Consider the following 141,726-nt stretch of genomic DNA (forward strand, 5'->3'; position numbering starts at 1 on the left):
CAGGAACCAGCATTACATTAGAACACAAGCAGCATCAAGCCCACCTGCCCCATCTGTGGGAGCTGTCAGCTGTGAAGCTACAAACATACAGAACAGCAATGCAGACTGAACTTCTGCTTCTGCGGAATGATGACATGGTCTCTGGCTTCAAGAAGAATGAGGACCAGAACCGGTGAAACTATGCACCAGATGCTGGCCACGGGTGAGTGAGTGGCGAGCAAGGTGACTTCCACATCCAGAACCAGCAGTTTCCTATTTCCTTAGGCAGAGCTCCAAGCACAGCCATCTTTGTTTGGAAAGGATCGGGTTCCAGTCTGTCCCTTGTCGGTTTGCACAGAAACACTGACATGCATATATTCTCTCTTGTAAGCATTCCATTCAGTTTGCTTCCAAAGATTAAAGCTAAGTCATTTGAAAACAAACAAACAAAAAGGAAGAGGAGGCTTCTCTCTTGAACATGTGGAGGGGCTGGAGAGGTGGTTCCACGGTTAAGAATGCTTGCTTTTCTTGCAGAGGACCCAGGCTTGGCTCCCAGCATTTATATCAGGAAGCTCACAGCTACGTGTAACTCCAGTTCCAGGAGACCCAACACCCTCTTCTGACATCTGTGGGCTCCCGCTAACATGTGGTGGGGATACATACACTTCTTCCTGAACATACACATACGATGAATCAATAAATATAAATAAATAAACTTAATCCCAGAGAGGAGCATCATGAAGCATGGGAATGAAGTGGGAGGAGCCATCTTTAGACAGCAGTGACCGTGTCCCAGCAAGTAAAGGCTCTGTTTTGTCTGATTATGAGGAACTTGGGGTACAGAAAGGAGAAGAGCCAGATCAGATAGATGGCAGTGTGTCAGTTTTGAAACCTAGGTCTAAACTGGGAAGACCCATTGCGTACACCCATCTCTGGGCCCTCTTGCATGAGTACATAATAAAATCAGGTATGAGGCTGGAGGGTCAGAAGGAAGGCACAAGAAGAGGGTTATGCTGGCCCAGGGACTGCTGATGTCTGACAAGTCTGGAAGTCTGAAGGGACCTTCTGTTCCCTCGGACAGGCTGTTCCTGATACACTGAGAAAAGAGGAGCAGACACTAAAAAGGCCACAGGGAACCCTAAATACGGAGTATAACCAAAGCTCAGGATTCCAGAAAAGGAGAAGTAGTTGGAAAGTTGGCCTTCTTAGAAAAGCTGCTGTCTAGGAACGAAAATGTCTCCTTGTTGCCTCATTCTCTTCTGGAGGTTGGGCATTTTGAGACAGGCTCTCACCGTGTAGTCCTAGCCACTAGGAATGCCCTAGGCAGCTGAGGATGACCTTGAACTTGAGGTGAATCTCCTGCCTCTGCCTCCAAGTATTGAGATTATAGGCATAAATTACTATGCTCAGCTGTTTATAAAAATATTTATACAAAAATCTAAATAATTTCAATTCAAGTGTGGTATCTCATGCCATAATAATCTCAAGTGAAGGGCTATCCTGGGCTAAATAGTAAGTTCTAGACATTCCAGAATAATAGACTAGGCTATAGAGTAAAAGCTTGTTTCAAAAACCAGAAGAAGAAAGTATGTATATGTGTGTGTATGTATGTATATGTGTGTGTGCATGCACACGTGTGTAAAAATGCTTGTTATGCAAGCCTGATGACCCCAGATTCCATGAAAGCCTCCACACTCAGGCTACACACCTTCAAGTACACCCACATACCATGATTAATAATAAAGATAATAATAATAATAGAAAGGAAAACTAGACTGGTACACCGCACAGCTGTCATCTTGTGACATAATTGTTTTAAGATAAGGTACATAGACTGGCCTCAAATTCCTGAGCCCAGGTACAGAGAGACAGTCGGCAGTTAAGAGAAGCTGCTCTCACGCCGTATCCAAACTGGTTCCCAGTGACCATGCGCAGGCTCACTAATGTCAGTTACTGTACCTCCAGCCCCAAGGCCACCTGATATTTCTGGCCTCCTACAGGAGGTGCTGTATGGGCACCTACACTCATATACACAGTTGCATACATATATGTATATGTATATGTATGTGTATGTGTATGTATATGTATATATGTATATATGCACAATTTAAAAGTAATAAGGTAAATCTTTCTTAAAGATTTATTTATTTTATGTATGTGAATACACTGTTTTCAGACACACCAGAAGAGAGCATCAGATCCCATTACAGACGCAATGGGAACTCAGTCAATGCTTTTAACCGCTGAGCCATTTTCCCAGTCCCCAGCAAATCTTTAAAACAACCCCTCTGACTCTCCCGCCTTGGCCTCCTGGATAATGAGACTGTAAGCATGGTAGGACCACACCCAGTCTGGCATCATTTGGGGAGAGGAGCGATCAGCACTGGTGGTTTACATCTAGGGCCTCACAGAGGCCAGGCAAGCACTCTATTGAGTGACAATCCCAGTCTTCTTTGTAATTTGAGTCAGGGTCTTACCAAGTGGCTCCAGTAGTCTTGAGTTTACTTGGTAGCCTAAGCTATGATCTTTCCAGCCTCAGTTTCCCCAAGTAGCTGTGATTACAAACCTGTCCCACCAGACATGACTTAGCATAGAGAGATTTTAAAAACATGATTATAAAGTTAGTGTTAACTCAACAAAAAAGACTGGGGAATCCAGACATGTAAATGAAACTAAGTCAGAGAAATTTTCAAAACTATCATGAACATCTGTTGTGTTCTTTTCTACTCCACTGTGAATAAATTTGTGGTTTTCATGTTACTTTGAAGTTACCATACAACATACCTGCTTAACCTCAGAAGCACGTAGTCCTTCCATAAATAGCTCATATTGCCATCAATTACAAGCTGTGAAATATTCCACCCAGCAATTATACCTAATAATTTTTGCCATGAAAATATTTCTTGGGGGTGAAGGATGGCGTAGTTAGCAAAGTGATTGCTGCACACGGAGACCTGTTTTGGATACTTATGGAGAGAACTGAACATGGGAGTAGCGTGTGGCTGCTGAGGCTTGCTGGCCAGCCAGTCTAGCCACCTGGTGAGCTCTGGGTTCAGTGAGATAGCATGTCTCAAAAAATAAAGTAGAGACAGATAGACACCTGAGGTCTATCTGTGGCCTACACACACACACACACACACACACACACACACACACACACACACACACACATACACACACACACACTAAATGCTGTTGTTTAAAGTTCAGATGTGAAAGGACATAATGACCTTCCCTTTTCCAATATTCTCTTCTTTTACTGGTGAGACAGAAAATGCCTAGGCTTACTATATGCCCCTTGATGATTTATTAGGTTCTTAGTATGAATTTTATGTGTTGTTTATATAAAAAATATTAAACCATTATCATCACTGTTATCTTCCTCCTCCTGCTCCTCCTGCTCCTCCTCCTTCTGCTGCTCCTCCTCCTTCTGCTGCTCCTCCTCCTTCTGCTGCTCCTCCTCCTTCTGCTGCTCCTCCTCCTTCTGCTGCTCCTCCTCCTTCTGCTCCTCTTCCTTCTGCTCCTCTTTCTTTCTTTTTGAGACTAGGTCTCATTTTGTAGCCCAGGCTACAAATTGCTACTACTTGTGGCAACTCTCCCATATTGGCCTCCCAAATGCTAGAATTACAGGCTGGAGTCACTATGTCTGGCTAAGGACTTCTTCTCCAGTCTGAAGGGTTGTTTTTTTTTTTTTTTGTTTTTTGTTTTTTGTTTTGTTTTTTTTTTTTGTTTTTTGTTTTTTGTTTTTTGCTTTGTTTTTAACTATCTACCATGGTTTAGAGAAGGGTAAATTACAATTTTTTTCCCTTCAACATCAAAAGTGAAAGAAATTTCTTACTTCTACAAGTCACCTTGCCCATCTTTTCTTTGTGGTTTCTCCTATTTTCTCTAATTTTAGAGAACTGTCCATCCCTCCAGTCAATTATCCTCCAGCCTTGAAGGCAGGACTGGGTTGTAGCTCAGCTGTATGGCATTGGTCTAGGATGTTCCAAGTCCTGGGCTCCAACTCCAGGAAAGGAGGAGGGGGAAGAAGAAAGGCAAGAAAACAATTGAAAAAGAAAGAATGTAGAAGAACTGATCTATTTTCCCAGGTTTTAGAAAAGAAAGAAAATATTATCATATCCTCTTTTTCTGCCTGTATTTGGTTTTCCTTGACTGTTCACTGACAGTAGTTGATGCAAGAATTAAGCCTATGGGCTGGAGAAATGGCTCAGCAGTTAAGAGCACTGGCTGCTCTTCCAGAGGTCTGAATTCAATTCCCAGCAACCACATGGTGGCTCACAACCATCTGTAATGAGGTCTGATGCCCTCTTCTAGTGTGTCTGAAGACAGCTACAGTGTACTTACATATAATAAATAAATCTTTTTTTAAAAGGAATTAAGCTTATTCATGTGCATCCAAAACACTGAAAGAATAGGTGCCAAACTCATCCTGGTTACCTGTAGTCAACAGGTAAAAGGCTGAAGTGGATTCCTTGTTTCTGCCTGCTCAGTGCTTTTCCTTTGGGCCGGGTCCTGCTCTTGTGTGGCTGGCTACCTAAGGTGCTTTATTCCTCTTACAACAACATTCTGGAGGTCCAAGGTGGCCATGTCATTCAGTCATGAGATTCATGGAGTCAAAAGGCCTCTGCCAGGTAGAAAATATTATTCTGTATTGGAAAGGAGGTCAACATGGGAAGAGAAGTCAGACCAGAGAGGAGAAAAGGTGGCTGCTTGAGCTCAGCATCTCTAGTTCCAGTCTCTGAGACCCTGGTTCTTAGAATGGTTCTCTGATCTGTGCTAGCTTGGTACACAAAGGTTTAAGGCTGGGACTATAGCACTAAGGAGGTAGAAGCAGACAATCAGGAGTTCAAGTTCATCCTCAGACTACATAGCAAGAGGTCAACCTGAGCTACAGGAAACCCTGTCTCAACAAAATAAAGAGTGGGCCTGGAGACAAGGCTCAGTGGTAAGAGCACTTGTTGCTCTTGCATAGGACTTAGCTTCAATTCCTAGCACCCATACAGAGGCTAACAATCACCTGTAACTACAGTTCCACGTTAACATGACGCCCTCTTCTGGTCTCCAAGCACACTGCACACACAGGATACAAGCAAAACACACTCATACACATAAAATAAATCTATAAAAACAAGTAAAAAAAACCCAACATAAATGTTAGAAAAAGTGAGGGCTGGCAAGACGGATCAAGAGTTAAAGGCACCTGCTATGAAACTTGACAATCTTAATTTGACCTTTAATCCCTGAAACCCTTGTGGCAAAAGGAGAGAATCAACCCCTGAAGTTGTCCACTGACCTCTGCATGTATAGACACAGACAGACAGACAGACACACACACACACACACACACACACTCACTCACTTTTAAAAAGTGAGAACACCTAAATGCCCCCAGAAATGTTTTGAAATCAGGCAAAGAATAAAACATAAAAGTTGTGCCAGAAATCAGACAGGTGGCTCAGTGATTAATAGCACATCTGCTCTTGCAGAAGACCCAGATTTAGTTTTCAGTACCCACATGGTGGGTCACAATCACTTGTAATTCCTGTTTCAGATGATCAGATACACTTTTCTGGCTTCCAAAGGCTCCTGTGTGAGCATGGTTCACATATACACTGGCAGGGCCACACGCATAAATTAAAAAGTAAATAAATCTTTTAAAAGCTGTACTAGTCTCTCGTGGGACACTCTATCACCCAGTAGCGTTGTCATAGAGATAAACACACAAGTGTACTGACACAACTCCCCTGTTCAATAGTCTGTCGGATGGGTGTTGAAGATAGAGGTGTGTGGCCCTAGGTTAGAAGGAGGTTAGGAATCTGAGATACTGAGATGTGAGGAAAGAAAACATTTCTTAGTCTCTGACCTTGTTCAAATCAGGTCTTTTCTCTGAGCCCTGGTTTATATTGAATCCTTTTCTCATGTTTTACTTTGTTTCATTTGTGTGTTTGTGTATGTGAGTATGGGAGTTTATAGAAGCCAGAGGAGGATGTCAAATGCCTCCCTCTATCACTCCCTGCCTTACTCCCTCGAGACAGTGTCCTCCTCTGAGCCTGGAGTTAGGCTGGTGGCATGCTCCAGCATGTTACCCCGCAGTTCTGCGGGTTACGGGAGCACACAACCCCCTCCAGCGTTTTTACATGGATTCGGAGTATTTGAACTCAGGGCTTGTGCTTGAGCAGCTTATGCATTGAACTATCTCCACACCCTCTTGTTTTGTCTCTTCTTCCTCCCTACCCTTGAAGGAGAATTTCACCAGCTTGCTTAGAAATTTGACAATGCACCTATCTCTGCCTCTGAAGTGCTAAGATTGTGCCACACACCTCGACAGCTCGTTTTAAACCAGTGTTCTAAGTACTGCACACCCATTACCCAGAACTCTCAAGGGAATTCCGAGTTGGTTGTTAAAAAGTCCATATCTCAGGGAGGAAACTGAGGCTCAGAAAGCATGACAAAGGGCGGTCAGATGTCAAAACCCTTCTAGCAATCTTAGCCATCTTCTCAGGCCTGACCACTCCAGGACAAAGTAGGCCAAACTGGGAGAAACAAAGGTTGAATTCAGGAGGGAGAGCTGCCCGGTAGGTCAGGTTGCCTCCTTTGCCTGGCCCCAGGGCAGACCTACCTCTAATTCCTGCCAGTTGATTCTCTTTCTAGCTTTTTTACATGCTGAGCTCAATTTATTCCCAAAGAACCTTGCATAAATCAAGCCGGGTCAGGTCCCTTGGCCCCAAGCCTACAGCCCCAGGGACAGATTTGCTCCACCCTCCCCACCCTGGCTCCCAGCCATGGGTCACATGGCACTTTGGTCCTCTTTGGCCTGCTTCCTTAAGGATCCAGATTTAACTCCACCTCCCCCTTCCCACCCCCTAATCTTTTTGAGCAGCACCTGAAAGTGTGTGGGATAAAAGCCTTAGCTCTGTTTCGCTGGCCTGTGACCTCAGTTTATCCGCCTAGTAAATGGGACCTTACAACTTTTCACTTTATCAGCCCCTTACTAGTCTTCTGAGCCTTGTATGGGTTTAGCTCCTTTTAACTGGAGGGTGGGGAAAGAAGGGGTAGGAGCAAAAGAACCCTAAGGGAGGTCACAGAACTGTTTTGAACACAATTCCAGGTTCAAACTGGCCAGCCTCTGGCATTTCATAAATGTTGGCTCAAAAATCGTCTGCTTAAACTAACTGCGGATTTCAAGATCATCTCTGGACCTCACTTGTCCCCTGCTGATGACCAAAGGACAAGTAAGCACGTTGCAGGGCCCGTAATAGAACAACTGGGGCCCCTTCTCTAGTCCTTCTCCAGTCCGAGAGTGCACGTCCCCAGTCCCCAGGTCCTCTGCCTCAGGCTCCTCCTCCATTGACATCAGAGCCGCAGGCGGGCCGAGGGAGCCGAGCCCCAGCCGAGCGCCAGCGACTGAACGGGCAAACTGACCAGGCACGGACGCGGCGGGAGCTTCGCACCAGCCACCTCGGCCCTCGCAGCCAGCCCCGAGGCGGGGCAGCCGCAGGTACAACTGAGGGCAGCTCCGCTCTGTGCCGCGGGGAGTTCCAGCCACTGGATACTGGAGCCCAAGGGTGGGAGGGACTCCTGGCTCCTGGACGGGATAGAGATGGGCCTTTCTCTCCCACCTCTGTCCCAGGCCCTTTAGGTGCCAGGTGACCTACGTGGATATTGCCTGGGTATCAGATGAGAGTGGGGAAGGGTCTGTGTGTGCGTGGAGTACATCCAACCGCTAGGCCTGACTGTGGAAGGGCGTGGGCATTTGGAAGTGTAGATGGGGGAGGGCACATGAGGGGTTCCCTGAAGCAGGAATGTGCTTCAGTTGTGTAAAGGTATCTGGGGATTCATTTTTGTTGTTGCTTATGGTGTTAAAGGGTACACAACACTGGTGTCTGGCTTGCAGGGTAGTAAGTCAGAGTTGGGGGGAGGTTTGGTCTTGCTTGAGGATGTTTTAGTTAGGCAGACTGTTAAAGCTTGGTTTGCTGGGCTGAGGAGTTGGAGGGTGTAGACAGGACTGAAGTTGCCTGTGTCTGGTGTGTGGGAACGGATGCCACCTTGTTCGTGTGTGCACGGAATCAGTACCGTATGTAATGTAGGGTCTGGGAGACGGGCGTTTTGGACGAACAGGTAGGTGTGCGTGGTGTGTATGAACATGTGTACACAGTCAGGTGTCATGGTTTGCGGTGTGCTGGATCTAGCAGGAAGCTGTCTGGGCTCAAGATGCATGAAGTGTTGATGTGGGGTGTCTGCTGCAGGGTGCTGGCCTCCAGGTGGGTTTGATGTTACTGAATTTACCATTGCCTCCTTCATCAGAAAACGCTGGCCCTGGGGTGGCTGGCCAATGCTCTGGGAACAAGGTCCACTCAAGGAGTGGGCTCTCAGTTCTGGTCAGGGTGCCTTCTCTTCATCCTTCCCAAAGGAAACAGGAAGTTGCCTTCCCTCTAGGGCATGAGGGGCTCTGTTCTGGCTTCAGTCTCTAGTTGATTCTGGGATGTTGACTTTTCTGAATGATCCCTAGTCTAGTTTTCTACTGGATGACAGCCTCTGTCCTTAGCAAGCTTAGCTGGGAATCTCTTGGGCAACTCTGAACTCATCCTACCATCCCCAACCTCAGTTTTGGAGATTTCTCACCATCCATGGGGAGGGAACCCACCCTCTCTCGTGAGACAGAGCTCTCTGGGGAAAGGTCCAAGATAGGTCCCCTCCAGGAGGAGACAGACCGGTGAGAGCAGTTTTCAGGCTGCTTGGACACAGACTTCGAAGGGAGTCAGGAGGGCTAGGTCCAGGGAGTTCCAGCTGTGGCTGATGTTGCCTTGGTAACAGTGAGAAGGAGCTATTTAAAAACATGGCTGAGATATTGCTGGAAGCCCAGGCTGCCGGAAACCTGATTTCCGAGAGGCTAGGGCGGCAAGGAGGAGGAGGGAGCGAACACCCTAGTCCTTCCAGAATGAGACTGAGGCATCACTGCTTTTGGGCACAGGGTTTCTCTAGGGTGCCACATATGCTGCTTCTAACTGCTCTAGGGTCTCATATGCTATCTTCCTTGAGGGGAGGTTTCCTTGGGTGTTAGGATTGAGAAAAAGAGTGAGGCAAAATGGAGAATGAGTTGAAGGAAAGAATGAATACTGAGAATGTTGCTACCAGGAATGATTTTTTTTCTAGGCATAAGGAGTTGCAAACATGTTGAATGAACAAATGATGGGGGGAAAGCTGAATGCCTGCTGTCAATGAACAGATCCAGGAATGAATGAACTCATGCTGGCTGAGTGGTCATGGGTATGCAGTAGATTCTCACAGAGGATAGGCTCTTAGAATCTCTCTCCATTTCCTTCCTAGGAGCCCTGGCTGTGGCTGGGGGGCAGTGGGCCATGCCAGGGGCAGTGGAAGGCCCCAGGTGGAAGCAGGCGGAAGACATTAGGGATATTTATGACTTCAGAGATGTCCTGGGCACGTGAGTCTCGGGGTGAGGTGGTGTGACAGACTGGGAAGGGATTCACGCTTGAGCCTGATGGCTGCAGGGCTGAGTCTAGGGTGATGCTTCCTCTGGTCAGTTGGTGAACACTTACTTCCCTTTACCAACGGACCAGGGCTTGTGCAGCTTTGCCTTGGTGCAGACTAGTCCAGCTTTTTGGTTTGGGTTAACTGTGGGCAGGGACTCTCTGGTACAGCCGTGGGTTCCTCACGAAGAGAAGGAACTACAGAAGAACCGTTTATCTAGATTCCGGCCTGCGTTTGGAAACGGGGCTGTGCGTGGTTGCTCCTTTTTAATTTATTTTTTATCTTTTAAGGATTATTTATTTTATGTATGTGAGTACTCTGCCGCTATCTTCAGACACACCAGAAGGGGGCATCAGATCCCATTACAGATGGTTGTGAGCCACCATGTGGTTGCTGGGAATTGATCTCAGGACCTCTGGAAGGGCAGTCAGTGCTCTTAACTGCTGAGCCACCATTCCAGCCCCACATGGTTGCTCTTGATGATGGGAATCCAAATATAACTCAAACCTGGTTTCTTCCCTTTACAAATTGGTCCTACAGACAAAGACACACACAAAATGACAGGTGGATGTGTATCATATTCTTATTGAGGTTGGAGAGACCACAGTAGTCTCCTCTGCCTGGGTAGCACTTCCTGGGGGTAAAAGACAAGATTTGGGAGAGCTTGTGCTTTTCAGAAGGAAGGAAGGGTAAGCCTTGGGTGGAACCATGTGCATGCAAAGGCTCAGACAGGCTACCACAGAAAGGCAGTCTTCTGCAACTCAGTAAGGGCTGGGCAGAAGTTTAAACAGGAAGAGACAGAAAGGGGCAGAGAATGCAAGGCCTTGAGAAGAGGTTAAGATGGCAAGAGGTCATTTCACAGCTCAAAGGAAGACATTTAAAACTGACCATCTTATAGTGCTGGAGATGGCTCAGCAGTTAAGAGCGTTGGCTGGTCTTGCAGAGGACGAGGTTTAGTTCTCATCACCGATGGTGGTTCACAGCCATCTGTAACTCCAGATCCAAGGGATCTGATGCCCTTTTCTGACCTTTGTGGGCATCAGGTATGTATGTGGTTCAGACATACATGTAGGCAAAACACTCGTACACATAAAGTAACTAAAGCTGAAAGAAAGAAAAAGTAAGGACTAGCCATAATGTGTGGGCAAAACAGAGAGGCAAGAATGGCAACCTTGGTAACGGTATGATTCTGTGAAGTTCTAAAGGGCATTACATACCTACAACTCAAACTGAATCAATCACACACACACAACCCACACAACCAAGTATTACAATTTAGCTCAGGTCTCGTTTGGTTGGCTTCAGTTTGGAGCAGGTTCTCCCCAAGTACTGAGGTACTGAGGCAGGGAACAGACAACCCTGACAGGCCATGTCTGGTGTGTGTGACCACCTCTAAAGCTGGGGACGGGAGTAGATGGGTGCTGAAGGACATGGGTGGTCATGAGGCTACAGGGAATGGAGGGGAAGGTGAGAGAAGCCGGGGTTCTAGCTCCTCACCTTGCAAACCTCTGACCCACAGGGGTGCCTTCTCAGAAGTGATCCTGGCAGAGGACAAGAGGACTCAGAAACTGGTGGCCATCAAATGCATTGCCAAGAAGGCCCTGGAGGGCAAAGAAGGCAGCATGGAGAATGAGATTGCCGTCTTACACAAGTGTGTGGGCCCTGCACCGACCCCTCCTCATTCCTTTAGATTGCTTTAGAAATCATTTGAATTCTAGGCCTCTCAGGACAAGAACTTGGCAGGGACTGACTGGCACAGAGCTAACCTCCCAGATGAGACTAGGGTGCCAGGGTTTGATTACAGAGGATGAATCTGTTCCTGGAACCTCAAGGCTAACTCACCCATATAGGTGGTCACCTAAGAGCCTCCCATACAGTACAACTATTTGCTAACCACCTGACTAAATTAGCAACCAACTGACAGAAAACCTACTCATGCTGCAAAACTTACAGCAAGCACTTGCTTCCAGTGCCTCCCATTTCCTAACTATCAGGACAGAGAGGAGATGGTCATTTCATTTCCCTAATTTGGGTGGGATGAGGCCAGCGAGGGCAAGAGGCTTGTCCAAAGTTATACAGAAAGCCTGTGGGAAAGTCATGTCTTCCTGATCCCTAAGGTCAATCACCACTGGTTCATTTGTTGAGTACTGACTATGTAAGTGTGCCAAGCACCCTACTTGTCATGTGATCTTCATGTGACTCTTTTCTTTTTTAAAGACTTATTTATTATATATAAATACACTGTAGCTGTCTTCAGACACACCAGAAGGGGGCATCAGATCTCATCACAGATGGTTGTGAGCCACCATGTGGCTGCTAGTATTTGAACTCAGGACCTCTGGAAGAACAGTTAGTGCTCTTAACCACTGAGCCATCTCTCCAGCCCTCATGTGACTTTTTTACGGATATGTTTTTATAGATGAAGACAAGCACAGAGAGGTTATATTCCATTCACTAAACACCTTAAGTAGCTACTCTGTACCTAGTGCTAGAACAGAGCCTAATTACATATTCCCTATACTTGAGAATGTGACCTCTGGTTCAGGGAGGTTAAAAGTGTAAACAAGGAAAACTTAGAAGCCACATTACCATCAGAGCTGCAAGTGAAAATGCTAGCTCCCAAGTAGCATGTAGCAGAGGCGGCATATCTGGGTCCAGGTCTGTTTGACACCAGAGCCAGTGCTTGCTTGCTATTATTTTACCTTGTAGCATCAGGTTTCCCCCGGTGGGTTCCAGAAACTTGGTGTTCTGCCCAGGATGCAGATGCCAGGGAATGGGTGGACCACCCTAAGCCATGAACCACCTCATCTTTCCTTTTAGGATCAAGCACCCCAACATCGTAGCCCTGGATGACATCTATGAGAGTGGGGGCCACCTCTACCTCATCATGCAGCTGTGAGTGGCCTGTCTCTGCCCACACTCACTCCTCTTCCTCCTGTCCTACTCTCTCAGCCACTTTCTGGTCCTTTGCTGCAGGGTTTCAGGTGGGGAGCTGTTTGACCGAATTGTGGAGAAAGGATTCTATACAGAACGGGATGCCAGTCGCCTCATCTTCCAGGTGCTGGATGCTGTGAAGTACCTGCACGACCTGGGCATTGTGCACCGGGATCTCAAGGTGGGATCTGTGAACTATGCACCAGGGGAAGGAGCTCTGTCTGTCCTTGGGCACCTCTCAGGCCCTCACTGAAGCCTCAGCTTCTCATTTGCAAAAGAGACCTGTGACCCTCATAACCAGCTCCTCTTATTCTAGCTTAGACAGGGACACAAGGTAGGCTGGGCTGGTATTTTAACAACTTGTGTCTTTTTCTGGTAATGAAACATCCTACTTACTCTTTGTAGAGAACAAATGGGACAGCAAAGCTACAGAGAAATGGATAGGGGCTTAGGTTGAAAAACACTTCAGTCCAAGCTAGCTGTGGTTGTGCACAGAGGCAGAGGCAGGCAGATCTCTGAATTCAAGGCCAACCTTGTTTACAGAGTGAATTCTAAGACAGCCAGAGCCAGGCAGAGACGCCTTATCTCAAAAATACTAAAACCAAAACAACAAATTTTGAGTCCAGGATAGAAGGGCTCTGGGTTGACAACTTTGGTTTGAAGAGTAGCCTTGCCATGCCCTAACTGGCTCTCAGGCTAACTACTGCCTCTAAAGGCACCGATTTCCTCGTTGGTAAAGTGGCATATTCAGACTGGACAGGCTGCCTATGTGGTAGGGTTGAAATCAGGCAAGTACTTATCCAAAATCCAGCACAGGAGGTATAAACATTTTTTCTAATACTGGGACTTCTGTAAGGTTTCAGGGTTCTATGAGAATCTTTCCTACAACCCTTTCGCTCTGTGTTTCCTAGATCTTACAGACTTCTGGCAGTAAATGCTAGTGTCTAATGGATTTAGTGAGCTACCACAGTAGATTTTAGAGCAGCATACAGTGCTGACAGCCTCTGTACCTCTGACAACCCCTTCTCCTCTTTCCTACCCTCCAAGCCAGAGAACCTGCTGTACTACAGTCTGGATGAAGACTCCAAAATCATGATCTCTGACTTTGGCCTCTCCAAGATGGAGGACCCAGGCAGTGTGCTCTCCACAGCCTGTGGGACTCCAGGATATGTGGGTGAGGAGGGCCCTGGGTTGGGGCTGGGGATGAGGAAAGAGCCAGGATCTTGAGGGTAGACTTCTGTTATCACCATGTCCCTTCTTTCCACAGCTCCTGAGGTCCTGGCCCAGAAGCCCTACAGCAAGGCCGTGGACTGCTGGTCCATAGGAGTCATTGCCTATATACTGTAAGTGGGGACATGGTCAAGGTGCCTGTGGCTAGAGCTGTCTTCCCTGCTTTGCCCACTCCTTCTCATCTACCAGATAAATACTAACAGGCAGGGGTCTGGAGAGATGGCTTAGATGTTGAGAGCAACTGCTGCTTTTCCAGAGGACCTAGGTCCAATTCCCAGTATCTACATGGTAGCTTACAACCATCTGTAACTCTAGTTAGAGGATCTAATGTCTTCTTTTGGTCTCTATGGGTACACATGTACACACACGGTACGGACTTACATGCAGGCAAAATACCTATATACATAAAAACAAACAAAAAAGGTCTAATAGGCTTCAATCAGGAGATACCATGTTTCCAGCACTGTGGGAGCACTGAGGATTTAGCAGAAAACAAAACAATTCAATGCCTGCCCTTAAGAGCTGACATGTAGAAAGAACCATTGAGTATATAAATCTAGAAAATAGTGTCACCTGGTAGAATCACTGTGAAGAACAAATCAAGCAGTAGTCAAGGGCTCTTTGTGGTGGCAATGTCTGAGTGGCTTTTGAGTGAGTAAATGATCCAGTTTATGTGTGGGGAGAAATGTCAAACATGGAGATCCTATGACAGCATGTTCAGAGGACAGAAGGAAGGCCAGTACTGCCAGATCCAAGTGAGCAAGGCAGAGAACGTCCTGTGGGTCCTGTCTGATTCTTGGCACTGCCCCAAAAATGTCATCTCCAAGCCAAGTATTCTTAAAGCTGATGTTGAGTTCAGTTTCTCTCTGCCTAGGCTCTGTGGCTACCCGCCCTTTTATGATGAAAATGATGCCAAACTCTTTGAACAGATTCTGAAGGCCGAGTATGAGTTTGACTCTCCTTATTGGGACGACATCTCTGACTCTGGTATTTGGGTCTTTGCCATCTTTATCTGCCCCAGGAGTCTCCCCACTGTCTACCTGTCATATCTTAGTCACCCTGGGTTCCCTCTGCATGGCCCCTCATCTCAGCTCTGTAGGCATTCAGTCTTCCAGTATAGTATATACAAAAATATCTCCCCTGCAGCTTACGGATTCCCTGAGGCCTAACAGCATAAATATTTCTATCTTCCATTTTGTGTCCCAGTCAGGGACCAGCTTGCAATGGCTGTATAGTGGTTTACACACTAGGGTGAGCATACTGAGTGGCTTCTCCTGTAATTATGTTCTCAAGGCAGGAGGGAGGGAGAAGGCTGGGGTGTGTGAGTGGGGCACAGGCAGACCAGGTGAGAAGTGAGAGCGAGCACTGTCTTGGTCCACAGGCATGGTCATGCTGTATCTTTGCTTTTCTCTTGGGGCTTCAGCCAAAGACTTCATACGTCACTTGATGGAGAAGGACCCGGAGAAGAGGTTCACCTGTGAGCAGGCCTTGCAGCACCCATGGTGAGAGCTCCCATTCTACATTATGTGTTAGGGTACAACCTGGGGGCCTGCCCCATCCTCACAGGCAACTCTGCATATATCCCCATCCTAGGATTGCAGGAGACACAGCTCTGGATAAGAATATCCACCAGTCCGTGAGTGAGCAGATCAAGAAGAACTTTGCCAAGAGCAAGTGGAAGGTCAGCATACCCCTTTAATCCTGGGTCTTCCCCAGTCTCCATTTGCAGAGTACCCAGTACCAACTGCATATAGCACCTGCCATGGAGGTTTTCCAAAGAATCTCTCTTGTTCACTCAACAAAGGCTCCTTGACCCCTCAAGTCCAGAGGTGGTTCTGAGCTCCATCTCCAAAGACACATGATGTAGCCCATGGGACCCAAGGGTCAGAAAGGCAGCCACAGATCTATTAGTTGACCAGTAATTAACCAGGTGTACAGAATATGCCTGAGGTAGAGGGAACAGGAGTGCAAAGAGGCCAGTGTAAGAGAACGTGGCCTGCTGGACTAGAGGGGCTGGTAGACACTGCTGAGCCATTAAAGTCCTGGACTGCTATAGTGGGACACATGCCTGTTGTAGAGGTTAACTCCAAAAAGACTGAATGCAGCTCATCCTAAAGAAAGGGCTTTCAGGATGCAGAGAAGATGAGGAGGGATGCAGAGAGTCACAGCAGGATGTATCATAGATGCATCGTATGCTGAGGCTTGACTCAGAAGCAGAAAGAGGAACACAGGAGTGGTTGAAAGCTGGAGGGAGACTCAGAAGAAACAAAGATGGGAGGCAGACTGAGGAGGGAGATGTCAAAGGCTGTCCCAACCTTCCAGTTAGGGACAAAGTGGACAATGATACCATAACCATAAGAATCTTGGGGCAGAAACTGGTCTTGAGGGGGTGACCGTAGCTTTGGACATGGTCATGAGCAGCACATAGGACATCTGGGTGAATATAAAACGGTAGAAACAGGTAAATTATGTAATCTTTCTGTACCTCAGTTTCCTCCTATGAAATTAATGCTATTCCAGCACTTGGGGAAGGTGTAGCAGGATCAGGAACTACATGAAACCTTGTCTCAAAAGAAGTGTGGGCGGGATGCTGAGCATATAGCTTAGTCGGCAGAGTGCTTGCCTAGCATGCATGAAACCCTGGGTTGACTCACTAGCATCATGCAGAACTGGCCATGGTGGTGGTATATGCCTATAATCTCAGGACTCAGGGCCGCCAGGGTACGTGAGAACGTTAAGAGAAATTAATGATATTAGTGCTTGCCAGAGCCAGGTGTAGTGACAGTCAGAGGCAGGCAGATCTCCACAGGTTCCAGGACAGCCGGTGCTACATAGCGAGACCCTGTTGCACACAAACAGTGCTTGTCATCCCTGGTGTGTAGCATACACACGCCTGTAATTTCTGCGCTCAAGGCTGAGGCACAAGACACAGTAACTGTCTAAAAAGAGAAACAACACAACAGTGCTCCCTCAGAGGACGGTGTGAGGATTTAATGAATGAATAACCATGCAATGCACTCAGAGCTGTGTAGACACATAAATGTTGGTTACATGAATTATAGTTTTATGTCCCTTTGTACACTTTTATATATGTGCAGTACGAGTAACTGAATATAGTTTAGCAACACCTTACAGAGTGTGGAGGACTGGGAGGCTTCCATTGCTGGCCCCTTTCAGCAGCCACTCCTCTCTCCACAGCGAGCTTTCAACGCTACAGCTGTGGTTCGGCACATGAGGAAGCTGCAGCTGGGCACCAGCCAGGAGGGGCAGGGACAGACCGCTAGCCACGGAGAGCTGCTCACACCAGCTGGGGGTAAGAACCAGGGTCTCATGGAAGGGCATAGGTGGTCCGTGAAGAAGCACAATTGCCCTTTTCTTCCACAGGGCCAGCAGCTGGGTGCTGCTGTCGAGACTGCTGTGTGGAGCCAGGCTCGGAACTGCCCCCCGCACCACCCCCAAGCTCTAGGGCCATGGATTAAACAACAAGGAAGTCAGGGTTTCTCTCATGGGAGAGATTGAAGGCAGCCTGCTTCTCCCTCACCCCAGACCTGGGGAGTTTCTGACCCCATACCTCTTTACCCTCCCCTCTCACTCTTCACTGCGTTTTCCATACAAATGTTTCTATTTTATTGTTCCTTCTTGTAATAAAGGGAAGATAAAACAAGACAGTCATTTTTTTCAAATAGCTTCCTTGCCCTTTGGTGTAAAAACTGACTGTTTGATTTGGAGTGCTGGCCTCTGAGGTAGGAGTGTTAAGCCTTTCTAACTTGGGTGGGGGCAAGGGAGAGAAATGGGGAACAAAGGAAAAAAATATCAGTGACATCTTTGGTCCCCTGGGCCCTACCTAGCCCTCTGGCCTCTTAGATCCCTTTTTGCGCTTTGCTGGTGGCTCCTGAGACAGGTTTTGTTGATGAAGGTCAGCACTGAACAGCACCTATGGGAAGGGGCATAAGGAGTCTATGGGGAGCAGGGAATGCTGAGGTCAGGGCTGGGGTCAATGGAGAACATTTGGAGGGTGGGGGTGGGCAGTCATGAGAACAGTTGACTGAAGTGTCTAAGGGTCAGGCAGGGTGAGGGAAAGTCCTTTAGGGTCTAGGATAGGTATACTTACTGCTTGTGCCCAGCCAGCATAAGGTCCCCACAGATTCCGGAAAAAGTTTCCTAAATTAGAAAAGTAAGGAGACTACATTAATTGACCCACATGCCCTCCATGCACAGAGATGGGGATTTTGAGAGAGATGATTAAGAATGAGAGATTCAGGCTGGAGAGATGGCTCACTGGTTAAGATCACTGACTTCTCTTCCAGAGGTCCTGAGTTCAATTCCCAGAAACCACATAATGGCTCACAACCATCTGCAATGAGATCTGATGCCTCATAAAAAAACAAACAAATAAATCTAAGAATGAGATTCTCCAACCTCAGCCCAACGTCCCAGCATCACACTCCTCTCACCCAGTTCTTTGTTGGCCAGAGGGCTCGGGCCCTTAGCCTTCGATGTTGTAGGCTGCCAGCCGTAGTCACGATGGGCAATCTGCCACACATGGACATCCACAGGCACAGCCTGGGGTTTGTCAAGGGCCATTAAGCAGATGCAGTCAGCCACCTTTGACAAAGAGAGAACTGTTGTAGAGGAATGGCAGGACTTGGCCAGCATCCAACGCTATCTGCTTCCTCCTTTCTCTAAGGTAGCATTATTCCGCATTCTCAGTCAGTATGCAGTAATTACCTATTACTTCTAAAAATAGCTCCACGAAGACTTGTTCCCGAGTGAACATCCGTGTGGGCCCTACTCTCATATAACCTGGGGAGAAAGTATGACCGTACTCTTTTCACAGATAAGGAAACTGGGGCTCTGAAGTGTCTTGGACAAAAATCATGAAGCAGAAATTAGGCAATGCCAAAATGTAATGCCAGTTCATTAAGAATTCTTTTTTTATTATTTTATTTTATTTTTTTTAAAGATGTATTTTATTTATTTGAGTACACTATAGCTGTTTTTAGTCACACTACCAGAGGTCATCAGATTCCATTACAGATGGTTGTGAGCCACCATGTGGTTGCTGGGAATTGAACTCCGGACTTCTGGAAGAGCAGCCAGTGCTCTTAACCACTGAGCCATCTCTCCTGCTCCCCTCATTAAAAATTCTTAAGGCAATGGGGCTGGAGAGGTGACTCAGCAGTTAAGAACACTGCCTGCTTTTCTAGAAGACCTGGGTTTAATTCTCAACACGTGCATGATGACATACAACCATCTGTAACACCAGAGTATGCATATGCCATGTGCCTGCAAGTGCCCATGGAGACTAGAGAAGGGAATAAGATCCCCTGGAACTGGAGTTAGAGGCAGTTGTTGAAAGCTGCCTGACAAGGGAGTGCTAGGAATCAAAGTCAGGTCCTCTGGAAGAGTAGCAGGTGATCTTAACCTCTGCACCATCTAGCCAGCTCCTGAAAATTCATTTTAAGCCACAGAGGAGTATAAAATTAAAGAGAAGTTATAAATTCTAATAGTCTGATAGATATATTGACATCAACAAAACAGTCTGTAAGCACATGTAATTTCAAGAAAAGAAAATGTAAAATATGTAAAATGTAAACCTTTCCATTTGTTTCCCTAAAAGTAACCAGTATTAACTTTCTGGCTCTTTCCTCTGGAAACTTCTGCATACAAACAGTATATTTGTGTATACAAATAGTGCAATTTCTAAAGATGTAAAGATCTAAAGATCCAAAGGGCAGCAGCCTCTTTTATACCCTCTGCATTCTGCTTTTGTCTCTGATAAAATGTGCTATTCCTTCCTTCTTCCTGCGCTTCCTCCAGAAGCCAGGTCTCCCCTGGATGCTCAGGTGTGCCTTGTTTCTACCTCTCCTACTTTCAGTGTGGGTGAAAAGGGCATGGCTTACCTCTCTAGGGCCTCACCTTGGTGCCCACCCCAGGCAGGGTGCAGAGGGCCTTGTGGGCTTCTTCATAAGGGGCCACTCGAAGCTGCTGCAGCCAAGCAGGCCCACCCTGCTCTTCGAGGATGGCTTTGGCGCTGGCACATATATAGCGGGCACGGTACCCCAGGCCCAACTTCCTGAGCTGAGTCTCTACTTCTGGACCTGTGGTAGTGGAGAGGGAACAGCATATATCCTCAGTTAGTTTCTGTCCTCAGGCTTATGTATAAGATGCCGCACTTCAATATTTTCCTAGGCACTTCTTCCCTGTGTCTTGTCCCCTAGGAGTCAGTGGACAGTTGGATGTGAAAGAAACAGTTAAGGCCTGAGTTCTGTCCCAGTAAATGTTCTCTTAGTGTCTCCTATTAGTTGGGCTCTGAAGAAGGTACTGAGAACCCCTCTTTGGGGGAATCCCCACTTGATTGCTTTAGTTTTATTCAAGAAGCACTCACACCCATGACCCAGCAGGTAATCAGCATAAACCCAATTATTTGAGTTCAATTCCTCAAAACCCATGTAAAAAGCCAGATGAAGAGGTTCACATCAGTAATGCCAGTATTCGTAAGGTGAGATGGGAGACAGAAGAATCTGCTGGAAGCTCATAGGCTAATTAGCTTGGACATGCAGCTCAGTGACAGAGACAAGAGAGACTGAAAAGTTGTTTCCTGATCTTCATACGTGTGCACTTGCTCTCACACACTCACAAAGTACAGATAAATAAATGACAGCAGCTAAGGGTTGAGTGTCTCTCACACACATACTGACTGGCAAAGTACATTATGCTTACTTTTCATAAGGATCCTAATGATGGCACTATCGAGTTACATATTTTACAGACGGACAAGGTTAGGGCACAGAAGGGGCTAGTGGGCTGCAGACAGGGCTCAGTAGTTAAGAAAACTTGTTGCCCTTACAGAAGACCAGGTTTCAGTTCTGCACCCATGGGCTGCCTCACAACCATCTGTAACTCCAGTTCTAGGGGATCTGACACCCTCTACTGACCTCTGTGGGTACTAGGCATGTGAACATTATGCACATATATACAATTCAGGCAAAGGAGTCATATATAGAGAATTAATTTAAAAAATATTAACAAAACCCAAAAGCAATTGAGGGAAACACCTGACACTGATCTCTGACTTTCACAAACACTCGAATGTGTGTACTTGAACACATTTATGCACATACACCCATACACTACCTACTTACTCACCACAGTGATGGTTTAAATATGCTTGACCCAGGGGGTGGCACTATTAGAAAGTGTGGCCTTGTTGAAGTAGATGTGGCCTTGATGGAGGAAGTGTGTCACTGGAGGGGGGGTTAGGTTTTGAGACCCTCCCTCTAGCTGCTTGAGGATGCCGAGTCTTCTCCTGACTGCCTTTGGATCAAGATGTAAAACTTAGCTCCTTCTTCAGCACAGTGCCTGCCTGCCAAGCTTCCTGCCATGATGATAATAGACTCAGTCTGAACCTGTCTAAGCCATGTCTAAGCCATCCCCAATTAAATGTTGTCCCTTATAAGACTTGCCTTGGTCAAGGTGTCTCTTCTCAGTAATGGAAACCTTAACTAAGACACCCATCAACCCTCCTTCTCCAACACAAAGAGAGGGCAGGGTAGAGATAAGACCTTCCATCCAGGTGGAGGATAGCACCTGTGTTCTTAAACGCATTCCTTTTCAATGTGTCACAATCAACTTAGTCCCCTCCAAACCCTTCTAAATAGATTCCAATATTCCCATTCTATTAACAAGTTAAGCCAAGCTTATCAAGGTAAATGAATTCCTTGAAGACTTATGATTATTAAGGCAAGAGCAGATACTTAAGACCTTTCTTAGCATCAAAAAACACCCCTATTGAGAATGAACCAAAGTAGGCTCCTTGCTATGTAGTCCCTAAATACTTCACCTAGCTTGGTCCTCATATCTGCTAACCAATATACTTTCCTCACAGAGCAAGTACACTCATCAAGTGACAGCAGCTTAAAATTTCCACATACTTCCTGTTCCAAACACTACTGGATGCAAGGTGTGCTTCTATTCTGTCCTCATGACTCTGACAGGATATGTAATATTATTTTCCATTTCACAGATTCAAAACCGAAGCGCACACATAAGTGTCAGACCAGGGTTCAGATCTAGGCAGTGTGTCTCAGAGTATCTGCCTGTAAGTCTAAATTACTCAACACTGTATAGACGTTTCTCTGGTGAGGTACTGCATATACGGGCAAACAACCAACTAGTGAGGTGCTGATGTTTCAGGGATCAAATCTGAAGATGGGTGGTATCTGGGACTGGCCAGACTAAGTATGGTAGTTCTGGGTGGAGACAGTGTTTGGCACAGTGGGAAGCTTTGAGATAGGAGCTCACAGCTTGGGTAGAACTGAACAGATCTTCTGGTATAAATACTGAAGGGAATGCATCTACTCACCTGCCAGGGCATGAAGGGTTGGGAAGCCATGGTAAGTGACATCATCAAGCTGAATGAGTCGAGGTCCAAAGGCCTGGCACAGCCGTTCCACCATGCCAGTGATGCGAGCAATGTTGTTGTTGGAAGAACAGATGAAAGAGAAAAGGCATTCAGTGGGGTCTTGTCTCAGCAGTCTCACACCTAGAAAGCAGAAAGGGGCATCCCTCCACATCAGATACTATGCTTGAGGCTCCAGGGAGACCCAGAAGAGTAAGGGACTACTTGTTTTGAGAGATCACTAGACCTCTCCTGTCTTGTAGCATCTTATGAGGTCTGGGTAACCATCCCATTCCACTGAGAAAAAAAAAAGAAAGAAAAAAACCCAAAAAACCACAATACAAGTACCACACAACAGGGCTTTGTGTCCATTTTCTCTCTTCTCCAAAGAGTAAATGTAATTCAGTACATAATGACAGAATGAATGATGTCACCTGCTCCAGGACAGAGTCAGGATTAGGCCCCATATCTTTGTAACTGTAATAACAACAATGTGGTAAGCAGTAGTCTAAGCACTTTAATCAGTAAATTTTAATAATTTGCTATTATCATGTATGTGTGAGTGTGGGCATAAGTGAGTCATGGTTCATGAGTGAAGGTCATAAGACAACTTTTGGTAGCTGGTTCTCTCCCTTCCACTATGGATTATGGACATTAAATTGCATGACAAGTGCTTTTACCTGGTGAACCATCTTGGTGGCCCTGTACCTTCATTTTATAGAGTCACAGATATGTAACTTGACAGAAGCCACCATTCCAGCCCCTTGTACTCACCTTGGAATTTCCGGGCCACTCTTTGGAAGTGGGAGTCCACAGAAGCCCATTGGCTATATAGCTGAGTCAGGCTGACATCTAGCTGAAAGTACTTCTGTAAGGCTTCCAGCTCCTCTTGGGTGGGCCTGCCGACCTGGTCCTGGTCTCCTCGATACACGGTGCAATAGAGCTGATCCTCGGTCTGAGTCAGTGTCCATACTTGATCTGCCAGCACGCCACTCCAGTGAGCAGGGCTTTGCTCCCTCCACCTGGGCACCCCAGCAGACAGCCCTAACAACTGTTACCCATTTTGCACTCTTTAAGGTCCCTCCTGTCTTACAAATGCCCCACCTGTAAACTAACTTATAAATAAAAGTGGTATGTTTTCATCTTAAAAATAAAAAAGAGGTACTGGGGATTGAACCTAGAGCGCTGTGCACGAAAAGCAAGCACTTTTATTACTGAGCTACACCTCTCAGCGTTCCCACTGATTTTTATTGCAAGGTCCTCATAATCCTGCACACTCTACTTCCTAAGGAAGGTTAACACCGCTGCTTACGCTCCAAAATGTATTCTCATCCATTACTCCCAACATTCTTTGCATCCCTGGGGGTAGCACTGAGGATTAAGCGTCCTAGGAAACAGTTCTCCCAAGCACAGTCACTCACCGGAAGGATTGTCCAGAAGCCAAAACCAGGTCCAGACGCAGCTCAGAGCGTGGACACAGGATAGAGGCCCAGAGGGCCGGGCTGGAGGTTAGGGTGCGATGCCTCATGCTGCTAGACAGGCAGGAACGGAATAACATTCGGATAGCAGTCCCCAGCCCATTATGGCAACATCCAATCAGAACTCGACTTTCCCACGGCCTCGCACACAAGGGACCACACACACCCAGAGTGTAGCACTTAGATTATGGGTCTGGTGTTTATACAGGTCCCTGTTGAATTTGAGTCGACCTTTCCTTTAAAAAAGCCTCCGGCATGCTACCTAACCTCTACACTACCTACTCAGCTCTCCAGTGGAACACGCCCCTCCTCTTCCTCCGGACGTGGCCCCGCCCCCAGAATCTCTGGGCGAGCGCCTCCTCCTCCAGCGTAGCGGTCAGGTTTGGAAAGGCGCGCCAGTGTGGCTCTTCCGGGTCTCAGTTTATTCTCACCGGAAGTATATCATAGCTCCCGCTTATCTGATCCTAGAGGTAGCCAATCCGAGAAGAAAGTGAGAGGCACCAATGAGAACTCTGGAATGCTGGAGTGGGCGGGCCTGTGTGAGGCGACGGAGCGGTTGGACTGCTGGCCTTGCTACTTGGCGATTGGCTGTCCGAGGCCTGGCTCTGCCATTTCAGGGTTTTCGGTGTGATCGCAGGGCCTACGACTTCTTGGGCTGGCCCACTGTGAAGCCACATCCTTGCAGGGCGTAGTACACACCGGTCGTCCCAGCACCCGGTAGGCAGAGGCGGGAGGCACCTTTGAGGCTTAAGTAGGCTGGGCTACATGGAGAGACTCCGTCTCAAGAAACAAACCAAAAGAATCTCATCCTCCCCTGCTCAAGCCTCTTCTGAGGCAGTGTGTAATTGATTTTCAGTGCTGTTCCCTTCAGGTTCTGTCAAGAGGCCCCATCTCGGTCTTCCCAGGCTTCAGAGGCCAGTCTCAGATTTGCTGACCTCAGCCACAATCTGTGGCACCAGCTACCTCTTCAAGGCTGAGCATGTTCCTTTAAGTATACCTAATCTTTTGTCCACAGCCTTATGGAATAGGCCTGTATATATATATATATGAGTTTTCTTTGGAGTTCACTGCGTCTAAATGACCATGTGTGGCTCCAGGCAGCCTAATGGACCAACGTCGTAGTCAGCACCAGTCACCTTGTTCCAAAAAGGACTGTATCACTTATAATTCTTTCAAAGACAAAAAAGTATGACTAGGCTAAGGGACATGAACTTCGGACACTAGTCTGACACACTAGTACAATTTTCACAGCGCAGAGAAAGTTTTCTCGTGTACCTAAATTATTGGACTACAGATTCAAGGGTAAGGCCGGATGCTTACTTTTGTGTCTCAGTTTCATTCCTCAGTAGCTGTAAGGCCTTGGGCACCCATGTTTTACTTTGATTAACCTCATCTATAGGCATGGCACCTGTAAGGCATTCCCTCCAACAAGTATTTAAATTAGAAAAGATGCCAAGGTTGCATGTGTACTAACAGTCCTGTACAACCCTACTTTGTTTTCAACTGAAGCGTTTGAAAGGACTTGAAGGATTTCTACAAAAGCAGTCAACAGTGGACTCTTCATCTGGTTTTAGCATGCTGACTTAAGAGACACCTTTCCAGACAAATGGACCTAGGTTTAGGTCCTAGCTCTGTAGGACCATTGGCAAGTTAATTAATTTTTCTAAATCTTAGCAGCTGAGGTTACCAACCTGTTATTAACACACCCCATAATTACTGTAAATTACACAATGATGTATCAAAAGGCACTTAGTATGGGCCGGTCACTGTGGAGATAACAGTCTATTATTAGCCATCAGTAGTTACTGCAGGGATTAGAAACATTTATGTATTTTTAGGTACTTAGGGCAGCGCCTGACATTTAGTGCATGGGACATGTGAGCTCTTAGCTTTGCTATTGAAACTTTCCAATGACAGGTTCTTGTTTAGTAATTCTGCTTCCTCTTTGAACTCATGGCAATTCTCCTGCTTCAGCATCTCAAGTCCAGGGATTACAGGTCTGTGCTACCATATTTAGCTTGCTGATATGTCTTATGACTACCACACACATTAGTCAGCAACCCCTTGAGCACAAAGTACATCCATCCCATCTATGAGGCACAGAGCTCTCCCTCTGAATCCCTCTGCCCTAGGAGAAGGCAAGAAGAAAAAATTCTAAATAGACTTTATTTTCTAAGAATCAATATATTTTTCTCCCTTTGAAATAAATACAAACCAGTTTGAAAGGTAGGGGGGATTCTATGGGAAAAAGAAAGGAAGTAGAGACAAGCTCCATTCTTTTTTTTTTTTTTCCTTTTTTTTTTTTAGTACCAAATGACTCTGGCGCGACCCGGAAACGCAGTTACAAATGAGAATAATTTAAATTCTCCAATAATTACAGTATTTACAACAGCAGGGGAGGGGTCACCTAGTGCCCCTCTTCCAGGCTAGACAGACATCAATCCCACTGCTAGGCTGGGAAGATGCTGATTTACCTTACCACCTGCAAAGGCCTCAGGCCTCTAGGCAGTTATGAATTCCCCTGGCATGAACAAGTAAGGGTGGTGCGGCCTGTTTTTTACAGTATTCTAGTTGTGGCCCACCACCCTGCCCTACAATGCCTTGAGTTCTCGAACTCTAGACCTGTGAGACCTCTCCTCTCCTTGCACTGAGTGGCCATGGGCCCTTGGAGTGTTCTGTACAGTCCAGCTGCACTCAGGGCAGGAGGGACCTCCCCTACCCAACTTCCCCTGAGACTGGCCCCAAGACCAGGAATTAATCAGTGCAGAGGGCAGCATCACTCCAGGACAATGAGCAAAGGGAAGGAGAGCCATCACAGAGCACCACTGGGCTCTGACAGTATTAGTCACTATCGCTGGTCTCGCTGCTCTGCTCACCCTGCACCTTGCTGCGGTGCTGCAGAGCCCTGTGGTAGGCGATCTGCACTGACTTCCGGATGTTGGACTTTCGGCCCTCCAGCATCTTCTCTTTGTCTAGATCTTGGTTCACACCCAGAGGAACGAGTTTAGTCCGGGGCAGCCACTGCCTGTTGGCCAAGGTAAAAAGATGAGATAAGGCATGATTTCAGGTAGAAAAGTACTATCCCTTTTGCATTCCATGCATTTAGGAATGCCCTGTTCTTAAGGAAGTGTGTAGTATATTGAGAAGAACAGTCAATAGTTATAACAGGGGGAATAATTGAATCAGGAGAAACTTCAATAACATCAATTCTACAAGATTTGCTTAGGAAATAGTTACATTTAGTAGAAGTTAGGTAAAAGAGTTCTGCATCCAATATGACTGAAAAGTAAGTAGTGGACTAACCAGGTATGTTAAAACTGTAGGACAGAAAATTTTGTACCAAATGGCAGTCTAGGGTTGCTGAGAAAATGCTTCTGCTGTTTGCTCACCAAGATTGATATTCAATTAATCTCCAGCCCAAAACAAAAGGAGGTAACACTGACTTAAAACCAGCCATCAGGATATCAAAGAACATGCCTTAAGGTGGCAGTGCAAGTGACAACCATGATTAATGGCATCCTGGTCTGCCACCAAGTGAATTACTTATAACAAAAAGCATAATTCTGTCAAGTGACCAAGACAACCCTAGGAAACAACTATTCAGAAAAGAACAACACTGGGGTACTTAAAAAATCCTGGCAATTTCTTTGCTGTGTAAATCTCTCATCTACCCAAATGGTCTCCAAGTGCAATGTGCAGCCATGAATTCTACAGCATAACTATAGGGCATCTTAAGGGTACAAAAATCCTGTCCCAGCTGCTTTAGGGAGACTGCTGTAAGCAACTAACATGATATTGACAAGACGGATTAAAAGCTTAAATGTTTATGCTTGTTTTTTTCTCATCTTGTTACTATAGAGGGAAAAAAATGGGAAAAATAAGTCTAGAAACCACCTGAATGTGGGCAGAGAGCCACCCTAAATAAATGTCAGCTACTGATGGTCCTTTGGTTTCTAGTTACAGCTGTTTGCCAGCTACTGCCTACTCAAGTCCAGACTAAAGACCAACCTTTCCTTAGAGCTAAGTGTGCTTCCCCCACCCTCTTGCACACTCTGTAATAAGCTAATCTGTTGCTATTTCTCTTGGCAGTCTGCTACCACATTACTGATGGCTGTATTTCTATCTGTGACTTTAAGGCTCACCAATTGCACCCTCTTTACTTACCAGGTTCGTTTGTTGTCAAAAAAGAGAACGAGGTAGAGATGCTCTCGGGCTTCCTGTGTCATCTGTTCTCCAAGTTTCAGAACCTCCAGTGGTGGTACAGGGATGGGAACCCCATGGTGGAACATACCTTCTCGGGGCATCTTTGGATCAATGATCTGAGGGTATAAAACAAACCCAGTTTCTTTTAGGTCACTTCCTCCCTGAAGGTAGCCCTATCTAAGAACTCAAAAATATGTTACTAGAATTGCAGCATTGATCCATATTGTTTTAGAACCTAGGGTGCAAAAGGAGATGAGGACAGGTGGGAAACTTACTGGGATCTCTTTAAGGTACTAAAATACATGTGTTTACCAGTCTACCTGCTAAGGAGCCCGCCCTGTACTCCATTGCTTGGCAGGGAGAGGGCAAGGCTACACTTATGAATCCCAGTCCTGGGGCTGTAAAGCAGGGGTAAGAATAAGAGAAACCGTAGGCCTACCAGAGCTGGGTATGATGGATAGCCTCGGCATTTGGCCCACACAAGGTCCAGAGCATCCAATGGGGAGTCCTCATCCTCTGACAGCCAGCCAGCTCCTCGACCCAGACTCTTTCTTACCACTTCACAGGAACGGGAGAGAGGGGGTGGATCAGCAGCTGGGGGGCTGGCAAGGCCTTGAAACTGGGTCCCCAGCACCCCTGACTTTGGGTGAGGGTACTTACTGCTGTGGCCCACGCCGCGGCCAGTGCCCACGGAGTAGGCCTCATTCTCAGTGCCTGAGGTATCTTCACTGCTGTCCTCTGGGAATGTGCCCCGAGAGAAGGAGGGTTTGCCCCGTCCTTGTTTTGAGGGTGTTGTGCTGTGGAAAGACAAATGGAATGCAATTCAAAGGGGGAAACAGGGAATGGCATGGCAGGGGTTCGTTCTCTCCTTGTTAGTTCCCAAGACTTTTGAAAAGCTGAGACTATATGAACTTTCTAATGCACACAGCCTTAAAGGTTAGGCTACGAATCAGATTAATGTAGAACTCTGTCACTGAGCGGAAATCATGCCTGCCTCCAAACAAACAGAACTGTAAGATGCTCTATTTTTTACTGATTTGACACACTGAAATTGATCCAAGGACCTTACAAGATAGACAAGTGCTCCACCAAGGAGCTATATCCCCAGGTCTTGAGATGGCTGGCCTGGAGCTTATTCCACAGCCCAAGCTAACCTTTGGCTTGTAGCAATCCTACTTCAGTCTTCCAAGTGGTAGGGTTATGAGTATGGGTTATCACACCCAGCTGGCCTTCTGATTTTTAAAGAGAACATCGAGGAGAATTTTATGTAGAGTCAGATTTTTGCTTTTTAAATTTAATCCTGTCCTTTCAGGGTTTTGTTTTTTGGGTTTTTTTTTAAATCTGTATGAACATTTTGCTTGTATATATGTCTGTGTACCATGTACATACAGTACCTGTAGAAGCAAGCAAAGGGCATCCAATCTCCCTGAAAGTAGAGCTATACTGTGTGGGTGCTGGGAATTGGACCAGGGTCCTCTGGAAGAGCAGCCACTGTATTGTTTTTAAAAACATCTTAGTGGCCAAAACAGTGTCTGATGACAGAATCCTAGCTACAAGGCACCAGTTTGCACTGCTCCAAAGCATCAGCTTAACCTATAACAGTGCCTTTTGTTCTGTTAGGATGATTAATCCATCCCATTTATTTTACAGGAACACTTGGGTTTGAACTCCTTCCTTTGGACTGAAATGGCTGCCACCCAACTTCCAGCGAGAAAATCTGTAAAGGCATTCTTCAGCCTGCCTTCCATCTGCAGGGCTGGTACCTGGTCCGGTCTGAGGCCGCACTACTGCTGCTGCTGCTGCTGGACTCAGAGTCTGAGCTGCTCCGGGGAAGGTTGCAGTCATTCCGGTATACCAAGAAACTCTTCTTCACTGGCTGGTTCCCACTGCTGAAGCCATTGGCTGGTAAGTCTTGGAGGGAAGAGGAAGAGGGAAGGAATCAACTGGTCAGGAAGATGTAGATCAGAGCCAGCATGGGGGTAAGATGGAATCAGAGTTTCGGTTCTTTCTGGGCTGAAAATTTCCTTCAGTTTTGGCCAGCAGAGATAGCATAGTTCTATCATAGCTGGCCAAAGCTTTGCCCTGACCCTGATCTTCCCTTGGCCTAAAGACACAAAGGACTTAAAAGGGCAGGAAGTTCCCCAAGGCAGAAGAAAAGAGAAAAGGTAAAGTGAAGGTTGGGAGGGAGCTTAGATATGAACTTGCTGGGTACAAGTGGAAGATGAGGGGATGGAATTAAAAGACTCCTCAGCTATCTGTTATAGGGAAACAAGAGGAGAGCTTGAAGTAAGCTGGCAAGAATGTCAGCTCTGCTCACTCTCAGGGAGAGGGGAAGCTGGGTGATGATGAGGCTCACCCATTGGGGGATCTTCTGTGGACTTATCACTGTCGCTGTCTGAACTTGAACTGGGCCGGGGGCTCCTACCCCGCTTGCGCTGACGTAGGGAGCCCATGATGGGGAGCTGAGGGGGCCCCACAGGACTGTTTCCGTGGCTGGGGGTCATCTGGCTCTCCCGGTTTTTGGGGGGCCGGCCCGGCCTCTTGGGCGGTCCAGCTGTCTTCGGGTTCTTTTTGGAGAACAGAACTGAGGTTCTCCTGCCCACCTCATGTGCAGGGGTTGAGGACATGTTGGGACCCAGGCCTGGAGCAGAGAAAGAGAGGAGAGTTGGTGAGGGGCCTGACATGAGAAGGAAGGGTAGATGTCCAGGGTCACATGCTGGGAATATAGATTCATTATCTAAAATAGACATGATTTGGAAGCCAGGGATCTAGAACAACTCATACCAATAGCCCCTGACTTATTAAAGAAGAAAGTACAGCTAGTCATGCAGGAAAGACCTCTGCTTAGGAGACAGCAGGGCTGAGTAAATGCTGCAGAGACAAAGTCTGACTTGCTTAGGGGTCCATCTTGATATAGGGTTCAGACCTTTGCTTGTTTCCTGGCTGCTACTCTCTTCTGCAGCACTGTCGGTCTGTCCATCCTTGTCACAGGCTGCTGGGTGGGGTGTCAGATTGCCACGACCTGACGGGCCATGACGTTCAGGCCCATCCCGGCCAGTCTCCCGCTGGTGTGCAAGCTTCCGCCGCAATGCTGTCATCTCCTTCTTGATCATTTTTGCACGCCGGGAGCGGCCCACACTCTGCTTGCTGGCATTGACTTCGTCCAGTCGCTCCAGCAACAACTTCAGCTGTTCTTCTACTGGCAGGTGTTTCTGGTTCTCCAGCAGGACCAGCCGTTCTTCCTCTACTGCCAGGGAGAGTTGGGGGGAGAAAGGTCAGGCTCAGAGCAGCCCATTGGGCCCCTTGAGCCTGGGCAGGCAAGAGGAAACCCACTCACTCTTCCCACTGGCTTCTAGGAACAGCTGTAAAACAGCAGCACTAGTATGCAGAATGGTGGTCCAGACATCCATTCACTCAGTCTGGCTTTTGTGAGATCATTCCTGGGGGTAGCCTGCTGCTGCTCAGCCCAGATGCTTTCTGCCTATACTGCCTGCTCCCAGGGACTTTAGGAAAGCTGTCCATCTCTGGCATTGCCCTCAATACATGCGGATGACTTATCACCCACCATCTTCAGTGTGGTGTGAGACCTCATCTCCAGCCAGGTTGTGAGGGATATGCATGCCCGTCTCAAAGTCAATGCCCATTTTTTCTGCCTGGCGCCGGGCTTGACGAAGCACAGCACCACCCTGCTCACGGAGTCGCACTGCTGCCCTGTAGAAGATGGTGTCCTTGGCATTATACTTTAGGCAGTTGCTGACAATGAGGTTGAAGTCCTCTTCAAAATCATCAAAGTTCAAGTAGCGGTAAGCCTCCAAGTTCTGCTTCATGGTGAAAAAGTCCATGGGCTTTTTGATGTGGTCTAGGTAGTCAGGTACCTGGGAGAGCAGGGTAAGCGTCTAAGTGGAGATCTATTCTCATTCTCCCAAACCCTACTCTTAACAGCACCCCTAAAATACATCTAGTAACCACCTCCCACCATAGTTAAGAGGTATGTAGTACAAGGAGAAGTTCCAATCCTGACTTTATTAGTCACACACTGTGTGACCTTAGTAAGTTTATTAACTTTCCTTGGCTTTACTATCCTCTCCTGGAAATGGTGATAAAAATGTAGGCAAATATATTTCCTGGCAGCTTTAATGAGAAAAAAAGTAATGAGAATTCTCTAAAAATTGTACCACCTTGTATACTGTTGTTCTTGGTTTTCATAAGGTTTGTGGTAAGGCTGCTGCCGCAAATGTCTCATTTTATATCTTTCAGAGAGAAGAGTCAACCAAGGGCTTCAGAGTTGGCTCTTTAGATTCTTAGTCCTCTGAAGGTTCTATTCTAGGGTTTAACATCTTGAAAGCATCTTCCTGCCCTGCAATTGTTCATCTGGCAGACTCTGGGGAAGGAGTGCAGATGGCCTCCCATTCCGAGTTCTTGGGATGTGATAAGGATAGACCAGAGTTGAGGTGATACATGTAGTTCATTCTGCCCCAGAACTACCAAACCCTTTACACCTAGGTCCCAACCTAGTCCCGGGGTCAGACCGGCAGCAGGGGTCCAACTGGGAGAGGAAGAAAAAGTTGGAGTGAGGGGAAGGGATTCTTACTTCGTCCAATTCGGTTACCTCAGACAGAGGGACCGGCTCGCTGAAGATGTTGCCTGTGTCCTTCTCTTGGAGCTGTTCCAAGGTTTTTCGGAGTAGGATGAGGAAAGGGGTCAGCTGCATTTCCATGGCAATCTGCTGGATCTTGATCTGACACACAAAAAGGCTGGATCAGCAGAGGACAAAGGAGATGGTCCTTGCTGGCTTAGGAACATGCTTTTCTCATTCAGGCCCCATGAAAGAAAGCTGTTTTTATCTACTCTGGTCCCTGTTCCTTGAACTCCTGGCCCGAGCTGCCTGGGTCACAGGTTAGGATTCTGTGCAGTCTTTGACATTTGGCTTTCGACAGGCCTAAAAGCACATAATGCAAGGGACACACAATGCCAGTATGGCTCTTGGTGCTTTTTGGCCAGGGACACATATTCTCCCTTCTCCAGAACCAGGGCTGGCCCAGGAGCACTCACCGTCTCCCTTTTCAGTTTTTCTCGCTTTCTAATCAACTCCACCAGCAGCCGAGCCCGCTCCAGGTCATGCCGGAGTCTCTGCCAGGACTTGAGCTGTTCTTTGAGAGCCCAGTTTTTATCTTCAGAATCTCTCTGTATAGGTAAAAGGGGCATCAGAAGATGGTAAGAAAGCCAGAGGAGAATCCAGAAGGAGTGCCCAGGAAACCTAGTCATTTATCAACAGCACCACTATTCATGTGTTACCAGGGGCTAGCACCTAGGAAAGGCGTGCTGTTTGTGGAATTAATGAACATATAGAAACAATGCCTTTCCACCAAGCTGATAATATATAGATTTCATATTGAGCCTGCATTGGGGCGGGGTGTTAATTTAACTTAAAAAAACCCTAAACTCTTTAGTGCTGGAGGCTATTGCTACACATTTTAGTCCCTGCCCTTTTGGTACTAGTTTTCATAGCCCACAGGGATTTGGACACAGTACCCCAACTTGATCACAGTTCCTCTGAGATTGAAGGTGTGTTTGCAGGCGCCTGAGTAGTGGGACCCCATTCCGTGATTGTCGTTTCAGAGTCCAGTAGCTATGTAGCCTCTGCATGAACTGGCTCTTCCTCTGGATGGTCAGGCGGTTGGTGATCTTACTGAGCCTGGGAACCAGAGAACAAAAGAAAAACCTGTTAGGTTCTGACTGCAAGAGCTAAGAGCTCCTGAATCGGAATAAGTATGGGCTTTGATGCTCGTCAAATAGGTCTGGAAATCAAACATGGTAGCTCACACCATAATCCCAGAAACCAAGAGGTGGGGGTAAATGATCCAGAAGCTCGAGGTCACGTCTGACTATATATGGAGTTCAAGCCCAGCCTACAGTAAGAGATTCTGTCTCAAAAAGAAAAGAGAAGAGCTTGGAACTCTGAGTTTAGTCCATAAGTAACAGTGCCTTGAGTAACACAACATAGCAGAGAGGAAACCAACTCTCACCACTAAGCAGAATAGTATCAGTCTGCCTTTAAGCCTTCTTAGTCACTGCAGCACAGGCATGGCAAGACTCTCATCTCTCAGACTGTGGTTGGAGAAGACAAAGTATCCCAACACTTGTTGGCCTTTTTGCTAAGACCAAGTTAAGATAAAGTACAAGTACAGCAGAAACCCATGGTGAAGTCAACTAGACAACACAAGGCAGCTAAAAACAACTGGCGACCACAGTCTAACTTGAGCAGTACTCTACAGGGCACAGTCCCCAGTATGGGAAAATGGCCCTTAGGAACAGAGGACATTGTAGCACTTCTGGTGCATACATAACCAAGTTGCACATGTTATGCAGTTTTTTTTGTGCTGGGGACTGAACTTAGGTTCCTTCACATGCTAATCACATTGTGTCCCTTCATAAATTTCTGAGCCTTCTTCTCCCCATTTTTCACTGATTCTCCCCTCATGGGAAGATCACTTTTCCTATGGATGTTTCATCTTAATTGCACTATCAGTATAAATAAATACATGCTCTGTCTGCCAGATAATGGTTCAGTGTTTCTGGCCCTAATGTAAAAGTCAGATGCCTTACTTAAAACCACCCCCTTTAAATTGACTTTCTTTACTTCCATGCAGTTCCTGATAGGAAGGCAAGCTGGCCATTCTACTCAGGCCCCAGTCCTTCTGAGTATTTCTCCCTCCCCTCCCTGCCCACTGTCGCCTGTGTACCTGTGTGGCGGGATGCAGGGCACGGACACCACAGGTGCTGCTGCCCTCTTCTCTGCCAAGATCTTCCGAGCTTTCTTCATCTTAATCCGGGACTTAGCCTTGGCCTTCTTGACCTTCTCTGAGCTCCAGCTCTTGCCCTCATCTTCTTCTTCATCCTCTTCTTCCTCACCCTCACTGTGGGATAGAGCAGGCAGTCGACGAGCAGAACCTGGGGGTGTGTGGATGTCACAGTAGGCTGTCTTGCGGACACTAAAGGAGGTACCATTGGCACCTGTCTCCCGCACAGGTTCCATCTTCATGTAAAGGCCAGCCTGTTGGGCACAAGTCACATGGAAGGCTGTGTAGCAATTGGCCTTATGGCACTGAATGCAGGCTCCGGAGCCTCGCTGTTTACAAATGTAGCAGGTGAGCTTCCACCGTGCTGGTGGGATGTGCTCAATGCTATCAATGGGTTCTAGGAAGACTGTGTTGGCAAAGCAAACCTCAGGGATCCACAAGGCACACACCACGTGAGCCCAGCGGCCATCATCTGTCTGCTTGAAGGCACCGCCCTTATTGGGGCACAGAGCACAGTCCACTGCACGAGAAGGTGATTGCAGGCAACGGCGGCACAGCCACTGGCCTTCAGGGATATAGGGGACACCGTAGCACTCCTGGTGCACAGCCAAGTTGCACATGTCACAGAACAGGATGACATTGCTGTTCTGGCACTCGCCATCATTGCAGATACAGCACACAGCATCTTCATCCACTAGTGCATTGGGGTCACCTTTATTGTGACTCTCAAAGTATGACTCCTTCTCCAACCGGTCCATTAAGTACTCAAAGATCTCTTGTGGGATGGGACTTACACCCTCAGTCTTCCGCCGCTCATTCATGATATCCAGCCAGATGTAGTCCTCTTCATCCATGTCATACTCCACCTCCTCATCCAGCTCTTCTGCAGACTTCTCGATGTACCTGCAGTACACACGGGCAGCTTGGCATCATGTGGCTAACATCTTTTTCCTTCAGACAAAGCACTGTTTTTGCCTTCAAGCACTAAGCCTCTCATGAACGCCCATGTATCATTCTAGCCTTACCTTAACTCCACATTTATAAATACTAGCATCATTCCTGTCTTGCAGAAAAGGAAACTTAAATGTGGAGGAAGTTAACTTCCTCAGAAAGTGTCCAAGAGCCTGGTCATGAACACAGGCCTATGTCTCTAGTACTCATGTTGTGGCTATCATAAGATGCAGTCTTCCCTGCAGTATAGACGCTCAGTCAGACCCCTAAAAAGGAGTGATGCTGGAGCGGGGGTGTCATCACATTGTGAGAGTATGGGGGGATTGTACGGTCAGAGGAAGGCAATTCCTTGGACATCACTGGCAAATAAATACAGGCCTTTAGCAAAGATGACAAGTACTAAAGACACGGATGTTATCTCAGAGGTCTCTCAAATTCTATATACTATGTTTATTCTCTGAATAGCCTTGAAAGATAATAGCTACAACTGACTGAGCATTCATTATGGGCCAGGCACTAGGCCAAGGTACAGCTATTTTGGTAATAGCTAACCAATCAGTGTCCTTTATCATCTTTATTATCATTTATTTATCCACAGTGACAGAAAACTGAGGGTGTGATTTTAGATGAATTGAAGTTTTGAGAAAAATGTTAACAATCTATCACAGATAGGTCATATCACCAGGGAGTGACAGTGGTATCCAGTCGCTGCTCCTAGCCTTTAGAGAATCCACTCTGGAATTCTCTGAGGCAGCAGGCCTAGAACAGAGGGCTACTCCAGGTGGCTATGACACAGCAGGCACCCACACTGTCGTGCCTTAAGCTGACTACTAGTCTGTAGCATTGTCAGCTACACAGTACAAGACAAGAATAGATTTTTGGCTTTAAAGAAACCTGGCTTTAAATTTTGTCTTTGCCACTCTGCCATCAGAACAGCACTGCTCTGCCCTGTACCAAAGATTAACTGATAATACAATGGCTATATTCAGTAAATGATACCTTTAAATGGCATTGCAAAAGAAAATGGCCAAGGAGCTGGAGCTATACTCACTTGGTAGAGTGCTTGCCTGGCATGCACAAAGCCCTGGTTCAGTCTCTGACACTCTATAATACCAGGTGTGATGGCATACCTGTAAACCTTAGCACTCAAGAGGTAGAGGCAGAATATTCAAAAGTTCAAGGGAGGTCAGTCTAGGATACATGAGACCTTGTATTTAGAGGGGGTGTGGGAGGTTAAATCAAGTGACATACACCATGTTCTAGCAGAACATTAATTCCTCTCTCTCTTTCTCTACATGGAAAATGGATCTCTGAGCAGTCCAGGTGCACAGAAACTCTGAGGCCATATTGAATGGTCTCTGTATGACAGTAAATGACTTTAAGCTCTTAAGCTCCCTGTACTCTGGTTCCTTATCTATAGAGAAGTAATGCTAATATGTCTGCCACAGCTGTTGTGAGCATGAGTTAATAAAGGGAGACACTTAGAACAGTGCTTCACATGGAGCAAGTATTCAATAAATGTCAATTTTATTAGCTTCTGTATAGCCCAAACCCACCTTGTCTTGAATTATAGCTGTTTGCTCCTAACTCATTCTCTAGACAGAGGCAGGGATTGTATCTGATTCACTGTACAGAAATAGGTCCTCAGTGTTGTTCAATTGAAGGCATTTTGAGGGTGGCAGGGAGGAAAGACTAAAATGTATGTAGGAGGCAGCTCCTTCCTTAGTTGTTTCCCCCTCTTCCCCAAGGTGAGCGCAACTGTGATCATAAGGGTATGATCAGAGCTGGAGTAAACTAGCTGGACAGTTCTAGGGCTATCCTAGTTCTCGTAAACATCAGGTCTTGCCTATTCCTCTGCCATGACACATGAACTGTCATGTGATAGTATATAACACTCCCACAGGCTTCCAGATTACAGAGTGCTGCACAGATAGGTGGGCTGTGTGTCATGTACAATTCCTGACACACCACCCTCCCCCTCAAGAAGTAGCCTGGAATTTGAGCAAGAGAAAATTATGTTATTAGAGTGATGACCTCAGAAGTAAATCACTGTATTGCTGACAGTCACTGTAACATCAAGTAGACCGAATTATTTGGCAAAAGCCACTTTCCACAGAAAAGTCTTTACAAATAAACACAAATGAACAAACTGTCCTCTTGACTTTGGCTGCCAGGACTCTAAGGGGGTTTTACAATTGGTTTTGATAACATCCTATGGCTGAGATTTCTACATACAGTCTTACCACCCTACATCTTTTTTCTCATGTTAAAGAAATTTGCTTTACTGTGTCTGTGGCTTCAGGGCCAGTAAGACAAGTTTAGTAAGTAAAGATGCTTGCTACCAAACCTACCTATCCTGGGATCTGGGACATGCATTGTAAAAGTGAGAACTGAACCCTACAGGTAATTCTCTAGCCTCCACAGGTGCTGTAATGCAAGTGCATGTCCAGATAAACAAATAAATGTAAAAAAGATTTTTTAAAATTAGGAATGCTTGCCACTTCAAAAGAAGCCATTATGATTAACTCTTAAAATGAATGGAATACAAATAAAAACTATATAAAAGAGCCCTGAAGAGGTACTATGTCAACAAAGAAATACTGCTTATAAAGCTGTTAAAGGACAAGTAACAGTAACAAAGCAGTGGGGAAATTACATCAGCTTTATCATTTCCTTTCAGGGCCTTGTCTTCTGCCCTAGGGAGGAGTACTGCACCTGCTCTGCAGATGAGGGATCTAGAAGCAGGATTTTGGGTATAGGAAATGATATAGCTTTGAGGCTTAGTGGACATGGGTCTCAACCTCAGTTCAGAGATTCCTAGCAAGTGATTTGTGACAGGCCTGGCAAATGTGAGCAATGACTGCTTTGAGAGAGTTCTAAAAATAAAGATGTGGCTATAGCTAGGTGTACAACATTCAGGAGAAGAGGTAGGTGTCAAGGCCAGCCTGGGCTACACAAAGAGTTCTAGGCCAGTCAGGGAAAATAGTCAAACTGTCTCAAAACCAGAAACAAACCAAAACACACACACACAAAATCCTAAAAAATAAATAAATAAAATAAAATAAAATAAAAAAGGGAGCAGGAAGGGAGAGATGGCTATAAAGTCCTGAACACAGGACCAGGCATGTGTCAATAGGGCTAAAGGACAGTTCACTCACGCTGCCTTGGCAGACCAGTGCTTTCCTTTACCCTGTTGTCTCCTATCAGCCTATCATCTTGTTTAGTCTTGACTGTTTTTCTAGAGGTAGGATGGTGGTCTTACCGATAGTACGAAGTGGGCCGGGGTGGTGCATCAGGGGTATCTTGCTCTAGCTCACGGTACACCACCTCAGGTAGTTTGGGAGCAGCACTGGCAGGAGCGCTGTGATGATGGTGGTTAGAGTCCTTTCGTTTCTCCTTGTTCTTATGCTTGCCTGACTTAGGTGTAGCCGCAGGTGTCTCAGTGTTTTCCTTGTTGCTGCCATTCTCAGGGGCTTCCTCAGGGGCCTCCTCATCCTCTGACACCACATCCAAGTTGTCAAAGATGCTGATTCTATGGACACGGCCGTGAAGGTCCACTTCTACCATGCGCTGGGCCTGAGCATAGCTCATCACCTCTCGGCCTGGTGACTGTGAGACCTCAGAGGGGCTGGGTGACTGCTTGTTGGCTGGTCGTGACTGGCGCCCTTTCTTTTTGTGCTTGCGCAGCGGGGTCTGCTGTGGGGGCGGTGGGCTGTCGTGGTCATAGTGGTACAGGTGGTACTCAATACCACTGTAACTCTTGTAAACCTTTCGGCAAGTCTCCACAGGGCACTCATATGGTGGCTTAGTTGCCCGCAAGTTGTGGCAGAAGGTCTTCACATCAAAGTCTACCCCCATGCTGTCACATCTAAAATACACAGATCAATTAGCACAAGCCCAACAGTTTCCAGCTCCCGCACCATACAGTGGACTCTATCCAGTCTTCCTTCTCACAAGGTCACTATGTCCTGGCCAGCATCTCTTTAGAGCATCTCTAGGTGCCAGCTTCTTTACAAAGGTCTGGGCCCTTAAGACCTATTATTGCCTATGTCTCAATTCCTTTAGTCTCACACAAAGTGGCAAGAGTGATCTAAGTAGCAATGATCATACCAATTATATGACTAAAAGCCTCCAGCTGCTCTCCAGCTTAAGGCAATATTCAGACCAGCTAATATAATATTCATTGAATTTCTTTTGCTCTCTGGCCCTAGTCTTTCTAGATTCTTTTGAGTAGTTATGATTGTTTACACACAGCAGCATACAGTTCCCTGCATGTTATAATCTTGCAGAGGGCTCTATAGTAGGAATGTTGACTGGTGGGCTCCTACAAATTCTTCAAAACCTAGTTCAAATGACATTTTATTATGACTTCTTTCACTCTCTCATGGAAAAGCTGTTTCCATGAGCATTCTATTCTCACCTCCAATGTGAAATTTTCTGGTTTGGTCTTTACCCATTTTACTAAGATCTTCAATAGATAGCAGACCTATCGACTTCTAAATCCCCCGTTCCTAGTATGCACTGAACTCGCAAGCCTGGGCAAATAATATGAAATATGAATAGCTGAATGAGAAGACCACCAGATTTGGAGTTGAGGAAGATCAGATTAAGCATTAAAAGTTGCCTATGTGTAAGCCTGAGTGAATGCTCAATGACTGAGTCCTAGATTCCAACAGAATCCACAGGACTGCATAACCAGTGCACTGCTCAAGTCTTTATGGGGATCCTCAGCCTGGAACTGGGTGGGGAGAGATAGGGAGAAACCATGTGAAAATGGTCATTTACGCAGGGAAAACAGCATGGGCTACACTTGATTTCCTCATTTACAGATTCATGCAACATTAACTCAGGGACTACCGAGTGCCAGGCCCTAAGGGCACAAACATGAACACAAAAAATCTAGGCATTATGTTCCAGGGTTCTCAAGGGCTAACCCTCCCCCACCTCAGTGCTTCTGGGAGAATGGAGACAGCAGATGGCACCAAACCCCAGGGAGCCCAGCTTAGCCCGGTACTGCCCCGATTTCTCTCAGGACTAGTTGCTTGGGACCACCAATTGCCTAACCTGACAAACACTGACTCTCAGCCTTTCCTTCTCCTGAGGCTTAACCGTGAGAATGGGCAGCTGTCATCCATATATGGACAGCAAGTTAGCCAAGCTATACATTCAACTCCAACTCACTTCTATTTCCTACCTGCTGCTATGCCTTTAAACACAAAACCAATCATAGGTACAAACAAGCTCAACTCTTTCCAAGCCCGGTCCCTCGTGAACGGGTGAACGCTGCCTTCTGACTTTGCTGCCCTGGTTTCCGAACTAGCACAGTGCCCCAAGGGACCTGGCGTCAGAGGTACGAAGGTGAGACCAGAACTTAGCTCTGAAAGCCCTGGGGCCCGAGGGTATGGCGGAAGCTTCTACTCCCGGGAACTCCAGGAGCTGAAGGAAGTACGGGGTAGGGACAAGGCCCGCGGGGCTAGAGCTCAGTCTCCCGGATGCTGCACCGCTTCCCTTTTGTCAAAGTGTTACAAGTCAAACAAGGTTTTCCTTCAGCCACTGGCCCAGGCAGCTTCAAAGGGAACACTGTTGCCGCGGACGCTCCCCACGAACGAATGGAGTGTCAATTCTCCCAGTCCGAGGGGCTTAGGAGGAGCCCAGGGCGCCTCGCCAGGTCTGCCCCTTCTCCACTAGCATTACTTCCCGGACCCGGCCCGTACTTACCGGCCACCTCCAGTCCGGGCTCATCGCCGGGGGCGCCCGCCGGGGCTCCGACCCCGCGTGGGGAAGCCGGCGAGGAAAGACGGGCCAAGAAGAGGAAACCCGAACTCCGGGACGCGAGGGTGGCCGCCCCGGCTCCTGCCCCTCACGCTCTGGCCCGGCTACCCCGGCTTCCCGCGCTGACCCCTGCCACTCCTGGTTCCGCCGATGTCTCAGCGTCGCAATTCCACAAGCGCCCTCGCGTTTCCCTAGCTTTTGAGTCTTTTGGCCTGGAAACCCGGTGCCGTCGGGACAATGGGGGGGCTCCTGGAGGTGGCACAGGGACAGCGGCGGCGAGACCGTGGCGGCAAAGGCTGTGGCAGCGGCGGCAGCAGCAGCGACGGCGACGGCGTCCGCCTGGGTAAACCTGGTCCCGTTGCGCTGCATAGACGCACTTTCGCCACGGTTCCCCGCCGGTCTACTGAAGAGCTTTCGACTAGCCTGTGAGTCTGGAAAGGATCTCTTGGCACCTCACAGGGCTTAGAGAGCGCGTCCATGTTCTAAGGGGAGTTTCTGGAGACGGAAATCGCAGTTTTGGGGAGCCGGAGTCCTCGGGCCGTTTGTGGCGAATCTGCGACTATGGACAGGCAGCGCGAGGCAGGGAGTGAGGAGCCCGCCCTTCTCCCCTCCCCCTCTGCCGCCTTCTGCTCCCTCCCTCCTGCTGGCGCGGCTGCTGCGGTAGGGACCTGGCCTTGGTCTCCGAGGAAGACGACTGGGAGGAACGGGGCGGGAGCGCAGGGTAGGGCGGAGCTGGGGGCAGGGCCCAGAGCCTGAGGGACACAAGGAAGCCGCTAGGGCCTGCAGTTATGGTCAGAGGCGGGGCAACGTGGGAAGAATAGGCCGGCATGGGAGGGGCTTGTGTTTAGGAGGCGGAGCCGCCGGAAAACGGCACCCTGATGCGATGACCGCAGCCGGAAGAGTGGGCCTTGAGGGTTCCAAGTAACAAAGGGCGGAGCTGTTGGTGAGCCTGGAAGGTGGAGCTAAACTAGGGACGAAGATACAGCTGGGAAAGAGGGCCACAGTAGCAGGGTAAGGGCGGGTCTTAGGAAAATAAGGGGCGGGGCTGAAATGTGAGACGGAAGGGCGACCAGGCGGAAGGCGTGGCCCTAGGTTCCTGGTGCTTTCCAGTAAAGCGTTGGGACTCAGATTGGCAGCCCTGGACTACATGGCTACCAGTGGCTGATTGGAAGACGGTGTCAAAACACACAGCCCATTGAATATGACTGACACTTCAAGTGTGAATGTGGGAAAGTTGCTGAATTCTTTTTTGGGTTCCTCATTTGTAAACCCGGAACTCGAAAATTGTGTCAGTTCGTGGGGCTTTTAGAGAACTTGGCTGTCAGAGATCATCGTTATCAGTCAGTGCTCGCAGTTTTGTCATTAAAGAGTATGATGAGGTTTTCCAAGATGCTAGAGTCACTGAAACCTTGTTTTATTTTCACACAGACTTGGTATTCAGTACCCCAAAATGCACGTTTTCTTATGACATGTTTTTCCCGGAGACATGCCAATAAAACCAGCACGCCCAAGAAGTTGTTTACTGGTTAAAAGGTGGAGTCTGGCGTAAAATCAGTAATTTCTTTTAAAGAAGTAGTTTATTGTAGCTTCCCCGTTTTTAAATGGGGATAGTATATAGTCCCTCTGTCCTGGGGTCATGGTAAAGATAAAGACAGATGAGGTCTGTAAATTGCCTAAAACAGTGTCTGTTGTATAAGATTCTCATGCACAGAGAAAATACTAGCTCTTATACTCATCCAGAAAGTTCAGAATAAGCCAGTAATCTCAGCACTCAAGAGGATTGAGTTAGAATTGCCTGGACTGCCTATGAGTTCCAGGTCAGGCTGAGTGACACAGCAAGACCTTATCTAAACAAAACAACGGAAAGAAATGAATCGAAGAAGTTACACAGATTTTCTTTCATTACCGAGGCTGAACTGAAGGCTTTGCACATACAAGACCAGGGATCTATTACAGCATCCCTTTTTTATTTAAAAAAAAATTTTTTTTAAAGTCCAGATAAATTGTCTACACTAGCCTTGAAATTGTGATTACAGGCTTGTACCACTAGGACTACACAGTTGTCTTAAAGCTAGTTCTTTTGAGGTGAAGAACTTAGAAAATCTGATTAAAGCTATGGGTCTGTCCTGAGGGGGGAAATGTACAAGTGTGTATACAAGTCTCTTTTTTTAAGATTTATTTATTATATATAAGTACACTGTAGCTGTCTTCAGACACACCAGAAGAGGGCATCATAGATGGTTGTGAGCCATCGTGTGGTTGCTGGGATTTGAACTCAGGACATCTGGAAGAGCAGTCAGTGCTCTTAACCACTGAGTCATCTCTCCAGTTCCACAAGTTTTCTTAAAATATTTGGAATTTTATATAGAGTGTATTAGGATGAATATTAACCTAACTGAAGTTATCCTTGCTCCCTCCCTCTTGATGTGGCCCCAGGCTCTGGGTCTCCCAGTCTCCCTCTCCAACACCCATGAGACAGAGCTTGAGATCAGCTTTATTATTGGCATGAGGAAGGTATGTGGTGATCATGCCAGGCCTTTCTGAAGTCAGGGCAAAAAGCTTGTCAGCTAGCACTGGTCAACCTAGCTGGCTCTCCTGGCAAGGGTCAGAACTCCAGCAGTGGGTAGACAGGAAAGCAGACAGCTAAGCATTGGCTATGTGGAGTCTCAGGGCTGTTCTGGGGCTGAGGTTGGGTTGGGGTTAGCAGGGGGAGGAGGTCGAGGCTGGATGTCCCTGGTGCGCATGTAGGACAACAGTTGCTCAGGAATCTCAGCCAGTACATCCTTGGCCAGTCGTGCCATGCTCAACACCTGGTTCCCAGATCGGTCAACATAATCTCGGAATGGGACAAACTGGAATAAACAGGAAAGCAGGTGTGAGTTGTGGCCAAGTGAATGGGTAGCATTCAGGTTTCATCTTTGATCCCTAACACCTCTTTTCAAGTATCACTATCTTCTCCATTAATACTGAACTATTTCCTACTTCTGTTTTTTTCTACCCACTCCTTACTTCTCCCCCCACCTTCTATTCGCCCTCAACTCATTCTAATTTGGCTTCATACAGTCATTGAAATTGTCTTGCTAATGTCAGCAATGGCTCTATGAGGCTAAACTCATGCAGTGAGCAGTATTTTTCAGTTTTCATCTTGCTGAGAGTCTCTTTAGCTTCACTGTACTTGAATGTCACCCTCCCAATACATCCCAATTCTTTGTGTGGGGTGCTGGACATTGAACCCAGGATCTTATATATACAAGACAAGCAAACTGTTTACCACTGAACTACATCCCTAGTCCAAATCTCACTCCTGACACCACACTCTTCTTTTTTCCTACTTTTCTAGAAGCTGTTGTTCATGTCACCTCCATTCCCTAGGTTTCCCTGTGCTCTGAACTGCCCACCGCACCCCAGTCTCTCTATGTAGCCCTGGCTGTCATGTAACTTATTAGATAGACTAGGCTGGCCTTCAGAGAGCTCCATCTGCCTCTGCCTCTTGAGTGCTGGGAAGGAGAGAGTCAGACTCGAGAGAGGAAACAGTTGAGAAGGAGAAGCAGTTTGTCAGGGAAAGGAGGTTAGCAAAAGGAGGCATGTGAAAAGCAGGAAGAAAAGTACCTTCTGGAGCCCTCTGTGTACCTATATTCTTTGCTTTTGATTTTACCATTTTGTTTCACAATGGTAAAACAAAAGACACAATGTCATTCTGTTGTGATGCTCCTGTTTCAGCCTCCTAACAGCTTGGGCTGTAGCCACTGTGCCTAACCCTGGCCCAGAAGCATATTTTTGGTTGCTAAAACTCTGTATTCCTTTACGTATAACAAACAGATCCACCCAAGCCCACCTTTACCAGTTGAATACCAGGGCTTCCTGACCTATCTCTGTTCTCTAGCTTCCCTTTACCCAGTCAGTGGGACATTTCTTACTAAAAAACTGAGACTCTTCCTTATCAGTGTATTAACAAGTCATCAAATCCTGTAATGTGATCTTATGTGTCTTATTTTATCTTGTTATGCTTTTGAGATAATCTTATTACATAGCCTAGGCTGGCCTGGGATTCTCAGTCTTCCTGCCTTAGCCTCCAAGTGCAAAAATTACAGACAGACAGACACACACGAGTGTGCACACATGCACACACACACACACACACACACACACACACACACTCCATGTACAGCTCTTAAACAGTTTTTCCTTTGTTTAGATGGGGTCTCATATAGACCCCACACTGGCCTTGAATTCACTGTATAGCAAAATGGCCTTGAACTTTGAAAAAGTATTTATTGTTGATGTTTTTCTATGTGTTCAGTGTGCGTGTGAATGCAGGCATGAGTGTGCCATGGCGGAGGGCAGAGTGGGTTCTCCCCTACCAAGGGAATCCCAGGAATCTAACTCGTGTCATCAGGGTTGTTCAGCAAAGTACATTTAAACCCCTCCCCCCATCTCACTGACCTGACCTTGAACTTCTAATCATTTGGCTTCACCTCCCAAGGGCTGGGATTTCAGGCACATACTTGATTTACACAATGCTGAAGATCAAACCCAGGACCTCATACTAGACAAGTACTCTTACCAATTGAACTGCCTCTCCACCTTTGAATTGGGTTTTGAATTGGCTACTTCTGAAATGACCACTGTTTTGTGTTCATATACCCTAGTCATTTTTGCTGCTTGCTAATGGATACTGGGCTTTTCCCTGGCTTTGCCACAACACACCCCCAGTGCAGCAGCTAGAGAAATCCCTTTAGAATGTAGGTTTATCTGGGTATTGTGGCACACACTCCTAGCACTCAGGAAACTGAAACAGTAGGAAAACCATGAATCCTAGACTAGCCAGGGCTACTAATTCCCTACATAGTGGGTTTCTGTCTAAAACAAGACAATAAATACATGGAGGGATACATGATTAAAAATGCATTCTGATGGTGAAACCTCAGATATTCACCATGGCAGACAGTCCTGCCAGCCTCGTCTGAGCCTCTGGCAGGTCTTACATGCTCTTTCTGTGCCAGTGAGGTCGATACCTTCCTTAGGTTTCAAGTCAGTGTCTACAGCACAGCCTCACAGAAGCCGCCCCTCACTATTGGCTGTTGATGGCATCATTTGCTGGTTGGGCTGTCTGTGTAATACTGGTCATCTCCACTAGAGGGCAGAGACTCGATCCTCCTACATCATAGAACCCACTCAGATCCCGCAAAAAAAAAAAAAAAAAAAAAAAAAAAAAAAAACTGTTCAAAGCTGGTGTGGTGATGCAGTACTGTAAATCCAGCACTCTAGAGGCTGAGGAAGGGATATCAGGAGTCCCAGGCCAGTCTGTGCTACCTAACACTAATTTTCTTACAAGTTTTTTGGTTTTGTTTTTTAAAAAGGGAATTTGTTCTATGAATGAGGAAGGTTTGAGGGGAGAAAAAGTGACTAGGAAGGAGTAAGGGGAGTGGCTCCTAGGAAGCCTTGTTTCTCTCTGCCTTCACTACTCCCAGGGATACCTGAACGATGTCCCGCTCTGCATAGCGTCCCCTGGAGGACACACGGACATCATCACCATCCAGTTCTTCCATTGCTGCAGAAAAGACAGGCAGGCATCATTGCATGGGTCTCTCCCAATCCAGCTCATTCTGCCCCTTCCTCAGAGCCCTTCAGTCCTCACAGAGACCTGACTTGCGTTCTACATCGGTGAGGAACTGTTCCTATTGTCATTACTGTGCTTCCTTCCTGCATGTCCCATTCCCTTAGAAAAGCAGGGGAAGGTGTTGACACCATCATCCATGGTTACAGAGAGGACACACGTTTGACTTCACCAAGGTATCAGTCTGTTTTTTCTTTGAGGGGGGCCCAAGTGGCTAGATCCTTCCTGGTCTCCCCAGTTCTTAGTTCCAGTCATGGACACTCGCCTTCCTACTCACCTTCAAACATGGCAGGTCCGACCCCGACAATAATGATAGACATGGGCAGTGAGGAGGCCTGTGGGGAGAGGAGTGGCTGGGGTAAGGAGCTGGGACAGAACAGTGCCTGTGGTGTCTGTGTGGGTCCCAGGCTCCTGTGTGCCGAAATATACTGCTATGATTGCTTGCAGACTGTCTCTGAATGCACAACAGGTAGAACATAGGCCACGATCTTGCTTGTTTGAGACAAAAGTCTCATTCTGTAGCCCAGGCTGACCTTGAGTATTTCTAGTCTCATTTTTAAAAGGTTTTCCTGCTAGACATGGCAACATGCATCTGTAATCCTAGTACTCATGAGACTGAGACAGGGGGATAGCCACAAGTTCTACACCAATGCTGGTTAAAGAATGAGTTCTAGGCCAGTCTGAGCTACAGTGTAAGACTCCGTCTAAAAAACAGCAACAACAAAACCATGGGAACCTTAATGACAGCAAAATACCCATACTGGGCAAGGTATATCATTCCCACACTTCCAGGATGCAGGAAGCAGAGGCAGGAGGATCAAAGTGAGTTCGAGCACCCTGGTCTATATAACTAGTCCCAGGCTAACAAACCAACAATCAAACATAGCCAGTCCTAGTGGCTCACACCTATAGACCTAGCACTTGGGAAGCTGAGGGAGAAAGATTGCTTCTATTCAGGACAGTCTGGGCCATATAGGGATCCAGTACATAGTAAGACCCTGTTTCAAAACAAAGCAAAATTAAATTAAAAGCATAAAGAAACCCCAAAAAACCGAAAAAAAAAAAAAACCTCCTCTCCCCCTGACAAAGCACAGGCATGCTTCCTGCTGAATATAAAAGACCAGCATTTCTTAAGCTGGTTTCCATAGTGGCTTCATCTGTCATCATGCTGGGACCTAGAGAATCAAAAGTCAGTATTGTTTGTGTCCCAGCCAATAAGCATTTCTGAAACTGGTAGATGAAATTGTTAGGATGCACATGGAATAAACACCATAGCCCCTTCACTGCAAGGACAATGGCCCCTCCCTGACAAGCCTTCCTCTTCAAACTTACACTGACGATGGCCTCTTTGGTCTGTGTCATGTCGGAAATGACGCCATCAGTGATAATGAGCAGAACGTAGTACTGGGAACCATCCGAGATCTTGGCTGCAGACCTACATGAAAGACCAGGGTCTGTGTGCAGTGGCCAGCCAGTGAGTACACGGTCAGTTTCAGCCCCTGCTTCTACAACCACCACGTAAGCAGTGGGCAAGACCGGGGGCTTCTGGATCCCGCACTCTTTGGCAGACATGATTGCTGCCCTTACGTGACATCTCTCCATTCTATATATAATTTTAAGATAAGGTCTCTCATAGCTGAAGCAGACACTGACTAATCCTCCTGCCTGCTTTTACCTCCCTGGTGTGGGATCACATCAGTGACCTACCAAGTCAGTCTGCAGAGCCCCTCCTCTCTTCATCTCTTTTTTAAAAATGTGTTTTTAAAGATTTATTTATTTATTATATATAAGTACACCGTCGCTGCCTTCAGTCACACCAGAAGAGGGCATCAGACCTCATTACAGAGGATTGTGAGCCACCATGTGGTTACTGGGATTTGAACTCAGGACCTCTGGAAGAGCTGTCAGTGTACTTAACCACTGAGCCATCTCTCCAGCCTTCTTCATCATCATGAGTTTTCCCTCAGAAAAGGACTTCAGACATCCCTCAGTCTCCCCCTTACTTTACCCCATCTGCAGATAGGTCTGCATAGTGTGCTGAGGTCCAGAGTAGGTATGGGTAAGGAAGCCTGTGTCTGCATTCTGGCCCTACATCCTCAGAGGCCTCGTCCAGTGTTATCTTTTGTCAAGTGCTTGTTTCATGGATAGTCACTGTTACCTTCCATGTGTGTGCACAGAGCAGGCAGCAGGTAGAATTTTGCTTGTAGTATACTTTTATTTTTCAGTTTTAGATATTGTTTGAGACAGGATCTCACTATGTAGCCACAGCTGGCCTGAAACTCAATTTGTAAACCAGGCTGTCCTTGAACTCACAAAGATCCTGCCTCTAAAGGCTCAGACTATTACACACACACACACACACACACACACACACCTTGCTATGTACTCAATCAATTCTCTCATTCCCAAACAAAAGCCCAGCTTCTTTAGATCATTCTCTGGACTCTACAGAACAGTAACCTGGGCTGATTTGCAGCTACTGTATAGCACAAGCTGGCTTCTAAACTCTGGACTGTCCTACTGCCTTGGCCTCTTGGTTGCTGGGATGTACAACACTTAACCTAGCCTATCCTACTTTTAAAGTGGGGAAACTAAAGTTCATAAACACTAAGCAGCAGTCCCCAAGGGCAAAGAAACTGAGGTCCATCACTGTCCACCCTGGCCTGCTCCTGCATAGTCCTCCATGTACCACACCTGTTCCTGCTAAGTCTAGCCAGCCAGCATCTCCCAAAGCTGTCGCTTATGTCTCTGTGCTTTTAATGTACAATCACCACTGCCAGGCCTACTAGCCCTCTCCTAATGAAGCCCAGACCCTGTAGACCAAGCTAAACACTACTGTAGCCTGTGCCCTGTTATTTAGGATGCAGCCCCATCCATTGAGATCCTCATACCCCAAGGATTCCAAGGATGAATTGTCCTATGTGTGGATGAAGCCAGGGAATGAAGTGCACACAGAGCTCTTAGCATAATTAGAGCAAACAGACAGGATGGGCAAAGAATAGAAAGTTTGCATGTGTTTGTAAGATGAAACACTAGACTTCAAAGTCCCTCTCAGTCTGCTTTCAGCTGAGTTCTCCATCGCCCCTCCCCCCACCCCCAGGGAATGTAGTGTCTTACTTTTGCCACCAGGCAACTTGCTAGAAATTTCTGGGGAGCCTTGGCCTACAGAAGTGATGATTTATTTATATTTCTGTCTCCTGCACCAAGGCGGGAACTCCGGAGGGCAAGGACTAAATTCGATTCATCTGTGAGTCCCCAGTGCCCCAGCAGAGAACTGAGCACACAGCGGCTGCCCTTTGAACGGTGATAATGATAATAAGTACTGCTACAGCACTTACCAGGGCAGGCACTCTTGACATACGCTAACGAGTCCTTATAACAACCCTGCAGTGTCAATATTCCCAGCAGTCTCAATCTCATTTCGCAGAGATAGTTGTTAAGAGAATTGACCAAAGCCACAAAGCCAGCATATGACACTGTATGGCTAACATCCTGGGCCTAATAGCTCAACAGGTAGCTTGCCTAGCACACACAGGCTGGGGGTTTGTTCCCCAGCACCACATACATTAAGTAGAGTGGTGCACGCCTGTAATCTCAACACTGGGAAGGTAGGGAAGCAGAGGCAGGGGCATCCCAAGGTCTACGTTATCCTCAGCTACAATGTCAACCTAGAATATATGAGGCAGTGTTGGGGGTGGTGGGTAAGGGTAGGGTGTGGCACTGAGGTACTACTAATTTACTCTACTCCAGAATCTACACTTATGATAGAATTGTCCTTAACTGAATGTTTACTAAATAAGTGAGTAAACAAATCAGTGTAGTTGCTCAAGACATCTAAAACGTCTGCTTAATAACCATAACCAAAATGGTCAGATTCCAGGATGCAGCATGTTCCATCTTCTCTTTTTCCTTTTTTTTTTTTTTTTTTTGTTTGTTTGTTTGTTTTGAGAGATGGTCTCACTATGCTGTCCTAGCTAGCCTGGAATTCACTAGGCTGACTTCCAGCCTAGTGAATTCCAGGCTCAGAGATCTTCCCGCCTCTGCCTCCTGGGTGCTGAAACTAAAGATGTGGATCACTATGCCTGGCTCTTATTTAAAACTTTCATTTCCCTGTTCTTAACATTTTCTACAGCAATGTCATGTTAATTTTTTATAATTAAAGTAACTATTATCTTCCCTATGCATCAAAGAGTAAATCAGTCTTCAATAGGGAATGGAAAGTCTATGGACCTAAAAATTTCTCAGGAAGCCATTAACATGTGTTTTCCTTAGTATTTATTTGTTTTCTTGTTGTTTTTAAAGATTGATTTATTTTTATTTTTATGAGTAGACTGTAGCTGTCTTCAGACACATCAGAAGATCTCATTACAGATGGTTTTGAGCCATCATATGGTTGCTGGGAATTGAACTCAGGACCTCTGGAAGAGCAGCCAGTGCTCTTAACCACTGAGCCATCCCTCCAGCCCTGTTTGTTTTGTTCTGTTTTTAGATAGGGTTTCTGGTAGCCCAGGTTGTCCTAGAACTCATTCTGTAGCTTTGGATGAACCTGAACTTCTAATCTTCCCAAATGCTAGGATTACAGACATGTGTCACCACCCCTGCTTTATGGGGTGCTGAGAACTGAACCCAGTGCCTTCTGCAGGCTGGGCAAGCACAGCCCTCATCTATTGTCTTTCCCCATTTTTTACGCACAAGCTTTCTGGAACACCTTGTTTTAGCTAGAGCTCAGCATGTAATGATTTAATTGTTTTGTTTTGAGACAGGATGTCAATATGTAGCCCAGATTGGCCTTGAATTTGAGATTATTCTGTCTCAGCTCATAACTATGAGAATGATAAGTATATATCTGTCTGCTTTTACTTTTTTTATTCAATGAGAAAAACATCCTTCTTTCTCCCCCCACCATCTGTATGCGTATATGAAGTGTGTGTGTGTGTGTGTGTGTGTGTGTGTGCGTGCGCGTGCGCGCGCGAGCTCATGCACTCAAATTTGTATTTGTGCATTCAGATTCCAGAGGTTGATATCAAGTGTCTTACCCTTATCCATCTTTACCTTATTTTTTAAAACAGGGTCTTCCTCTGAGCCTGGAGCTGACTGATTTGATTAGACGGCCTGGCCAGCAAGCTCCAGGAAAATACTTTCCTCCACCTCCCCAGATGTAGGGTTCCAGGAGTACACCTCTACACCCAAATTTTTATGTGGGTCCTGGGAATATGAACTTGGGTCCTCTTGTTTGGGCAGCAAGCACTTTATGACTTGCATGGTCTTCTAGCCGGCTCCTTTTCTTCCTTAAGCTTCAGTACTTAGCCCATTCCTTTGTTATATGTTTGTTTTATTCTGTAGCTTTGTTTTTATTTACTTCTAATACCCTTTGCTTTCTTATTAGTTGATATATAATCTGGCTTTTCTTTTCTTTTAAGATTTATTTATTTATTTTATGTATACGAGTACACTGTTACTGTCTTCAGACACACCAGAAGAGGGTATCAGATCCCATTACAGATGGTTGTGAGCCACTCACTATGTGGTTGCTGGGAATTGAACTCAGGACCTCTGGAAGAGCAGTCAGTGCCCTTAACCACTGAGCCATCCCTCCAGCTCATAATCTGGCTTTTCTTTGCTTATATTTATTCTAAAGTTTTGCATAGTTTTAAACTTATCACCTCTGTGTGCTTTCTTTGGATTAGATACTATACTGTTACCTCTTACATTATTATGTATTTTTTTCTACCTAACTTCACAATACTTTCAAATATAAGGCAATATTACTGGGCATGGTGTTGCATACCTGTCATGGCAACCCTTGGAAGGCAGTAGCAGACGGATCACTTGGCTATATAGAAGGCTAAAGGTCAGCCTTAACCACATAGTGAGACCTTGTTTCAAAAACAGGCAAAAAGAAGGGAGGCTGGGCATGGTGGTGAGCTCCTTTAATCCCAGCACTCAGGAGGCAGAGAAGGCAAATGAATCTCTGAGTTTGAGGCCAGTCTAGTCTAAAACCAGGACAGCTAGAGTTACATAGAGAAACCCTGTGTCAGAAAAACAAAACAAAAGAAGGAAGGAGAAGTTCATTATCTAACCACCTCCCAGGTTCTATTAAAGAGGCTAAACTAAAGTGGGCTGTGGCAGCACAGGCCTTTAATCCCAGCCCTGGGGAGGCAGAGGCAGATGGATTTCTGTGAGTTTAAGGCCAGCTTGATCTGTCTAGTAAATTCTGGCATAGCCAGGACCAAGTAGAGAGATCCTGTCTAAAAAACCAAAACCATAAAATCAAAAACGCAACAACAACAAAAGTGAGTCTGTGGTGGTTTCACTAAGAATGACCCCCATGGGCTCATATATTTGAATGCTAAATTTATCAGGCAGTGGCACTATTTGAGAAAGGTTTGAAGGATTAGGAGGTGTGGCCTTATTGGAGGAAGTGTGTCACTGGGAGTGGGCTTTGAGGTTTCAAATGCCCCCCTTGCGCCCCTCATCCTACCCAGTCTGTATGGATCAGGAGGTGGAATTCTCAGCTACTTCTCTACACCATGGCCACTGTGTGCTGCCATGCCCCATCATGATAGGGGCTAACCTCTGAAACTGTAAGCCAGCCCTCTCTTCCTTTTTATTTTTTGAGGCAGGGTTTCTTTATGTGGACTAACTGTAGACCAGGCTGGCCTTGAGCTCTTCTTGCTGCTGCTGCTGCTCCTTGAGTGCTGGGATTAAAGACATTCACCTTTCCTGCCTGGCTAAATGCTTTCTTTTTTTTTTAAGTTTTTAAAGATTTATTTATTTTATTTATATGAACACACTATCACTGTTTTCAGACAGACCAGAAGAAGGTATCTGATCCCATTACAGATGGTGGTGAGCCACCATGTGGTTGCTGGGAATTGAACTCAGGACCTCTGGAAGAGCAGTCATTGCTCTTAACCACTGAGTCATCTCTCCAGCCCAAATGCTTTCTTTTATAAGAGTTCCCTTGGTCACGGTGTCTCTTCCCAGCAGTAGAACAGTGACGAAGGCAGAAGCTAAGCTAGCTGGCATGGTAGTGTCACACCCATTAATAGCAGCACTTAGGGGGTGGAAGCAGGAGAATCAGGAGTTCAAGACCAACATAGCAAGTTCCAGGCCAACCTGGCCTATATGAGATCCTTTTTCAGAAAAACAAACAAATGATACAAAGCAAGTTGGCTAAGCCTCACACACATGCCTGCTATGAAACCTGGTACCTTCACCATTGTCCTTCAGAATCTTCATCTCTTAGGCAAAGTCAAGGCCATCAAGGCTACTTTGTCGCCTGGAACATGACTCCCAGGTATCACTAAGGTTGTTTCTTGACACTTTCTCTAAGCACAGGCAGGCAGAGTACCTTCTCTGCCTGATTCTGGATAACACTGGACACTTCCCCTTCTCTCCAAAGTCCACGTTCACGCAGAGTGGGCCTGCCTGTGTCTGGGTCCAGTCATATGTCCCTCACCCTCACTAAGTTCCTTTACCTGGCCACCTGGTTGATGACAGGCGCAAAGTAAGTGGGCCCATAAAGCTGCACCGTGCGCAGACTCTGGAAGTAACTCTCCAGCACACCTTCAATGCCTGCACAGTTGGGGTCTTCATCATTATTGTTCTGTAAAAGAAGAAAAAAAAGGTTCAGCTACGCTAAGCCCACACTGAGAACATCCAGGAGTGCTTGGATCCCAGTTCACTGCCCCCAACCCCTTCATGCTTCCCTCCAACCGCAGCACCTCCCAGGCCTGGCACTGTTGCACAGCTCTTCCTAGGCCCTTGCCCTTCACAAAATATTGACAGACGTGATCTATCAATGGAGGGGCTCTGGGCTAGTGTACTGTACCAGGGGAAACTGGTGGGAGATCCGCCCCTCTGGGGGCAGCTTGGCCCCAAAACCATAGGCTGGGAAGAGCTTGTCACTGTCGTAGTCCTGGATGATCTCTCCCACTGCTTTGAGGGCCATGGCATAGGCACTGAGCTGGTAGGGACTCATGTAGTGCAGCGAGGTGGGCTGCAGGGGATTCCCTGTAGAGAAACAGGGGCTTCGACCTCACACTCACCTGCTTATCCTCGTACACATCTACCCACCAATCCATTTACCCACCTCTACCCACGAGCTTGGTCCTCCTGTGACTGCATCCTCCATCCGTCTGTTAGAATGTAAACCCTTCTCAAGACTCTCCTTACTCCTCTCTGCCTTTTACATTGCATTACAATGGCCACCCATTACCACACATCCTCCAACCCACCTGCCGGCGGCCAACTCAGTTTTCAATCTGCTTGTTCATTTCAATCCACCGACTTGTGTATTCTCTGGTTCATCGGTGCAACCTGGTTACTTCTTTCTCTTCCTTTCTGTCTTTATACTGGTCTCCTTACTCAGCCATCCCTGCTATCATCCCCTTCTCCTAGCTGACGCACGTTACCCCTCAGTTTGAAAAGGTGTCTGCCTGTGCACTCATGCACACACCTCATGCCCCTTAGCACACTCACTCCCAGTCCTTCTCCTCATGATATAACCATTGATTTTCCCATCGATTAATCATCCTTCACCTATTAACTTAGGCTTGCGCATACCTACCCTCCAATCCATTTGTCCTCTCCTCATAACCCCACTGTCTCCCACCCATCCATTTTCTCTCTGGTTGATTGACCTATCTAACTTCGACCTTCTCTGACCTGGGTACCCATCACGTCCTGCATCTTCTGTCCACCTTTGCACCCAGTGCTTCCCCTTCATCACCCCTTTACAAGAAATGTCCTGACTTGGCTTTACACAAGTGTAGACTTCTTGGGGAGTTACATCTTATCCCAGGTAGGACTCTAGGCTAATCTCTAAAGGATTCCTTAGACTGCCCATTCCCACACCCATGTCTCACCGTTGGAAGCAGTGAAGTCAATAGCTACTGTGAAGTTCAGCTGTGTCCTAGGGGAAAAGTAGGTGGGTTGATTAATGAGGGACCAAAACCTAAGAAATCAGTATTTCCCAAACACGGACACACATTAAACTGCAGATTGTGATTCAGACAATCTGGGTAGAACCAACAAAGTGCCAAGTGCTGCTGCTGGTGGTGGTGCTGATGCTGGTCCACTTTGGAAGCAGAATTAAATGCCTGGTCTTATGACTAGGGTATTGTATGTGGCTTAACGTAACACCATAGTCCTGAGATAGTAACTAAAATATGTTTTACATAAAGAAGTGCACAGTAGCTAGTTCACTGCCTGGGTCTGTCTGTGGTCAGTGACACAAGCACATATCTCCCATGGTCAGCCTGGCAGGACTGTCTTTGCTGTTGTCTCCCTGTGAGGCATTTCCTGTGTGTGACTGCATGGACACACTAGGCGTTGAATGAACTGCATCCCCAGCTCCTAAGCCACTGTTTGAGACAACTGATCGGGCTTCTGTCTTCCAAAGGGACCAGCAGCCCCACAAAGAACAAGGAACATTGTGCACTTCACAGAACACTTGATATATCTTTTGCTATTGCCAGGCAGTTTATCTCCATGAGCTCACTGACCACTCACAAGCAAGAAAACTTACTGCTGGCTTGGCCGATGACTCACCCTCCCTTGATGTAATCCACAAAAGTGAATTCTGAGTCCACAGAGAAGGAAAGGAGCGTCACCTGTGGTACACAAGAGGGCAGCGCTGCCACTTTTGTAAGCACAGCTGAGGTAGCAGAAGAGAGGGAACCTAGCAAACCTTTGGAGAGAACTGCATTGTGGGATATGTGTACTTCCACTCATGCCCAGCTTCTCCCACCCTGTGCAGTCTCTACAAACATCCTGGAACTTCCGAAAGCATTTTACATTTGGAAGTATAACTTAGGGTATTCTTTTTAATTTCTGCAAAAGTATAACAGTTAGAAATTTTCCTGGGTCAGAAAGAACAAAAACAAAAAAAAGTTCAGTGGCATCGCCTTATCCTCAGTGTTACTGTCCCAAGTCACTTGTGCCCACTGCCTTGTTCTCCCTCCAGTAGTTTTCATGTGTGTCATGGGATAGAGACAGAAGGTTCTGGGAGGTCAGAGTCCAGGGAGTACTCACAGTCCCCGAGTTGGTATATTTTTTCTTCTTGCATTTCTTCCTAGGGTTAAGTACCTAAGCAGAGGATGGTCACAGTGACAGTTACCAGCTACCTAAAACAGAGAGCCTGGCAAAATGGGAGGGCATGCCCTCACCTCATACACCGTGAACTGATTCTGGGCCTTACTCAGCTCCCGGTAGCTGGTTGTGAACTCACCGATGAAGTCATGGCTGTAATGAGGCAATGGGCAGGTAAGCAGCAGCTACTGGTACAGAGCCAAACCCTAGAGCTTTTATTGCCTTAGCGTCTAACTTGGGCTACAAGAGAGTAGGGCTGTGGCTAGATGGGGAAGAAAAAGGTGGAAGACGGTGTACTAGAGAACTATCTAAGCAGCTCGGCTGTGTGTTCGCCATCATTCTGGCTCCCAGAGCTGCTTTGAGGTTCCTAATGAATGTACCACATGGTCTAGGAACTGCTCCAGGGAGCACAGGAGAAAGAAGCACATCGGCTCATCTACCTTCCATCTCGGTCCCAGTCATATACGTCGATCTTCACTGTTCTGAAATGCACATGATAAATCCACACATGGGCTGTGTGTACATGCCAAACCAAAGAGTCCCCAGCCACTTACCATATTCCTGTCACTCCTCCATCCATCTGTCCTTCCATCAGTTGTTCATTTTTAGCCTTGCACCTTTTCATTCACCTCACACACATATTAGATCACTTCCCTCTGTCACATGCTCGCACTCACGTGCTTTCGCACACACACATACACACACATGCACACACGCACACTCACGCACGTACTTGCCATTCGAATCTCACTTTATTCCAATGTTCTTAGCACTTTCAGAACGTCTCATTTAATGCATTATCTCTAAGTATCATTCCCTGTAAGTACTATTGTTCCTATTTTTGGAGAAGAAAGTTGATATGTACCCTTCCCCTTCTCCCTCCAGCCCCTTGGGGATGAGAATCTAAGCAACTTGGCTAAGATTTCATAGCTAGTAAGTGACAACTGATATTTAAACCCAGATATCCTGTTTCCAAAGACCTTAACCTATCCTCCCTTCCTTTATTTCTTTCTCTCTTTCTTTGGAACTCCCGATTTCCCTTCAACAATTTTGCTATAATCCCAGGGTGGCTTTAAACTCTAGATGCTTTTGCCTCATCCTCCTGAGTCCTGGGATTACAAACACATGTCACTCAATGTAGCCATCCATTTACTCATATATATGCCAAACCAATTACCTATTCATCTTTCTCTGTATTCACCCATCAAACTATCAGCCCACCATTCACCAACTCTAACACATATACATGATACAAGCATCCATCTGTCTGTTCATCTGCTCAATTAAATACCCAGCCATAATAACCTCTGTCCAGCCATTTGTATAACCATCCATTCAGGTGCCCTTCAGCCCTTCCACCCGCCCACCCGATATCTATACCACCCACTCAGTAGACCCTTTGGGTGAGCCATCTCCTTTACACACATCAATCGATTGATTCATCCACTAATCATCTATTCATCCTTCTAAGATTCATCTGTCTGGCCATCAGTTTACCCATCACTCCACATGTTTTATTCTGTTCTTGATTTTCATTTATGTGTCTGCCTCTCTCAAGTTATGCATCAACTCTTACACACTCAGCTATCAGGTCTCCATATCTTCTATCTTCTGTCCATCTGCTGACATACCTACCAGTCTAACCTTCTATTCATGTCTCCTCCCCTCCCCACCTACCACCCCCTTTATCCATCCATCCACCCATCCGACCATCTATGCTTGTATCTGCTCACTCATTGTTCACCTGCTCTTTCACACACTATTTCCTCGTCCTGTGGCTCAGGAACCTCATCATTTTTTCAGAGGGAGCCTCACTCTTGTCCTGATCCCTGATTCCCTGTGAGCCAGACCTGTCATAGTCTCCATTGCACAGTGCCCGCACAGGGATGCTGAAGGGCTGCCATACTGGGTTCAGTGTGTTTTTCACAACCTCTGTCTTGTGGCAGATGGTGAACCTGGAGGGAGGCAGGAAACTGGAGAATGCCTTGGAGGGGCACTAAGACCACTACTTGTAGAGATTCCCAAGATTCTCCACTCATTAAACTTGGGCCACATTTTTAGCCTCAGCACCTTATGGGAATGACTTACGTGCCATCTTCATTGCTCCTGTAGAACACAAGGAAGGGGTCTGACTTCCCAAAGAAGTCCTTTTTGTCCAGCTTGTTTGCACACAGCTGCATGGTGGCAATGTCCTAGGGATGGATAAAGTGGGGCTGTTGGGACCCAAATAGGCCGGAGCTTTCCAAAGTGTCCAGGGAGGGAGTCTGGGGAATGAAGGAGTTTGCGTTCTAGCGTGTGGCCTCACTGACCCGGCAGTTGCTGAGCTCCTCAGCAGTCAGCAGTATGGTTCCACACTTCTTGCCTGGCACACCCCTAGAAGCAGAAAAGACCTCTTAGAGAGAGGAGGGAGGGTGAACAGCAGAGTCAGGGTGACCAATCGGGGCTTTATGAGCTAGGGCATTCAGTTTGTCATTTGCTGACAAACCCCTAAGTGCACCCCACTTCTCTTCTGAGTGAGAAAAGGCCTGCTTTGGCTTGATGGTTTCTTAAGTCTGTAGGCAGGGGCTAGACCAGCCTAGGGGGCATCACCTAGCAGCAGTGTGACCCTGGCACTCACCCAGCAGCTCTTCTCCCCTTGAATTGGGAATGGCTATGGGCTGTGAAGGATTTGAGCCCCAAAGGCAAGTCCTTTGTGAGCCTTGTACAAGTGAAAGGTGCATTCTTCAAACAGCCCTGGCTGTTTACACTGCTACATCGGGAGGGGCCAGCCCCCAATCTGCAGACTGGCAGACTCGGCCTCAGGGAGTTTCTAGAAGAGTGGCCTGTTAGAAGCTACATACAAGTGCAGTGTGACAGTTCTGAATAAGAGAAATTTCTGTTTAGACCAAGAGGCAAAAGTGTGCTTTTCCTTTGGAAGGAAAGGAGAAAGGAAGGGACACACACACACACACACACACACACACACACACACACACACACACACACTTCTGCTCTCTCTTCTCCCTCTCTCCCTTCCCCCTTCTTCTTCTTCTTCTTCTCTCTCTCTCTCTCTCTCTCTCTCTCTCTCTCTCTCTCTCTCATGTATCATGTGCATGGCAATATAGAAACCTACTATTAAGGAAACTAAAGTAAGGGCTCAAGTGTTGAGGCCGGCCTGGACTGCCTAGTCAGACTCTGTCTCAACAAACAAAGCATAGTTGGATGCATGGCCCATACCTGTAACTCCAGCACATGTGAAGCTGAGGCAGGAGAATAGCTGTAAGCTTGATGCCAGCTTGGGATACACAGTGAGTTTAGGTTAGCCTAGGCTACATAGCAAGACCATGCTTCAATTCCCCTTCAAGGCTAACCTGGTCTACAGAGGGTGTTCCAGGACAGCCAAGACTATACAGAAAAACTGCTCAAACAAACAAACTAAAATGCAAGCAGTGATAACACCATCTCTACTCTCTCCACTCCCCAAACAGCAAAGGACTTAAACAAAATGAAAAAGACAAGGAAATTTTCTTCTCTCCTGCCCCTAGAAGGAACATTTTCCTGTGCTCAAAGGGTATAGCTTGAGACCCCTCCACCTTGATTTGCCTTGAGTCCCTAATATTATGGGACTTTGTTGACAGAGGCCTGTAACTCATGAGCTTTAAAGGCACCCACAGTGTCCTGGGGGATTGAGTCCAGGAGCTGGCAACATGGGTTAGAAGATAAAGGGGTAAAGGCACTTGCTGCCTAGCTTGGCAACCTGAATTTAATTCCTATGACATACTTGGTGGAAGGAGGGAATCAACTCCCACAGGTTAACCCTCTGACCTCTAGATGTGTGCTGGGACACCTGTGTGCACACCCCCTTACAACTACAAAAGGCAAGTCCCAGGTTCAAGTCCTTGCTAACTTGCTATGTGACTTTCTCCATCTCTAAAGTGAGAGGCTTACCTAGGCATGGCAGACACCAGTACACAGGCCAGCAGGAGAATCATCTAAGTTTGAGGCCAGCCAGGACTACATAAAAACCTTGTCTCAGGCTAGAGAGACAGCTTAGCAGGTAAGAGCACTGACTGCTCTTCCAGAGGCCCTGAGTTCAAATCCCAGCAACCACATGGTGGCTCACAACCATCTGCAATAAGATCAGATGCCCCCTTCTGATGTGTCTGAAGATAATGATAGTGTACTCATATCCATAAAATAAATAAATCTTTAAAGAAGTAATAAATAAAAGATTTGGAAAAAACCTGTCTCATTAAAAGTAATAATAATAAATGGAGATGTGGTGATCTGTGTCTGCTGAGGTAGGAGGGTAGGAGATAAAGACCAGCCACCTCTATATAGACAGTTCAGGATCAGAGAAACCTTGTCTCAAACAACAACAAAAGCTGTTTTGTTTGTTTTATTTGTTTAGTTCCTTCAAATCCGATCCTGAAAGCTTTAATAAGAGGATGTGGATGTGGATGTGGCTGTTGCCCAACAAGGAACCATCCAGCCTCCTGCCGGTTGCCTTACATTTTCTCCATGTTCTCCGTGCCTTCTTCAATGAGGGAGAAATGCAGTCTCTTTCTGAGTATCACTCTGACTTTAATATACTTATTTGCAGAACAGCAGCCCTGTTTAAACCCAACTCTGACTAACCCTTACTACACTCACCCAGTAGAACACAGCCACACAGTCCAGCAAACCAGTCTCCATTTCAACACACATGGCCTCAAATGTCAGGTCTTTACCACCGAGCACCCAAGGCCTTTCTCTCTCCAGTTCTGCTACACAGACACTCATTCCTCTACCCTCAAAGCATCAGAGCCTCCTCCCATCCTCAGTCGCTCAGCCAGTGACCTGGTTTCCCACTTGCTGACAAAACTGAAGCAACCAGAAGAGATAGTCCACCCACCGCCATGCCACCCTGCCTGCCACCAGCATTTCACCCACATGGCTGAGTCTTCCTACAGCTACTATAAATGAACTATCACGTGCCTCTTTACCCCTCTGCCAGCTACTACCCGCTCTGTCTTGTCTGCATAAGGACACCACACCAGCTATGTTCCCCCTTCTTTTTCTATGAGATTCTTTGTAGCTAAGGATTGCCTAGTATTCACTATGTAGCCCAGGATGGCTCAGACTCCTGGCAGTGCTTTTGTTGTTCTTTAGTGCTATGATTACAGGCACAGGCTACCACAGCTGCATGGTTTCCCCTTCTATTTATCCCCTCACCCCACCCCCACCCTGGCATCTCATACTTTACTCTCTCCCACCGTTCATCCCCCCCAGCTTCCCCCCAGTACAAATGCGATATACTTTCTCTCCTGTTGGAAAACTACAGACTGACATATGGATACAAAGATGCCACAATGAAACTCATTTAAAAACACAATTAAAAATTATAAATCTATTCTTCTTTTCTTTTATGATATACCCTAGGCTGATCTTGAACTCCAAAACCTGCCTTATTCTTCCAAGTGCTGGGATTACAAGTTGAGCATCATTTTACATTTGATTGTTTCTGTGTATATGTGGATGACTTGTAGCATTTGGTTTTCTCCTTTTGTCATCAGGAATGGTGGAATGTGCTTTTATCCACTGGGCCATATCACCAGCCCTGTAAACTTATCCTTGACCCCAGGTCTGTGACACTATGTCTCCCTTTTTCCCTTTGCAGCAAAAACTCTGAAATTTCTCTGCCTCCTCCATGTGTCCCTTTTCCATCCACTCCTAGACCTTTCTATCCTTCACTTCCTCTTACTAGTAGAGATACTTTCTAATTTCTCATTTTGTCTGACCTGTAGCAGCATTAGATATGATTGGTCCCCATACTCTGGTTCCTCCTCTTCCTTCTTTTTATGGTGTTGGGATCAAACCCAGGACCACATGTATACTAAAGACACCGTCTATCACTGAACTACACTATAGCAACTTTCTTTAAACAACAACAACAACAACAAAAAAAAAAAAAAAACAAAAAAAAAAGAAAGAAAAAGAATGACATTTGTTTTTCTTGCAATGTGAGGGTGGGGAATTAAAACCATATTCCATGTTTTATGCAGAAACTGCCATTATGAAGCGAGGTATAGTGGTTGGCACATGTTTGAAATCCCAGCACTTGGCAGGTGGAGAAAAGAGGTTTGGGAGTTCAAGGCTAGTCTTGGCTGCATATGGAATTCAAGAATAGCTTGAGACATGTCTCCAAAACAAAAGAGCCATCAAAGTAAGGCATTTCTGCTATGACTGATAAAGTGTCTTTAGTGTGGTACCTGTGACACTCCGCCACCTATGCTGCAGCGTATACTCAGTCAAAAGCTAAAAGGTATTAACAGCTTGAAACTGCTATGCATGCTTAACCACAGCCTGATCAAAATGATCAAAATGATCAGGGATGCCCCTGTCACAAAACAGACTGTACAGAGGTAAAGTCTCACGGCCTGTTCATGTGTGCCTACTAGCTGTCATATATTTGCTATCTAATAGAACACATGCATTCATGCTGAATCCACCCTTCAGACTGGGATTCTGCCTGCCTGTCTCTGTTCCCGCCCTCCTCCGGCTCCCTGCCCCCTGGTTGACCTGCTGCGATATTCAACGATATTACCTAGGTTGGTTTCCAGCTGGAGGCAATCTGCCTGCCTTAGCCTCCTGAGTGCTGGGTGTACAGGAGTGGGACACATGCATCGATGGCAGTATGCTCGTTCTAACACCACCCAAATGACTTCAGTTGGTGGCATACTTTCTTCTTTCTCGCTGCTCAGGAAAAAGGCCCTGGCCTTCTTTCCTGTTGCCCCTTTCCTTGGGATTTCTTGGCTTCCCTTCAGAATATACCCAGGATCTGACCTATCCCTCAGTGCTTCCTCCCTGGATTACAATGCCAGGTTTCTTATTGGCCACTTTTCTGATTGGCCCGCTTTTTGATAGGCTATCTGCTTCTGTCTTTGTCAGCCTAGGATTTATTCTTTTTGTAGTTTTTTTGAGCCAGAGTTTGTTGCTAACTTGGTGGTCAGCACAGTCAGATTCCGGCTCTCATGCTCGGAACCTTACATAGACTCTCAGAGTGAAAGCTACAAGGCCCTGCCTGGGAACTTCCTAATCTACAGCCTCCTGCCTTGTTCCTCTCTTGGCTCCACCCCACTGGCTGGTTTATTATAATGAAGGTTCATTAAGGCAGATTCCTCTATGTCCCTAAGGCTTACTCTTCACCTTCAGGTACTATTCCAGGGTTACTAGTCTTCGGGTTGACCAAAGGATTGACTATGGTGCCTCTCTCCCACCTGTGTTTTTACATTTTTACTTTGATTCCTCTTTCCATATATCATTTACTATTACAACTGTTTTGCACTGATTTCCATCTCCTTTCTCCAGCTATCTTGGCTCACGTTTATAATTCTATTCCATTAAGCATCGGGTGACAGAGGTCCAGAACAGTGGTAGAACAGGTGATTGGGGATCCTCATCCAGGACAAGGCACTGGAATGCAGCTAATGCACCATCTCAAGAGGAGGGCTTGGGAGAAGGCTTTAAAGATTGGACCAGACTTGGAAAAAGAACGAAGAGGAAACATGTCCAGCCTGAGATTGATTTGAGCAGAGAGAGACGAGACTTTCTAGAGGAATAAAGTGAGGTGGGGAAAGAAGGCTCCTGTTGAAGCAATCTCTGCAGCCCCTACAGACACCCTGCCTACCTGGCTGGGGGGGGCAACTTAGAGCGACTCCTCCCTCCCCAGGACCCTTTCCCGTTCAGCTCACGTAAGAGGTCGCTCCACACGGCTGCCCTGGCCTCCAATCACCTCTCCCAGGGCCAGGAATGCTTGTCCCAGGAAATCCTGTGCCAAAACAGGAGTCAGTGGGTCGGGGAGGAGCACGGAGTCCCAAACCTACCCTGGTGATGCTGCAGCTTGCTGTTGACCAAGATAACTCAGAAGTCTAAATGACAGCCCCACACGCTGTTTTCTATTTCTTGAGACTCTCCCAACCAAATTCTTTTCCAGTGCAATCCACAGTAACCTCCTCACCTTCTGCAGGTCCGGGAGGTAGGCAGGGAGGAAGAAAGACAGTGACTAAGGCAAGAGCAGACAGCGGAAGGAGCTCGGGTAGGGGCTGATAGGCCACAGGGGCCAGGATCTAAGACGGGCTGGTGGGTGCATGCGAGGTGGGGGGCACAGGGAGGTGGAGGTGTTCAGGGAAGTCCTTTGACAGGTTAGCCTCTATATGCCCAAGCAACCTGCCAGCGACACGCTGGCTTACCGGTTTGGAGATATTGGCTTTAGAGTCGACGTTGTACCTGGGAAGAGAGTGGAACCAGTGTGGGGTGGAACTGGGTGGGAGAAAGTCTGGAAGAGGTTAGGTTCAGTTTTGGTTAAGATTGTAGGTAGAGAAAGGGGCAGTGGACACCAACTCAACTTGGGTGTGGTTTAGGATGTGCGTGTCAGGGGAGAGGGTCATGCATAGGGTGAAGCCAAGGAGGAAGCTTAATGGGGATGAAGTCAATGGGAGGGAGACCGAGGCCAAGATGGAGCTAAATTAGAAGGCAGGGTTGTGGGCAGGGCCTGGCTTGCAGGAGGGAACAGGATGGATCCAGCGGAAGGAGGCGCCAACCTAGGTATGGGGGCGGGGCTAAGACCACAGTGAAGCCTTCGGAGAGGGACTTGGGCTTGGGGGAGGAGCCAGGTAGCAAGGTGAGGTGGGGGCGAAACCAGGAAGAATTCTGGGCTGATTCAGGTTGGGAAGGGGGAGGGCAAGACAGGATTCTAGGAGGAGCCTCACACATCGAAGCGGAGATTTTGCTTTTCTTCAAAGAAATAGTCGAGAACAAATTTGCGCACGAAGTCTGGGTTCAGTGTGTTGTCAATCACCTCCGTTCGTCCAAACTGGGCGGCAGGGAGGGGAGGGGGGGATGGAGCATGAGTGCGAGGCGTGCAGTCGGGCTAGAGGTTCCCGGGAGCTGCCCTGGGCTGGGCTGGGGACTCACCTCCCGCCACTCCTGGCTGGCCCGGCTCTGCGTGTGAAGCACCACCACTGCGGGTGGGGGCAGGGGAGGGGAGCTCGTCAGGTCGGCCCGCACCCCTCACCGCCCCACCCACTCCTACACCCCGGGTTCCTCCTCCAGGCCCTGGAGCTGCTTACTGGGGTCGGACTTGGAGAATGTATCCAGGTCTAGCAAATTCCTAGAGAAAAGCAACAAACAGATGGACAGAGGGCTAGCTAGCTCTGGTGCTCACCACCTTGACACAGTCCTGAACTGACTGTGCACCTGGAGGAGACGTGGGGTGCAAATTGTACTCCCTTCCTATTACTATCTCCCCAGTGACTGTTGGGGTCCACACTGTCAGCGTTCGGGACAGCATCATAAATCTTTGCCAGTTGGCTGTATATGTGCCCGCACTGTCTCCAAGGGTCCAGGACTGCAGCTCGCCCCAGAACTTCGGCCCTGTATGGCCCAGCTCTTTAGGGATTCCCACAGCCCACCTTTTGAGCCAGTAGGCTTGGGTGGGGCTGCCTAAGGAGACCCCTCTTATATCCTGACAGTAACTCCAGCCTTTAGCCTCAGTTCTCTGTTGCCCACTTCTGGTCGTCCCTCTGTGATCTAGCCTTCCCACACCGAACCCGCAGCTGCGGTAGGTAGGATGGGGAATTGCCAGTACTTAACCCTCCCCACCGCGGCCCGCTCACCGGCACGACACAGTAATTTCAATCTTGGTGGCCGGGACGCTACGCTCCAAAGCTCCGCCGAGAGACATGGCTGGTCCAATGGCCAAAGCCGTGTAAGGGCTGCGAGACCCCCGGTGCCGAAGCTAGGGGCAGTGGCGAGGCCGGCCCATGTGCGGAGGCAGCGGCGCTCTCTCCAGCCTTGTGTGCGCTCCGCTGCTCGCGCCCTGACAGTGGCCACCAGCAGCAGCGGCTCCAGATGGCAGCACAGCCCCGCCCGGCCCTGCAGGCGGCCCCCGCCCCATTGGAGCAGCCTGGAGCTAGTCGGAGAAACTCATCCATGCCCCAGCTCTGACCTACACATCCTCTGGAAACACCACCAGAGTGGTGCAAACATCAGAACTATCCATGGTTCTGAAACGTTGGGCTGACAGGTGGGAGTCGGTAGCCCCTGATTCTGAGAAGCTCTCATCTTTTCCACTCCTAACCCATCTTGGTCTTTGGATATGAAGTTACATTTTCCCATTACTATTTGTGTGGCCTTGAACAAGGTACTCAATGTTAGTAGTTATGGCCCTAGTGGCAACCACTGGTGCACTTTAAGATGGCTTAATGATCTCTGGGTAACATTGATGGTCTGTCAGAGATCAGGGCTCTAGGAACAGTTTGTTGACACAGTACCTGTCTACTATATGCAAAGGCTTAGGTTCCATCCCCAGTACAGGGTATGAAGATTGGTGAAGTCTATAAATTGATACCTTAGAATCCCAACATTCATCAAGCAGCCCCCTCCTGTGCTGTGTGCTCATGGCTGCCTCCACAGCCCAGAAGCCTGTCCCTCTGTTGGCTCAGGTCTTCTATCCCAGAGCACTGTTTCTTCAGGGCCTGCTAAAGATGAAAGTCCATACTCTGGGTCAGTGAGGAGACCCAGAACTTGCACAGAACAGGCAGCCGTGGTTAAGCCCACTCAGGCTGTTGACCCCTACTCCTCAGTCTCAGGAACTCACGTGCCACCCTTCACGGTTCATGCTGACGGATGGGGGATGAGTTTGGTTCAGTGGTAGAGTATTTGCTCACACACAAGGCCTGTTTCTTTCCCCAGCACAAAGAACAGAGATAAACCCTCCATTGTAATTCCCAAAACTTAGACCCTTCCTCCAGCACAGGGACAGGTAGTAAGGCTCTGAGAGCTCTACGACAGTCACAGCCAGATGAAATACCAGAGGAAAGCCATTCAAAACACTTGATTTTATTTTGTGATTAGTGTGAAATTGCCTCATTTTCAGTGCAGGTGACTCTCCTTCCCAGGAAATAAAAATTGCAGGATGGGTTCTTTTTTGACAGGATAGCCTCCACGAGGCCCTGGGAACCCCCTGTACCCTCCAACACAGTTTTGAGCGCTGACAGTAATCAAAGACCAGGGTTGGTGGGAGGCAGTGATGAGACTAGTCACCAGTCAGGAAACTGGGAGGTAGAAAGTCCCATCCTCAGGCCTGCTCAGGTTTGGGGCTGCCATGTGTGCAACAGAAGGGGAATGTGGCACTTCTGCTCTCCAATGCCCCTTTTGCCAGGCATGGCTTGATTCCACCAAGGGCTCAGCTGAGACAGGGGCAGGAAATGGCTGTGGGCTGTCAGCTTCACAAGGCGCTGGTGCTTGTGCTCCGGAGCCCAACACCACGGGCAAACTGTTCTAGCAGGCCCCCAATGGCACCCGAGGGACTGGGGGCTGCGGCTCGAAGCCTCACTGTGCTGCTGTATGCAGCCAAGAAGGCAGACCGCACCTCCTGCAGCCGTGTCTCCCGGTCACTCAGAGCTGTGAGTCTGTAGGGAAGGGAGAGCGATGAATATATTACCATAGGACAGGATCCAACAATGCCATTCCAAATGGCCTATCTTTGCATTTTCATCTGCATAAAGTTAAGCTTCTAGTTTGTGGTCCAGACTCAAAACATGTAGATGGCTTCTCTCCTCTTACACATAATTTTCAGCTTAGTCTACTCTTCCACACATTAACTTTTATTGGGCACTGACTCTTCCTGCTGGACAAACAATTCTGGTGATGGGGAAGGTGGAGCTAAGCAGTGGTGTATTTTTGCTCCACTACCTGTTGGCTCCCATTCCCGCTAAGAACAAGCTGAGGCACAAACCTTGTCTGCCAGTAAGGAGGCACTCCCCAACCCCCAAGATATGGCAACAGGTCTCAGCTGCTAGTGGGCTACAGCTTTTCTTATGGTTAAGACTGAACACCCTGTCCTCTAGGAGGAGATTCAGCCACTGGAAACCTACTGCCCTGAAGAGGCCAAGATCTCTCAGTGGAAAGCCCTGGGCTCTGGCTGCCCCTTCAGTACTGGGGTCTCCCAGGTAAGCAGCTACAAAGGTATTGCTCCGATTCTTCTCCTTTCCCTATTAGGACACTGACTGTGGCATTGAGAAAGTCTCACTCCATCGTCTGGAATTACAAATCAAATAGGGAAATAAGCACACATGACCCATGCTTATCCATGTGCAAATTCCACACAGAGTTGTCTGATGCCCTAGAGGGTGTGTAACAGAAGAGGCTTGAGGTTATCTGGCACCATCCTCTGGACTTCAGGTCAGGTATGTGCAGACATTCGATAGATGGTTTGCTAGATGGTGGGCTGCAGAACCCTCTTTCAAGGGCCACAGACCCAGATGAGTCTCCACAGCCATCCACAAAGACTAATGAGGACACTAACTCATCCCAGCTTTCTGTCCTCTGAAAGCCATCCTTGGAGAATCCGTCTCCAAGAGATTCTGTAGAGGCAACAGCAATGTGTCCCCTTCTTAATAAGCTCAGGTCCTGGGGAAACAGATGAAACTGTAGGAATAGAGGGCAGTCTTGATACCAAGAGGAGAAGGAGAGACAAGTCCCTAGGGAAGTAGGCTGGTGGGAGTTGTCTGAGAGGTAGAGAGAAGCAGCATGCTCTGGGCAAAGCAAAGTCAAACTGATCCTCCAGCAGTATAAAGAAAATGAGGTGATGCTATCCCTGCAGCCCCGAGGTCTCTGCTGGCACTGTGGGGAGACATGTGTCCTTGAGCCTTTCCTTTCTAATAAGGCTTCTCTCAGGCTGGAGGCCATGTGCATTGTCTCTCAGCTTCTCTTCAGCTTCAGTGGATGTCTGAATCCATACAATACAAGGGATAGTCAAGGATCTACCTGTGTATTCACATGGCCTTCTACCTCTAGGGAGCGGAAGAGATGAAGACCAGTCTGTTTAGTGACAAGAAATGGAACCAAGACAGGATACTGATGTACACAAGCAGGCAGTGGAGCTGGGATAGCAATTCTCTCTCCAGAGCTGCCTAACAGGCTTGGGAAAGTCAAGGCTAAGAGTCCCAAACAGACTGGAACAAAGCAGCTAGGATCTATACTGTGTTGTTCTAACAAAGTTCAAGGGCTGTCTTCACAAGGAATGGAGACCCCGATTCATAGTCTTGGAGGCTAAGATGATACAATCTTCTGTCCTTGTGAGAAGATCTGGGGAGCTGGCTAGGAATCCAGAGGTCACCTCAGACTTTGTATGATTTGTTTGGATTATCTGGGGCTGTATCTGCCTGCTTCTAAGGTGAGGGATGCTGACAAGCAGGGCAAAGGTGACCTGTGCTGTCTCCAGAGAGGATTCTTTCACCACTCCAGCAGAATACTTCTTAAAGAGACCTAAGGATGACTTTCTACCCTACAAAAATGGGATGGGGAATGTGCTTTGCTTGGCAGAGTGCCTGCTTAGCATGGATGAAGCCGAATTCCATTCTTAGGACCATGTAAATCAGGCTTGGGGGCCCAGCATGGAAACTCGACATATAGAAAGTAAAGGCAGTGATCAAAAGTTCAAGGTGATCTTTGGCTACTACTATACCAATCTAACCTAGGCTAGAGATTCTGTCTCAAAAACAAATCCCAAAACCAAAAACCTAAGATCTTGCTTTGTGTCTTGGGGCCTGGCTGCCAGGGAGGCTGGGCTAAGCAATGGATACGGAAATCCTATGGTGGATTCCCAGTTGTAAGGGAATACCTGGGAGTATTCAGGTATCCTAGTGTCTGCCAAACCCCTGCGTGACTTCAGGAGGACCCTCATCTTTCCCAATTTCTAGAGTAACTTGCCTCCAATCCAACAGCAAAGGGTTGAATATTGTGAACCAGATTCCAGTAGTGATGGGGTGAGTCCCTAGCATTTTCAGCCATCATGACATGGTTGGAGGTGAGAAGGCGGGCTTATTGAAGGGTCTGTTATGTATATCTGAGGTCAGGCTTTTTTCCTGGGACTGGAAGTTCTCTCCTGCCTGACATCTACGAGACACTGAAGCTCTCTGTCAAGGGGACATGTGGTTTCCCCCTAGAGGAAGAGGCATTTGATCCAGCAGTGCTAGCCAATCCTTATTTTTGTCCTTAGCAAAAATGGAAGAGTCGGGGTAGAAAGCAACTCTTGGTTCTGCTTGGATTGCAGACCCAGGCTAAGCCAGTGCCACTCTGCTCTGGCCTCTAACATACACCTACTTTCTATCCCACTGTTCTGGTTTCAAAGGATCCTTATGTCAGGCAAAGCCTCACACATAAATAGAATCCTCTATAGTTACAGTCCAGCTAGCTTTCCCTCAGGGCACACCTGACACATCTGTGGATGGCGTTTAGATGCTGAGTGAACATGAAGCCTAACGTACTTCCTGAGCAGCCATAGGAGTCCTTCACTCCCTGGGGTCTACAGGCTGCAGACAAATGGAGGGGTAGAGACCCCAAGCTGCTCCCTCAGGTCAGCCTCACCCTCACTGCTGACCAGCACTCTACTCCCAATTGCTCTCCAGCTTTTGACATGGGCAGGGGAGTATCCTGCCTTCTCAAGCAAGACACTTACAGATAACTGTTAGGGAGCTCATCCTGGAAGCTGAAAGGGAGAGAGGAGTCTGTGTGCAGGACAGGCCGTTCCTGAATACTGCCACAGCCCGATACCATCTGCCAGCTGCCAAAGTCTGTGGAGAGAGAGGATCCGGGCAGGGAATGGTCCACTGATCTGGGGCAGAGAGGAGAGAGAGGGGAGATGATGTAGTCAGTCATATGTCTGACAGGAGTGCCCTGGGGAAGGGTGGGTAATGGCCCCGTGCCACGGCTGTGAGGTTCTGATAGAACAGCTGAAAGCAAACTACTTTCTCCATAGGAGCAAACGGGGTAAGGAGTGATTAAGAAGACTGTGAGGAGTGCTTTGTGCAGATACAGAAGCTAAAGACAAAGAGCAAAGCAGGGCAACAAGAAGTTCCCCAGACCCAAAGCCTGTGGCAGATGTGCCTTTCCTGGAGGCTGCTGCAGTAAAGTGGCACCTCAACAGTAGCCACCAGGAAGGTTAGGCTGTCACCCACTCTGTGACATGCACATATGCTGTGTGGAACCCAGGGCGACTGAGAACTTATCAGAATGGAGGACAAGCTTTTTGGAGCCTTGGAGGGTGGTGGCCTAGATGGAAGAGTGTACAGACAAGCCCTGAGGTCCCCTTCCTTCTGCAGCTCCTTCTAGGAGCCAGAGTTTGTATTCAAGAGCGGCACAGAGCAAATTCATGGCTATGCCCAGAGGGGAGGGAGGAAGATTTGGAATTGGGAGGGAGCTGTGCTTCTCCCCCCCCCCCCCCCCACCAGACTAAGCTTCCTCCTCTGCCCTGGACAACAGCTGACCTGTGGGCATCTGGGAGGCTGCAAGTCAGTCTCTGGCGTCAAGCCCAGAACTCACTACACAGCCCAGGCTGGCCTCAAAATTTGAGCTGTCCTCCTGTTTTAGCCTCCCCAAGTGCTAGGACCTTTTATTGGTTAACTCAAGAATAGTAAATACAGCTCCTACCAGGATCCAGAACCAGGGCTAGAGTATAAAAACTGGTGGGCCAGGAAGTAGGGGGCAAAATACTTTACATTACTTAGTTCCTGGAATCAGTGGATCCTGGGGTGATAACACTCCCCCTCCCACCACATTTAGCCAATTTAAAAAATTTTTACATACATTGGTGTTTTGACTGCATGTATGTTTCATGTTCCAGGGTATCAAACCCTCTGGAACTGGAGTTAGACAGTTGTGAGCTGTCAGTTGGGAATTGAACCCAGGTCTTCTGGAAGATCAGCCAGTGCTCTTAACCACTGAGCCATATTTTTCTTCAGCTAATCGTACTGTCAAGCACCCATGACTAAACTACAGCTCGGTGATCTGTTTGGAAGAGGCCTGCAACAAACTATGTAGTCCATGTTGGCTTTGAATTCATACCAATCCTCCTGCCTTAGCTTCCCACCATACCAAGATACAAAGAGTTTCATTTTTATATTACATTTATGTGTGTTTTTGTAATCCATGCATGCCATAGTGGATGTCAGAAGACAACTTGCAGGAATTGCTTCTCTCCCTCTACATGTAAACCCTTGGATTGAACTTTGATCATTAGACTGGCTGTGCCACTAGATAGAAGGGAAAACAAATGACTTTCCACATTAAAAGCTGCTGTGAACTGGAAAGACTTCAACACTGGGCCTTGCCATATTCACTGTGGTGACTCTCTGCCAAGTGTGATGTCTTTAGAGATAAAAACAGGACATGGTTTACTACCCGACAGAAGCCAGGTTTTCTGGGTTCTAGATAAACCTCAGACCTGTGAATCACAGCCAGCCTCCAAAGAAAAGCCTGCCCTGGGTGTTCTGGCTATGCTGGGCCTTTAGCTAGTACAAACCTCTGGAGGCACAGCCTAGCTCCTCAGTCTCCACAGTTCATCTGATGGGTAGATTCTTTTCCCATTTTTAGCAGCTTATGAGGAAACAGCTTCTGAGACTCAAAGATTAGAGGGTGAGGAGTGGGGCACCTGGGCAGAGGAAGCTGGAAAGATGAGATATTCCTAGCCAAGGAATGCAATGAAGTTTCTATCGAGGAAGCTCACCAGGGAATCACAGCCATGGAATGTGTTCCTGCCTAGTTCCCCTTAAGCACTGTGGTCCCCTGGGGTAGTCACTTCCTTTTGCTTTTCAGAGGCAATACCAGGTAAGAGCAAAGCGAGAGGGTATCCCTCTTACAGGACAGAAAGAGCTTTCACTGAACAGCCACTCTTGAGAGACACTGAAAAATTTCAAGAATGAACACACGAGAAATTCCTACCTGAGGTAAAGTCAAAGACTAGGTTATGTAAAATAACCATTTAGCTCTTGCATTTGACAGACATTTAATACTTGGATTACAGCAGACTAAACAGACACAAAAGGTAAGTCTCCTTGGAGGAACCTGTGCAAGAAGGGAGGAAGATCTGTAGGAAGTTCAAGTACTTGGGTTACCCTCACAAGTGTCAACAAAGCCTGCAAAGAAAGAAGTCTGAATTTTTGCCTCCTGCTCAAGCACCAGAGAGAACATGGCCAAACATCCTTAAAACTGGAGCTGTGGAGCTTTGTCCTAGACCAGGGGCCTAGATAAACTAAGCCTATGCACAGGATAGTGGCTTCTTGGCAACACTTTAGTCTTATATCTGGCTCCAGTCAAGGCCCACTCTTCCTACCTCCTGGCAGACACCTAGCTAAGGGCAGTTATAGCCAGGGGGCCTTTTGGCTTCTAGTTTTTGTACTGAAACACACACACACACACACACACACACACACAAAATAAAATTAAAAAAAATAAAAACAAAAAATACGGATATAGAGTGCGGGTGAGGCATCAGGCCTGCCCTTTTACCAGCTGTCCAGTGTCCTGACATGTCTGACAGATAAATGATTGATAAGAACAGTTCCTAAAAATAAACAAAAACCAGCTACAGTTTGTGAACATTTGTGGAAAGAACAAATATCATGCTAGGTAAGACAGATACCACCTTACTTTATTACTCCCATTTTACCATAATTTACAATGCTCAGTGGTTCCTGTTCCTTTTTAAGAATGGGGTGAAAAAACTGAGCTTAGAGGGAACTGATCTCCTCTCCCCCCCACCCCGCAGAAGGTTGCACAACTGGAAACGCTAAAGCTGTGACTGAAATCTGGTCTGGCCCAAGCCCATTCTAGCCAATTTTCCTTAAAAATAAAACCAAAAGACAGGGGCTCACCTTGTAGTTCTGGCTAGCCTGGAACTCACTAAGTAGACTAGGCTGACTTCAGACAGGTCTATTGCCTCAGTTTCCCTAGTGCTGGGATTGAAGGTGTGCCACCACTGCTGGCTGATTTTCCTTCTTAATCTGAGGCTAGCTCATGAAGAGGTCTTTTACATGTGACTGGAAGAAGAGGCCTTCATGAGAGCCTTCTGTGTGAGAAAGGAAAGCAAGGGGAGTCTCAGGAGCCAGCAGCCAGCAGCCACTGTGGCAAGATGGAGAGAGCTGCCAGAAGAGCAACGACAAGGACCCACAGGGAATTAGGGACCCAGGTAAGAGTATACCTGCAGTACCTTTTCCATTTGTCTGTTTCCCTTACTGCTTTCTGAAAGCATCTCGACTAATCATGCGGTCACAGAATGTCTGAAAGTAGCCTCCTGCCTAAAGAATCTGATTACAGATTAGAGAAAGGAAAGCCATTCACCAGGTGGCAAATGACATTAAGGGAATATTGGAGCCAGGTCTTTGAGGGGCCTATATGTTACCAGATCCAGACTCCTCTTGACACCAATCATAAAGGCAACTTGGGATGCATCTCAAGGATGGCCCCTGGCCTCTGCCCAAGAACCTGGGAGGGGACTCTCACTACACTGGCCTTTTTATATTTGAACATGTCGACCCAACAAGGGCTCCTACATTCCTCATGGAGAAGTCTTGGTGCTCAGTTTTCTCCCCAAGGTCTCAAGCTGGGACTGCCTTAGGTATGCCAGCACCCATGTTAGGTGTGGAGCAGGGCAGCAACTGTGTTGTGTACAGAGTGCCCCGTCTTCTCTGTTGTATAAACAGCCTGGGACAGAGCTCACTGCAGTGCCCGGGGAAGCAGCTAACAGGGCAGCAGATTAGTTCCTATGTTGCTATTTAGCTATTCAACCAGGCTGTTGGGTGTCTCTCAGCCAAGTTCATCTGCTCTTCAGGTTGTTTGGCACCAAGCTGGGCTCAGTGGTGGCACCATCTTCCTTGGTCATGGACAGCACTCACTATGCCAGAACCCCCACCCTCACCCCTAAAGAGACATAAGAGCAAAGATTAAGACCATACCAAGGTGAAGCATGGTGACTTCCTAGTTAAGGCCATACAATCAGAACCTTTGGCTGATTATACAATGGCAGTGAAAAGCCAAAACGTCACTGTCTTCTCAATGAGAATGTGGATTAAGGTTTGCTAAGAATCAGCACTCCACAGAACTTCCCTCCCCACTTCATGAGCAAAGCCAGATTTCTCTCATGGGGTCCTGCTCACTTTAAGACAGACAAGTTTAGAGAATGTGGAGCCCATGAGACCTAGCACTCACATCAGCAGTGACTTTGGCAGTCAGCTTTCCTAAAGGGGTGTTTCCACACAGAATTGCCCATAGCACTGAGACCTGATTGGCTACTGTTACCTAAGAGGCATAGTAGCTAATGACAGGATCCCGCAGGCACATTAAGATAAAAGAGACTAAATTAATTTTAATGTTAATGGAGATACATAATTAGAATGCTCCAAATTAGAATAGTGTAGTCTTTCAAACCTCTGGCAGTAGAAGTCCGATTCAGAACTGCGTTGCCTGGCTAGCTGGCCTAGCACTGGGCAGACATTCACAGAAGATGCTGCTCACATCTAGCCTACACACTGTCTTTCCAGTTCCCATTTAAGTCCATACGATCCTTGGCCTGGGCTTGGAGTATAGGGCTTTGGGGTTGGATGTGGATCCCCCAATACTCCTCAGCCTCCCAGAGAGAGGACCTTTGTGGCCATTCTGGACCAGCTGATAAAAGTCAAATGTTTAAAAAAAAAATCCACAAGATTGAAAGAAGCTATGACAGTGGGTGGAGAAGCAGAAGGAATACTGACAGGTCAACATGGGTGTTGTCTATAGTTGGGGCGAGGCCTAGATGGCAAGCAGAACCTTCTGGTTTCCTTCAGTTACTCAGTGGTACTACACAAGCAGAAAAGGAGCCAGGAACCATGAGCAAGAACCTCAGCTCAGACAGCAAGAGTCTTATAGTGAGTGCCACTACAACCCAGAGTAACCCTAATGACAGCCAAGTGCAGACAAGGGGTCACAGCAACAGGCCTACATGCCAACCTCACATGTGAACAGGCACAGGCAATGTGGGCTGTCTGCTTGGCCCTGGCTGCATTTAGTCACAGCCACCAAGGGCTACAGTCTTGGCTTAACAAATGCATCAGGGTTTGCAAATGGCACTGAGGTAGGGCACATAGGCAAGCAGCTGGCATCATGCTTGCCCACCTACCACTCATCTGCTCTGCCTCCTGTCTACTGTCCAGTAACCGAAGGTGGGTACCAAAAGTTTTAATCTTTTAACAGGCCTGCTACCAAGGAGGACACGGAGTCAGAAAGCTACAAGGACATTACATGGCACAACTGAAATCAGGTCTAAGTGGGATTCCAGAGATCATGTCCATTTTGCTAATCCTTTAGTGACCTCTCAACTCTATAGTGTTCTGTTCTCTTCTGAAGGGCTATGAAGTCTCTAGGAATTTAGGCAGGAAAGCAATCAGCACTCAGTTATTTGGAATAGGAGATGAAAAAAGTAGGACCATCAGCTGGGAAATGCTTTCCCCCAAGTGCCAGACCACCCCACTCCCATTTATTGGCCCTGGGGTACACTGTTTTAGCTTTTCCCAGGAGGCAGCATGCTGGCCACCTCATCATGGCACATCTGGCTCCAGTTGATGCTTTTTTAATGTATACTGAGTTGCTGTGGTCTTCCACAGCCACACATCTGATTGATCCCTTCTCTGTTGTACCTTCTCTGTGGACATGGGATGTGAAATTTAATGAACCCAAAGTGTCCTGACCCATCTTGAGTAAACAATGGGCAGTCCAGAGACCTGGAATCTTCCAAAGGTAACACATGGCGGCAGTCCTGACCATCGTTACAATGTTGTGTACCCACATACTGCACAGTATTCCAGGAAACAATTACAAAAGTCTTTACAAACCAGTGAAGGCTCTGTGCCCTAACAGCAAGCAATCCTTCAAAAAGTGGGCCTGCTAACTATCCACTTCCTTCAGCTCCTAAGTAGCTACCCATCAAAGCACATACCAAGGAAACCCAGCTAGCTTAAATGTAAGATATCCCACTTCCAAACTTGATAATGGAGGAAGGCCAGCCACATCCTACAGCAGGTCCCTTACCCCTTGAGGTTCCTCACCTGGGTTTGGGGACCTCAAGAGGACTGCTGCCTATCCTGAAAAAGTTGTCAGAATGGTTTGAGGATGAAGAGCTAGAAGACTTGGCTTCAGTGAGCCCATGGTGTGAAGGTAGGCGGTCCTCAGAGGGCGGTGGCCGGCTCCAGAGCATACTCTGTGGGGAGGATGAGTGACTCTTCCTCCTGTGGCAGAAGAGCAAGGCTGTCACAGTTGGATCCCCAGAGTCACTTTGTCTATGGGGAAAATGTCATACACAGTAGGCACAAATACTTGGCTCTCTCCCAGGCTCAAGGCCATAGGTGACAAGGGCTGGGACTTTAACTGAGAAGGTAAGACAGTCAAATACACTGGTCCATTAGCCTCAGACCATTCAAGAACATTGTTCTTGGTGACACAATAACTGTTCCATTCTCTCACTCACAGTGGCTACACAAAATCTGCCGTGTGTCTAAGGAGGAAGACCTAAAGGACCCATCCTGCCACATCTCAGTGGGAGGATCCTCAAAGCAGGTCCCTTACCTTTTGTTTTGAGATGGCCAATCACATCCTAGCACATTGGACAGGTGCTCTTCTCTCCCCCATTTCACTGCTGCTCCTTAGTCCCATTGGGAGCACCAGCCCTTTATGCTCCTGAGCTACCATGCAGTGCCCCTCACCAACCAGATGGCTGGGCTCTGAGGCCCAGTACTGACAGCAGGGGATTAAGCTATGTTCTCAAGCCTTCTGTCAGAGCCCCCTTTGTTCCTGGGGCTTCAGCCTGGCTCCCTAAGGCTGGTGGCCTTGGGCCACAGCTGTGAGTTTACTCTATCTCAGTCTGGCCCCTCACCAAGCTGCCTGAGTTGGTGCTCCTGCCGGGACAAGTTCCACAGCCTCATAGCTGAAGCTCCCCACAGCTCCTGGTGAGTGCTCCAAGACCAGGGAGAAGTCGCTGCCTAGGCTGGTTGTGCTGCCTCGATCTCTGTGTCCTGAAAGCAGTAGAAAGTTAGCATGCTACCTTCCCCATGACCAGTCTACTACCCATCTCCCACCTTTTCAACACTATATGGCTAGACAAATAAGCTTCTAGCAGCACAGTTCCCCACGTGGTCTATACTCAAATAGCTATGGTAAAGAAGTGAAGCCTGTTAGGGGACAGGACTCACTCAACATGCAGATATCTTCCACAGTGAAGCCTGCATCCCGAGTTGGCAAACTCTTCCTCCTAGAATGACAACCCCAAGCAGGAAATTCAGCTGTAGCTGGAGTTTTCACTGTTCTCTCCTGACTTTGCCCAGCCTGAACAACAGTTCCAAATCCTGGCACCTCATGAAATGAGCCCTATCAACAGAGTCTGCCAAGTAACAGGCCCACTTCCAGGATCTACCAGCCTGGCTCTGCTGGTCATATATGCCTGACTGAAGTCAACACAGCTTGCTTTTCCTTACCATCTTGACCAACTGTGGCTCAACAAGTGACAAATGTGGGTAAAGAAGACAAGTCAACTAGCAGGATCAAAGTTCTCACTGGAGTTCCAGAACAATTGCCAGATATACGAGACTGTTCTCCAGGCTGGAAGCAGATTTCTATTCCTCTGTGCAGATGACCAGGCTGGTTTTGAACTCAAGATTTGTCTGCCAAATTCTGAGACTAAAGGTATGCACCACGATTGCCCAGCTGAATATGATTCAGTTTCTATAGGGTCATATTCTGAGTTTTTTCTTTTAATAGTGCTGAAGCTTGAACCCAGGGCCTGAAGAATAGTAAGTAGGTACTATACTCCTGAGCTACACTCTCAACTCACAGATGCCCTAGTATACGGCTCAAGATGAGGAGTATCAGCTCAAGCTAGTGAGAAGTGGTGCGTCCTCCTATCCACAGGCTTGTTTCTCCTTACAGCGTCACCAGTTCTTCCCCGTGAGAGACTACTCATTCCTTGTTCACTTAGGACCTCGGCATGGACACCTGCTCTAGTGTTCAGGGCTGGGATAAACAACAGTATCTCACTGTGAAGGAGAGCCCCTTGAGTGCCTCTGCCTCCCTCCACTTACCGCTGCGTCTTCAGACAGAACTCTTCGGAGGTTATGTGCTTCAAAAAATTGAAGCAAAAAAAGAAAATCTGAAGGAGTGAGAAAAAGCACAGTAAGAAGCCAGCCTTCCCCAGTGGAAAGACAGACAACAGAACATGCAGAAGAGTCAGCTGGGTGCTCTGGTTAACACCTCTTTTGGGGAATGACTTTCTTTGGGGACCCTGTTGGATCCTTCCAGTTTATGACTGATGTGGGTGACACAGAGGGCTCAGCAGGTGCCCATGGGCTAGGGACAGGTAAGATGTAATGTGCTTTTCTGAAAACAGAGGTTCAATGTAGAGCCTTTAAATCTTCAACACACATTCTCAACTTTTACAATGAAATAACAGCAGTTCCCACTTCCACCTCAGAGCCCAGGGAGAGCTACTGACAGGGAAGGACAGCTGGGAGAGAAAGTATCTTGGGCAATGGGATTAGTGGGTGAGGCAGGACAAAGAACAAAGACATTCCATGAGGAGGGGTGCACCAGATACAGGATCATAACTGGGGCAGGGCAGCCATGATCTGGCTGAACCTGTTATGCCTAGGCCTTCACTGTGAAGTGGATCTAGGAGGAGGACTGACTCTGGCAGAAAACCCACAAGCAAATCCCAGCCAGTGTCCTAGTCCAGTGGCCTCTAGAAACATACCAGAGGCTTTGGTTTATTTATCCAGCACAACACACCAGGCTCTATGCCACCCAGTGATCCCAAAAGGTGCAACCCATGAGACTCAGAAAAACACCCATTCATTCCCACAGGGCCTTGAAAGATTAAAAAAAAAAAAAAAAAAGGCAGAGGGTTGCTCAGATCTGGTCAGTAGGAAATATCCTGCATTACATAAAATGACACAGGTGTTTCATCAGACTCTTGAGCCTTTTAATGTGCTAATGTATCCTGGGAATCTCAAAGACAGAGTAAAGAGACACTTACCAGCTGGTTTTAGCTTGCTATATTATAGAGGTGTCTAGTCTGGAGAGGTAAAAGCCTCAGCCCTGTATTCCAAAGACCTATGCACATACTGAGGGACTTGAAGGGTGGGACTCAGAGCCCAGTCAGCTCAGCCTCATTTTTGCCATTATTCTCTGAAGGGAGCATCTGGCTTGCTCTGGGGGAGGAGGGAGATGGAGTAGAGGACAGAATGTCCTAAAGCACCAGCAAAATCTCCAAAGAGGCTACAAAGAGGCCTTCTGCCTAGATTCCAACGCCAAAGGCTCTGCCTCTGGCAGAGTTCATGGCGTCTCTGAGGAGCAGGCTTATGAGCTCTGCAGAGCTAAGTGCTCACAGAGATTTGGAAGGGAGATGAGCAGCTGGGCAGAAGTAACAAAAGAAAGCTGGAGATAAGACGCCAAGAAGGAAGCAAGCTCAGGAGTGGGAGGGAGAGAAGGAAGGATGCTTCTGGACATTTTGGGTGGGTGGAGACAGAACCAACACTGTCATGATAGGCATCTGTATCTCTCAGTGAGACACCAGGAGACTCAAGGTGAAGCATGCTGCTCAAGGTCACCTAGGCAATAAGCAGGACCAGTAGACACACATTCAAGCCAAATTTAAGATCTGATGTTGGGGGAACTACAAGCAGGCAAAGATGTGGAAAGGGCAGAGAGGAGAGAGGAGGCAAGGCAGAGGAGGAATCTGATTAGACTGAAATGGAAAGACAAGGAGGACCTGGAGGCAGCCTACAAATGAGAAGCAGGCGGAACTGGGTGTACAGACCACCTTGGAAAAGGGAGGGACTCTTGAGTGTGGCAGGATTGAAGACAGAAGCACTCCATGTTTCAGCTTTGAGCATGGGAGTCATGGAAAGCAACTTCTACACTGGTTCCAGGGCCAAGTGCAGAAAGAAAATTAGCCTAAAATGACCATAGTAGCCGTGGTCAGAACTTTCTCTGTGGTACAAAGGGAGCTCTTGCTCTAGCTTTTCCCACCACACTGACTGAGGGAAGAGGATGGTAAGCTCATCCAAGTACACTGGGTTGAGAAACTGCCTTCACAGCATGGCAACCAGAATGAATGTCCTCCTGTCTTAAGGTGTGGTACATGTCTATGAGGGGGTACTTACCTCCTCTCCTTTGCTGAGCCGATCTACCAACATGTGTCTGGAAAAAGAGAGAGAGAAAGTCAAAGCACAACACAGAGCTGAGGGAGACATGTGACCCACAGACAGAACAAGTCTTTGGCACCGATGCATCACATGAAGCCTGCCAACATCTTTGATCCTTTCTAAAGGGAGCCAACTCCCCCCACCCCAGCTGTTTTCTTATCTCTGTTCCTCATAAGAAAAGCTAATACATCATGTACACACACCTCAAAGGCTGGTGTTCCTTGAAGACTTACCCAAAGAGGAACCAGTCATAGGCCACAGTCAGGTAGAGGATCTCAGCAGGCTTCAGGGATGTATGAATTAGCCCATCCTAGTAGAGATGAAGGGTGGCAAGATCAGGAAGCTGCCTTCCTAGTGCAGGCCTCCTTGCTCCACGAGCAAATTACACCACAGACTGGGTGACAATACCACCCTTACCATACCCGACCCCCAACCAAGAACAGGATTAAACATGACACCTGCTGAATGTGCCTTCACACTAAAGCCTCTCTGTATCTATCTTGGAGACAAGACACCAAAGGGTAGAACCTAACAGGGTCTCTGCATGCTCCCTGACCCCAGCTCATACTCACAGCCCACAAGGAAAGGCGTAGAAGAGAGATGAAGAGAGGGGTTCGGTCCCAGCCTGAGATACAGTGTACCAGCAGCCCGCAGTCATCTATTGTGGAACAGGAATACCAAATGAGAACCATACAGGGTTTTCCTGAAAACCCTGGTTGAAAAAGGCCTCCAGTCTGGGGCAGATAAGGCCTTCAAGCCAGCTTAGTGTCCCTCTTCCCCAGTCCCTAGTGACCTGTCCAAAGTTATTCCCCAATCTCATCCTAGAAATGAGTGCGTGCGAGCATCTGTCTTGGTTTCTAGCATCTCCTTAGTTGAAGTTCTCTTTTTAGTTGTATTTGTAATTGTCTGTGTGCACACATAAGAGTGCACAGGCCAATGTCAGAGAACTTGTGGGAATTTGTTCTCTTCCACCATGGTCCAGGACATAGTCTATACCCAATTCATTAACTTTTGTGCGGCAAGTGTGTTTTTAAGCTCTCAGAATACTCAGGGAGGAATCCAGCCCAAAAAGTCTCTTTGGTTTGGGGATTCATGGAGAGGTAATCCCACCTTCCTAGCCAGCACTTTACAGGCTTTGGACGCTGGCAGAGACTTACCATCTCTGTTCATGATGGAAAGCAGCAGTTTCAGGTAGTTCTGTGTTTGTTGCACCAGGTCCCAGCTCTGCTGGGCAAAACAGAAAAGGGATCAAGAAATATAACCAAGAGGAATGAACAATTTAAATATTACAAAAAAAAAAAAAAAAAAAAAAAAAAAACCAAAAAAAACCCCACAAAGGAAAAAAAAAGCCACACACACACACACACACACACACACACACACACACACACACACACACTGTCTGTGCATGGTGACATGTGCCCATGACCTCAGCATTCACTTGGGAGGCAAGAGGAACATGAGTTTGAGGTCAGTCTTGGCTACATACTGAGTATCAAAAGTACCAAAACAAACACAAATGCCAGCTAGGGTGTGGGTCAGTGGTAGAGCACATGCTTTTCATTTAAGAGATGCTGGTTCTGTCCTACCACCGAAATCAACTAAAATGCTGCCAGGTGTGATGGTGTGCCCTTGTAACCCCAGCTTAGGAAGCCCAGGAAGGAGGCCCAGTAAAATTCAAAACCAACCCTCAGCTACGTCAGCCTGCATGAGACACTGCCACAAACTAACAAATGGGGCCAAGCGTGGCCTTTTGGGCAGCAATTCTATGAAGTTCTTGATCTTAAGCTCCAGGCCTCAAACCCCAACACCTTGAGACTCAGTCCTCAGCTCCAGGAGTTCTCCTTGCATCCATCTCCCCACACCCTCCCTTACCCAGTGTTCTGAGAGTCTTCAGCAGGTGCTCTCAAGCAACCACATGCCAGTGGCTTCTCAGTCCAGGGGCCCCAGGGTGGATACAGCTTCCAAACAGTCACATGAGAGTCATTCCTTCATCGGCACCACACGATGGAAACCAACACAAATACAAGCCTCCTCAATCACCCTTATACTCCCCTTAAATGAGTGTGTTCACTGCATATTATCTCTTTTGTTATCAGTGTTTAACATTGTGCGTGTGTGTGTGGGTGTGTGTGTGTGTATTTGAAGAGTACTGGTTAAGAGCACTGGCTGCTCTTAGGATCAGGGTTCAATTTCCTGCACCCACATCTGTAACTGCAGTTCTGAGATGGCTCAAGGAAATCTATCTTCTGGCCTCTTTGCACATTGTGGCATCGCACACAGTGGTGTACAGACATGCAGTCATGCAAAGCACCCATATGCATTAAACAACAACTTAATTGTTGTAACACTACATTATATATAATACTGCTGGCATGGCTTGTGTGTAAAGGTCAGAGGAGAACTTTTGGGAATCAGTTCTCTCCCTTCCACCTCTGATGGGTGCAGGGGATCAAGCTCAGGTCGTCAGGCTTGGCAACGACCATTTTTATCCACTGAGCCATCTGTCTGTCTGCCTTTTTTTTAGTGATTGTCTTATTAGCCTAGGTTAGTCTGAAACTCATGTTCTTTCTGCTTCTGCTTCCTTAGTGGTGGATTATACATATGTACCACCATGCCGCACTACACTGTCTTTTGATGAATAATGTACACAGTGTATTTTTTTAAATAAGAGGCTCACTAGGTGGGAGTCAGGAAATACACACATGCTGCCAAAAACCTGTTCAAGCTAAGTGAGAGGGCTAGACCAGGCACTACGGAGCAGCCCACTCTCAATCTGAATTCCATGAAGGGGCCTGACCCAGTTCTGCAGAGCCGTTTTCCCTTGCTAGGGACAGCCTCTGCTCTCTTAGGACACAGCTACCTATCAGCATTCAGGGCTGTGCAGAGAGGGTTGTGCATGCCAACGAGAGAGCACTTCCCTGGGGGGAAGGGAACACGGCACCTGTAATTGCAATGGTTTTCCCAGGAATTTAAAGCAGACTCATTTACCTGACCCTCCCACGCCCCCAGAGAGTTCTGACCCACTTTCAGCAGCTCTAGAGACCTGCTGCAGCATTGTGCTAATAAAGCTATTACCAGCAGGAGAGCATGAGGGTCTCTTTATGCATCTGACTCAACATGCAAGACACACCATTGCCAAGAGATTTCCTCTGAGCTGGGATTCTGCGGAGTGAGGACAGGAACCATAGAGCAGGAAGCCTCAGGTTAGGCTTGCTGTGAAGATAGCACGGGGAGGGCAGAGACCAAGGTGGGAGGGGGCTCTGCAGATCGACAAGCAGTGCAGATCTAAAGGAGACTTGGATCAGGAAGAGAAAGCAAGTTCCCAGGGCTGGGCCCAGGTATCTGTGGAGAGGCCTGCACTGGGGAGGCCCAAAGTCACACAAGATGAGCTGAGGGAATGGGTCTGGTAGTACCAGACTCTAAGATTTACAGGGGAGATGAACAGGTAAGATCACTCAGTGAGGTATAGCACTAGAGAATTTGGGACCCCAAAGCTAACATGCAGAGAGGACGAAGTGCTCTCCTGGCTGAAGACGACATGAGGAGATTCAGCAAGACCAACTGGCTTGACTGCTGCATTTCATCCTGCCACCATCACGTGCCTGGAATCAAGTCAGGTCCACTCTCTAAACCAGCTAGCCAGCAGCATGCCTGCTCAGAGAACACTCACACTCAGGGGTCCTAATGAGGCCTGGACTAGGGCTGCTCTTCTAGGGAAAGGCAAAGTCTGCTCAAGGCCAGAGAGCCCTCTTTCCACCCTTCTCAGAGGAGATGGCCTTATCAGGATCAGCACATAGCCCCTCCTGTCACCCGAGGTGAGTAGTTCAAATCTAACCGGCACCTTCATAAGGAAAACAACTGGCCCCAGAGAAGAGCAGCTTAAGGTAGAGGCCATCTGAGAGCTCTGCACACAAACTGAGGAGCTTGTAGGCTCCCCTTAGTCATTTAATCTGTGAAGCCACAGCCCAGGGTGAAGGACCCCATAAGCCTACTTACTCTTCAGATGCCAATGAATAGGACCAGATGTCTTTTCCTCTCTAATGATCCTCTTACAGAAACACTTGTGCAGGGTGATGCTGAAATTTCCCTCTTGCATGTACTTACTCAGTTGCCTGAGCATCTAAGCTATGATAAGATAAATCCATGTTGGAGAGATGGCATGGTGGGTAAAGGCACTTATCATCAACCTTGGTGGCCTGAGTTCAGTTGAGACAGGGTCTTCTAAGTTGCTCAGCTGGCCTCAAACTTGCAATGATCCTTCTGAGTAAGGGATGTTAGACACGTGCCCTCTCCCCAAATGCCTAACTTTGTGTGGGGACACGAGGAGGAGATACACAAGATGTGGCTCCTCTGTCCTCATGGAGCAGATTTCTAAACCTGTGACTACAGCTCGGTGGAAAATTCCATGATAGATACACCCAGGGGGTTAATGGGAAGGCAGATCCAGGCGTCCAATCATCAGGGTTGGGGAGAGAAGGCAAATCAGGAAAGTCTTCCTGAAGTGAACACAGAGCCAAATCCTGAAGGGCAAGGTGTCAGCCAGACAGGAAGAAGCTGAGAGCAGCCAGGTAACAGGACAGGACAGGAAAAGGTGGCAGAAGAGCTACTTGTCTTGTCTGAGGCAAGTAGCAAGCAGCAAGGGAGACTCCCAGCAGCTGTCAGCTTGTGACAGTTAAACAGTCTGGAGAGCCAGCTCCATCTTTAAGGTTTTTGCAGTCAAATGAGGTCAGGCAGCTCACACTTCTTCTAACAGAACACATTAAAAAGAAAAATGAAAAGCTGCTGAGCCCAGATGTGGAAAAACAGACTTTGTGAGGTCCCCTGGAAATAGATCCCTCTGGTGGACAGAAATTGAGTTACATTCAGAAGACTAACACTCTAGGTCAAAAGCAGTAAGGACTGATGTATGTAATGGTATACATCTTTAAGATCTTTGAATTCAAGGCTGGCCTGATGGTGTACACAAGAGTTCCAGGTCAACTAGGGCTATACAGTGAGACCTTGTCTGTGGAAAAGAAAACCACACATGCAAAAAGACAATTCGATAGACAAGCAATCCCTTTTTGTCTAGGCTGGGGGATGTCAGAACACCACAGAATTTGCACAAGGGTCTCAAAGGATAGGAAACAGAGTCCCTTGGTCATAATATCCCCCCCTTTATACTGCCTGCATAATCAGGCCCTCACCTGATACTGGCTCCAGTCAATGTTCAGAGATTGAGTCAGGAAGTTGGGGATGTTCAGTGGGGCATCGACGTAGTCCTAAGGACAGAATGACACTGAGATGTAATTGAGCAGATGTACTTGTGGCAACAACAGGTCCTATCTCTGAAGCAGAACAGACTTCCATAGTGTTTGCCTTCTGGGCTAGATGCTTGGGGTACTCTAGAATAGCTTTAAAAAAGCAAACTGACAGGTCATATGGCTGAAGGAAGTTTATCTGTCAGAAACCAAAGTATTTGAAGCTGCAAGAAGCAAGAGCAAGCCACTGGAGGCTCCCTGCACACAATCTGCTACCTGAAGAAAGAATGCTGCTTCCAGGCAGCCATGAGAAATGGGGAAAGGGGGTGTGCTGTGAGATATTTACACACTCATTTGAGCAGAAGAAAAGACTAATTCAGGCAATAAGAAAAGGGTAGTGTTCTCCCTGGGAGGACGACTAGCTCTTTGTGGTCTCCTGTTACAAAGAAACATAGCTGAATATTGTTACTCATACCTGCTTCCAGTTAAATATGAGCCCTTCAGCCATGTAATCTCGATCTTTATATTCCTTGAAGAATTCACAGCCTGGAAAAAAAAAAGCAAAGTTACAGCATTTCCTGTCCTGGTCAAAAAAGCTCCTGAGACAGCCCTGGGAGCAAAGATCTCACTCAGCTTTCTAAACTGGTGGCCTCAAGCAGGCTGAGGTTTACTGGAAGGTGAGGTCCACAGCCAGAGCAAGCTCTTGGCATCACTTTATCTTTAGCTATACAAGGTCTCAATTGTCACCAACACTGTGTTCTCTGGCCACTAGTGATGCTGCTCTCACTGAAGGTCCCTTTTTATCCTACAAGCCCAGTCATAGCAGGAGTCCACTGTCTTGCAGATGTTGAGGCACCATCTTTGATAATGTGTGCAGCAATCTTTCAGAAAGAACTGCACATCCTTACTCCAGAGACACGGGCCACACCTGCAAGCTAACAAGTGCTCAGTTGACATCATCGCCAACGCAGCAGTAAAGGTACTTTCTCCATTATTCAAACTCCCACGAAACTCTACCAGGCAAGGCCTTGTCAACACAGGGAGGAACTGGACAGAGAAGAGGCTTTGGAAACAAGCCTAACTTCAAAGTGCAGTTTTTACCACACCTGTGACTGGGATTAAGCTGGTGTCATAGAGCACCGGTCTTCCTACTTGTAGAATGGCTGTTTAGGCTGAAACGCAGTAATACATGGAGACAGTATAGTCAGTTGCACAGCTACTCAGGGACCTGTAACATTCAAACGGCAACACATAACTGACATCACATGACTAAGCCAAGAGGTTGGCACAGGATTCAACTAGCCTTTTGTTTTATAACCTGGAACTGGCTATGCAGACCATGCTGGTCAGATGAACATACCCACTTTGATAGTAGATGCTACTGTGGCATTAAGTCACAGGGTAGGGGAAGGTACCTGGGGAACAATTTAAAAGAGTGACTTTTGAGTTTCTCAACTAATGAATGTGCTGACTCCAGCAGACACATGGCTTTGGCTACACAAAGTCCAGTAAGAGGTAGCAATTTCTCAATTCTGTGAAGCCAGAGGCTGAGTTCCCAGGGACTTCTGGGCTTGCCTCAGGGCAAAATAGAGCCTTCTGAGGAGAGAAGGTGGGGTCCTAGAGCCCATGTGCTCAATGTGGCTTTCATTTCACATACTAATAACCCAGACTCAAAACAGACTAATTTTTAGCATAACACTTCATAATCTTTAGCATAACACTTTTTGGGGTGCCTTGCCAGGAGAAAGTACAGCTGTAACTATCAGAGGCTTTGAGGTTTATGAGCCTGGGCTAAGAGGAGATCCCAGTTATCTCTAAGGGCACCATAAAATTCTCTACTTTTCTAAATCCTGACTGCTAGAGCAATTCTACAGGCCCCAAGATGAGTTTCAACAAAGCCTATGATGCACACACAGTTTTTGTGAGAAACTGACAAAATTAAAGCAAACAGATATGGTACCAGGCAGATCCTGATTTCATTATTACAATAAGCTTCTGAACCAAGTAGTAAGGGCAAAAAAGCAGGGGAGAGTAACTTCACTTCAAAAGGAAACAGTTTGTGCAGTAGAGTTTGGCCCCATCTATTCTGCTGTGAAGGAAGAGCTGGGAGCACTGCTCATTTCCAATATAAGCTAAACCGATACTATCCTCAGTCCCCTGTGAGCCTTGAAGTTCTTAAAGGACTCAAGTGACAGTCCTTGAAGGCCAAAGGTATCTTGTGACTTTCAGTAACAGCAATTTTGTTCTGTAAAGTGACACAGGCATGAAGAGAAAGCCAAGAACACAAGCGTGGAAACCAAGTGCTGCTTCTGTCCCTTCATGGCTGTGTCTGGCTAGTTTCCATTTTGGCTTGTCTTATGGATCCTCCTCTCAACACATAAAACCAGACAAGCGAAGTACATAAAAATTTCATGGAAATAAATTCAGATCAAAATTTTTATGTCATCATTTCTGCTCAGTTTTGTAGGCACTTTTCCCTCTACATAACTGGGAATATAAACTAGATAACTGTGCATCCTGTTCCTTGCCTATGTTAAGATGTCTCACTGTGTAGTCCTGGCTGGCCTGGACTGTACTACACAGATTAGACTTGACTTTACAGTGACTATCTCTGCCTCCCACGTACTGGGATTATAGCTGTTTGTACCATGTACTCCCGTTTACTGCACTGAGCATCATTCTCTCTGACCATGGAATGTTTTGTTCTATCAATGGAAGTACCATTGTTTACTTTTGGAAAACTTCCCCCCAATTATTTATCCACTTGATATCTGGTTGCAGCACCCCCTCTCCTCCCAGTCCTCCCCTCATACACATAGGGCCTCCCCCATCCCCATTTTCTTAATTCTTATTATTAATGAAACTATGCCCCTGATTTTGCTATTACAGGAAGACATCATACTAAGTATCTTCAGCCCTAAGCCAGATGGACTGTGACTCAATGACACAGGTTATTAGGAAAATAACAAAGGATGTTAACATTTAAGGAACCTGTGGTTAACTTGCCAAACTACAACTAAAGACACCTGCACAACTGCTATTGGAAGAAGGCGCTGGTGCTAACACTACTTTTCCTAGCCATGCCCTTTTTGGAACTCAGATATAAACAAGTATATGGATGTCTGTTCCTCAGGGAGCATATCTAATCACATGCAGTAGCTGAGGCTGTGGTTACCACAAAGCCACTGATGCCTCTGACACAGAACGTAATGGCATCAAGTGAAGATTGGGTGCTTCTGAAGAAACCTTTGCCTCAGTGTGTATCCAGCATTGCCAAGCCTAGTGGAATCTTTATAACTTACATCAGCCCAAAGTTACTCTTGGGCAAGAAAAGGTTTCAAGAGCCTTTCTTCCCACAAACTCCTCATAAGAACCATAATTTACAGAGCCTAATAGGGCTGGGTCTCACTTTATTCTAAAACACTGTCATTATTCCCATGATATAAAGGAGGGAAATGATTTTCAGAAAGGTTAAGGGGCTTATTTCAGCAAGGGTAGGGAGCTATACCCAGTCCTATAGGGCACCAAGCACATAGCTGGTACAAAAGAGTGTCATAAGGCTTCATGGTAGGCACTGAGGACCATAAAAGAGTGAGTCTGAAGATCATCCACAAGGAACTAGCTGGACTTACATAGTTCTGTGAGAGGCTATAGCAGCCTGCTACTGGCTACGTGTCTGTAAACTAGGATGGAAAGCCCCAGCCCAGACTGAAGGAAGGTGTCAGTGTAGAGATGTAGAGGTTTGGAGGGAAGGCATTTCTTGCTGTAGTCCACAAAGCCTGGCACTCATGTTTAGTGAGCAGGCAGGGACAGTGGGGAAACAGTGTCACGCAGCTCCAGTTTCCAGTGTGAGAACACACCCTGGCCACAGAGAGATGCAAGTGGATACGCAGGGCCCAGCCATATAGGGAGGTTACTGTTTCTGTCTGGGGTGACAGCTCTGGACATGCATGAGAAGGCACATGCCACACGGGCCAGAGCAGCACAAATAATGGCTAACAACACAAACATGCCATTTCTTCATATGTGCAAAGGCCATGGCTATGCAAAGTCTAGTCTTTATGAGAAACCCCCGAGTTAAACTTTTCCCAGTACCAACTGCTACCCGAAGGGATCTGAAGCTCAGAGGAGAAGTAATGGTTTTCAGGGTTGTGGCTCATGAGTGGTAAGATCAGATCCCATCCCTGACTATCACCACTTCCTAGATTTCAAAAAAATGAAGACTCTGAAGGATCCTGTCTGACCCTCAGTCATGACTCCTGTGATCTGGGGCCCAGATGTCCATGCTCCTGATAGAGCTCCTCCCAGAGCGCTCCCAGGACACACATGCACAGAGTTTGAGTCAGGTATCCTACCTGGATACGGAATAGAGAGGAGGGTGAAGTTTGCATAGCGCTGGGCTTTGTCCACCTTCTCAGAGGAGGTTACACTATAAGACAGGAACATGTGTTATGGTTTCCCAACACACACACACACACACACACACACACACACACACACACACACACTCCTAAATGAGTGTTACAATTTCTTAAAATGAACTTTTTGCTAAAGAGCTGTCTCTCAGACTTATGAATGATGTCCTCAGCAGCAAATGAGCTCTTCCCTGTCCCCATCTGAACAACTCAAGTAAGAGGTCTTTTTTCACTCTAACGAAACAGCAGGCCTCAACCAGTACCCAAGAGTTGGAGGATAACCTTCCATATCATCAGCTCCATGGAGGCATGAGGCACATCCACTCTTGGTCCGGAGGCTGGGACAGAGCCGGACAGTAGGAAGGACTTCTCTACCTCCAAAGGCCACTCCTAAACATAGGAACATGTAACTGAGAGCACTGCACAACTGTCATCCCAGGATTTGGGAGGCTGAGCTAGGAGGAACCTTACAAATTCAGGACTAGTGTGGGCTACATAGCGAGTGAGTTCAAAACCACATCTCAAAAAACAAAACAAAAAAACCAAAAATAAGCAAAACAAAGTAAAAGTAAACAGAAAAGAAAAATGAAACAAAAACTCCCACAAAAAAAAAAAAAAAAAAAAAAAAAATGGGGCTCAGAGGATGGCTCAGTTGGTCAAGCGCTTGCTACACCAGCATGAGGACTGGGATCCAGATCCCTAGCACCTATGTAAAAAACTGGAAGTGGCTGCAACACCGGTAATCAGTGAGGTGAAAGCAGAGACAGGACATCTCCTGGCTTTCTAGCCAAGCAGGCAGCTGGACTGGTGAGCTCCAGGTTTACTGAAAGACTCTTTCAGTCTTTGGGCTCCACGTACATATCACCAGCACGCACGTGTGTGTGAAGGGACATCAGGACCTACTGCACAAGGCTGTTTCAAAGCTGAGAGAGGCTGTGCAGACGGCCCCTCACACAAGCCCACCAGTGCCAGGACGGCCATGCACTGTGGGCCAGCCCTGCACAGTGTGAACACCAGCCTGAGTCTGCTTCTTGCCAGATGCCCTGTACTCACTTCATGCCAAACTTCACCTTCTTGTTCTCCACCATCAGGTCACAAATGTACTTGACTGACAGGTATTGAAGCAGCTTGATATCATAGCCTCTCACCTTATCAAAAAGGTGCGTGTCACCACTTCTGAAATAAACCACCAGAAAGAGAGGTTGAGACCAGGTTGACTCAGAAGCATAGGGTAGGGAGCTATTTTAGGAAGTATGGATGAAAACCTGTGCTCGATTCTTCAGAAGTCAGGGGAAAGGGGGAGGAAGGTGACTTTCCAAGAGATTATCCCTATCTTGGGACACGTTTCAAAGAAGAGCAATTTGCAGCCAGAGTGGGAAAGAGCTTTCTGCACTGCTTGACATTAAGCCAGAAGACTCAAGATAATCTCCAGTTCTAAAAGGCATCAAGCTGGTGGCTGAGATTGCATAAACTTCCACTAGAGTTCATCTCCACCTCTCTTTTCCTTCCACTTAGGACCATTTTTAGTCATATGCCTTATGGATATAACAGATTGAAAAATCTTCAACCGATAAAGACTGTTTAGGATGATTTGACCAACTGTTTGTGAAATACTATGTAAGTGAATTCCTTCTACTTACCAGGCCAGAGGAGGAAGAGGAAGAGAAGTAGAACATGAAAACATTCAAATTCTCAGGCTACTTTCTGTTCAGCCATGCAGATGACAGCAGTTGGAGGGTTAAAAGGCACTGCTGGCAGTCAGTGGCCTCACTAACAACTGTGTGCTGTAGGTGACCTGGCTAAGGCAGAAGTCACCTGACCTTGGGGGAAGCCAAACATTTTTGAGCATAAGCCAGAGTTACTACTTTCAAAGCCAATGGCAGAACCCAGGCATAGCAACGTACCCGAGCCAGTTAGAGCAGCAGATCATAACTAGGGTACCTGTGTACATTTTAAGAGATGCTGGATGCCACCTAAAGACGTTTCGTGTGGCACCAACCACACAAATGAGATTTTCAGTCTTGTTCATTAAAAACTATTTGAAAGGGGCAGAGTATGAATCAGCCCATTTCCCCCCCTTTAAAGGAGTTCAGTGATACATGTCTATAGTCCTAAAACTTGGGATAGTGACAGGACCAGGACCTTGGCTACATAGAAGTTCAGAGCCAGTCTGGACTATATGAGACCTTAACTCAAAAAGCCTACAAAAATAGAGTCAGCCACTGTGGTCTTATGAGATCATCTCAAATGTGGTTTCCTCTGCACCCAAAACACACACACACACACACACACACACCAAAGAAGGGAAAAAAGGGTGCATGTGACTCAAAATTCAATTGTAGGATATAGTCATTACACAAGGACTTTACTCCAACCCTGTAATTCAGAGCCAGGCATGCTGAGTGACGCCTGGCAGGTTCATACTTGGCAGACGAGCTGCATCCTGCCACTGTGTAGGGCTCTAAACAAAGACATCAGGGCCAACCTGAGAAGAGCAACTCAAAAACCCTAAGGTCAGCATGTGCTGTGATCCTGGTTGATGACTGCTTGGGTTAACGAAGCTACTGGGTGGACTTCAGAAGTGCTATTTTGGGGATATGAAGTTGAGAGATGGGGACAACGAGCCAATGCACTTATCCAGACCAGAGATGAATACGCATTGCCAGAGAGCATGGCTGCCACCAACCAGCCAACCATCCCTGACTCAAACTCCTACCCACAGTGACCCCCGTACTGACCGAAGAACAAAGTCCTCTTCTGTGACATCTTCTGTATTTGCCCAGGTATCATCTGCTCCCCCTGCCAGAGAAACCAGTCTGTCAGCACTGAAACTGGTGACATCCTTGCTAGGCCCAGTGGAGCCCACCTGCACCTTCCCCAGGCTCAGCCCTCATGTCTCCATTAGGGCCACATGCCCACCTGTGTTTAAGTGTGCTTCGTCTTGCAAGTGAAACCCTAGTTTCTGCTCTGGAGTGCTCTGGCCCCTACCCTGCTTCATCAGACCTTCTCCTCACACCACTCTGGCCAAGGCAGGACTAATCCTTCTGACCAGGTTTTTCCAGTTTTAGACCCATAAAAGGCTGTTCAATATTCACCTGAGAAAAAATAGTTGTATCCAGAGCGTCCATACAGCTCTCCCCATCCAGCCAGTGTGGCCGACCTGCAAATATGCTGGAGACAAACAGCAATTTCAGGGTCAGATGACATCTGAAGCATGCACAGCCTAAGGAATGCTGGTGCTTTTTACTAGCATAGAGACCACCAGTCAGAGTCTGAAGTCTGCTTACAACTTATTCACCTACAGACTCTACCAAAGGGTTCTCTCCCCTAAACTAAAGGTATCAGTGTCACGTCAGCGATGAGAGTAAGACTTGGAGCACATCTATGTACACCAGGTACTAGGCACAGTACTGTCAGGTGACACCACCATCTCACTCAACTCACAAGACCATAGGCAAGCATGGCAGGCAGTAGGGATGACAACTATCTCACAAGAAAGGAAAAATTGGCTCAGGGAGGCTAAGAGCTGTAAACAGCCATAGAATGTGGTACAGGTTGACAAATGGCCCAGGCTCACATACCTCCAAAGGCCTTTTACCTACTATTTGAAACTTTTTAGCGCAGAGGGCAACTTTTATACCGAGAGAAGCAATTAAGAGACATACTTGGGACCTTAATTTTTAACAAAAAATTATTGAAGCAGTCATGATAATATGTGTCTGTAATTTCATCACTTAAGATCAGAGGCAGGGGCAGCCACAGTTGCATTTTAGGTTTGAAGCCAGCCTGGGCTTCATGAGACTATCAAGCGCATTCAGAGAAGGAGAGTGAGAGGGGAAGAATTCTCCGAAATCAAGACCAATCTGGACTACACAAGTTCTAGGACAAAAAAAAAAAAAAAAAAAAAAAGACAAAAAACAAAGAAAATCCATAATTATCAAGGAAAAAAACAGTGGCTTTTATTTGGCTGCCTTTTTCCTTAAACAGGGGTTATAGGAAATGGAAGCCAGCACAGTGCTCTACAACTAAACTAAATCCCCGCCTTCTTTCTTATCATGGCAGGGATCACTTTGAGAGCCTGAATTCTACAAGCTAAGCCAACAGTATCTTTAAAAAAGACTGTATGTGTATATATGCAAGATGTGTGTTTGTGGGACAGTATGCACCGAGACAAGTTTGCTCTCCGCCCATTTTTATGTGAGTTCTGAGGATCAAACTCAGGTTGCCAGGCTTGTACAGTAAGCCATTTGCTGGCCTATAAACTTTCATTACTTAATATAGTTTGTTGAAATCTAGTAGTCTGTCGAGGGGAATGGGGTATGTCTAGTGACATGGAAACAAGCCAGTCTAGTTTGACTGCAGGCTGGGAGACCGGCACCATTGCACTAAGACAAATGAAGACAGGCGACAGACCAGTTGAAGTTCATTTCTAAATTGGTCCCGAAATCCGCATTGTAAAGTGGGTTTCTGGAGAGATGGCTCAGCAGTTAAGAGCACTGTTTGCTCTTCCAAAGGTCTGGAGTTCAATCCCCAGCTACCACATGGTGGCTCACAACAATCTATAAAGGGATCTGGTGCCCTCTTCTGGCACACAGGTATACATGCAGACTGAGCACTCAAACATAAATGTTTAAAAAAAAAGTGGGTTTCTGAAAGATTACAAAATATTGTCTACTGTAGGGTCCTCACTGTCCTACAAGGTAACAAAGTTGATAAAATGGGTACAGGAGGGAACCACTAGGTCAACTGTCTAGCTCTTGCTGGGGGTGAGAGCAGGCAAAAACATAAGCAGTTCCTGGGTATCACCCAAGAACTGGCTGGAGGTTCTCGGAGATGTGGCCTGTTTGTACATGTGCTCTTCTGTGTTTGAGCTCCAAACAGCACCTTAGTCCCCAGGATCCCGCCAGGGACCACTATTGCTCCAGGGTAGCTTCTTCCCAAAGAACATTCTCATATAAGCAGATCGCTGCTGCAGTCTGTCCAGAAGCCCGTGGAGAAGGGCTAGAGCTGAACTTCCTGCTGATCTAGACATAATGTACTACTATGGTCGGGGCTACCTAACTTTTCTGGGTCTGAAAGCATCCATAATCAGCTGAAACTGTCAACTGTTGGGCTGAAATCTTTGGGAATCTCCACATTTGGAATTGGATGGATACTGGAGGATGGTGGTAAGGCCAATCTGAGCTACAAAGTAAAATAAAATTAGTAAAGTACTTGTGCAAGTATGTGAACTTTGGGTCCCCAGCACCCTCATTAAAAAAAAAAAAAAGCCAGGTGTGGCTGTGCATGTCTACATACAATCCTAGCACGATGAGGTAGAAACAGCATATGGCTAGGAGCAGTGCAGAATGCTCTAATCCACATAATGTCTAAGAAAGGGAAAGGGGATTGAGAAATGATACCCAGTATTAACCCCTAGTTAAGCACACACAGTTATGTGCACACACAGGCCACACATGCACACACATTAACTAAAGGGCAAGCTCAGTGGCTCAGGCCTGTAGTCATCAGCACTTAGGCTGAGGTAAGAGGATTGCTTTTACTTTTCTTCCTCTGTGCTTCAGAGACCTGATGAATAGAGGAAATTTGCTAGGATTTTACAATCCACTGATATGTCTGAAGAGTCTTATCAGTTAAAGAGTTTCAACCTGCCACATCCCCAAGGCATGAGGCTTAAAATGATCCCAGAGTGAGAGTGGACTCTGATGGAAGCTAAAGAAATATCCCAGGACTCGGGGATGGTGAGGCAGAGAAGGAATGCTGAGTTTAAGGGCAGCCTGGGCTACTGAGCAAAACCGTTTTTCAAAGATAAAGAAAATCAGGAGTTGCTGCTTTGTATTCCCAAAGGAAAAAGCTTCACTCTTTGCTGAAATAATGTCAATGCCCCCACACTGATGCATTTACAAGTCTACATCAGAGGTCAGGACTAAAGGATTTCTCACTACTCCTGTGTAAGACAAGGCTAACCCTGAACTCCTTGATCCTTCTGCCTCTACCTGGGATTACAAGCATGTACTGCCATGCCTGACTCAAACCCGAGTTTTTTTTGCTATGTAAACTCAGTCAAGTTATTTAGCCAAAAACATATTAAGTCAAGTAAAAGGAGATCACATTATGGAGCTACCCAACAGACCTACTGAACATATGAACTCCAAAGATTGGGAGTTTTGTCTGTTACAGGAATAACATATCTCAAAGTCTGGAGACAAAGTACACATCCAATAAATACATGGCTAATCACATGACTGAAAGAAGGGACAAACAGGACATTACCTGATTTAATCTACTCTGCAGAATAAGCTGAGGCCATACGTAGGCAATAAGAGCCAGGACCTGACCTAGGCAATCTAGCTGTATAGCGTAGGACAGGGAGGCCCTGGTATTACATCCCTTCCGTATCTGAAATCTTCCTTCAGTCAGAAATGGTTCACTTCTCTGGCCCGTTTCCCATACTGTGCGATGTCCAACAACTGCCCTGCCTTATGCTGTTAGAGAACAAAAAGGCTCTACAATTTTGCATGAAGTTGGTGACCAGAACAGGAGACAACAAATGGCGATGTGAGTGGGCCTTACCTTGCCTTTGAACAAGATCACTGGGCAGACAAACCGACCTCTGCACCTGGCCATCTTGCTTCGGTGAATGAGGTCTTGCAGCTTGTTCACCTGCACCGTGCTCTGAAACCTAACACAAGCAGAAGGATGAGGCCAGCCAGGCAGTAACAGGTGTCTGTTCAAAGATCTAAGGAGGCCACACATGTATAAGACTCTCTAGAATTGTTTTTGAGTCAAGATCTTACTACATAGCTGAGGCAGACCTTCAATTTAGGTGTAACCCAGGCTGGCTTTAAAATCTGTAGCCTAAACTAGCCTTGAATTTGTAGCAAACCTCTTAGCTCAGCTTCCCAAGTGCTAAGATCACAGACATGCTCCATGCCAAGTTCTAGTCAATGAAAATTTAGTAAATGCCATTATTCCTAAATTTCAGATCATTGATATATCAACTTTTTCACGAAAAGAAAAAGAACTTAACTTTAAGTATTAAAATCCAAATTACCCTGATTTCAGAGCCTTTCCAATGGAAAATAAAAGCCAAATTAAATTATCTGGATGTGGTGGTACATGTTTGTAATCTCAGCCCATGCAAAAGGCTGAGACAGGAGGATTACTATAAACTCAAAGCCAGCCTGGGCGACATAGTGAGTTCAGGCCAGTCTGAGTTACAACATGAGATTTTGTCTCAAAACAAGGACCATATAGAAAATCCCCATTCAAACCCAAACAAATGAAAAAAATCCAAAAGGAAATGAGCTTCAGTAAGCTACACTAGCACCAAACAACACTTCCCTAAAACACAAACAGCACTGGAGTGTGTGGTACATGTACAAGACCTCACTAGCCAGCCAGGCTACCCAGTGAGTGAGGGCCAGGCTTAGTGAGACACCCCGTCTCAAAAGGTAAGGTGGTACATGAACTGCAAAGGCCTTTGCCTCCACAGACACAGGAAAGCATTCACACCTATACGCCACACACAGAGAAACAGGCAGGGAAGTCAAAGCGGTACAGTGCGCCCTCAGAAGGAAGTCAAATGTTCTCCTTAAGGGACTTTGAGCCAGCCTTACAGAAAGCTCAGTCCCCTTCCACATCCTGACCCTTCAACTGATCCTGTTACCACACACAGCTCCTCAGGACACAGTGCACCTCAGCACTGTTTCAGTGAATTGGCAGTAAATGGCAGAAGAATAGTCAAGTGGTTTAAGGATTGTGGCTCCCAGTTGGCTGTACACGCTCCTACTGATGGCTCTATACCCATGTGAATAGACTGGATTCAGTAGAAAAACAATTTAAAAAAGACAATGAAGTTGGGAGGTGGGAAAGGGACACAGACGAGAGGTCTGGGAGATGGGAGAAGGACAATTAACATGCACTATATACATGTATAAAAATTCCTAAAATTAAAATATATTTTACAAAATCATATGCCAGACTAGGACTACCTGCATGAAATCTCAGTCACTATGGCAGGATGAGCAAAGCTGAGGAATCACAAATACAAGTTCTGAGATCTGGAGTAAGGTCATGGTCAGCCTTCAAATTTTAGCAAAACTCAGTCTCAAAATGACAAGAGCTAGTGAGATGGTTCGGCAAGTAAAACTTCTTGCCATGAAAGCCAGACTACCTTAGTTTAATTCAACAGTCTCATATACATGGGAAGAACTGGCTCCCTAAAGTTTTCCTGTGAACTGAATGCCCCACTTCCCACATCATATACAAACATAGCAGTAAATAAAATTAAAACAAAAATAGTGTAATGGTATGGCATTTGGTCTCCATGTGTGAAGCCCTAGGTTCAAGTCCCAGAACCTAAAAATAAAGGTGTGTGTTTAAGGGTGGGGAAGATATATCTTCAAGTAAAAGTTAATTTAAAGATCATGAAAAATAAGAAGGGGTTGGGAGGGGGGCTCCTGTGGAGCCCCTCTCTTGGTAGTTTTTCTTACACCTATCTTTGCTCTGCAAAAATCCAAAAGAACCAAAGAGGTTTAAGAGGACGACGCTCCCTCCCCGTGGTATATTTTTCAGAAGGTCAGATTTAAGATATAATTTGTTAACAGAATGTCATTTCTTTGTACAAAGAGGAAAATGACAAGCTTTATGGGCCAGGATTCTTGTATTGAGTACCCACAGATAGGTTGGCTCACCGGCCAATCCTGCAGCTGAGAAGCTGGATGCTGCTGCTCTCCCTGTTTTAGTTTCTCTACGACATATAAAGTCACTTAGTCCAAAACAAAGGCAACACTAAACTCTAGGACTGTGAAGTAGAGTGTACGGCAAAGCTCCTAGTACCCAGCTTCCCAACCCGGTCACCATTCCCTTTCTCAGCCCTGTCAGCACGATCCACTGGCCTCTCAGCTAGTTCAACAGAAGCTCCCTTTGGACCCAATCCCAGAACATGGGAAGCAAAGGCAGAAAAATTAGGAGTTCAAGCCTTATAACTATACCATGTTTACAGCTACCTTGGGCTATATGAGACCCTATCCCAAAAACAAAGGGGGGAGCCTCCTTAGTGAGTACAAGTACTTACTGCACAACTTTAGTAGCCTAGTTTGGATCCAAAGACTTTAACAAGCTGGGCATGATCTCATGTGCCTCTGTAACCTCAGAACTGTTGAGGGTGGCAGAGCAGGAGGACTCATAAGGTTTGCTAGCTGATAGCCTAGCTGGAAAGAGCTCTCATTCAGGGAGAGACCTTTCTTCAAAGGAATAAGGCGAAGAGTGCTAGGTGAATATGTGATGTTCTCTGGCCTTCAATGCCTGGGCACAGGTACATGTACCACCTCCAACTTGCACCTATCCCTCACACATATACTACATTTACTTTTTTTTAGGTTATAAAAAAACAGAACTGGGCATAGTAATGCACACTTGCAATTCTAGGACTTAAGAGGTGGACACAGGAAGGTGAGGAATTCAAGGTCATCCTGACTCTATAGACAATTCAAAGCCAGGTTGAGCTATGTGTTATCCTGTCTCAAAAACCAAAAGCAAAACAAAAACCTTGCATCAGATTCTCCTAGGTTGCATTCAGCAAGTTCTCCTAAAAGCTAGCACAGAAGGCTGAAGCAAAAGTTCCAGATCAGCTGGTGCTACATAGTATCAGACCCTGTCTCATAAAAATACCCTCGCCACATACCAACAGAGATAGGACCAGCACAGGTATTAAGCTCTGAACTTAGGGCTCCAAAATTATTTTCTGTTGCTGCTATTGAGACAGTGTCTGTGTCCTCCAGCCTGTCCTCAGGCTCAAAATTCTGCCTCAGTCTCCCACAGACTAGGATTATGCCCGAATTCTTTTTTTTTTTTTAAAACTGTAAGAACATTCATTTTCTATTATGCTAGATCATGGCTTATCTGCCTGGCCACTACTCAAAGAACTAGTTCCGCTTCTGCTTCCTCACTAGTTCCTGTTTTTACTCTGTCACTTGCCAGTGAATTGTCTAGCCTATGACTAGACCTGAAGGAACACTGTATGTTTACACATTTCCATCTACAACCCAGTAGTGAGATTCCCTTTGCTATTTGCTACTGGGAACTGAACCCAGGGCCTGTCCCTGAGGTAAATCTCTAGCCCCTCCTTTGGTTTTAATTATTTAATTGGTTTTGGTCTTCATGAACATCATTTGCTCACAAAACTATCTTTAAGCTTTTTCTCCATTGGACTGCAGTGGTTCACACTACTCTGAGTTTCACTGCCCCAAAACAAGAAGATGCCAGAAAGTCAGCCAAAAAAGTCAAATACATAGGAAATAAATCTGGTGGCAAGGCCAAAAAGAAGTGGTTCAAAGGCAAAGTTCAGGACAAGCTGAATAATCTCATCCTGTTTGACAAAGCTACAAAAGAAATTCTTTAAGAGGGCTGGAGAGATGGCTCAGCAGTTAAGAGCACTGACTGCTCTTCCACAGGTCCTGAGTTCAAATCCCAGCAACCACATGGTGGCTCACAACCATCTGTAATGGGATCTGATGCCCTCTATGGTGTCTGAAGACAGCTACAGTGTACTCATAAAATAAAACACCATTTATATTTCTAAAACAATTTAAAAAGAACACATTGGAGAGAAGCCTTATGAATGTAATGAATGTTGTAAAGCCTTTGCACAGCAGTGTCATCTGAAAACATGACAGATCACATATTAGAGACATTTAGGAGACAGCTTCAAGAATATCGTTCAGATTTTGAGGTCAACCAGTGCACACACTGAGTTTTAAAACCACCTTGTCTTTGCAGAGTAATCCTGGCTTAAAACAAAACCAAGAAATCAAAAATACCAAAACGAAATCCAAATATGAAATCCAGTTCATCAAGAGTATTGTGTTACCTATGAAAATATGAAGGTATAGAGTTCATCTGCGCAGGATATAAATCCACAGAACCCTTTAGTGACCACATAGTCATACTGGAGAGTTTTATCTTTTAAAAGACAGGAGTAATAGAATATCATCATCTCATTTTATAATATACTTTGAACATGAACTGTATTCTCAGTGGTATCCAAGTTTGGTTCTCAGCATCCACGTCAAATGACTCAGATCTACCCATGATTCCAGATCCAAGAAATCTGATGTATTTTTGGGCTTTTTTTTTTTTTTTTTTTTTTTTTTGCCTTTTTAAGGCACTAGGTATATAAACAATGTAAAGACATGTGTGACTCTGTATTGTGAAAAACGTTTTCTCATGGGTAAGATTTTTTTTTTCTTAATTAAAATCAATGTGACTCAAAAAAAATTCTGTAAGAAAGTTCCCAACTATAAGCTTATTGATTCCTCCAGCTGTGGTCTCTGAAAGACTGAAGATTCGAGGTTCCTTGGCCAGGAAAGCCCTTCAGGAGCTACTTAGTAAGGGACTTAGCTACCTGGCTTCAAAGCACAGAGCCCCGATAATTTACACCAGAAACACAAAGGGTGGAGATGTCCCAGCTGCTGGTGAAGATGCATGAACAGGTTCAATCAGAGGTACATGGGAAAATAAAACTATTGAATCAAGTGAGAAAGAAAACCTACTTTTAAAGCATGGTTTGGTAATAAATGACCACAATCTTATTCTTGAGGCTGAGGCAGGAAGACTGGGTGTATGCAGGGAGCAGCCAACCTCCATTAGGAATGTTGTACTGGTTTAGGAAAGCTTGCCAGAATTGATGTGGCAACAGTATTTTCTGGTTTTTTTTTTTTTTTTTTTAAATTGTTGGGCACTCATTTCTTTAGTTTTCACTACAGGGTTTCTCTGTGTAGCCCTGGACATCCTGGAACTCCCTCTGTAGACCAGGTTGGCTTCGAACTCAAGAGATATCTACTGCCTATGGCTCTTGAGTGCTGGGATTAAAGGCGTGTACTGCCACAGCCACCAGGCTTGTGTTTTGGTTTTTTTTTGTTTTTTGTTTTTTTTTTTTAAAGCCCTTTAAAAAGATTTTATTTGTAGAGGGAGGGAGGAGGAATAAACATACATCATAGTGCATAATGGTCAAAGGACAACTTTGAGGACATGGTTCTCTCCTAATATTTTTAAGGAAGGTTCTCGCACCACTATGCTGCATAATCGAGTTTCTGGTGAATTCTGTCTCCCACCTTGCTATAGGAGCTCTCTCAATCAGTAGCCTCACCTGTACTTTCCCCTGGCTAGGGCTCTTTGTAGACTGCTAACGCTTAATTACACCCAGCAGGCCTGAGGATGAGGATTTCCCCAGTTGGACTTCACCTTATTAGATTCTTAGGGTTCACCACAGAGGCAACTCAGCAAACATTCAGAGCAAACCCTCTGGCCCCCATGGACAGAACTGGGGAGGTTTCTTAACTAGACCAAGCCACATTCTGAATTGAATTATACCCTGTCTCATTTGTGTCACAGTAACATAAGCAGGCAATCATATTTCTTCCTATCCAATTAGACCCAAATCTTCTTTTCAACAAATGCTCATTGCCACCTAAAAGTCACTTTAATATAATGACCATGCAAGAAGTGAAAACTAACTACAAACTCTAAAGCAGGGCATACTGACATCTCCCTGAGATTCTAGTTATGCAAGGCAAGAGGAAACTGAGTTTAAGGTCAGCCTGAAAAACATAGCCTAGATCCCATCTCAAAAAGAAAAAAAGAGGAGCCTAGTGGTAGTGCATGCCTTTAATCCAGCACTCAGGATGCAGAGGCAGGCAGATCTGTTAGTTTAAGGCCAACCTGGTCTACAGAGTTCTAGGACAGCCAGGGCTACGCAAAACAGCAGCAGCAACAACAACAATCCCAAAAAAACCCTATCTGGAAAAAAAAAAAAAAGAAAAAATTAAGGGAAAAAAAAGGGGGGGGGGGAGCTGGAAAGAGACCCATGACTAAGAGCATGCACTGCTCTTCTAGAGAACCTATGTTCTGTCCCTAACATCCATATAGGAAGTTCACAACCACCCGGAACCCCAGCTCCAGCAGGACTGAATGTCTGACCTTTATTGATACTTAAGTACCTATACACACTTTCAAGGCCCTTAGTGGCACACAGACAGACACATAACACACACACACACGTTAACAAAACCCTTCAAGAGTAGCATCGTGTTCTTTCCCTGGACAGTGAGTCTCATGGACAAGGTGGCAGTAAAGAAAAGGCAGACAAGTGGACAGAGGGAAACGTTCTGCTTACTGACTGGCTCTTGGGTAAAGGGAAATTGCCTCTCTGGGCTTCAACTTTTTTCTCTGAATAGGGGTGATACTGTATTTTTACAGGTGACATGTGGGATGTAAGTATGTGAAATCCTAACTCATAACAATTGGAGAGCAATCAAATAATCACTTCTCTTCCCCCTCTACACAGGATCTCATATAGTCCAAGTTTGTATCAGACTTACCTTGTAGCCAAGAATAATATAGTCAGTTCTCCCGGGGATTACAAGCATATACCACAATGGCCAGTTTATATAGTGCTAAGGATTTAACCCAGGGGCTTCATGTCTGCTAAAAACAAGTACTCGAGCATCTGAGCTATTATCAGCCCCTGGAAATTCTCTTTCATGCTAGAATGAATAAGCACTAAACATGTTTCTCTCAGGGCAAGCAACCATAACTGAGAGCCTATTAGAGAGTGCTCAATCTTGGCCCCACCTCTGATTCTGCAGTAACAAGATCCCTTGGGGGTTCACTCACATGAATGCTATCAGAGGGCAGAGGTTAAGTGCCACACAGCACTCACGAGAGTAAAAAGTAAAAAGGGGAAAGGGGTTGGGCAAGACATGATGGACACTTCTAACTCTACCTCTTGGGTGATGTAAGCAGAAGGATGAGTTCAAGGCCAGCCCTGGTTACATGGATGACAATTTTGGTAGCAAGTGAGAGACACCTACAGACTGACTGAAGCTCACAGGACTATAAAAGGCTATGTTTCCCTACCATTGGAAGGGAAGTTAGAGAAGAACTGAGGAAGATGCTGTGATGAAGCAGAGTCCTTCAGCCCCAGAAATGCCTGGGGAGGATGTGACTGCAGTTCTAGGATCATCACAGAGTAATAAACTAATTTTTCAAGAGATCGGTATCTTCTAGATATCCCTTCACACATAGGACAACAAAGGCTTCAGTCTTAAACTCCTCTGACCATGCTGTTCATCTGCTTGTAAACATCTGTCCCCACATCTGGCTATAGGATATAAGGCACCTAAGGAGGTCTGAGAATGTGGAATGTGGAAACTGCTTTAGAAGGTCTAGGAGGGATCCTGGAATCTACGGTCTTTAGTTGTGCACGGGTGTTACTGATGAAAAGCACTACACCCATACATGTTCCAGAAGTCCACACTCCTTGGCAATGGTCAGTGCTACACTGAGTTGAGCATGGTGGCTCACACCTGTAATCTGAGCACATGGGAAGATGAGGCAAAGTTGACAAAGGTCAGCCAGGACTACAACGTGAAACCTCGTCTCAAAGCAAACAAACCAAAATAAGACGAACATAAAGAAAGGAAAGGGAAAGGAAGGGAAAAAGTGTGAAGGTAAGGAAGTAGAAAGAAGTAAAAGGTAGGGCAAGGAAAGAAAAAAAGTCTGTTCAAAAGTGTCCCTGAGGACTTTAGGGAAACACTGCTGCACAGGCTCTCTATCATGAAGTCATGTCCCATACACCCACAGGGATTAACCATCCTCTAGGTTTGCCCACAGCAGCACTTCTGAACTCTTTCCACACATGTAAATTACTTAGGCATCTTGGTATGCTGTGATTTTGACCCATGGCTCTAAAGCCCGAAAGTCCATGCTTCCCCCAATGTCTTTACTTTGAGCAGCAGGAGCTTACACATCACCCTCATTTACAGGGCAAAGATTATATAGCAGCTCCTGGAACATCCTTAAGACAGAAAGCGGGGACCTTAAGGGATGCAAACATGGAGCCTAAGTGTTGTGAATTATCTGTGCCAAAGAACCACAACCCTTTACTACCTGATGAGATCTTCCCAATCAGGTGTCTCAAGTCTGCTCTGCTGTGAACTGCTACTTGCAGAGCACTGGAGCCTGGGTCAGACTTCAATGTACATGTAGCTCTTACTTTCAATTCTTACAACACACACATCAGGCTTGCATTAGCAAAATTTATTATCAGGAACTGCACAAGCCACTTTTCTAGAATTAGTCCTTGCAAGCCTTAACTATTAGGAGGCCGAGAATTACCAAAGAAAAACTAAGGACAAAGAGAATGAATAACTTCCCTAGCATTACAGAGTCAGAAAATGGACAAGCAGGACAGTAACTCAAGCAGTGTGACTGTAGGTCTAGGTTCGTAAGAGACACACATGGAAAACACTTCTAAGCCTGTCTTGAAAGCTGGGCGTGGTGGCACAAGGATGTAACCACAGCACTTAGGCAGTAGAGGCAGGAGGATCAGAGTTAAAGATCATTCTCTGGCTACATAGTGAGCACAGGGCCAACTCAGGCTACAGATACCTACCTCTAACATATAGCATCTTGATATATCATTCCTTCTAACTACACCTACTAAAGACAAGACGGCACTGAAGTTCTTCATAGGGGTCAAGTGTGTCTGTTGTCTTAGATCAATGAAGTCAAACAGAGGGGTGAAAGAGAGCTCCAGGGCTGGGATAATCCGCTTCTCATCTTGAGCTGCACTACTTGGCCAATCAAACTTAACCCTTAAATAAATAAGGATGCCAGGAACCCCTCCTGGGGAAAGTGAGCATGCCCTGCCCAGTTTCCTGACCCTGGGGATGAGCCTCTGAGGTCTGCCCGACATGCACACTACAGTCACAGGATGCTCACGTGTCTTTCTCTTTCTCAGAACTCTCATACTCCAGGAATACGATGTGGCGGGGGTAGTGGCCGCAGATATCACCATTCACATTTGGAATCACGCTGAAACAGTAGTCACGGCCAAATAGCTCCAGACACCTCTTCTCAATGAGTTCAACCTGCATAGAGAAGGAGACTTGATCTGAAGAGAATTTTTGCATTCTGATATTGTGAGCATTGAGTGGCCACATGATACGAAGAGGCCACTGGGAGTAAGTGACAGGCACTTTTGTGATTATCATTCAAGGTTGGGAAGAAACATGCTGGGCCACAGGCTCTTCTATGCTAACTCACATGTGGTATGCTTCAGACGGTACCTAAACCCATTAACCACACTGCACACAAAACTGTGTAGTCAATATGGAGAGAGTCTACCATCCATGAGATGTAAGAACTGTTTGTAGATGTAATGGCACATACCTGTTATCCTGGCTGAAGCAGGAAGGTTAGGAGTTCACAACCAGGCTAGGCTACTTAGTGAGACCTTGTCCCAAAAAACAAAGGAACAGTAGTAACTCTTGCTTTAGGTTACTATTATAGAATTACCACATTATGTTCCTTTAACACCAGATTTTTTTTTCTCTGTTCTACAGCTCAGACTAGTATTTGAAGCTTCAGTCAGCTGCATGATGGTACACACCTACAATCTTAGTACATGGGATGTTAAGGCAGGAAGATGCTGAGTTTAAAGCCAGTCTGGATATATATGTGTATGTGTGTGTATCTCAAGACTATGTCTCAACAACTCCTACAAAAACAAAGATGCTCCAGTCAGCAAAATTAATAAAAGCTGCAGACAGCTGCCTCTTTACATGCCTATAAAACTGAAGGCTCCTTCTAAAATTAATTTTTTTGTTCGTAGTTCAGTGAAAAGCGCACTGGAAGAAAAGCTTACACCCTGTAACACATCAAGAACCGTGCAAGAGATCATGAGGCCTTAAGCAATATTAAGACCAGCTGTGGTGAAATTAAGGTTTAACTTGTAAAACCCTAATCTTCACAGACATTAAGAGGGAAGTGAGAGCCATCAAAATCAGGTTCCTCCTATAACCACTCAAAACCACCCCTTGAAGACAGGTGTGGTAGCTCACACGTCTATTCACCACTTGGGAGGCTAATGCAGGAGGATTAATAGTTACAGGCCTGGGATAATGACTGTGAGGCCAAGCCAGGGCCACAAAAGACCATGCCTCAAAACACACAAGATTGGCGATATATCTCCAGTACCACATAAACCAAGCTTGAGGGTAAACACCTGTAACCCCACTGCCTAAGAAGTGGACACAGGAGGATCAGGAGTGTTAAGACTGTCCTTGTTTGGATAACAAATTTAAGGCTTATCTGAACAAACACACATTACAAATCTAGGGTCTGCCTCTCCAGAAACTGATGTAAGAGGATCTGAGACCAGAAATCTTTGTGTTTAACAAGAGCTCCAAATGATGCCAAGTATAATTTGAAATGGACGTGGTTATCTGGTGTGATAATACATTACTGGTCTTTCTTAGGTTACCTCAAAAAGTAATAGAAGATGCTTCCTACAGCATGTCCCAGTCTCTAGGTAACCTCTAGGCCACACCAGTTTTATGGCCCAGGAGAGAACTCCAATGTGTAATGCTAAAGTTGCCGCACTGGGAAAGAGAAAGGTAGGGTCTACCAGTGCTGAGGTGAGTAAGTCTCAACTAGACCAGAAGCTTTCTTTTCAGGCCTGGTGATTAGGGTGGCGGTGGGGTGTGGGGGGAGGAGAACAACGACAGAGAGTTCTTTCTAATAAAAGGAACAGAAAGGGAGTGTGGGTTTTCTTCTTACTCTACAGGAAAGGAAAGGGAAGGGCCAAAGTCACGTTGGCGCCTTATATGGAGGCTACACACTCCGCTGTTTTCTGGGCTCCATAATGCCACATTACTCCAGGCTCCTGCTCTGATCTCTGTTCCAGAAGAGTCTCAATTTGGGCGTTTTGTTTTTTTACCTGTTGGTAACTCCTCCTAGGCTCACGAAAGGTACTAATCTTCTCTAGTTCCCATTGTCTAACCTTTGCACCTGGTCCACAACTCCGACCTTTGACCTCTAAACCCCTTTTCTAAAGCAACCCCCCCCCCCAAAAACCACAAAGAGCCTCGGTCCTCCTCTTTGGTGTTAAGCCGGATCCTTACTCTCCAAGTGTCCACATCCTAGATAAGTTCCTCTCCTGTGCCTCCCCAAGGAGGTCTCCTTCCAGCTCTCCTCCCATCCCTAACTCCAGTCTTCCCTCAGTAACTCAGGCTAGGGACCATTACCACGTCGTTGCACCTCTAGGGCTCACCTTAGAGCCGCTCTTCCCACCGCTGTCCTTGGCACGGTACTGAGTCCGAGAGAACTCTTCCAGCAGCTCCCAGAGTCCCGGCTCCTGAGGCGGCGGGCTGCCCGAAGAGGCGGAGGAACCCGCCGAGGCGGTGGCGGGGGCCCGAGCACCCGCCATGCACAGCCTCGAGTCTCCTCAGGGCGCCTTCGCCCAACCCATGGCACCTGAAGCTCGGACTCCGGCTCTAAAAACCTCCTGTACCCACTCAGCCGCCGCCTTCTTCTTCCACTTCCGGCCCCGCCCCACCTTTCCGGATGTTTACTCCTGCCGCGGCCAATCAAAACCCGGGGTTTGTGCCCGGCCCACAGGTCCCCGGCCCACCCCTGACGCGGAGGGATCCAAGTGGCCTCACGGCGGGGTCCGCGCTCCGCCCAAGGGGTTTCCCCGGGGGAAGCCGGGCTAAACCACTGTGGCTGAGGGCGTAGGGGGGGGGGGCGGCGTGAACCTTTGGAGCGAGGCGAGGAAGGAAGCGCCAGGGCGTGAGTTAATGCTAGCAGCCAGAGAGCTGCAAGAATTAAAAGGGCGTTTCAAACAGCACTTCTCCGCTGCTCTTATGGACGTCCCTTACAATATAGCGTGGCCCATCCTATTTCTTGACGAAGGTGTTTGAAAACTGCCTTTTTTCTTTTTCTTTAAAAGGATTTTCTAGCTGGTGCCAGTAGGCAAGCACCAGAGGATGAAGCATGAGAAATCAGGCATTTGAGACGAGCCTAGATTACACCTTAAATTTTTTTTAAATGTTTACAAAAATGTAGAAAAATAGACTAATGTTTCTTCATCTTTCTATTAGCTGCTTTCATCATTAATCAACGCATGCCGATCTCCTGCTCAATTTTTCCCTGTCTAGGGAATTATTCTGTTTGTGTATTGGGCTGTTGCTTGTTTTGTATGTTGCAGGAAATTATTTGTGATCTAGCCAAGGCTGGCCTTGAACTCCTGACTCACCTGCCTCCACTTTCCCTGTGCGGACAATCTCAGATTATAGCCCAAAACCCCTAGAATTGTTAGACTCAGAAGATATGTGTGCTTTCTACTCCAAGTATCAATGTTTGAGGAGAAGGGTAAGGCCTTCTCAAGTATTATATATCTGAGGCAATCAGTCAGACAGTTGATTAAGCTTTAACTTGCTATCTAAGAAAAACTCAAAATGAAATTAATGCTATCAAAACATAGTAAGTTAACATAATATCTTAATTAAAATATTCATTTTCTTAGATTTGCAAAGAAATATAAGAGAAACAAAAACCATAACCTCTGCTGATTCAGGCATTCCTCATGCTCAACTAGGTGACCTTTGTCCTGAGTTCTCATACTGTAAATTAGTTTTCCCTTTTGGGCACAATGGTCAAATAGAATCAAAATATACATTTATTATTATTATCATTATTATCATTATTATTTAGTCATGTCTTCTAAACTGTGATGATTATTCTTGCTTACCAACTTGGGAAAAGGGATCTTCACCTGAGTAATTGCTTTCACTAGTTTGGCCTCTGGGCACATCTGGAGGACATTTTCTTGATTGGTAATTGATGAAGAGGGAGGTGTCAACTTTGGAGAGGTGGAAAAAGCTGGTAAACAGTATTTATTTCTTCATGACCTCTACTCCAGTTCCTGCCTCCAGGTTCTTGCTTGGGTTCCTGTCCTGCCTGGTGGTCCTCAGTAATGGATTGTGACAAGACAGTGTGAGCTCAGTAAGCATCTTCTCAGGTTGCTTTTGTTTTTATCGTAGCAGCAAAAGTAGAACAAACAATTTAGGATTTTCCTTTCCAGTCACAGTGGCCTACACCTGTGAGTGCAGCCTTCAGAAAGCTGAGGCCAAAGATTCAAGACCAGCTGTGCTACTACAATATAAGACTCACTCTCTCAAAAAAAAAAAAAATCTGTTGCTATGAGTTATGTTGTAGATACTTCTAGTAAATATACACCCATGATGTCAGGTATACTTTTGGAGATGTAGATGAAGATGTATGTACATGCTATCTCACCAGTCCTACTAGTGATACCTTATTTGGCTTTAAAAAAAAATGCAACCATCTTCCTTCTTCCATTCCACAGGGTCTTATGTAGCACAGGATGGCCCCAAGATCCTTGTGTAGCTGGGGATCACCTCTTGAGCAGTTAGAAGCATGTACTAACATGCCTAGTTTAGCAGTGCTGGAGACCTTTGTGAATCAACCCTAAGGCTTGAGTGAGACAGGCAAACACTACCAACTGAGCTTCACACTGCTCCTCTTTTAATTTTGGTAACAGAATCTCACTGTTATCTATATATTTCCCAGACTGGCAATAAATAGATTCCGGGGCTCCAAGAATCTTCCTGCCTTAGGCTCTAGATAAGAACTGAACCTGGCCAAAAATCAAGTTTATTTATCAAGCTGAAATATAGAATGCATACTTATGAGTGCACACACTTTCATTCATTGTACCTATTGAAAAAGCATAAAATTCTCATTCCAAGATGTTGAGCATTTATATCACCCCAGAAAGCACCCTAATCCTCTCCTGGTTGGTCTCACTCATCTCCACCCCCAGACGGCCACTGATTTGCTTTCTGCCACTAGACATTCCTATAAATGGAATCAGACAACATGTCCTCTCCTGCATCTGGCTTTTTGGGCAGAGTTAATTTTGATTTTAATTTGCATATCCCTGATTAATGAAGCTGATCACCTTTTCCATATTTATTGCTGATTTGAATATCCTCTCTTGGGTGCTTGTAAACATCTTTTGCCCATTTTTCTTTCCTCCTCCTCCCCCCTCTTCATTTTGTTTTGTTTCTTTGGGGATCGTGGGCTGGGCATAGTCTCACTAGGTATCACAGGCTGGCCTGGAATTCACTATGTAGTCCAGGATAGCATATGCCTCTTTCTCCAACATTCAAGAGGATGAGGCAAAAGGATTGAGAGTTAAGGTCCACTTGGGATACCCAGTGAGCTCCAGGTTAGCATTCAGGTGCCACCATGTCTGGTTCCCCACTGTTTCCTAAAACTAACTTAAAAGCATTTTCGAAGTATAATCAAACTCACTGTGTAAGTGATAATAACTTTGAACTCCCAGTCTTCTGGCCTCTACTTCCTGAGAGCTGGGATTACCTGCCACTACAGCTGTTCTGCAATACTGGGATGGAGCCCAGGGCTTCCTGCAAGCCAAGCAAATGCTCTACGGACTGCGATACTTCCCAGCTCCTAAGGTTTTGTGCTTAGAGTAAATTAGAAGTAAAGGGAATTTCCTTTTCTCTTCTCTCTCTCTCTCTCTCTCTCTCTCTCTCTCTCTCTCTCTCTCTCTCTCTCTCTCTCTCTCTCAAAGGCATACTACTATTTCTGTGCCCACGACATTTCCCAATCTCTATCTATCCCAACTGCTGGTAATTGTAAAAAAGATCTGTCCCAGGACCTGGTTCTCTTTGTAGATAGATCTGCGCAGCTCAAGAAGTCCTTTTATTTTAGAGTTGCTTTAATTTTAAAAGTTTTTCAACAGTTTTAGAAGAATAACTAATATATTTAAATAAACTTATTGAAAAAGCATCACCTTTGCAGGGATGTCCTGTTTTTAAAATGATCACATGGACATGAATGTCTTTGCATAGGCCCATTCTTCCCATTAAGATTGAAACAAGGACAAAGGCATCATCTCAAATATAGTTCCAACCCTGGAGACACTGAAGCAGTGGGTTTTTCTCAGGCTGACTCCAGCCTGGGCTACAGGTGGACTCTCTTAAAACTAAATTCAAGTAGTGTTTGCTTTCCAGTCTTGGCCTATTGTATCAGGCACCACAGTGATGCCCGGCAAGAGTTAGACTGACTTTCACAAATTCCTTTTAAGGGAGGGATGTTAGCAGCTGAGAAGGATACTGCACCAGGAAGCACAGACAAGACTATTATGGCCTTTGGGCCTGGAGCACCTGGCAGTCGCGGCTACATGAAAGAGTGGTTGATTTCAGGTATTTCTACTGGTACCCACCCAATGAGAGTGGCCAGCACCTCTGCGCCTACCTCCACAGGGCACCTGCGTCTCTGCACTGAAGCCATTCTAAGATTGGCAGGTCCTGCCCAAAGGGTTGGAGAACCAGTGACCTTCAAGGCTTACAAGAAGGGGAAACTACAGACATCTATTGAGAGGGTGCTGTGTCCCTAGGGCTAAAAAGCCAAGGCTGTTTAGAAGTGCATCTGACATGGGTACTATAGTTAGAAAAGAAGGGGTCTTTTTGTTTTGGTTTTTTTTTTTTTTTTTTTTTTTTTTTTTTTTTTTTTTTTTGCCTGATAAACCTGTATTCAGGAAAACATAATTGATTTCTGTTGTTGCTTTTGAGACATGTTTTTAACTCTGTAGCTCAGGTTGACCTTAGTCTTGACTTGATTCTACCACCTTAGCCTCCCAAGACCTGGGTTTACAGGTGAGCCACTGATGATTTTTTTTTCTCTCAAAAAAATTTTTTTGGCACAAAGCTTAAACAAAAGGTAACAATAAAACCTATGATGAGGAGCTGGAGAGTTGGTTCAGCAGTTAAGAGCACTGACTGCTCTTCCAGAGATCCTGAGTTCAATTCCCAGCAACCACATGGTGGCTCACAACCATCTGTAATGGGATCTGATGCCCTCTTCTGGTGTGTCCGAAGACAGTGACAGTGTACTCATATACATGAAGTAAATAAATATTAAACAATTAAAAAAAAACCTATGATGACTGTGATGGTATGCATCTGTAATACAGGTGTAATACAAGTGTAATACAGGTGTAATACAGGTGTGCACCTATGATTCCAGCACTCACGATGCTGAGGCAGAAAGATCGAGTTTCAGGCGAGTTTTAGCTACATAGCACACTAGTATATGGAAAAATAAAATATCCAAACTATGTTCAAACTTGCATTTAAGGCCTCTCCCAAATTTCTAACTCCATTTTCACACATTCTCCTGTTCTTTCAGTTTTGGGTGTTTTTGTTTCCTTTGCTTTCTTGTTTGTTTTGAGACAGAGTCTCCTGTACTCCAGGTTAGACCCAACTCCCAAAGTAGCCAGCAGTGAATAGATAACCTTGAACTTCTGTCGCTCCAACCTTTACCTCCTGAGTGTTGGAGTTATGGGCAAGCACTGTCATATTTTTAGGAGGGGATCAAACCCAAGGTTCTGTGCATGCTAGGCAAAAACTTGCCAAACAAATTACATTCATGACCTCTTTTTTTTCTCCTTCCCTCCCTTCCTGTGTGTGACTCCTGTGATCTTATTTTGCATGTTTCTCTATCCTTTGTAGAGTCCACGAAGTAAATGTCTTCTCTAAAGGGGAATCACATGGGCTAGTGCCCTAGGCCAGGATTTCACAAATGGAAGGCATCTGTTAGCAGTCTTACACTGCTTCTGATGTTGATCCCAAGACTCAGGTGCTCTTAGTCTGATTCAGCCCTTTCAAAGATCTCCTCTATTACCTCACTGTGGCTAATATAAGAGTCAAAAAGGGGGCTGGAGAGATGGCTCAGTGGTTAAGAACACTGACAGTTCTTCCAGAGGTCCTGAGTTCAATTCCCAGCAACCACATGGTGGCTCACAACCATCTGATGCCCTCTTCTGGTGTGTCTGAATAGAGCAATAGGGCACTCACATAAAATAAATAAATAAATCTTTTTAAAAAAAGAGTAAAGAAACCAAAAAGATAAAATTTTCATTATTTAGTTATGTGTGTGTGCTCTGGTGCATGTGGAGGTCAGAGGACAACTTTATTGAAACTGATTCTCACCTTTCACTCTGTGGGTCCTGAGGACAGTCTCAGATCAGCAGGCTTGGTGGCAAGCTGTCCTAGAAGTCACTATGTAGACCTGGCTGGCCTCAAACTCACGGACATCTGCTTACCTCTGCCTCCCCAGTGATAAGATTAAAGGCATGGGCCACCATGTGGGTTTTTTAAAAAAAAATGTATGTTTTTTTAAACAGTTAAAATAGTTGCAGACTGGTCAACATCATCTTGGAGATTTTAATGACAGAGATAAACTGCTACACAGACATCATCTCGGGAACTGAATTCACCGGAGGGAGCAGAGGGAACCAGATTAAATCTCAGACTGTCTTACAAGGTTTGAGAAGTACTAGATTTTCCAGTTTGCCTCTTGACCTGATCACCCCAATGGATTTTTAAAATTTACAACCATCATGCTCAAAACACCCTGGCCAGCAGAGCAACGATCCACATGCGGCAAGGAGGAAAAAGTTCAGTTACCATGATTCAGTAGCTGGTGCTGGTTCAGACTTCTAGAGTCTGACACCGGGCGGTTTATTTAGGCATATTTAAGCTTAAATGGCATAATTTTAGAGAAAGTTTCCTGGTGATAGTTAACTCAATCTTGTGTGTACAACAGAGCTTAAGACGTGATTACACTGAAACTCACTGTAAAAGTGTGAGCGACCTCTTCCAAACTACTGACTATTGGGTTCTATTGACTCAGAGCCAATGCTCAAGATAAGGGTACAGGGAGAATGACAGAGATAAACATAAAAGTCTGGGGGAGTCGGGTGTCACCTGGCCCTGCAGACAGCACAGAGATCACCAGGCTGTTCACCACAAGCATTTCCAGCCTCCTGGGAAGAAAACAGGTCATATATCTCTTTTAAAAAGACAACCCTCCATATTTAAGATTCCTAGTCTCCCTAGTACTTAATCTGAAGGACAAGGATCTACCACCGGGTGTGGGTCAGATTTAGAATTCTAGATTTGCCCCAGTCTTCTCCAACTGCCTCCTAAGTGCCAAGCATTTGAAGCAGCTCTTTCTCATCACAGGACTCCAAGATCACGGTCTAGGGTGGGATTGCTGGTTCTGTGTGACCGAGCCTGCATTTTTCAAGTTGCCATCTATTCTACACCTGCATAAAACTGTCTTTGCTTTTATCTGACCATTGTTTATGTTATCTTATGTGTTTATCAGTTTTTTCCCCCAAGAGTCATTTTATTTTGAATGATGTGTATGTCTGTGTGTGTATGTACTCATGAGTGCATTGTGTGTGGAGGCCAGCAGGGGGTGCTGGATCCCCTGGAGCTGAGCTACAGGTGGTTGTGGGGCCATGACATGGGTTCTGGGAACCAAACTTTGGTCTTCTGCAAGTGCTCTTAACAGCTGAGCTATCTTTCTAGTCCAACTGCTGCCATCCACACAGCCTACCTTCCTTACTCTTTGACAGGTCACAAAATCGTGACATAATAATTATGTTTGTATATTTATTAACGGGATTCAGCTTTGAAGGCAACTCTGGGAAGGGGTGGGAGAGGCAGTGAGATGGGTCAGTGGTAAAAGTACTTGCTGGAAAATCCGGGATACCAGCCACTTAATCAACTGAAACACAGGTGGATGGAGAGGAGGGCACCATCTCCATAAAATTGTTCTCTTACCTCCACACATGAATCAGAGTATATGTATGTGCGCGCACGCACACACACACACACACACACACACACACCATTAAAAACCTAACTTCTTATCAAGTATTTGACCATTCTGAAATATGTAGGATAATTAAGACAGGGTAAAAACTTGAACTCTCCCCCTTTATTTACCTGGGTTTTTGTTTGTTTGTTTTGTTTTGCAGTACAGTTGTCCAGTCTTGTTAGGCCATGTTCAGAAGACATACCTGTGAGGCCTGCTCTATTTGTTTGTTTGTTTAAGGTAAACTGGAAGAGTAGATCTGAGGAAGAGGGTCAGGGAGGAGGGACTGGGAGGAATGGAGGGAAACCTGTGGTAGGGCTATGCAGTGTGAGAGAAGAGCTAAAAATAAATGGATGGATCTTTAATGGGTGGAATGTATTGAATCTTGTTCTAGTAATCAGTTATCAACGTGACATGGAGTCACCTCAGGGTGCCTCAGCTGAGAGAATTTGTATTCTGTTAAGAGACTGCCTTATGGTCAATGTGGAGTGGCCTGGCCCACTGCAGGAAGCCCTTTACAAATGCTATGTGGAAAGCTACTACTGTAGGAAAAATATATAGTTTAAAGGGAGTTACCCTATAGTGTGGGGAAAATATATAGTTTAAAGGGAGTTACCCCATAATGTGGGGATAACACCTACCCTAGACACCACTGGCTATCAAATAAGATACCCAGTGTCAAGTATGGGTTTTGAGTTATTTGTCAGTTCCATTGATCCCCTGTAAATTGTATTTAAATGTAATTTAATAACTTTATTAGTTATTAATATATTCCAGCCACCCCCACTCATTAATTGAGGCAGAGTTTAAGGATTTTTTTTTAAAACCAGCTTTAATACAATCACTGGGCAAACTACCCCTAATCTATTTTTCTACGCTTGACTGTTAATTTGTCAGGTGTGCTCCTCAGTACTTGCTGTTTGAGTCTCTGCCTGGGTTATTTCTGCTCACCAGTCTATCCTCAGGGGGCATTGTTATTTGGCTATGATGCTCCTGGCCCATCATGTCTAATAAAGACCTCCTGCTCTGTCTTATTTCTCCTTCTCTCTCCTCTTTCTCTTTCTCTTCTTTCTTCTCATGATTCCTATCTGGGGCCCCCAGCCTAGCCACTGAAGCCCTGCCTACCTCTATTCTCCCTGGAGTAATTAGCTGTAGTCATTTTTATTTAATCAATAGCTTTAAATTGGGGAGCAAGGTTTACATAACAAAGGCAGATGCAAGAGAGAGAACTTGCTCCTCTGGAAGCAACCAGATCTTGGGGTTCCAAATTTAGCATTTGTATACACAGCACCAGACCAACCCCCAACATCCCCCCAACATTATAGGCTATTGCCATTGCTTTCTGGAATTTGCTGGTATGACCCTACCCTATTGTTTTAGACACACTACACATCTTGAGTCATAGGACATGGTGAAATCAGTCAAGTACCACCTGCAAGCTTTATTTCTACTAACTAGTTCTCATAGCTGTGGTAGTTTGAATGAAAGTGGCCCCCATGGGCTCACAGGGATTGGAGCCATTAGAAGGCATGGCCTTGCTGGGGTGGATGTGGCCTTGTTAGAGGAAGTACATCACTGAAGTTTTGAGACTTCAAGTGCTCAAGCCAAGCCTAGTGTCACTCTTCCTGCTGCCTGCAAATACAGATGTGGAACTCTCAGCTCATTCTCCACCAGCTTGTCTGCCCATAGGTCACCATGCTTTCTATCATGATGATCGATAATGGACTAAACCTTTGAACCTGTAAGCCAGCTGCAGTTAAATATCTTCCTTCATAAGAGTTGTTATGGTCATGGTGTTTGTTCACAGCAATAGAAGCCCTAATCATGACAATAGCTGGAAAGTTCTGTGTATGCTACAGGGAGAGAAAAAGCTGTCCTCAGTCTCACCCAGCCGTGAGTCCTGCAGGCTTTGATGACTGGCTTGGCAATGTGAACCCACTGGTGCAACAGAGGTAGGAATGTTATACAAATCACTTTCTTAATTGGTTTAAAGTTTACTCTGTAAGATGGACCTTATATATGGTATTGTTAAACTGGACTAAAAACTCTTGGCTGACTAGGTCATAGGCCCTAGGGGAGAATTTGGCATGTTTTTTTTCCTGATAAATAGACATATTAATAAGCTTTCCCCAATGTTCTTATCTTTATATCTATAGATTAGTGCATCTTTATACTTATAGATTAGTGTATCTCTCATCCCTCATATTAGAAGCCATTTTTAGAGAGACCCAGAGACAACATGCAGAGAATAAAATAATGTGGAGCACTTGGCTCTAAATGGGACACCCTATCATGTTCCCTCTCCACAAGGTTCAGGGATCGTGTTAGAATGAGGAGTGGAAAGACTGTAAGAGCCAGAATAAGTGGCTCTCTGTAGCAAAACAATATTTGCTGGGCATGAGAGTTGTACACGTGAACTCACTGTGAGTGTCTAGCACTCCATATACAAGACCTGTACAAGATCAAGCCAGCCAATAGCCCAGCACAGATAGGAGAGGGAATCAAGTCCCATCCCTACCTGATAGCTAATAGGAGAGAGATCCCCACTTTTCTTCAGGGATGTGGTTCCTGAGAGGCTCTCCATGATCCAATAGATGGTTCCTATTTATGCACATGCTGGTACCGTAAGCAACTCAATGGGTATTAAAGAAAGGGAGGTGTTTCTGGGCAGTGGTGATGCATGCCTGAAATCCCAGCCCTTGGGAGGTAGAGACAGGCAGATCTCTGTGAGTTTAAGGGAAGCCTGGTCTATAGAGCTAGATCTAGGACAGCCAGGGCTACACAAAGAAACCCTGTCTTGAAAAATCAAACCAAATAAAATAAAGGGGGGAGCACATGAGGTTTGGAGGGCGATGTTGGGATAGGAGAGAGTGGAAAGGTGGAGATGGAGATAATTTAAACATGTTACATGCATGTATGAATATTAAGTAAAAACTACAAAAAGCAAAAGCAAGCAAACCAAATGGGCATGTTAGATCACAGGTTCAGAGCTCTCGTCCTTGGTTGGTTGTCCCATTGCTTCTGGTCCTATGGTAGGGCAATGCACTGTGCTGGGAACACATGGCAGGAACCCTCACCTGACAGCAGAGTAGAGAGAAGGATGCACCTTCAATGATGTAGGACCTGAAGCTAGGCCTCTCTAGACTTCCATTGCTTCTTCTAGTGCAAGCTGAAGACCAAGCCTTTCACAATTAGCCCTTAGGGGTAATGTACCCAGGCCATAGCAAACAGGGACATTCAGCTCCCTGAGGAGCAGGCTGAGGATCGGGCTGTCTTCTTCCATGTCTCCTTGGTAACTCTTTACTCAATCCAATGCTACACTCTATGTTCCTCTCTTGCCTCCTGAGTTCTTTAGGCTTTAGGGTTTTTTTGTTTGTTTTTGGTTTTGAGAGTCTTACAGTGTGGCCCCGGCTGGCTTGAAACTTGCCATGTAGACCAGGCTTAAATTCACGGGCTTTCACCTGCCTCTGCCTCCCCAGTGCTGGTATTTATGTGACATCATACCTAGGATCTTTTTTTTTTTTTTCTAAGACAAAGTCTCACATTGTAGCCCAGGCTGGCCTTCTACTTAATACAATCCTCCTGTCTCAGTCGCCTGTGCAAACTACACAGGCATGTACCATAACATCTAGCATGGTTTAAAAGTTTTATATTTTAAATAAACAGATAAGTTCACTTATTTATAGATAGTGTCTCATGTATAACAGGCGACTTCAACACACCATGTGGCTGAGAAGCTGATCCTCCTGTCTCCACCTTCCCAGTGCTTGGTCGTGGAAGTTGCCACTCTGCTAGGCTTTTTGACTGTTTGTTTCCTTGTTGTTTGACAGGGTCTTGTTATACGGCTCAGGCTAGTCTAGAACCTGTGGTCTTCCCGCCACAGCCCCCTGACAGCAGGGATTACAGGTATGCCCACCTCTCTGCTTAGTCTCACGTCCCCCTTGCTCAGGGTGAGAGGCGCCCAGCAGGTGAATAAAGCATGTTTCTGGTGCATCTCTGTGGGAGGAAGACATCCCTGAATGAAGGCTGCACTTTGGACTACTCTGGAACCCAGATGGACCAAAAATGGGATCGGGAGGGAGGAAGTGTAAGGGGATAGATGTTCATGTTCTCTTCCACCGTGAAACAGCAAGTCCAAGAAACAGTGGGCTGAAGCAAGGCCATGAACCGAAACCTCTGAATAGTCAACAGAAAATCTTCCAATTTAAGTTGTTTTCTTGAGCATTTTGTCCCAGAGACAAGAAAAAAAAAAGTCTGACAGTTACCAAAGTAAAGACCTTTGCAGCTTTAATGGCAATGCCAGGGTCCTGGCTGACTGTGACAAACCTCTCCCCGGATGAACACTTATGCTACGCTAGGAGAAAGAAAGATGTCACAAAAGGGCAGAGAGATGACTTGTCTGATGACTTAGATTTGATGGAAGAAGAGATCTGATTCCTGTAAGTTGCTCTGAGACCTCCACACATGCTCACTTGTATTCACAACCATGTACCCATACATACATAAATGAATGTATTGGTTTGGTTTTCTAGGAAAACTGTCACGGTTGCAAAATGTTCCTGCAAAGAGTACAGCTTTTTGTCTTGGTTTTTTTCTTGTTTTGTTTTGTTTTGTTTTTTGAGACATAGTCCTGAAACTCACTCTGGAGATCAGGCTGGCCTTGAACTGAGAGACCTTCCCCCTGAGTGCTGAGATCAAAGGCATGCACCACCACAGGCTGCAACATGCACAGTCTTCCTAGTACAAATCTAAACAGTGGTTCACAATTGGCACAGCTGGTAACAAGGCTTCATTGTACAAGAGCCCATCACATTTCTGCTATCTAAGGGGAAGGATTTGACAAATTCATATAGGGAATTCTAGTCTTGGATGTAAACAGAGACACAGCCCATTTAAAGCCACTTAAATGTGCCTGTCTTGGGACAGGAGAGATTGCTTCCGTGAAGAGCACAGGCTTCCCTAACAGAGATCCAGGTTTGGTACCCAGCACCATCTCATAGTTCAAAAACACCAGTGCCAGGGAATCCAACACCCTCTCCTGGCCTCCCCGGCACTGGGCATGCCCATGTGCATATATGTACATGTAGGTAAATACTCATACACACAAAAATTTGAGCACTATGGCTGCCTTTTTATTACTATTTAAATGGTTATTACATTAAATGATTATCAAAAAATTTAAAAATTTTAAAATTTAATATTATGTGCATTGGTGTTTTGCCTGTTTCCATGTCTGTGTAAGAGTGTCAGACTCTTTGGGACTGGAGTTACGGACTGCTGTAAGCTGCCATGTGGATGTTGGGGATTTAACTTTAGTCCTCTTAAAGAGCAGCCAGTGCTCTTAACTACTGAGTCATCTCTCCAGCCCCTATTTATTACATTTTTATTTATTATTTTGGTTTCTATGCATGCATACACACATACATAAATGTGTGTGTGTGTGTGTGTGTGTGTGTGTGTGTGTCTAAGGGTGTTTTGCCATAGTAAGAATGTAGAGGGCAAAAGATATCTGTCTCTCCACGTATGGATCCAGGGGATAAACCTCACATCATGAGGCTTGGTGCCCAGCACCTTTACCTAATGAACCATCTTGCCAACACTAAACATTTGCTCTTCTTTATTTTTTTTTGACACAGAGTCTCACACAGCCAAAGGTGACAGCTCTTCCTACCTGTGCCTCCCAGGTGCTCTGCCATGGGCACACCTCACCCCACCACACCTAGCTTGATACTGTGCCAATGACCAGGACATTACTTTGTATTTGCTGGGCAAGATCACTGCTGACTGAGTTACATCTTCAGTTCATGGTGATCTTTAGAGATGTAGACAAACATTTCTCTGGAGACCAAATGGTGTTAGTCATAAGAATGGGCAGTTAGAACCAGTGGTGCATGCGTGTAATCCCAGGAGGCAGGAGTGCTGAAATTCAAAGCCAACCTAGGTTGCATACAAAGCTGAAGGCCAGCCAGGGCTACATGGTGAGACCCTACTGTGTGTGTGTGTGTGTGTGTGTGTGTGTGTGTGTGTGTGTGTGTGTGTAAAATGTATGTTACCTGAGGCCTATAATGCCTGTACTTAAGAGGTGAAAGAACAAAGATCAGAAGTTCAAGGCCAGCCTCAGCTTCTGAGTGAACTGGATGTTAGTTTGTTCTATGTCAGACACTGTTGCTAAAACTAACAAAACAGAAAAGGTGGTTCTAAAAAGAGTAAAGCAGGCCCCAGCCATGTCTCTGACTTCCTGTCTTGTGTGTGATTTTTGTCTTCATGTAGCCTATTCTAGTTGACCCTCCCTCCTTTCATGTGTATATGCATGAATACATACAATACATGCCACAGCACACATGTGGAAGTCAAAGGACAACTTCGTGGAATCAGTTGTCCCCTTCCACCCTTAGACAGGTTTCAGGCTGTCAGGCTTGGGAGCCATCTCTCCAGCATCCTCTTTCCTTAGCTGCTCCTCAGGTAGTTCACTACAGTAGTGAGAACCTCTTTTTAAAGACAGTTATTTATGCATGAGTGTTTTGCCGACATGTATGCAAGTGTCCCACATGTGTGCCTGGTGCCCACCGAGGACAGGAAAGGGTGCTCGGTGTCCTGGAACTGAAGCTACAGATGTTGCTGAGCTGCCATGTTCAGCATGGTGCCGGGAAACAAACCTGGGTCCTCTGCAAGAACAGCAGGCGCCCTTAACTGCAGAGCCACCTCTCCAGCTTTCTCTCTTCCTCTCCTTTTTGGATACATTGTCTCACTCTCGACTGTCTCACTCTGAACTCACTATGTAGCCTAGGGTGGTCTCAAACTCACAGCAAACCTCCTGCCTCAGCCTCTTAAGTGCTAGGATCAAAGCATGGACCACCATGTCTGAATACCTCTTTCTCCGTAAAGCACTCAGAGTTAAGTATTTTGTGCCAGCAACAGAAAACAGACTTAGCAATTTCTCATTGGTTATAACCTTGCCTTTGGGTGCTTTAAACATCCTGAGCACACAAATCAATTTGATATGAGGACAACTGAACGCTGCTGGCACTGCCAATGGTTTTTTTCTCCTCCTCTTCCTCCTCCTCCTCTTTTTTCTCCTTCTCCTTCTCCTCCTTTAAAGATTTATTATTATTTTTATTTATATGAGTACACTGTAGCTGTCTTCAGACACACTGTAAAAGTGCATCATATCCCATTGCAGATGGTTGTGAGCCACCATGTGGTTGCTGGAATTTGAACTCAGAACCTCTGTCTTAAGACTGCTGAGCCATCTCTCCAGCCCCCTGCCAGTGGTTTCTTAATGAACCAACTAATCAATTAGTCAAATATGTATGGAGGGCTAATATATATCAGAGGTTATGAAAGGGCCAGAAGCCTGAGCTATCCAGGGTTGGGAGATTGTTGGACTTGGCTGTTCAAGGCTCAGAGGCCAAGCAAAATGTCTGAGGGGAAAGTGCTGAGAAAGAGAGATCCCCATGTGGGAATTTGTGGTGCTTCTGGGAGCTCATCCACAGAGAATGTGATGAAGAGGGCTGAGCTCCCCAGGGGGCATCTCTCTCAGGACAGCTGCCTCAGCCAGAGAGGGAACTGAGTCTAGCCAGGCTGATTTATACCTTCAATTTAATGTTGCTAAATGGCATCCCCAGAGATGGCCTGGTGTTATTTCCCCTGTGTTGTTAATCAAGGACTCTGCTGGAGTATTTAGCACTAAGCCCCACTCTGATTATTTCTGACTTCAAGATGACTGGTGTAGACCTGAGTGAAGTCCAAGAAATTCGTGTTCTGACCTTCATAAAGAACAGAAACAATCTGGTCACGGTAGCACATAACCTGAGATCCCAGTACTTGGGAGACGGAGGCACAGGCATCAAGGAGCTCAAGGTCATCCTAAACTACACAGTGAGTTCGAGGTTAGCCCAGGCTTCCTGATAAAACCAGCCAACACACCAAACAGACCAACGGCAGAAGGAGAAAGCTGAGATGGGAAGAAAAGACAGCATAACCTAGAGAAAAAAGCACAGGCTAGAGTCAGGCAAACAGTGCCTGGCTTGCTCATTTGGAAGATGATATATTGACACCCCATTTGGCTCAACCATTGAAAAGCTGAATGACAATGAAGCATCACAAAGACCCACACAGGACTGGTGAGAAAAGAACATCTCCTCTGTTCTCACCTTGAGACACAAAAGGACCGTAAATAAATACGTTAGACTTGTATATAGTTTTCCCTTCTCTCCAGAGCCATGACAGAGTTAGTGAAGATGTGTGCACTGTCAGCCATGTTTTATTCTATGAATAAAAGCCAAGCTGGGTATGGGAGGCACACCTGTAACAAACGCAGCACTTGGGAGGCCAGACTGTCCACAGACTTCTGTGAGTTGTTGTCAGGACAATAGATGAGCCCAGATTAGACAGTTTATCTCCTGATTCACGTTCACAGAAAAGTTTGAAAATGTTGTCTACCAAATATTTATTCTTCCCCTTTGTCCCTAAGTACAAGATTTCGAGTAGCCCAGGCTGGCCCTGAACTCCCTAGGAAGCTGAGGATGACCTTGAACTTCTGATCCTTCTGCCTTCACCTTTCAAATGCTGGCATTCTAGGTGTGCACTACTACATCTGTCCAGGTCACTGTTGGTTTTGGTGTTTTGTTTTGGTTTTTGAAACAGAGTCTCACTCTGTAGTCCAGGCTGCCCTAGAACTCACTTTCTAGCCCAGGCTGGCCTCCACCTCAAGGCCTCTTCTTGCTTCACCTGAGGGAGGGGATTACCGGTGGAACTACCATGCTTGGTCCTAAAAGCTTAGTTTCAATCCTTATCTGTCTGTCCTTTCTGCACCCTCCAGAGTTTGTCTCTTCCCATACAGACTGGGAAATGCTCAGTCTCCTTCCCAGTGACTCTTGGAGCTTGACTATAACCAGCTCTCAAGACTTCAAAGAAACTTCTAGAGAAGGATTCCTCCTTAGTACCATAGCTCTGTGGGATCGATCAACATACACACACACACACACACACACACACACACACACATACAGAGAGAGTCATTCCTTGACTTTAACAATAAATATTACAAACATATGGATTGAGGGACAGCTTGGATTACAGAGTAAGAAACCAAATTTCTTACATGTTTGATGTCACTGTTGGGTCACAGACCCATAGGCAGAGCATCATAAGTCTTTGCTGCACAGGCAAAAAGGGTTGGAATCTATTATACCTCAAAAGGATAAACATTCCAACAAGGAAATAATGTAATCCATCTTTCTAGGGCTGGATGTGATGCTGTGTGCCTTAATCCCAGCACTCGGGAGCCTTCCACAGAAGAATCAGAAGTCCCTTGTCAGCCAGGGATATGGGAGACCTTGTCTTAAGAAACAAAACAAAAGATGTTCTAGACCTTATGATGCCTGTAAGCTCTTCTAGAGAAGATGTACAGTGTCTGTAGACTCCTTCTGTGAACCAAGGCAAACAAATGCCTATGGGAAGGAGTTCAAGTTGAGGAAGTTCATGGGCAAAAATGTTGAGTCCACATGAAAATTAACCATTTTTGGGCAGATCTAACATATTACAAATAAACATTTTTTTTTTTTTTTTTATCCAAAGAAGGAAAAATTTCAGATCAGGGAGGTATCTAGTTTTTTCTTTTGGAACAGGTTCTTGTTTCACAACCAAAGCTGTTCTCAGGCTTCCAATCCTCCTGCCTCAGATCCTGAGTACTGGGACTATGGGTATGCACCACCATTCCTGACCTTAAAACTGGAAAATCCTTTGGACAAATTGTGTAGGATGTCAGTGAGTTAAAGGGGAAAGGCACCAGGAGGCTGATAGAACAGTGTGTAACGATGTCAAAGTGGAGGGTGGGAAGAAGGCTCGGCCGCGGAGAGCGCTCACTCTTGCGGAGTACCCAGGTTTGACACCCAGCACCCACGTGGCCCTGCACAACTATCCACAGCTCCAGTTCCAGGGAATCCGATGTCCTCTTCTGGCTGTCACAAACAGCAGGCACACTTGTGGTATACAAGCATGCATTCAGATGAAACACACACACTACTGTGTTTAAATCTCTATTCCTCTGGATTTGTGGAACAATTTCTGTTTTAATCTCAGTTAATAGATTATGCTTCTAATGTTTATCTCAGGTCGCTTTCCAATGCTGGGCTGCCCTGGCTGCTCTGGAACTTCCTCTGTAGATAAAATAAGGACGTTTTACGAAGAGCACTAGCCGAGGTGGTTTATGACCACCAAGGCAGGGCTGCAGAAAGTACTCACAGGAATATTATGTTCAGACTAAGGACGCCTCAATGAGCAGAGTGTGGGAAATATGAGTGGAACGATGACCAGAGGGATGGACAGAGGATTTCAACAGGTCCAACTCAGGAAACTTGCAACCGCTGATCCTCATATCGACCAGAGAAACCACCAACGAAAATACAGGAACCAGAAAGTTTCTCTCCACAATAACTTCAAACATCAATATAGTCACATTTTTACCAATAAAGAAATATCTTCTAGCTGACTGAAGATAAAAATCTGAATCCAGCTGGGCGTGGTGACACACTCTTGTGTCTGAAAAGGTCATCCAGATTGAAAATTAAGAAAATCCAAATGAAGCCATACCATAGATTAAATGGAAGTAACAGAGAGGTGTGAAATATTCTGGGGACTGGCAAGATGGCTCAGTGGGTAGAGTGCTGGCTGCCTGTTCCTGGAGGGCTGAGCTTGATCCCTGGAGGCTGTAGGAAGGTGGGAAGAGAAAACGAAAGCTGTTGCCCGTCCTCTGCATGGTTTCTCCAGCATACATTCTTCCACATCACACACACACACACCACAGCAAGACACATATAGACCAGCAGTATGGCTCTGTATATAAAGGCACTTGCTGTAGAAACCTGGTGACCTGAGTTTGATCATGGGAGTCTATGTAAGGATGAATGAGAGAACTGAAGTTGTTCTGTGTCCTCTACATTCTCTCTCTCTCTCTCTCTCTCTCTCTCTCTCTCTCTCTCTCACACACACACACACACACACTAAATAAGTTAATTTAAAAAATTTTAAATTAAAAATATTCTTTCCAACAAATATAGAATACACATTCTTCTCAGTAGCTTCTAGAACCTTTCCTAAGACAGGACACATTCTAGGATATAGCTCAGGTGTGAACAAATAGAAAAGAACCAAAATCTTTTATCGCATCATATCAGACCACAGTACAATAAAACCAGAAATCAATAGCAGGAAACTCCATAAACAAACAGAAACAGAGCAATGCACCAATGCCCTCTTTTTTAAAAAAAATTACACACACACACACACACACACACACACACACACACACACATAGACACACAGTAACTGTCAAAAACAACAGAAGAGGGCATCAGATCTCACTACAGATGGTTGAGAGCCGCCATGTGGTTGCTGGGAATTGAACTCAGGACCTCTGGAAGAGCAGTGTCCTTAATCGCTGAGCCATCTCTCCAGCTCGGAGCAATGCACTCTCAATGGCCAATGGATCGTGGAAGAAATAAGTGTGAAGAAATCGAAGCCTTTTAAATGAGCTGCTATTAACAGATGATGGATTGTGGAGAAGGGAGAGGTGGTTTTCTTTAAGGATGTAGCCCCTGCCAACGGTTTGGCCACTGGTGGTCCCACACCCACGAGTGTACAGGCTGCACAAATTGGACTTCAGGGTTACCAAAATAAGGTATAATAGGGATATAAAGTTGGGAGAGCTGGGGGGGACTGGAAAGAATTAGGGTAAGGAGTGAATATGATCAAAGCACACAGGGTGCATATTTGCAATTCTCAAGTTAAAATTATTTTTAATGGAAATGAAAGTATGGCTTACTGAACTGTGGGCAGCTAAGTCGGTGCTAAGAGGAAGTGATAGATGTGAGCTCTTCCACTAAAAAGTCCACAGGGTCTCACATGACCAGTGTGATGACGCACCACAAGCAGGAGCAAGGCTTGATTCCAGCATTCAGGAGGCAGAGGAAGGAAGAACTCTGTGAGATCAAAGCCAGACTAGTCTACACTGTGAGTTCCAGAACATCCAGGGCTATATACAGAGACTCTGTCTCAAAAACAACAAAGGACCCCTGCACCCCCCAAACCCTTTAGATGTCGTACACATTTTCAGCAAAGTATCAGGACACAAAATCAACACTCGGAAATTAGTAACTCAGTGGCTGCTATTGCTCAGGACCCCAGGCTCTGTCCTTAGTACCCACGTTAGCTCAGGGCCATCTGTAACTTCAGTTCTAGAGGATCTGATGCCCTCATCTGGCCTCCTCAGGAACTGCAGGCATTGATGCACGTGCATGACTTCAGGGAAAACTCCCATACTTACAAAGGTAGACAAAAATAAATCATTTTTTTTCAACAAGAAAAACAAAACAAAACAAAACAAAAAAAAACCAAAACCAACTAATAGCTCTTTTTGCTAAGAAAGAAATCAGGGGATTTTTAGAAGTTCAAGGCCAGCCACAGGACCCCAACCCCCATCACCTGCAAAAAAAGCAAAAGGGAGCTAGGTTTATAGCTCCATGGTTAAGAGTACTGGCTGCTCTTCCAGCCAGGGCCCAGGTTTGGTTCCCAGCACCCACATGGCGGTGTCTGCAGCTCCAGTTCCAGGGTATTCGATGCCGCCTTCTGGTCTCTGAGAGCACGTGGTACACAGACAAATGTGCCTGCGAATTCTCAAACACCGAATAAGAATAAATAAGTCTCAAAAACAAACAGAAGAAATGGGGGTAATGTTTTTGTTTTAGTTCATTCTGTTTTTATAATTCATAAATAAAAGAAATTTATTTCTCATAATTTTGGAAGCTGGGGCACGCAAGCCATCAGGAGATCTGGTGGGGGCTTGCTGTCCAGTCTATAGATGGTACATTGTTGTTTAGTCGTTGTGAGGTAGAAGGGACCGAGGGCTCCCTCCCTGTTAATTCGTTACAGCACCAGCCCTGTGAAGTCCTCACACGTCAACCAGTTCCCGAAGGCCTCATCTTTCTGTGTGTTTGCTGGCCACAGGTCTCACTACATAGCCATGGCTGGTCTGGAACTCACTGTATAGACCAGGTAGCTTTGAACACAGAGATCTGCCTGCCTCTGCCTCTGCCTCTGCCATGTTAGTGTTTAAAGGCATATGCACACACCTGAGTACATTGGGATTTAAAAATAAATATCCTCACTGGAAGAAAACAGTCAGACCCAAGCAAGATCCGTGGAGTTTGTCACAGGAATGCATAGGGGGTTTGGTGCTTGGAATCCACTAGGTGTAATTCATCATACCTAATGGAGAAAACTGTATGGCTGTCTCAAGACACCCCAGAACAACATCACTTATAAAACTCTCAGGACATTAGAAACAGAGGAACACTCCCAACAATGATAACTGTCATTAGGAAGGGATAAAGTCTTACATCTCACCTACTTCTTTGTGGTTATGTACATGCTTATATACATGCTTATGTACATGCTAGGCACATGTTCTACCAATGCCATCATACTTCATGGCAAAATACTGAAAGTTTTGAGCTAGATATGGTGAAATTATCTTGCAAGGCCAAGGCTATAGGAAATAAGTTTGAGGCTAGCCTGGGCTATATATCCTGGTATGGTTTCAAAACCAAAGCAAAATACCCTGAACAATGCAGACATCTACTTTTACCACACTTATTCAGCACTATAATGGAACATTTAAATATCTTCCCCAGGGTCAGCATGATGGCTCAGTGGGTAAAGGAGCTTGCTGTATAAGCCTGAGGACCTGAGTTCAATTCCCTGAAGTCACATAAAGATGGAAGAACAGAATAGACTTCACAACGAAGTCCTTTGGCTTCTCCACATGCGGTGTGAGAAGCAAATTCACTTATGTGTACACACACTTAATGCTAGCACTCCAGGCTGGAGCAGGAGGGTATTGAATGTGAGGGTTACCTGGGCTACACAGCAAATCCCTGCCACAAACAAACAAAACAAAACAAGTTAATAATAATGGTAATAATAATAATAGTTTTAAGACCCAACAATTTCTCCCAAACAAACAACCAACACCCTCGAACTTGAAATGATATACCAAAAATTCTACTAGGTTTAATAAAACATTTTACAAGGTCACAGGATACACAGCCAATTTAAAAAGCAATGTATTTCTTTACAATCAGCGCATAATTGGAAATCACCAAGCACAAGGTAATACCACTTGCAATAGAACAAAAGCCATGAAGCAGATGTGACTGTCACAAACACTGTCAAGGTTGGTGTTTGAAAGAACAACGCACAGATCAGAGAAATCAATGAAGACTGCGAAGAGATGAACATGCTTATGGATTAGAAGACTCGATTCTGTTAAGTAAAGCATGAGCTCCCCCTGAATGTGATCTATAGATTAAGTGTGAGCCATTCAGAAACCCACTAGAAGTGCTGGGAGAAACCAATGAGTTGACTTCTTTTCTTTTCTTTTCTTTTTTTAAAGATTTGTTTATTTATTCCATGTATGTGAGTACATTGTCATTGTTGTCAGACGCATCAGAAGAGGGCATCAGATCTCATTACAGATGGTTGTGAGCCACCATGTGGTTGCTGGGAATTGAACTCAGGACCTCTGGAAGAGCAGTCAGTGCTCTTAACCGCTGAGCCATCTCTCCAGCCCAATGAGTTGATTTCTAAGAATTATGTAGGAAAGATAACTAGAATGACCAAAATAGCTTTAGATTTTTATTTTGTTAAATTTTATTTTGTGCGTTGTTCTTTCAAACACCAACCTTGCCAGTGTTTGGGACAGTCATGTGTGTGTGTGTGTGTGTGTGTGTGTGTGTATGTGTGTGTGTGTGTGTGTACTCATAGCATCCATGGAGAAGTCTGAGGATACCTTCTTTTGGGAGTCAGTTTTTCACCATATGGATCCTGGGCATTGATCTCAGGTTGGTAGGCTTAGCTGTAAGAACCTTTACCCATTCTTCTGGCCCCAAAAATGAGTTTTAAAAGAAACATATTTAGAGAAGTCGGGCTTTCTGATATCAAGTCTCACTACAACACTACACAGGTAAAGGGAGAGTGATGAAATCTGAATCAGCACCAGGGAAGCGAGGTGGCTTGTGGATGCACTCCCAGAACAGCAGAGGCAGGCCTGGAGAGATCACTACAAGTTTGAAGCCAGCATGCTCTACACACTGAATTCAACCAGGCAGGACTACCATGAGACTCTGTCCCAGACAAGCAAACAAATTCACCAATGGAACAAAATAATCTTCAGATAAAGATTCAAATATATGAGAAAAAATTGTGTTAATTTGTCGTTTGTTTGCTGAGACAGGGATGTGTAATCCACACTAGCCTGGAATGATTACAGCCCCCAAGTTGGCCTGTAACTGGGGTGTTAATCTTTCTGCTTTAGCTTCTTGAGATTATAGGAGTTCGCCAATATGTCCAACTACATTTCTTTTCTTTCCGTTTTCTTTTCTTCTCCAGTTTACTTTTTTCCACTTTAGAAATATTATAAATAGTGCTGTATAGACTATGGTATGAGTTTGGAGTAGACAATTTTTTTCTAATTTTTTTCTTATTGGTGGCCCTATGTGCACAGGCACACCTGCATCTGCTGTGTGTTCCTCACACATTTGAGTTCCTTAGAGGAGCGAAGTGTCAGATCCCCTGAAGCCTGAGTTGCAAATGGTTGTGGGCTGCCCAGGGTGGGTGCTGGAAACATAACCTGGGTCCCCTTCAGAGGCAGGAAGTGCTTTCTAAATGCTGAGCAATCTTTTCAGACCGTATTTATTCACTTTTGAGACTGGGTGTCACCTTGCTTCCCAGACTTCCTCAAACTTGAAATCCTGCCTCCACCTGTCACATTCTAGGGTTTCAGGTGCATGCCACCACACATGGCCTTTTGACTTTTGACGAAGGTATGACTATCCAAAAAAAAAAAAAAAAAAAAAAACCCAAAATGATTGCCTTTTTAACAAACCGTCCAGAATAACCACATACATGAAGAGCTGGCCGAGTGCTTGCCTACTGGTCCTGAAGCCCTGGGTTCAACCCCTAGCACCACATAAACGGGGTGGGGGTGCACCGCTGTAATTCCAGCACACAGGGAGGTGGACCTGGGAGAACCAGAATTCAAGATCATCTTGATCTTCATCATAAGCAAAAATTAGCTCAATGTGTATTATGGAGGCTTAACGTGCAGAATGAAACATAAATCTATAACATTAATATTTTTCTTAAATATCAGGTCAGGATGGAGAGACACGGGAAACTGAGGGGAAATGAGAGAGAAAACTATTCACACAGGGGCTGAGTTTGCCTTACCTGCTGGGTGAGATTCAAGAATCTAAATCACAATGGAAAATTCCAGGGTTAATGTCCGTTTTCCTAAGGAAAACTCCAACAATAGTATTCAAAACAGCAGCTGAACTGTGCTTGTCTATGATCAGGATGTCTGTGCCCATGAGCATCCCTAACTCTGAACAGCAAGCCTCGAACCTTGTAAAACAACCACTGCACAACTTCACTGCAGAGGGGAATTCTCTAAGAGAAATAAGTGAGCCAGATCATCTGCTTTTACTTAAAGATTAATCTGTTTAATAGTTAAACCTTGTTAAATAGTACATCCTCTGAACCCTCTGATCAAGATAATATAAAGCCACAAAATCATAAATATAAATATGTATGCATATTTTTATCTAATATATGAGTGCTCTGCTGTATATACATCTGCCTGCCTGAAGAGGGCATCATATCCCCCTATAGATGGTTGTGAACCACTATGTGGTTAGCTGGGAATTGACCTCATGACCTCTGGAAGAGCAGCCAGTGCTCTTAACCACTGAGCCATCTCCAGCCTGTATGCATATATGTTAAACATTATAAAGACACATTTATGTGATTCTGTCTTGAAAAGTCTACATTCATATCTTAGATGTGTACTGTAATTTTTCTAAGTATGTCTGTCTCTGTGTCTCTTTGCCTCTGTTGCTGTCTCTCTGTCTCTCTGTGTCTCTGTCTCTTTCTGTCTCTGTCTCTCTGTGTCTCTATCTCTGTCTCTCATCTCTGTCTGTCTCTGTGTCTCTGTCTCTGTCTTTCTCCGCTTTCATCCTCTCTTATCTAATGAATGCACTGACTGTTTCACTCTTACTGATCCTAAAATTCTTTTGGTCAGGATCGTCAAGGGTCTGGTCCTGAATGGAGGTCCTTGAGAAGGAAAAGAACTTGAGAGGCTGTCTGGGGCAAGGTTCCTCACCATTTCTGACAGATATCGTATATTTAAAAATGTAATCAGTAAAGAAAAATATGTCAGATGGAAATTAATCAAAAGGAAGAACTTTTGTTTTTTCAATAGAGCAGCTTCACAGTTTACCCATACCCGTAATTCCTGGAAAGGTTGAGGAGACAGAGGCAGGAGGATCCCAACTTTCAAGGCAGCCTAGGCTATTTTGTGAGACCCTGTCTTAAATGACAAATGAGGCCAGCGAGACAGCTCCATGGGTAAAGAAACTTGCCACATAAATTGATAATCTGAATTCATCCTCCAGATTCCGCAGTGGAAGGAAAGAACCGAGAACTGAAAGTTAACCTCTGACCTCCATGAGTGTGCCCAGGCCCACACAGCCCACAGTGATGATGACGATGATAGTGGTGGTGGTGGTGATGATTATAGTCAATTAAAAGAAAGCAACAAAAAGGAGACTGAAAAGATGAGTCACCAGTTGGGAAGAAATATTTACTACGTAAATGTAATGGAGAGTTCCCAACATTTCACAATAAGGGCATTTTGGTAAAATAGAGCCCTGAGTTAGAGTCCCAGCACCCACACTTAAGAAACGAGGCACACAGTCAGTCCTGTAGATCCAAAGGGGCAGGATCGCCATGACACAGGCAACAACAGGGTATCCCGGAGGAGTCCAGTGAGGATCCAGTGTTGATAGTGTGGCAGAAGCCTTGAACCAGACCAACAATTCCTTCCAACAAACATTTGTAAGTAAAGATGTGTAGACAAAAGGGTGTACTGTGGGACACACTGTGACACACTCAGTTCCATAGCAAGATTTTGGGAGAGAGGGGTTGCCAAGTATGGAGGGATGAGGAGATGAGAGAGATTCAGGTACATGATGTGAAATTCACAAAGAATCAAAAGTTAAGAGAAAAAAAAAGGAAAAGAAACAAGGTAAGGTAGCACATATTCATCAATCCCAGCACTAGGGAGGTAGATACCAACTGATCCCTGGGGCTCCTTGGCAAGCCAGCCTAGTCTTCTTGGTGAGTCTTGGGTCCCAGGGCAAGACTGTCTCAATAAACAAAGCAGACAATGCATAAGGAATGGCACTGGAGTCTGATATAGAGGGGAAGGAGAAGAAAGTTAGGTCAGACATGGTGCTGCACTTTAGAGACAGAGGCAGCTGGATCTTTGTGATTTTTGAGGTCAGCCTGTTTTTATATAGTTAGCTTCAGGCTAATCAGTGAGATTTTTGTCTCATAAACAAAAAACACAAAAAAGGAAAAGAGATTCCATTTCTAAATTGGAACCATAGTGGAATACCCACTCAAAACCAGCGAGAAAAAAATCACCCTTAATTGTGGACTGTAACTCTAGCACTTGGGGAAGTGGAGGCTGAAGAATCAGGGGTTCAAAGTCATCTTCTGCTAAATAGAATGCTCAAAACTATTCTGGGTTACATGAAACCTTATCTGAAAATCCTCTGGAAACAAACCAACCACCCAGCCAACTAATGACTCAATCAAACACCCCCTTACCTGGTTGCCTGCTACACAAAGACACACAGACACAGACACACATAGACACAGATACACATACACACACAGACACAGACACACACACACACACACAGACACAGACACACACACAGACACATAGACACACACACACATGAATCAGTGAAGATGTGGGACAACTAGAACTTTCTGTTTCTGTGGAGATACAAATCAAGACAGCATCTTGCTATGTAGCCAAGGTTGGCCTCTGACTCATGATGTAGCCCAGGCTGGCCTCAAATTCTGTCAATACTCCTACGATGATGTATACAATAGCTTTATTGTCAAACTAAAAACATCCAAAATATCCCTCAAATGGCACATGGGGAAACAAACAGATTCACCCAAACAGTGGATCACTCATCTACAGTCAAATTGGACCAACCACCAATTCTCTCAACAGTGTTGAACTACAAATGATTCCCAGTGACTCTTAACAGTACAGACTGGCATTTGCTAACTAGGTGGCATTATTTAAAAGGGGAGATCAGGGCTGGAGGGATGGCTCAGTGGTTAAGAAAACTTACTGATCTTCCAGCGGAGCTGAGTTCAATTCCCAGCACCCACATGATGGCTCACAGCTGTCTGTAACTTTAGTCTTAAGGGGTCTGGCACCCTCTTCTGACCTCTGTAGGCTCACACACATGTGGTGCACATACACACAGGCAGGCACACATACATACACATAAATATTAAAACATTAATAAAAGGCAAAACTCTGTGAGCCACAGAGATGGTTGAACAGATTAAGACACTTGCCACCAAGCCTGATGACCTGACTCCAACCATCGCTGTGCACATGGGGAAAGGTGAGAACTGACACCTGGAGGCTGTCCTTTGGCCTCCACAGATGCACCATATCACTTTCTTCACTATTAAAAATAAATAAATGTAATATAAAATGAAAGGCAAAACACCAAAGTGGAAAAAATCCAAATAAATGGCTGCCTAGGGCTCAAAGTGGGATGAAGATCCAACATGGAAGGGTCAGCAGGGAATTCTGGGAGCAGTAGAAATGCTCTGTGTTTGTGGTAGTGGTTACATACTGCATGTTTTTGTCAACACTGGAAAATGTGTGTTTTAAGTATTTAACTCTTAATAAACTTGGCTTTAAAATATTGTGCTTATGGGACTTTAGATAGAAACGCAACTAAAAATACACAACCGATCATAACAATGGCATAGTGTGGTTCTAAAACATTCTTCACCCTGTCTCTGTGTAGGTGGAGTAGAGACAGTCTAGTTTGTTTTAGCTATTCTGTTAGCGATGCATGTTTAAAAATGTAAGGGTAAACAATAAAGGGTAGAGATAAAATACAGGCATCTCTTGCTTGCCATCCCCAATCTGCTATAGAAATCAAAACAGAAGGTTCTCATTGTCTCTGTTTTTGAGACAGAGTCTCATGTGATCCAGGCTGGCCTCAAATTTACTATGTAGCTGAGGCTGGCCTTGGATTTCTCATCTTCTTCCCAAGTTCTGGGATGGCAGCTGTGTTTGGCCATGGGTGGGGAGTTCCCACTGATTTTGTTGTTGTTTTGTTTGAAACAGGTTCTTGCTTTATAGCTCAGACTGTCTTGAAACACCTATGGCAAGCTTTAATCCATATTTTTTTAAAAAGAAAATGTGACAAAGTGAAGCACATTGACATAAAAAAAAATTTCCTAAAACACGAACAAACTATAATTTGACATCACTATATATGTGACAATTTAAAGTGTTTAAGTTTCTTAACTCAGAACAGTTTGTACTGGCGTAGGATGGACACAGAGACAAAAGCAAGTGGGCCTTGAAGCTGGGATCCAGGTTGTGTTTCAACCTATGAGGTATAAGATGTTCCTCTTAGGGATAAAACATTCCACCTTGCAGGAAGCTCCTTGAGCTGGAAGCCAAACAGCACAAAATAACTTCAGGAAGTCCCTGAAACTGAACATCTTCGCCACAGCCCTCTCTGTCTGGATAAGCAATAAAAGCTAAGTCCCTCTCCGATGAAAGAGAGCTAGGAAAGAGAGCTGCGCTGCAGAGAAGACTCTCAGACAGGCTGAGCAGCCAATATGACTCAGACAAGCTGAGCTGCAACCCTAACAGTTGCCTGGAGGGGCAGAAAACAGCCTAGTTACCTGGAAGATGTTTAGACCAACTGAGGCATCCCAAAAGGACATTCTCCAAACTGCTAAGCTGCCTGTAGTGTGCTTCCGGGTTTCTTTGTGAGTTATCACTGGTGCTGAGGTGAGCTTTGATGTTGTGGCTGTCTTTTGGTAATTTCTGTTCCATCAAGTAACCCCTCACCATATTCCTGTAAGTAACTCCAATAAAATTCACTGGTTCACCAGGTTGGACTTTGGTGGCATCTGTACTTTGGTTCAGTAGTGGGCTCACTCTCTGGGGTGAGCATGTGTGTCTTGAGTCTCTCCAGAAAATGTTGTGTCACACAACAAGATGCTAAGTAATGCTCTAACTCTGAGTTATAGTCCCATCCCTCTATATGTTTTGTTTGTTTCTGACACAGAGCTCACCATGTAACCTAGATGGCCTGAAACTCACTGTGTGGATGAAGCTGACCTTAACTCATAGAGATTCACCTGCCTCTGCCTCCTGAGTGCTGAGATTAAAGGCTTGTGCCAACACCTGGCTTCCCATTCCTTTCTGACTTGAGACAAAAGTCTTGCTGAGTTGCCCAGGCTGGTCTTGAACTTGTGATCCTCTTGTCTCAGCATTAAATAGCCAGTCTGCATGGTACAGCAGGCCTAGTAAATGAGCTGACTTGTAAAAAAGGTGACAGGGAAAGGAAAGGCTTAGTTTAAAGTGGCTAGAAAACCTAGATCTCTGAAAAGAATGAAGCCAAGTGGGCCCTTGCTTTAGACTGTTATGTATTTACTTTGATCTTAGCCAGAAGGCCAAAAAGTAATTGTCACTTATTTTTTAGTGCAGCTTTTAAAAAAGATTTGTTTTCATTTTTCTTTTTTTTTTTTTTCTCCTTCTCCTTTGTCTTTGTCTTCTTTAAATGTAAGTATACTGTAGCTGTCTTCAGATACACCAGAAGAGGATATCAGATCCCATTACAGATGGTTGTGAGCCACCATGTGATGCTGGGAATTTAATTTAGGACCTCTGGAAGAGCAGTCAGTGCTCTTAACAGCCCTCATTTTTATTTTTTTAGACTCTATTATGACTTTGTCTAATCTTGAGACGGTGTTTTAGGGGGTCTTGGAGATGTATCTCAGGGCCTCACTGTGGGTACCACTGTGCCACACCTGGAGATGTATCTCAGGGCCTCACTGTGGGTACCACTGTGCCACACCTGGAGATGTATCTCAGGGCCTCACTGTGGGTACCACTGTGCCACACCTGGAGATGTATCTCAGGGCCTCACTGTGGGTACCACTGTGCCACACCTGGAGATGTATCTCAGGGCCTCACTGTGGGTACCACTGTGCCACACACCTGGCTGACACTAGACTTCCTATATTCTACTTAATCTTCTCAACTCCGGTAACTAAAAAGCCTAGGTGATATAAAATCCTGTTTATTTTATTTTAATTTTTACTATGTATGGGTGTGATCTCAGAGGCCAGAAGAGAACATCAGATATTATGGACCTGGAATTCCAGGTAAGCTGTCCTCTGTGGGTGCTGGGGAACTAAACTTGGATCCTCTCTGTTTTAGGATTATTATTGCTGTGATGAAACACCATGACCAAAAGTGACTTGGGGATGAAAGGGCTTATTTGGCTTGCTCTGCCACAATACTATTCATCAATGTGGTGATTTGAATAAGAATGTCCCCCATAGGCTCTCATATTTGAAAGCTTAGTCACCAGAGAGTGCCACTATTCAAAAGGCTTAGGAGTTGTGGTCTTGTTGGAGAAAGTGTGCCCCTGGGGGTAGGGGGAGGGCTTTGAGGTTTCAAAAGCCCATGCCAAACCCAGAAACCTAGAGTCCCTCCCCCCACCTCTCTTTCTCTGCCTGTGAATCAGGATGTGACTCTCAGCTTTTTCTCTAATGCTTGTCTGCACGCTGCCATGCTCTCCCCCTATAATGATATTGGACTATCAGGAAATCAGGACAGTAACTCAAGCAGGACAAAAACCTAGAGGCAGGAGCTGATGCAGAGGCCATGGAGGAATGCTGCTCCTCTTACTAGCTTGCTCCTCTAGGCTTACTCAGTCTGCTTTCTTACAGAACTCAAGACCACAAGCCCAGGGATGGCACCACCCACTATGGGCTAAGCCTTTCCAAATTACTAATTGAGAAAATGTCTTACAGCCTGGTCTTATGGAAGCATTTTCTCTATTGAGGTTCCCTCCTCTCAGATGGCTCTAGCTGTGTCAAGTTGACATAGATCTACCTAGCACACTCTGCTACAGCAGTATATACTCTTAACCACAGAGCCATCTTTTCTATTTCTTGTTTATTTTATTTCATAAATGTATGTGATGGTTTGAATGATAATGGCTCCCAGGAGTTCATATGTTCAAACACTTGGTCTCCAGTTAGTGGAACTGTTTAGGAAGGATTAGGGGTGCAGCCTTATTGGAGGAGTTGTAGCCTTGTTGAAGAAGGTATGTCAGTAGAGGTGTGCTTTTCTCTTTCTCTCTGCCTGCTGCCTCCAGACGAGCATGTAAAGCTCTCAGCTACTGCTCAAGCATCATAGCTGTCTGTCCTGCCATGTTGACCACTGAACCTTCTAAATTGTAAGCAAATGAACTAAATGCTCCTCACAGCAAGTGAACTGTAGAGACAATGTATTAGTTAGGGTTTCCCAGAGAAACGGAACTGATAGAATAATAATCTGTTAAAGGGAGATTTATTAAGATTGGCTTACTATTTGGGTAGTTCATTAATGGCTGCCTTCGCCAGACAGGATAACATCACAATAGCTGTCAGTCCTTAAGGCTGGATGTCTTAGCATTCCCAATTTGGTACTGACAATGGAAGCTTAGTGGAGAGCCACTGGTTTCTCATAGAAAGATTGAAGATGCTGGGCTCTGATGTCAGTGAAGAACGGCAATGAAGACAGCAGTGGCAGCAGCAGGGTAGATGAATGCTGTTTCAATGGAAAAGTCAAGTAGGCAAAAAGCAAATGCTTTGCTTCCTCAGACTTCATCATCTAAGGTGGCACCAGAAGGTGCTGTCCACATTAGGATAGCTCATCCCACTTCAAGTGACCTGGTTAAGCAAAGTCCTTATAGGCTCCAGAGACTTGTCTCTTAGTTAATCCCAGATGCGGTCAAGCTGATCACCAAGACTAACAATCATGGTGGCCAATCAAAGGATCCCCCACCTCCTGTTTTTCTTGTTTGTTTGTTTTAAGATAAACTCTCCCTGTGTGGCTCAGGCTGGGTTCAAACATAGCTGTCTGTTTTAATGCTCCAAGTGCTGGGCTCATAGGTGGGCACCACCATCCAAGGCAGGAATTTTAAAAACTAATTTATATCATAGAATTTGCCAGTCACCTTTTAGGTCCTTTTATTTGCCTGTGTCTATTTAATTATTTTTGAGATAGGGTCTCAAACATGTGGTTCCAGAGCCATGGCCTGGAATTTACTATGTAGGCCAAGCTGATCTTAAACTCATATAACGTTTACCTGCTTCTGCCTCCCAAGTGCTGGGATTAAAGGCCTGTACACCATGCCCATCTTTATTGTGTGTCTTAAGCAGGAATCAACTTTCTTGTAGTTTCCTGAGGTTTCTCTGCTTAGCCTCCTTCCTGTGTCCTCACGTGCTGGTCTCTTGGTCTAAGTTAGTGGTTCTCAGCCTGTGGATAATGACCCCTTTGCCAAA

At 45.9% G+C, this 141,726-nt stretch overlaps 5 protein-coding genes across 17 annotated transcripts; 1 reads left to right on the forward strand and 4 right to left on the reverse strand.

The window, feature by feature from the left end:
- The first annotated feature begins 7,361 nt into the window (after window positions 1-7,361).
- CAMK1 (calcium/calmodulin dependent protein kinase I) lies at window positions 7,362-17,256 on the forward strand. The gene is made up of 12 exons (XM_080913678.1): window positions 7,362-7,480; window positions 9,310-9,424; window positions 10,991-11,122; window positions 12,292-12,366; window positions 12,448-12,586; window positions 13,453-13,579; window positions 13,673-13,748; window positions 14,510-14,622; window positions 15,059-15,137; window positions 15,229-15,316; window positions 16,834-16,948; window positions 17,020-17,256. Exons 2-12 carry the CDS (start codon window positions 9,342-9,344, stop codon window positions 17,112-17,114), a joined length of 1,122 nt encoding a protein of 373 aa, XP_080769804.1. The 5' UTR covers window positions 7,362-7,480; window positions 9,310-9,341; the 3' UTR covers window positions 17,115-17,256.
- Window positions 17,257-17,333: 77 nt separating this feature from the next.
- OGG1 (8-oxoguanine DNA glycosylase) lies at window positions 17,334-23,865 on the reverse strand (the record flags this gene model as incomplete). Of its 5 annotated transcripts, XM_080913680.1 has the most annotated exons (8): window positions 17,334-17,569; window positions 17,747-17,796; window positions 18,090-18,240; window positions 19,555-19,736; window positions 22,001-22,180; window positions 22,811-23,058; window positions 23,458-23,568; window positions 23,797-23,865. In XM_080913680.1, the coding sequence occupies 7 exons, from the start codon at window positions 23,562-23,564 to the stop codon at window positions 17,480-17,482; spliced, it is 1,008 nt and encodes a 335-aa protein (XP_080769806.1). In that variant the 3' UTR covers window positions 17,334-17,479. The 5 variants fall into 5 exon arrangements, with proteins under 5 accessions (XP_080769806.1, XP_080769805.1, XP_080769808.1 ...); XM_080913679.1 differs by lacking the exon at window positions 23,797-23,865 and having other exon boundaries at window positions 23,458-23,780; XM_080913682.1 differs by lacking the exon at window positions 23,797-23,865 and having other exon boundaries at window positions 17,334-17,592; window positions 23,458-23,780.
- Window positions 23,866-25,734: 1,869 nt separating this feature from the next.
- Window positions 25,735-41,522, reverse strand: BRPF1 (bromodomain and PHD finger containing 1). Of its 6 annotated transcripts, none has more exons than XM_080914920.1 (14): window positions 41,187-41,522; window positions 38,731-39,336; window positions 34,461-35,420; window positions 33,250-33,412; window positions 32,770-32,901; window positions 32,327-32,455; window positions 31,283-31,592; window positions 30,644-30,964; window positions 30,074-30,358; window positions 29,481-29,628; window positions 28,378-28,514; window positions 28,157-28,275; window positions 27,679-27,833; window positions 25,735-26,539 (listed from the first exon to the last, which is right to left on the reverse strand). In XM_080914920.1, exons 2-14 carry the CDS (start codon window positions 39,324-39,326, stop codon window positions 26,356-26,358), a joined length of 3,639 nt encoding a protein of 1,212 aa, XP_080771046.1. In that variant the 5' UTR covers window positions 39,327-39,336; window positions 41,187-41,522; the 3' UTR covers window positions 25,735-26,355. The 6 variants fall into 6 exon arrangements, with proteins under 6 accessions (XP_080771046.1, XP_080771045.1, XP_080771044.1 ...); XM_080914919.1 differs by having other exon boundaries at window positions 30,644-30,961; window positions 32,309-32,455; XM_080914918.1 differs by having other exon boundaries at window positions 32,309-32,455.
- A 2,233-nt stretch (window positions 41,523-43,755) lies between these two features.
- CPNE9 (copine family member 9) lies at window positions 43,756-66,744 on the reverse strand. Of its 3 annotated transcripts, XM_080913684.1 has the most exons (20): window positions 66,588-66,744; window positions 66,042-66,082; window positions 65,887-65,933; window positions 65,682-65,785; window positions 65,163-65,199; window positions 64,665-64,741; window positions 59,262-59,325; window positions 59,041-59,144; window positions 58,803-58,907; window positions 57,393-57,434; window positions 57,030-57,105; window positions 56,896-56,949; window positions 56,413-56,474; window positions 55,728-55,774; window positions 54,692-54,873; window positions 54,339-54,466; window positions 48,190-48,292; window positions 47,135-47,192; window positions 46,718-46,791; window positions 43,756-44,092 (listed from the first exon to the last, which is right to left on the reverse strand). In XM_080913684.1, exons 1-20 carry the CDS (start codon window positions 66,653-66,655, stop codon window positions 43,907-43,909), a joined length of 1,659 nt encoding a protein of 552 aa, XP_080769810.1. In that variant the 5' UTR covers window positions 66,656-66,744; the 3' UTR covers window positions 43,756-43,906. The 3 variants fall into 3 exon arrangements, with proteins under 3 accessions (XP_080769810.1, XP_080769811.1, XP_080769812.1); XM_080913685.1 differs by lacking the exons at window positions 65,163-65,199; window positions 66,042-66,082; window positions 66,588-66,744 and having other exon boundaries at window positions 65,887-65,897; XM_080913686.1 differs by lacking the exons at window positions 56,896-56,949; window positions 57,030-57,105; window positions 57,393-57,434; ... (7 more) ...; window positions 66,042-66,082; window positions 66,588-66,744 and having other exon boundaries at window positions 56,390-56,419.
- Window positions 66,745-67,796: 1,052 nt separating this feature from the next.
- MTMR14 (myotubularin related protein 14) lies at window positions 67,797-110,001 on the reverse strand. 2 transcript variants are annotated; one of them, XM_080915035.1, is made up of 19 exons: window positions 109,754-110,001; window positions 107,422-107,570; window positions 98,209-98,317; window positions 94,731-94,806; window positions 94,374-94,434; window positions 92,689-92,811; window positions 91,576-91,649; window positions 87,696-87,766; window positions 87,167-87,241; window positions 83,135-83,201; window positions 82,550-82,635; window positions 82,211-82,287; window positions 81,936-81,972; window positions 79,857-79,924; window positions 78,972-79,030; window positions 78,656-78,794; window positions 77,832-78,011; window positions 71,435-71,590; window positions 67,797-68,384 (listed from the first exon to the last, which is right to left on the reverse strand). In XM_080915035.1, the coding sequence occupies exons 1-19, from the start codon at window positions 109,907-109,909 to the stop codon at window positions 68,201-68,203; spliced, it is 1,947 nt and encodes a 648-aa protein (XP_080771161.1). In that variant the 5' UTR covers window positions 109,910-110,001; the 3' UTR covers window positions 67,797-68,200. The 2 variants fall into 2 exon arrangements, with proteins under 2 accessions (XP_080771161.1, XP_080771162.1); XM_080915036.1 differs by lacking the exon at window positions 71,435-71,590.
- Between the last annotated feature and the right edge of the window lie 31,725 nt (window positions 110,002-141,726).

Source organism: Micromys minutus, assembly GCF_963924665.1.
Source record: "Micromys minutus genome assembly, chromosome: 3".
Classification (NCBI taxonomy): domain Eukaryota; kingdom Metazoa; phylum Chordata; class Mammalia; order Rodentia; family Muridae; genus Micromys; species Micromys minutus.

What these genes read in the sequence shown, in the direction of transcription:
- MTMR14 (XM_080915035.1), bottom strand. Translation starts at nt 109,909, where the DNA reads ATGGCGGGTGCTCGGGCCCCCGCCACCGCCTCGGCGGGTTCCTCCGCC. An exon ending in TTCCATCATGAACAGAGATG is followed by an intron (nt 82,636 to 83,134) that starts GTAAGTCTCTGC and finishes GTTCCACAATAG; the next exon opens with ATGACTGCGGGCTGCTGGTA. An exon ending in CTTGAGGTCCCCAAACCCAG is followed by an intron (nt 71,591 to 77,831) that starts GTGAGGAACCTC and finishes TCTCTGCCCCAG; the next exon opens with ATCAGTGGACCATTCCCTGC.
- BRPF1 (XM_080914915.1), bottom strand. Translation starts at nt 39,326, where the DNA reads ATGGGGGTAGACTTTGATGTGAAGACCTTCTGCCACAACTTGCGGGCA. An exon ending in CAGCCAGGAAACAAGCAAAG is followed by an intron (nt 30,359 to 30,643) that starts GTCTGAACCCTA and finishes TCTCTGCTCCAG; the next exon opens with GCCTGGGTCCCAACATGTCC. An exon ending in TTTGACAACAAACGAACCTG is followed by an intron (nt 26,540 to 27,678) that starts GTAAGTAAAGAG and finishes CTTGGCCAACAG; the next exon opens with GCAGTGGCTGCCCCGGACTA.
- CAMK1 (XM_080913678.1), top strand. Translation starts at nt 9,342, where the DNA reads ATGCCAGGGGCAGTGGAAGGCCCCAGGTGGAAGCAGGCGGAAGACATT. An exon ending in TTCAGAGATGTCCTGGGCAC is followed by an intron (nt 9,425 to 10,990) that starts GTGAGTCTCGGG and finishes TCTGACCCACAG; the next exon opens with GGGTGCCTTCTCAGAAGTGA. An exon ending in GGACGACATCTCTGACTCTG is followed by an intron (nt 14,623 to 15,058) that starts GTATTTGGGTCT and finishes TTGGGGCTTCAG; the next exon opens with CCAAAGACTTCATACGTCAC.
- CPNE9 (XM_080913684.1), bottom strand. Translation starts at nt 66,655, where the DNA reads ATGTCTCTCGGCGGAGCTTTGGAGCGTAGCGTCCCGGCCACCAAGATT. An exon ending in GTCATCAACCAGGTGGCCAG is followed by an intron (nt 48,293 to 54,338) that starts GTAAAGGAACTT and finishes TCTTTCATGTAG; the next exon opens with GTCTGCAGCCAAGATCTCGG. An exon ending in CCAAAGAGGCCATCGTCAGT is followed by an intron (nt 47,193 to 48,189) that starts GTAAGTTTGAAG and finishes CTCTCCCCACAG; the next exon opens with GCCTCCTCACTGCCCATGTC.